The following is a 111,691-nucleotide window of genomic DNA, read 5'->3' as shown; positions in this document are numbered from 1 at the left end:
CAGTCCAGCTTTTCACACAAGCTCACTCCCTTCCCACTGTCTTTAACTTGGGATTAGACCTTCTCTGATCTGCTGGTGAACCAGTCCAGACTCCTACTTCATTGCCCCTCTGTCCAATTCAGCCCTTGTTTTCCTTTCTCCCAGCCATATCTGTGTGGAGCCAGGATTGAAGGATTCAGGAAATTATGGAAGCCTGCCTCATATTGTAGGAGAACTCAGGTGTCCTGGCTCCCTTCTCTCAATAACTGAAAAAAGAAAGGCGAGCCTGGGGAGCCTGAGGAAGGGAGCTTCCAGGTGGCAGGATGGCCAACGTGAGGCTTGCTTCGAGTGGGGATCTTCATTTGTACCATGGAGGATGGACATGTACAAACGTGAATAGGAAAGGCCTGAAAGGCTTGGGCACCAAGGACTCCCAACTCAGTTCCGGAAGCTCCCACCATACCTGGAAGTTCTGGGCAAAGCCATGGTTGCCTTCTGTGAAAATCAATAAAAGAAACCATTTTTTTTTTTTTTTGGTCAGGAAGGCCTGTAGGGGGAGCTCTCAACCCACATCGCACATCGTCAATTACCTCAACCAGGAAGGGATTGAGGCTTGCACTGGACACAAGTACAACTACTTTCTTATTGAGGGAAGATTTCTCTCCCCACCTGGCAACAGCCAAGCCGATGAGAAACACGGGAGCTCAGCCAATGAGAAGCTGTTGCCACCCTGAACTGCTACTTTCGCCGAAAGGACTTTAGTTTAGGAGGGCCCTTGCCTGCTCCCCGTTTTTCTCTATAAAAGCGGCCCCCTCCTTTGTTTTCTGGATTTGCTTGTGGTTCACCATAGCATGCACATCCTGAATTGCAATTCTTTTGGCTCTTCCCAAATAAACTCTTTTTGAGATCAAACAACAGGCAAATTTGCTTTTTCAGTTGACACTTCCTTTGTCCTTCTCCTGATGTGATCAGCAAAACACTCAACCAGGATGCCCTTTGAAGATCTGGAGCAGATGGACGGATTTCCCTGGGCAGGAGGAAGGAAATGGGGATTTATTCTCCTTTCCCCCGTCAGCAGAACCTGCCTGCCCCACCAGCCACTCAAGTCTGCCCTGAGTAACAATTTGGGAGTTTCTTGAAGTCCTACCGTGATGTTGAAGGGTTCTTTTAACTACATCTTCAGTAGGGGAGGGGCAACCAGAATCCAAGGTGTCTCCACCTCTGTATTTAGCTCTCACCCCCTCATTGTGCCATCCACGCCCCCAGCCCCAGGCAACCAGGAATCTACTTCTGTCTCTTTGGCTTTCCTATTCTGAATATTTCATATAAATGGAATCCTATAATAATGATATTTTGGAACTGGTGTTCCGTCTTTCACTTAGTGTAATGTTTTCAAGGTTCATGCATTTTGCAGCATATAACAGAAGTTTATTCCTTTTTTATGACCAAATAATATTCCACAGACCCTTTTTTTTTTTTTTTAAGGGGCTATGACTGACAGGAAGTGATTGGTTCTCTGTGGGAATGGACCCTAGCGAAGCCAAGGAATGCCAAAGATTGCCAGCAAACCACCAGAAGCTCGGAGAGAAGCATGGAGCAGATTCTTCCTCACAGACCTGTAAAGGAACCAAATCTGCTGACACCTTGATCTTGGACTTCCGGCTTCCAGAACTGAGACAATAAATTTCTGTTGTTTAAGCCATTCAGTTTGTGGTACTTTGTTACGGCAGCCCTAGCAAACTAACACACCATTCTTCTCATTAGTATTACAAAAAATTGCATTCAGTTACGAATGTTATATATTTTTTTATGCTTTTTGTGTGTGTGTGTGTGTGTGAGGAAGATCAGCCCAGAGCTAACATCTGTTGCCAATCCTCCTCTTTTTGCTGAGGAAGATTGGCCCTGGGCTAACATCCGTGCCCATCTTCCTCTACTTTATATGTGGGATGCCGCCACAGCATGGCTTGACAAGGAGTGCATTAGTGTGCGCCTGGGATCTGAACCTGCGAACCCTGGGCCACTGAAACGGAGCACGTGAACTTAACCGCTGCACCACTGGCCCGGCCCCATGAACGTTATATTTTTAACTGCATCAATAAAAAATTTGTGAAAATTTGTCTTTTCTTTTATTAAGTACCTACATAATATCCTCGATTTTGTCTCTGGACCCACAAAGTGGTTATTATCTGGCCCTTTACAGGAAAAATTTGCCAGCTCATGACCTAGTTATTTTTACCTGCACTTTTAGGTTCACAGCAAAATTGAGTGAAAGGTACAGAGATTTCCCATATACCCACAGCGCCCACCCATGCATAGCCTCCCCCATTAACCACATCCCCCACCAGAGTGGTACATTTGTTCCAATTGATGAACCTACATTGACACATGATAACCACCCAAAATCCATAATTCATTCCTTTTCACGGCTGAATAGTATTCTGTTGTATGGCTATACCACAGTTGGTTTACCCATTCACCAACTGATGGACATTTGGGTCCCCCGCTTTTGGCCATTATGAATAATGCTGCTTGAATATCCACATTGCAGTTTTTGTGTGGGTGTATGTGTTTAGTCCTGTTGGGTATATACCCAGGAGAGGCCAAACTCTCTTTACGCCCTCCTGTGGCAATCCTCTCTTTAGCCCACTCCAGCCACCAACCCTGTCCCCGGTCCACCACCAGTTCATGACCCCCTTCAATCGCCCCACGTTTCCACCCATTCTTGTTCTGCGGCTGTTAGTCCCTCTGCTTCATACTTTCCTCTCCCTGTATGGTTCCTTCAAGAACTAAATCCGTATTCATTCACCATTTTGAACCAACCCCTCAGCTACTTACCCAACATCTGCAGCTTCCTGCAGGCTGGACCGTAGGCTGAACAAGCGCCAGGGACCCAAAGGGCAAACAACTGGGCTGGCCCGTGGCGTAGCAGTTAAGTGCGCACCCTGCACTGCTGGCGGCCCGGGTTTGGATCCCGGGCGCGCACCAATGCACCGCTTGTCAGGCCATGCTGAGGCCGTGTCCCATGTAAAGTGGAGAAAGATGGGCACGGATGTTAGCCCAGGGCCAGTCTTCCTCAGCAAAAAGAGGAGGATTGGCGTGGATGTTAGCTCAGGGCTGATCTTCCTCACAAATAAATAAATAAATAAATAAAATAGAACATGGTCTTCAAACAGATGGAGGCTGGGAACGTACTCCTTGGCATTTTCGCCTGGGGTGGAGGTTGTTCTGGGGGCCCTTTAGGAGGGGAAGAGAGGTGCCCACTTTATTTACTCCCCACCCCACCCAGTTAGTCTGTAGAGAGCCTGCCGCTCTTGATGGCCAACAGAGCGATGAGGACCTGGCAGCATAGCAGGCGGTCGTGACCACCAAGCAGTGTGGGGCAGGGGTTGAATGAAGGTGTCCCAGCCATCTGAGATTGTGAAGAGCAGGGCACCCCACCCAGAAAACCCACCCCTGACCAGATCACACCACAGCATGTTTGCCTCATCTGGCCCTAGGCCTTCCTGTATGGTGAGCAGGCACACTTGCCTGAAGGTGAGGTAGGGACTGACCAGCAGGGCTGGGTTCTGTGGGTCCCTAAAAGCACATAATGGATGTAGAAAGTCTCCTAAGAGTCCCTTGAAGTACATCATGGACACAGAAGTCTCCTCTCTGCTGTAAGAGTACGTAAATGTACATCATGGAGGTACAAGTCTCCTCTCTGCCATAAGAGTCCCTAAAAACACATCACAGATGCAGAAGTCGACTAGGGTTTGGAGAGCAGCTCTGACCACTTCATGTTCTCAGATGCAGAACCTGAGGCTGAGAGGGGCAGTGGGCTGCCAAGGTCACAGCCAGCACGAGGGCCACACCTGGGTTCTTTCTTCCTTACACCTCTGTTCCCACTCTGTTATTACCCACTCCTTCCTCCAAGGTCCCCTCATCTTTGAGTCTCCTCACCTCCTCAACCTCTCCTCTGCTGATACTCTATGTGACTCTAGTGGGTTGAACTGTGTCCCCCACAGAGATGAGTCCAAGTCCCAAGCCCCAGTACCTATGGATGTAATGTTCTTGAGAAACAGTCTTTGCAGATGTAATTAAGAATCTCAACATGTGATCACCCTGGATTTAGGGTGGGACTAAATCCCACGACTGGTGTCCTTTGGGACGACAGAGCCAGAGGGAGAATGCCCTGTGAGGATGGAGGCAGAGAGCAAGGAACACCAGGGATGGCCAGGGCCACCAGGGGCTGGCAGAGGCGGGAAGGATCGTCCCCTTGAGTCTTGGAAGAAGCGGCCCTGATGCCGCCTTTATTTTGGACGTCTGGCCTCCAGACCTGGGAGAGACTAAATTTCTGTTGTTTTAAGCCGCCCAGTTGGCAGCAGTTTGTGACATGAGCTGTAGGAAACTAACATACCGACCAGCCTCCTCTCAGCCTCAGATCTGTAAACTCCTCATCTGTACAACGGGCACAGTGAAGCCCTGCTGGCACCCACACAGGGCCCGGGGCAGGGGTGGATTCCATGTCCCACCAGCCCTGGGCACAAGGCCTGCTCACGGGGAGTCTGCTGTGTGCATAGGTAACGATACCGCACTGGACACGTACAAATGTGCTACGAGGATACACCTCACAGTAAGTGCTCTTACCACGAGAATAAAAAAAGATGCAGTGCACGACACTGTGAATATCCTTAACGTCACTGAATCGTACTTAAAAATGGTTACAACGGTAAATTTTGTTGCAGAAAAAAAACAACTGTTTGTTGTTATTATTGTGATCACCCCTCCCCCAACACCCCACTCAAAATAACGGAGATGTGGCAGTTTCAAAGTCCACTTTACTCAGGCAACAAAAAAGAAGCTTAGAGCCAGAGGGAAGAGGGTAGGTGGCGGGAGGGCACAGCGTGGGTCTGGGTGGGGGCCTGGAGTCAGGACGGCGGGGAGGTGGCGGGAACTTGGCGGTGGATTCGGAGTTGTGCGAACAGCTCCCACACGTCTCCAGAGGACCAGCGCCTGCAGACAGGAGGCGGGGGAGCCTGGCTCCCGCCCCCAAGGGTGTTTCTCAGGCGGGCCAGGGGGGCAGGTCTGGGAGGCCCAGGTCCTTGCAGGAGGGGAAGGGGCAGACACCCGCCCGCCTGGGCCCCTGGTCAGTTGGTCTGGAGCCCAGGGCCCTGGAAGGCCGACAAGGCGATGAGGACCTGGGCGGAGTAGTAGGTGGCCATGACCACCATGCGGGCGTGGGGCAGGGGCTGGAAGAATGTGTCCCAGGCCAGCACAGCATCGGAGAGCGTGAAGAGCAGGGCGCCCCAGCTGGCGCTCCCACCTCTGGCCAGGCCACGCCACAGCATGGTGGCCAGGGCCAGGGCGTAGGCCGTCAGGGGCGGCACCATGCCGGGTGAGAGGTACAGCAGCAGGAGGCCGCAGTACGGCACCGAGGCCAGCACGATGGGCAGCAGAAGGCCTGGCCGCAGGGGAGTGAGGCCGAAGGCCCAGAGGTAGAGCAAGTGGGCCGCAGCAAAGGCGGCCACGCCTGGAGGAGACAGAGGTGGGGGCGCCCCGTGAACCGCCGAGTCCTGCTTCCCCAACTCAGCTCGCTGCCCAGAGCCTGAAGGACAGGACTGTGCCGGAGCACCAGCTCCTCTCCTGGCCCCAGCACCCTCATCCTCCAGGATTACTACACCGGCCTCCATGGTTGTCTCCCTTTTCCCTACCCTTGGCACGAGAGCGATCCTAAAACGCACGCTGTGTCCTGTCCTTACTCTGCTCACAGCTGTCCACCGATTGTCCATTCTGCTCAGTTCCACTCACCAGGCCACTTGGAAGACACACCGCATGCCCCCACCCCAGGGCCTTTGCACTGGCCGGACCCTCTGCCTGGACCAGCCTTCCCCGGATGGACATAAGCTGGCTCCCGCACCCCCTTCAAGACATTATATTCTCAGCAAGGCTGTCCTCAACCGGTCTACTCACGACCGCAACCCCTAGTCCCTTGCTTTTGTTTCCCCTCCGCACCACTCACGCCTCCTAAGGGGACACTACCTGACTCTCAGTGGAACAAGGGCTCCATGAGGACAGGGGTTTGCGTGTGTCTCAGTCACTGCTGGCCCCTGGTGCCTTTCAACGCTGCCCGCTCATGGCAGGCACTCTATCGGGGAGCAGCCCCCTGCGCCCCGGACCCCTCTGTGTGGGGTCTGACAGGGGCAGTGCGGCCCCACTCACCGTAGAGGAAGGCCGCGGGCCAGAGGAGGCAGGCATCCCCCACGGCCGAGCACAGGAGGCCCCCCTGCAGGAGCGCGCTGGAGCGCACGGCCCGCAGGAGCACCACCAGGCAGAGGACAGGCAGGCACTTGACCAGGGCGCCGACCCAGGATGGCGGGGCCTCGGGGGTCCACAGAAGGAGGTAGACAGCACAGGTGAGGAAGAAGAGGCTCAGCCACCTGCCCACGTACGGCGGCTTCGGGGGACAAGGGGGCTGCTGAGTCTCTGGGGCTTACCCCAGCGCCTGAGACAAGGCTCCAAAACCCTCCTGGCCTCAGGGGCCTCAGCCAATCCCCAGCCCTTGGCGGTCAGGCCCCACCAGACCAGAACGCAGGTCTTGGGGCTTCCACCCCACCCTGACCTGGGGACCCCAGCCACGGTGCAGGGTTGGAGGAGCTGCTCAGGGACCAGAACATCCAGGCCCACAGACCCAGCCTCCCAGAAGGGAGGCCCCCCAATACCTCCAGGCTGCTTGGGTTCCCCGAAACCCAGGCCCAGTCCCTCCTACGCTGGACGGTCCTCACTTGGGCTGAGAAGCGAGACTCTTGGGGAAGCCCCTTTTCCCCGGCATCCATGTCGGCCTATAACCCCCCCAGAGTGGCTCATATGTAGGCACCAGTGGCTTTGGGGGTGGAGGGGACGGCGTGTGGTTACACGTTAACCCAAGGGGCGTCCCGTGGACTCTGGGACTGATAACAGGGCCCAGGGAGCCGCCTGGTACCCACTGATAAGGTGCCCCTTCAGGACCCAGGGGTCCCTACTCTCCTCACAGGCCCCCGTCCCTGGGGGGCCGTGCCAGCCAATCAAAGGGATGGGGTGCTGCGGCAAGGTGGTGCCATCAGCCCACGTCTCGGCCAGCAGGACCACCCTGCCAGAGCCACGGGACAGGACGGAAACTGCCTCATCCTCTCCCCGCCATACCCCTGCGGTCTGGGCTCTGGCCTCAGCAGGGCTGCCCCAGCTCCTTCCCTGCAGGACAGACAGGCCTTGGTGGCCTCCGCCACAAACGCTTGCTGGACGAGTGCACACCAAGGAGTTGTGCGAGGTCACCGTCACCGTGCCGGCCCCCAGCTTTGGATGTCACGTACATGTCGGGCAGGCGTGCCTGGTCTGTGCTGTAACTTTCTGCGTGGAAGGCATGGACCCACTGGGTCCCCGGAAATGGTTGCCAGGACCAGGTCCCAGACAAGGGGGGCCACTCCTGGCTCCTCCTCCTGGGAGACTCCTTCCTGGTCTGAACAGAGGTGTCGCCATCCCCAGCAGAGGACAGAGGTTTGGAGCCTCCTTCCACTCTTTGAGGCTTGCACCCCAAGGCTGAGGGAGGGCCGAGGTCCTGTGGCATGGTGTGGGAGCGGCTCAGGCTCTCCCACCCCTGGGCCCAGAACCCCAGGTCTGAGCAGCAGGAGTCTTCAACTGTCTTCCTTTATTTATTTATATTTGCAATATGAAATAGAAGCTCAGCACGAACACACGCACACTCACGCCGGCTTGGGGAGAGGGAGCTGGGACAAGGTCACTTGGCAGCTGGGCTGGACCCCAGGCCCTTGGGCATGGGAGGGGGACCCCAGCCGGACCCCTGCCTCTGGGTCTATGGGAGGTGCGGGGGTCTCGGTGAGTGCATCAGGGCCCCGTGGGAATGACACCAAGGCGGCCCCCCTGGGACTGGGACCCCAGCCCCCACAGAGCTGGCTGGGCCAGGCAGAGGGTCCTTTAGCTCCCAGCTCGGGTGAAAGTGCAGGGTCCGGGGCCGGGGGTGGGCAAAGGCACAGCCCGCACTCGGGCCCTCCCCGAGGTGACCTGAGCTGAGAGGCCGTCTGCACCGGAGGGCGGGGGCGTGGCGGGAGGGGAGAGGGTGCAGGGGCCCCGCTGCGACACGGTGAAGGTCCCCCCTCGCCCCTCGGCCTGGCTTCCTTCTGGCTCTCCTCCCGCCCACTCTCTCCCCCTCAATACATATATATATTTATATATATATATAATATATAATATAGGTCTCTCTCTCTCTCTCTCTCTCTCTCTCTCCTCTCTCTGTACTCGACTCTTTATCTTTATTCTGGGAGACAGACTCCGTAATTTCTTTTCTCAGTGCAGATGCGGGTGGGGGTGGGGGGCCTATCTCCCTGCACCAGCCTCCTGGAGTCCAGAAAGAGCGTGGGCGGGGGTGGGGTGATGGGGCAACCGGGCCATCGTGGGACCCGCCCTGCCCCCCACCCGGGCAGGTCCACATGGAGTACGGAGGATTTGGCCGCCACAGCTGGGACCAGGCAGTTACCTGGGAACCGACAGAGAGAGCCGTGTGAGGAGCCACCCACCGCCCTCCAAGCCCTACCCGCAGCCCCCAGTCCACCTGCCCCAGTCACTCACTGGGAGCCCGGGCACAGCGGCCCTCCCGGGGCAGAGCCATTGGGTATCGGAGGCGGCTCAAGGGCCTGGGCACTGTCGGGGAGAGGGCATGGAGAGGTCAGTACCTCCCCACACAATGCCTGCTGCCCGCGAGGCCACCCCGTGCTCACCTCTGGCTTCGGGGGAGCCCCAAGGGCTCTGGGCTCTTCTCCCCCTCCACGGTCTGGGGGGGCTGGTGGGCCCCAGGGGCTGGGACAGAGGTAGCAGGGTCTCTGGTTGCACTGAAGAGGGTCAGAGGGGTTATGGTACCGATGCCCTGCTGGACGCTCTCACCTCCCAGCCCACTGGGTAAGCGGTGAAGGAGCGCACAGCCAGGGGAGTCCCGCACGTCCACGGGAGCTCCACATGGGCTCAGCACACTCCCGTCCGCTTCTGGAAGCCTTCTGGCCCCTGAGGCTGAGCTCCCGGGGGCCTCTGGGCTCCACGATCCCTCTCTTGCGCCCACGTGTGGCCATAGGCACAACCTGCAGCTGCCACGAGGCCCAAGGCAGTGGCACGGACCTCAGGTGTCCGGCAAGGGCCCCTCAGAGCAGCTCCGCGGCAGGGACAGCCCAGGGTCAGCTTCCACCCGCCTCCCCCTTGGCCAGCAGCTGGCCCCAGCTGGTCACCTGTCCAAGGAGCTGGGGGTGGAGCACGTCCCTCTGTGGGTGGCCTGGAGGTCCCCGATGCTGACCAAGGCCTGGCAGGGGGCTGTGCGGGGGAAGAGAGGCCCAGAGGCTGGAGACTCAGCAGGTTCTGTGCTGCCTCGCTCCTCAGGTGGGCATGTAGAAGGCCCGGGGACGGCGGGGAAGGGCGACGGGGTGTGGAGAGCAGTGGTGGGCAGGGGCTTACCCGAGGGCTCCGCTACTTTGCTGCCATCTGTGGCTTCCTGAGGTGCTGAGGGGGGTGTGGGGTCCTGAGACCTGGGAGGCGAGAGAAGTAGCCCAAGGGGCGCTGGGGTCAGCACTTGAGCCCAAGGGAACCAGGACCCAGGCCAGTGCCTCCCCACCCTGCCTCCTGCCTCACCTGAGCTGCAGGGCATCACGGGCTGCAGGGCCAGCTGGGCTCTGGGCTGTGAGGTTCCAGGGCATGGCGAGGGGCCCCTGTGGGACCGGGGACCCAGGGCGAGGCTCCTCCTCCCTGGAATCTTGGGGGCCGGTCATGGCGTCCGTAGGCACTGGCTTAAAGCTGGCTGTCCAGTTGGAGCCTGGGGTGGGGTGGGGGCAGGGTGAGCACCACAGGCAGACATCTTGCATGTGCCCACACCCCGCCCCACTCCACACGTTCACCTACCCGGAGGCTGAGGGCCGGGGCTGGGGTAAGAAGGGGGCCCGGCCCCTCTGCTGGCTGCCCGGCCATCGCCGTCCTCCTCCTCCTCCTCCTCCTCATCATCCTCCTCCTCCTCCTCGCTGTCTGTGCTGCCTCCACTCCTGCCCCCAGAAACCACCCGTCAGCTGCAGTGCAGAACAGAGACACCCGTCTCCACCCTCCGACCACCCAGCACTGACCAGGCAAACATCTGTGAGGGAATGAACAGAGGTGACAAAAGGGATGGAGGGGAGGGGACAGCAGGGAAGCCACGGGAGGGCACGTCAGAGGCCCCCCAGCCCAGAGTGTGAAGACGCCTGGAGAGAGAGCCCTGCGTCCCACCACGGGAAGGCGGGCAGGAACCACGGGTGCCCGTGTGGAGAGCAGCACAACCCCCAGCACCAAGGGCAGGAAAAGCCTCACCGCAGGGTCCGCACGGAACGGACCCGCCCACCACCTGGTCTGGCCTCTCAGGGGACGGCCGACCTGGCTCTTCCTCTAACTGGAAACTCGGATGGACTTGTGTCCCCAGCATGTCCTCGGCTGAGAGCAAAGTCCGACATGCACAGCTGCTCCAATGACACCGGCTGAATGCTGACCGAGAGGCGACTCGGGACCGGGGAGAAAGTCCGACTGGCCTGTGTCCACCCACTGGCCAACAGCTAAGCAAACTACAGGGTTTCTACAACGCTGAGAGCACGCCGCTGTCACAATAGTCATCCACTGCTCTAACCAGAAAGGACTATACCTACACAGAGTTAAAAATACACTAAGATAAACAGCAAACGGGGAAGAGGAGGCAGCTTCCTAAACCTGAAAAGGGCATCTCTCAAACCCGCAACTGACATCACACCCGCTACTAACACCACACTCGACGGGGAGGACCAAGTGCTCCCCTGAGATCAGGAACACGACAAGAGGGCTGTTCTCCCCGCCTCTGGTCCAGACCGTGCTGGAGGACACTTAGGCAACAGAAAGTGAAGTCAAGTGGAAAGGAAGGAGCAAAACTCTCTCTAATTGCAGATGGCATGATCTTGTCTCTAGAAAATTCTAAGGAATCCACTGTTAGAACTAGTGAGTTCTGCAACGGTGCAGGATACAAGATCAATGCACAAAAATCTACCATATTTCTACACACCTGTGACAATCTCAAAATGATTCTGACAAAACAATTCCATTTACAATTACATCAAAAAAAATAAAATACTTCGGAATAAATTTAACAAAAGAAGCATAAAACTTATACTCTGAAAACTCATACAACGGGAAAAACTGAGAGCCATTCCTCTGAGAACAAGAAAGAGACAAGGGTGCCCACTCTCACCACTGTTATTCAACACAGTACTGGAGGTTTGGCCAGAGCAATTAGACAACAAAAATGAATAAAAGGAATCCAAATAGGCAATGAAGAAGTGAAACTCTCACTATTTGCAAACGACATGATTTTACATATAGAAAACCCTAAAGAATCCACTGGAAAACTATTAGAAATAATCAACAACTACAGCAAAGTTGCAGGGTACAAAATCAACTTACAAAAATCAGTTGCATTTCTGTATGCTGTTAACAAATTAACAAAAAGAGAACTCAAAAAGATAATCCCATTTACAATCGCAACAAAAAGAATAAAATATCTAGGAATAAATTAAACTAAGGAGGTGAAAGATCTATAGAATGAAAACTATAAGACATTACTGAAAGAAATCGATGATGACATAAAGAAATGGAAAAATATCCCATGCACATGGATTGGAAGAATAAACATAGTTAAAACGTCCATACTACCTAAAGCAATCTACAGACTCAATGCAATCCCAATCAGAATCCCAATGACATTCTTCACAGAAATAAAACAAAGAATACTAAAATTCATATGGGGCAACAAAAGACCCCAAATAGCTAAAGCAATCCTGAAAAAAAAAGAACAAAGCTGGAGGCATCACAATTCCTGACTTCAAAATATACACAAAGTGGTAGTAATCAAAACGGCATGGTACTGATACAAAAACAGACACACAGACCAACGGAACAGAATTGGAAGCCCAGAAGTAAAACCACACATCTAAAGACAGCTAATCCGGGCCGGCCCCATGGCTTAGCGGTTAAGTGCTCGCACTCTGCTGCTGGTGGCCCAGGTTCGGATCCCGGGTGCGCACCGATGCACTGCTTCTCCGGCCATGCTGAGGCCGCATCCCACATAAACTAGAAGGATGTGCAGCTATGACATACAACTATCTACTGGGGCTTTGGGGGAAAAAAATAAATAAATAAAATTATTAAAGACAGCTAATCTTCGACAAAGGAGCTAAGAACATACAATGGAGAAAGGAAAGTCTCTTCAATAAATGGTGCTGGGAAAACTGGACGGCCACATGCAAAAGAATTAAAGTAGGGGCCGGCCTGGTGGCACAGTGGTTAAGTTTGCGTACTCTGCTGTGGCGGCCCAGGATTCACAGGTTCAGATCCCGGCCGTGGACTGACACACCGCTTGTCGAGCTGTACTGTGGTGGTGTCCCAGATAAAGTAGAGAAAGATGGGCACAGATGTTAGCCCAGGGCCAATCTTCCACAGCAAAAAGAGGAGGAGTGGCAGCTGTTAATTCAGGGCTAATCTTCCTCACAGGAAAACAAACAAAAAAAAGAATGAAAGTAGACCATCTTCTTTCACCATACACAAAAATTAACTCAAAATGGATCAGACTTGAAGGTGAGACCTGGAACTATAAAACTCCTGGAAGAAAACATAGGCAGTACACAATTGGACATGGGTCATAAAGAGGTTTTTTTGGATTCCATGTCTACTTGGACAAGGAAAACAAAAGAAAAAATAAACAAGTGGGACTTCATCAGATTAAAAAGCTTCTACAAGGCAAATGAAACCAGGATCAAAGGGAATAGACAACCCATCAGCTGGGAGAAAATGTGTGCAAATCATACATCCAACAAGGGGTTAATCTCCATTATATTAAAGAACTCACACAACTGAACAACAAAAAAACAAATAACCCGATCAAAAAATGGGCAGAGGATATGAACAGATACTTTCCCAAGGAAGATATACAGATGGCCAATAGGCACATGAAAAGATGTTCAACATCACTAATAATCAGGGAAATGCAAACCAAAACAACACTAAGATATCACTTTACACCAGTTAGAATGGCTATAATCACCAAGACAAAAAAAACAACAAATGCTGGAGAGGATGTGGAGAAAAGGGAACCTCACTCATTGCTGGTGGGAACGCAAACTGGTGTAGCCTCTAGGGAAAACAGTATGGAGATTCCTCAAAAAACTGAAAATAGACATACCTTATGATCCAGCTATCCCACTACTGGGTATCTACCCAACGAACCTGAAATCAACAATCCAAAGAGGCTTATGCACCCCCATGTTCATTGCAGCATTATTTACTATAGCCAAGACATGGAAGCAACCCAAGTGTTCCTCGACTAATGATTGGATCAAGAAGATGTGGTATATATATATACCATGGAATACTACTCAGCCATAAAAGACAAAATTGTCCCATTTGCAGCAACATGGATGGACCTGGAGGGTATTATGTTAAGTGAAATAAGCTAGAGAGACAAAGACAAACACTGTATGACTTCACTCATATGTGGAATATAAACTAACACACGGACAGAGAAAACAGTTTGGTGGTTACCAGGCGCAAGAGAGTAGTGGGGGTGGGCACAAGGGGGGAAGCGGTGCCTTTATATGGTGACTGACAAACAATAATGTACAACTAAAATTTCACAATGTTATAAACTATTATGACATCAATAAAAAAAAGAATATAATCCCATTTACAATCTCAACAAAAAGAATAAAATATCTAGGAATGAGCTTAACCAACAAGGTGAAAGACCTATACACTGAAAACTATAAGACATTATTGAAAAAAATTGAAGACAACATAAAGAAATGGAAAGATATTCCATGCTCACGGATTAAAGAATAAACATAGCCAAAATGCCCATACAACCTACAGCAATCTACAGATTCAATGCAATCCCAATCAGAATCCCAATGACATTCTTCATGGAAAGAGAACGAAGAATCCTAAAATTTCTATGGAACGACAAAAGACCCCAAATAGCCAAAGCGATCCTGAGAAAAAAGAACAAAGCTGGAAGCATCACAATCCCTGACTTCAAAATATCCTACAAAGCTACAGTAATCAAAACAGCATGGTAATGGGCCGGCCCCGTGGCTTAGCGGTTAAGTGTGCACGCTCTGCTGCTGGCGGCCCGGGTTCGGATCCTGGGCGCGCACTGACGCACCGCTTCTCCGGCCATGTTGAGGCCGTGTCCCACATACAGCAACTAGGAGGATGTGCAACCATGACATACAACTATCTACTGGGGCTTTGGGGGAAAAAATAAATAAATAAATAAAATTAAAAAAAAAACAGCATGGTACTGGCACAAAAAGAGACACAGAGATCAATGCAACAGAATTGAAAGCCCAGAAATAAAACCACGCATCTATGGACAGCTAATCTCTGACAAAGGAGCCAAGAACATACAATGGGAAAAGGAAAGTCTCTTCAATAAATGGTGTTGGGAAAACTGGACAGCCACATGCAAAACAATGAAAGCAGATCACTGTCTTACACCATACACAAAAATGAACTCAAAATGGATTAAAGACTTGAATGTAAGACCTGAAACTGTAAAGCTCCTAGAAGAAAACATAGCCAATATGCTCTTTGGCATCGATCTTAGCGGCATCTTTTCAAATACCGTGTCTACTCAGGCAAGGGAAACAAAAGAAAAAATTAATAGGACTACATCAGGCTAAAAAGCTTCTGCAAGGCAAAGGAAACCACGAACAAAATGAAAAGATAACCCACCAACTGGGAGATAATATTTGCAAATTATATATCCAACAAGGGGTTAATTTCCAAAATATATAAAGAACTCACAACTCAACAACAAAAAAACAAACCACCTGATTAAAAAAATGGGCAGAGGATATGGACCAACATTTTTCCAAAGAAGATACACAGATGGCCAATAGGCACATGAAAAGAGTTCAACATCACTAATCATCAGGGAAACGTATACCAAAACTGCAATGAGATATCACCTCATTCCCGTCAGAATGGCTGTAATTAACTAGACAAAAAATAAGTGTTGGAGAGGATGTGGAGCAAAGGGAACCCTCATACAGTGCTGGTGGGAATGCAAACTGGTGCAGCCACTATGGAAAACAGTATGGAGATTCCTCAAAAAATTAAAAATAGAAATACCATACAATCCAGCAATCCCACTACTGAGTATTTATCCATAGAATATGAAATCAACAATTCAAAGAAACTTATGCACCCCTATGTTCATTGCAGCATTATTCACAATAGCCAAGACGTGGAAGCAACCCAAGTGCCCGTCAACTGATGAATGGATAAAGAAGATGTGGTATATATACACAATGGAATACTACTCAGCCATAATAAAGACAAAATTGTCCCATTTGCAACAACATGGATGGACCTCGAGAGTATGATGTCAAGTGAAATAAGCCAGACAGAGACAGACAAACACCACATGATGTCACTCATTGTGGAAGACAAACAAACACAGGGATAAAGAGAACAGACTAGTGGTTACCAGAGAAGAGAGTGGGAAGGTGGGCGAAAGGGGTAAAGGGGCACATATCTATGGTGACGGGTGAAAACTAGACTACTGGTGGTGAGCACAATGCATTCCATACAGTAAGTGATATATAATAACGTACACCTGAAATTACACCATGTTATAAACCAATATGACCTCAGTAAAATAATTTTAAAAAAAAAGTTAAAACACTCTAATCCTCAAATCAGAAGCCACAAGGGCAAAGGCTCAGAGTTACAGGCCCTGAGTTGGTATCCGTGCTGGCAAATCTACGAGGCACGAATCTATTTAGTCATTGATTCTGGGGCCAGCCAGCCAGTCCTACAGAAAAATAATACAACGTTTGTTCAAAGAACTGGTCACAGCTAGCTTACCAACCCTCACATCTGGCCCGTGAGGGAGGGACAATCATCATCGTTCATTTTACGGGAATTAGGGAAGAGGGCTGACGCCTTTGTGGGAACACCTGCATGAGAGCTGCCAGAGGGGAGAGCAGAATCAAGGGATGGAGGGGAGACACTAGTTCCAGGTGCTCCTGGACCAAGCTGGACCTGAAGGACTCGCCTGTTTTTCCAGCCACACAAAAGCTGTTGTCGTATTCCTTTTGTAGATAAACTCATCTGAACTGGGTTTCTATCACTCAAAACCACAAGTGCCCCTCTGATACACACACCACATTCTCCTTATTTTTCTCATTCGTTCCAGGTGTGAAAACCGTTTCACGTGGGCCCTGCAGCCCCATTGCGCTGGGGAGCTTGGAGAGGGGCGACGGGAGGGGGACTCACCGCACGCCCGGGGACTGGCCCAGGCGGGCGCCCCTGGCCAGCTGGCGGCCCTGCCAGGCACCATCCTCCCCATCAGAGTCCCCGGAGCCCTGACCCTCCTCCTCGTCCTCTTCCTCCTCGTCGTCATCGAACTGCTGGATCCGGTCCTTGTAGCATATCTCAAGCAGGTTGGCATTGGGCTGTGGGGTGCAGGGGGTGGGAGGTGGGGTGGGCTGCACTGCCCGCAGCCCCCCGCCACCACCAGAGGACAGGGCAGCACTCACGTTCTCATCGTCGGCATTGAGGGAGAAGGTGATGTTGGCCGTCTTGTCAAAAGGTGCGCTAGGGGGGAAGCACGGGAGCAGTGAGGGGGAGGCACACGGGGCGGGGACAGCACGAGAGGAGGCTGCCTCCTGCTTCTCCCTCATTCACTCAACACCCCTCGCTATTCACGGGCTCCATATCTGCAAAATCACCAACTCGCGAAAATTTATCTGTAACCCCAAATCAACACTTGTGGTGCATTCTGGTCACTTACTGACGTTCGCAGAGCACTGAAAAATGAGTTGCTGGACATGCACAGTCCCAGCTGAGGTCCAACACGGAGACGCTCCGCCTCCTGCCTCAGAGATGCCGGGGGCGGGGTGGGGGGGCGACGGGGTGGGGGGAGGACGACGACTGTGTGGGAACCAAGTCTCTGGCTGGAGAGGGTTTGAATTTTTTTGGCACGTGCTAGTGGGGTGGCCCCAGGCAAGTCACTTAACACATGTGAACCTCATTTCCTCTGTCATAAAATAAAGGAAACAGAACCTGCCTGGACAAGTTGTTTTTAGGATTTAAGATTGTAATCCTGGTGAGATGCTGGCATACAGGTACAGACCTCCCCCAGGAGTGACGGTTCACGTTCGCGGCGACTTGATCGCACGCAGCCGCAGCGAGAAACGAGAATGGAAGGTACGCTTACTAAGCACCTATTGTGACCCTGTGCAGTGCCGGGCCTCTGATCATACTGGCAGCCACAGGCAACTTTAAGACACCAAGTGTAAAGAGACCTTTCCACCGACCAGAATCAGGGGGCTGTCGTCTTTCTAACGAGAACGTGCGGCGCTGCTGCAGGGGAGTGGACTAGCCAGCACCACCCAAGCACCCAGATGATGTGCACTGACTCAACAGACACCCACTCGGCCAGGCGCCGAGCCTCGCACAGGGCCACACCACACGAAGCACGCCGCCCTCAACCCGAGATGCTCAGTCTCGGGCTCGCCTTCTTCAATCCTGGCCAAAAGAATCGCCTTTGGAGCTGAATAAAATGCTCCCGCCTGGGCCCCACACCCAACGAGGGCAGGACCTGGCCAGGGCCTGATTATGCTGGGGAGTACTGCTTCAGAAGAACACACCCAACCAGCCCTACCTCCAATCCTTCCCCGTCAACAACACCGTTTTAAACATCAGCCTGCAGCCAGCTTTGCCCAATTCTCTCTTTCAGAAAGCCTCACAGAAGTGCACTTTCTGAATTAAGAAATTAAATCCACATATTTTAAATACTGACACAAATGGTTGAAAAGGATTCGTCAACTTATACTCCTAGCAGCAGAGCGTGCAACTTTCCAGTGGTCTCCTAACTTGTTCTGTTTGCACCCTTCGCCCACTTGCTCCTGTTCCGTGGAAAGAGCACTCCATGTCTACACTGGGGTCCAGGCTCTGTCTCACGTGTGAGGTATACTCCCAGGTTATCCCTGTCTCTCCAACTCAGGAAATGCTTGGCCACAAAGATGGGTGGACAGCTGCATGTTCACAACTCCGGGGCGCTGCCCCTCCTCCCTGCCCCGGCCCCGGGCCCCACCCCTGGCTGCCCGATGCCAGACCCTGGGGGGCCGGCCGGGCCTTTCTCTTCCACCTCCCCCACCCTCCGACTCAGGACATCTCCCTCCCGTGCCCTGTGGTGGGGTCCAGCTTCTGCTCTGGGCATCACGGATTCATTCTTCAAAAGTAACCTCTTCTGCTCAGACGGCTCATAGGCATTGTTCACCAAGCACGTCGCTAGGGGGCCTTGCAGGGCAGGCTCTGGAAGCCCCCCAGGGTCCCCCAGCCCTGCGGCACACACTGGACAACCCAGCCCTGCACGAGTGACCTGCTCCAGGCCAGGGGTGGGTAGTGGCAGAACCAGGCCCAGAATCGAGGCCCCCAGCCAGGTGGGTGGTGAGGGGCCCCTCACTGCCCTCCACAAGGCCACCGCTGGCTGCTCAGCTCCCGCCCTGACCTGGTCTCCTCCACACTCACCGGGTCACCTGCCCTGCCCTTCGCTATCTACCTGCTGCTGTCACAAGCCTGCTCAGGCAATTTACACAACGTTAGAAAATTTTAATTTTTCTCTGTGACTCTAAAAGCAACAGACGTCTGTGGCAGAAAATTTGGAAGACAGAGAAGAAAGTTCGTGACCCAACACCAGAGGGGATCGATGTTAAACCGCTGTTGTACAACAAATACAAATAACCAAAACTGGTCACTGAAAAAAATCTCTCCTGTCACCCCAAGGCCTCTGGGGGGGAGGGAGAGGGACGGACGTGCCCCATGAGGCCCACCTCTGCACACAGCCAGGCCCCGAGTCCCAGGACCCCCACGCACCTCCCACCCGGCCCCCAAAGAGAGACCCCAAGAGGGGTCTGAGGCGGGCCGAGCCCTAGGCGTTGGACTGGGCGGGCAGGGGGTGGACAGTGGGGACAGCAGGGAGGACAGGGAGGGACGGCAGGAGGAGTCACGTGGCAGGGAGCACCTGCCGTCTGACCTGCCGTCTCAGGTCCCCTCCCTGGGCCCCTGCCTGCAGCCAACCCCACACAGAGGGCCACACTCACTTCACGCTTTCCTCCTGCTCCCCAAACTCCTCGTCGTTGAAGCCGAAGTGGTCGATGAAGGCTGAGGTCATGCGTTGCATCTGGAAATCCATGAAGGCCTGTGGAGGAGCACCAGTCAGGGCTGGGCAGGGCCAGAGCCCACGCCCCAGCACCCCCAGCCTCCCACCTGCTGCAGCACCGCCTCCTCAGGGAAGTTGAACTCCTTGAGCCGGTCATCCTCGTCGTCGCTGGAGGAGTGCAGATGGTGGGTGTTCACCTGAGGGTGGGTGGGTGGGGGCGTCAAGGCCTCGGGAGCCCCCAGAGAGGGACTAGAACGAGGACGGGGCTGTGGGGAGGGGGAGGCCGAGACTGGACCAAGAAGGAGAGAACCAGAAGAGGCAGGAAGCGGGAAAGCGCCGGAGGCAGGCCCCGCAGCAGAGGGGCCTCACCAGGTCCACCATGTTCTTCTTGTTGGTCTCTGCCAGGGGTCCCGACACAAAGGCTTCCCACTGCTCCTGCTGGTCGCCCGGCAGCTCTGCCCAGAGGAGAGGAGATGAGGACGTGAGGCGTCCCCTCAGACTCCACCCACTCCACCCTGAGGCGAGCCCTGGCCCTCACCCTTCAGCAGCTGCCCCAGCTGCTCGGCGTTGGGCCCCTTCTCTGCGTTCTGAACCAGGGCGTTGGCCACCCTCGTCAGGTGGCCCATGTAGCCTTTCCGTGGGCCCCCTCCGGACCTGGGCAAGCATGGAGGCCACAGCTAGACACAGGCTGAACGAGCCAGCTGCCCCGTCCTGCCCACTGCCAGGTCCCCCCTGCCCCGCCCTCCCCAGGCAGGAAGGCACGTGGACGCTCACTGCACGCGGTCGTTCTCCTCCCAGGAGGTCAGGATGCGCTCCACCAGGCGGCACTGCTGCAGCAGCTGTGGGGGAGCAGTGCGGGGCGGCATGGGGGCAGGGGCCGCACCCGCAGCCCCACACTCCTCCACAGGGAAGGGAGGGACAGACCCAGCACCCAAGCCTCTGGTCTTTGTGCGAGGAGCGTGCATCGCGCCCTTGCACACACTCACACACATGCATCTGCCCCTCCTTCCCTGCGTTCCCCTTCTGCTCACCCAGAAACATCCTCTGCCCGTTCAACTCCTGCTCAATCCACACAACACACTCCAACGTCACTCCACCTTCTTCCCACTTCTGCTCTTCCAAACCCCACACCTCCTGCTTAACGGCTCCTCGCCGGGGCCCCGGGCTACGTCCAGCGAGGCACCCCCACCCACCACGGCAGCCGTCACCCCGGGAGAGTCCTTCCCTCTGTCCCCAGGACGCCCGCTGCCTTCTGAGGCACTTCCCCATTCGTCATCCTCTACGTCTCCCAGACACGCCCTGAAGACAAGGCCGAGCCCTCAGTACGTGGATGACCCGGCAGGTACCGACTACCTGTCAGGCGAGGGGCAGGCCTATGGCAGAGCTCACCCACAGGGACCGAGGGGGGAGCCCGGGAGCCCCAGCTCACGTGTTTCACGACGGGGTTGGAGGCAGGCGTCTCAGCACTGCTGTGGGAAGGGGGCCTGGAGCCCAGCATGGCGCTCAGGCACGCCTCCACTTGGGCATGCAGGAAGTTGTTGAACACAAAGTGGAAGAAGAGGTCCTGGAGGGCACAGGCTGCACTGAGAGGCCCCGCCCACGGCCAGCACCCGGCCCTCCCTCCGTGCTCCCCACCAGTCTCCAAGCCCGCCCCTCAGCCGTCCCCCGCCCCCCTCAACCCCCATCCCCCGCACCAGCATGGTGTTGGGCACGTCCAGCGCCAGGAGCTCCTGGGTCAGGGCTGCGTCGTTGGCGCTCAGGGCGCTGGCCAGCAGCTTGACCACGTGCAGCCGCGTGTTGCCCAGGGGCGGGGCCAGGCTGCCCCAGGTCGTGCGCAGCGGCTCCACCTGCAGGAGTGGGAGGCTTAGTTCCCAGCCCAGCGCTGCCCGGGGCTGCAGGGCCGCCCTCCCGCCACCCCACTCCCGGGCCCACCTGGCCCACCTCCGGTGGCTCGAGCAGGAGCTGGTGGAAGTGGCTGAGCCGCGGGCGCAGGGCGTGCAGGGCACCCACACTGGACACAGAGCTGTCCAGGGTCACCTGGGCCAGGAGCTCCAGCTGTCCATCCACACTGCTGAAGAAGTTGTTCACAGTCACAGACTCAGACCTGCCGCAGGGAACAGCATGAAGGGCAGTCAGCCGCCCGGACGGCCTGCGCGCGTGTGTGTGTGCGCATGTGCGTGTGGAGCACATCTGGAAGGGAGTAAGAAGCTGCACCCTTGGGAGCCCTTCCACGTTGAACAGGCAGGGCACTGAAGGGAGAGGCGCCCAGCTGTGGGTGGAAGTCCCCACTGCCTTGCAAGGAGGCACGCCCAAGGGGCCCCAGACTTCGATGCTGGCTCGAAGCTACAGGCAGTTCACTCAGCCCGTTTCCTCGGGTATCTATCAGACAGGAACGGGAGGACTCCTCTCCTGGGACCGTGAGACCATCGCAAAGGAGACACCACTCGTGGAGGCTGTGTCCCAACAACTTCACCCCTGGACAGAAGGGCAGGGCTGAGGGCCGCAGAGCCACCTGGGGAGGCCAGCCCCTCACCTGGGCCTCCTGGGCTCCAGCAGGGTCAGCAGCACCTGGATCCCGCTGACAATCACCGACTGGCTCTGCTCCCCCTCCAACATGTTGCTCAGGAGCTGCTCGATTGTCTCCTGCCTGGGGAGTCAGGCGGGGGTCGGGGGTGGTGAGGACCCAGGGCCCCCCAGGGACGGCTCCCCTCCCCGAGCCTGAGCAGCGCCCGCAAACCCACTTCTCCAGGGTGGCCAGCAGCTGGTCGGGCTCTGGGCTGTCCTGGACCTGGATCATCTGCTCCCGGCTCAGGCGGATGATGTCGCACAGAGACTGGGACGCGTTGGAATGTTGCTAGAAGGGGAGAGAGAGCTGAGGACCCCCGCCTGGCCCTGCTGTCCGGAACCTCGTGAGGTGACCACCCAGCACCAGCCCTTAGGGATAGGGGATCGCACAGACACAGAGACACGAGTGCTAAGGGAGAGAGCACAAGGCACAAACAGTGGGAGAGGAGAAACAGCGGGGAGAAAGAGGAAACCAAGGAGGGCTTCTCGGAAGAGGAGACATCCCATGCAAACCCCATACCACTCACAGGAGCCAAAGGAGGTAACCCAGAAATCCACCAACTGCTGAACATCCTTTAGCTTTAAAAAGGGAAGAAGCACTGACACACGCTACAACACAGATGAGCACAGAAAACCTGGTGCTAAGATAGAGGCCAGTCACGAGAGACCACGTACTGTGACTCCGTTTACACAAGCCGTCCAGAAGAGGTAAACCCGGAGACAGAAAGCAGACTGGTGGCTGCCGGGGGCTGGGAGACCATGAGGGGAATGGGGAGGGATAGCTAAGGGGCATAGAGCTTCCTTTTTGGAGAGATGAAATTATCCTAAAATGGACATGGTGATGCCTACACAGCCCTGTAAATATACTAAAGGCCACTGAACTCTATATTTTAAATGGATGAGCTATATGAAAGTAATTTATCTCTCAATTAAAACTGTTACCATAAAAAAAAGAGAAGTATGGGCCGGCCCCGTGGCTCAGCGGTTAAGTGCACGCGCTCCGCTACTGGAGGCCCGGGTTCAGATCCCGAGCGCGCACCGACACACTGCTTCTCTGGCCATGCTGAGGCCGCGTCCCACACACAGCAACTATAAGGATGTGCAACTATGACATACAACTATCTACTGGGGCTTTAGGGGAAAAAAGGAGGAGGATTGGCAATAGACGTTAGCTCAGAGCTGGTCTTCCTCAGCAAAAAGAGGAGGGTTAGCATGGATGTTAGCTCAGGGCTGATCTTCCTCACAAAAAAAAAGAGAGAGAAGTATAAGCAAAAAGAGAGAAGTCTAACCCCACAGACAGCTGCCAGGGCCCACCCACAGACCCCAGACCCACCCGGACCCTACACCCACACAGATCCCGGACACATCCAGGCCATGGCTGCACTTTGGAGCCCGCCATGGGCACCCCTCGTCCCTCTGCCAGAGGTCTGGATGGTCATCACCCTCCTGGGATGGGCACTGGTCAGGTGCCAGGTGCTGACTCCCTGCACCTGTGCACCTCCCTCCACTCTGGAGGCTGGTGGGCCCAAAAAACAGATGAGGAGCGGTCCCCCCAGGCAGTCAGTGACGATACGGGGCCTCCGAGTGGGGTCTCTGAAGGACGAGCAGGGCTAGTCCAGGCACAAGACATGGCAAGAGTCGCCAGGCAACAGAGCCGGAACCGGAGGGAAGGAGTGGGGGGCCCCCGGGAAGGGTGGCAGCAAAGGGGTCAGGGACAGAGCCTGGAGTCAGAGGACCCTCATCAGACCCCTGACCCCAAAGGGACGAAGGGCCAACTTCTTGGTTCACGAGAAGTGTCCCACGTGTGCAAGACCCCTCTTCTGTTCTTAGCGGGAGCCCCCGTCAGTGACTGACGGAAGGGCACGCACACAGCAGCATGCGGCCGCACTCACATTGTCATCTTTCGAGGGATGGATCTGCTCGATGAGCCGCTGGACGATCTTCTCCTCATTGAGCCACTGGGGGTGAGAAGGCGGGGCTCCGCTCACTGACCGGCCTCCCCAGCCCTGCCTCCCCGGCGCCCCCTCCTCACCCCGGCTTACGGTGAAAACCTCCTGCCTCAGCTGCGGCCGCTCCACGCAGGTGAGGAGGCGCAGCAGGAGGTCCATGATGGCCGAGGTGCCGATGTGCTGCAGCAGCAGGTCCACGAAGTCGTCCTTCTTCCGCAGGAAGGACACGAGCTGGGGACACGGGGACACGGCACGTCACGCGGCAGGACCTGGCCTGCACCTGCCCGCCGGGGTGCCGCGGGACGGTGGGCACCTGGTCCGTCTTGCGGTTGATGAGCACACCCATGACCTTGCTGAAGAAGCTGGCCAGCAGCGGGTTGAGGCTGCCGCTGCTCTGCAGAAAGCCGTAGAGCCGGCTCAGCAGGGCCTCGTCCGCGCCCAGCGCGTCATTGATCTGGGGCACGTCCGACGTCAGGATCTCGCAGGCCACGCTGGGGTACCTGTGGGGGCGGGCTGTCACATCCAGGGGGGACAGACGCGGGGGAGGGGCCAGAGCGACCTTCCTCACCGCTCCTCCCACTCAGAACCCACCCGTGGCCCCCCACTACCCCTGAGGCAACGTCCTGAGCCAGGGCCGACCCCTCAGCAACAACCTTCTCTCCACCTCCCCAGCTCCTCCTCCGCCCCTCGAGTCTGTCCTGGTGTGCTCCCCCCACCCTTCCTGCCCGTGACCTGTCTAAAATCCAACCTCAACCCCTCCCTCCTCCACACACTCACATGGTGCCCGACAGCCCAAAGAACGGGGGCCGCTCTGCCCAGTGTGCCACCCGGGACCCCAGGTGACCACAACCTGCTCCATCCCTGCCCCGTAAACTGCAGGGGACCCCGAGTGTCCTCCTTCCCTGGAAACTGGGTTCCTTGGGGCGGGGCAGGGCAGGGACTCCTGCCCTGCTGCGGGGTGCAGGTGTCAAAATGGAGGCTCCTTCAGCGTCTCCCTGCTACTGTGAGCCCAGTCCACAGGGCCGCTAGACGTGCTCAAGTGAGGGTGGACGGGCGACAGAGGCCGGACAGGCAGAGGTCAGAGCAGAGGAGGGAGAGGACACGCGTGAGGTCGGGTATCTGATGGACTGGTGGGGGAGGGCATGGGGACACTCCGCTGGCCCTGCCAGAGGTCCCCACTGCGTGCCGGGCCTGCACTGAGCAGCCGCCACACACCATCACAAAGGGCAAACCGAGGAGCAGCTTCACCCACGCTCCGTCTGGCCCAAGGCCTCCAGGGACAGAGACGCAGGGTGTGCTGAGGACCGCGTGTGCACCCTGCAGAGTGCAGGGGGCTGGGCAGGGGCAGCACCAGGGAATCGGTACAGGACGGGAGTCTGTGTCTGTGATGGACTGTGCAGGGCCGGAGAAAGGCAGCAGAGACCGGGGCAGACAAAAGCCCCGGTTACGGAGACGATTCCAATCGAGCCCCCAACAGGGCCCTGCCAGCCTTGCCCACCTCACCCCGCCGCCAGCACCTGGAGCGCACCCTCCCTCCCAGCACATCCCAGGGCCCTGAGCACCAGCAGAGTGACTGGGGGGCAGGGGGCAAAGGAGGGCAGGCGGGAGAGAGGCAGAGGGGAGCACATGGCCACCTATGACCCTGGCCTACCCCGCCCCCGGCCACACCCTCTGCGATGGCCCCGTGCTGGGCACCGGGGACCTGGGGTGGGGCAGTGCTCCCGCAGCTCACGCTCCAGAAAGGAAAGTTAACAAGAGGATTACAGGTAAAATGGCCTGCCTGCAATCAGGGGATTTGCCTTACACCACACCAGGGCCTGCGGGCATCCCACAGGATAACCAGTATTATCCTGCTTGTGACACTGTATATACTATATTTTGCAAAATGTCACCACTGGGGGACACCACGCAGAGTGTACAGGGAACTCCGTATTCTCTCTCACAACTGCATGTGATTCTACAGTCACATCAGCAAAAATCCAACTGAAGAAAACACCAGGAAAAATAAGTTGGGGTGGGGGTAGAGGTGGGGGTGGGGCCCAACGCAACAAGCTGGCCCAAGCGCTGCTCCCCGTGAAGGGTCCACGGGGTCACCCCACTCGTCCCTCCCCGTGAGGTGTGTCGGGAAAGCCTCATAATAAAGACGTTTTTAAGAAGCTGTATGGTGAGCGGTCTGGAGCGCAGGCTGTGAGTCTGCACCCAGGGGCCGGGCCCGTCCCTGCCTGGCTTCCGTCCCCACACGGAGTCCGTGACGTCAGCGGTGAGTCAGGGCAGCCCCTGTGGGCACACGGAGGGCGGCACTGGGGCAGAAGGGGCGGGAGCTCACTTGTAGCGCAGCCGCTCCTCGCCACTGGCCGGTGGCTCCTGGGTGACCCAGGCCACCATGGCCTGCAGGTGCGGTGGCTGCAGCAGGAAGTCCAGCAGCTTGCGGTTGACGACCTTGCACTCCTGCAGCACGTCCTCCTCGTCCAGCAGCTCGGGCAGGCTCAGGTCCTCCCGCTCCAGCAGCGTGTCGAGGTGCGAGCTCGTGTGCAGGTCAAACTTCCAAAACATGGCGCCCTGCGGGCAGGGGGTGTCACACGCTGGGCTCAGACGGCTGCCCAGACTTCTCCTCCAGCCCGCCCTCCTCCCTCCACTTCCAGCTGCCTCTGGCCCAGACAACCCTGACAGCTGCAAGGGCTGCCCTGCGGTCCAGGGGTCACTTCCCACCTGAGGCCAACTATCCGGCCCACCCCTCAGCCCCCAGGTGTGGCCCACACACAGGGCCTGTTAGGGAGAGCTCTGAGGCTGCACACGGAGCCACCACGGTCGTGTCCCCACACCTGGGCAGGGACCTCCAGGGGTGAGGCCAGAGCCGTGCTCATCCTAGAACCCCTGCCATCACACTCGCTTCAATCTGTATTTGCTGAAGAAATTCAAATGCCCATGACCGGCAGCGCGGCTGCCATCCAGCCCAGCAAACCACCACGCCACGTGCAGGGTGTGGGGCGGGAGCAGGGACGAGAGGGAAGCCAGCACCGTCTCCAGGCTGTGGCCGTTGCCTGGATGCTACATACACACACACAAACACATCCCAACCCCCCTCTCCCCACCCCGTGCCCAGGACAGGGAAGAGGAAAGGGGAGGCTCCCAGAACAGCCACTGACCGGGGCCCAAAGGAACCAAGACAGGGTAACCGTCTCGGCAGGGAGGAGGACAAAGTCAGCTTCACCACCTGGAGGGTGGCGCCCTGGCTGGCACTCGAGACCCTGCACGCCCCGCTGCGGTTCAGCCACCCTGGCACAGGTGGCTAACCGGCAGCAGGAGCATCTCATGTGGAGCACTCTCAAGGCGTCAAGCAGGTCCAAGCCCCTGACACACACTGACTCAGCCACTCCCAGTCCAGACCACCCGGATGGAGACCCACCCTGTGCTCACCACTGGGCTCCCAAAGCCACTCATCCCCACTCCGGGCATGCATCCTATGTACCGGAGCTGTGTCCACGGACCCTGAACTCACGGCCCCTTCTGAAGGTCTGTCACCCCATCACATGACAGGCAGCCCACGCCCAGGTAAGTTGGGGGCTCCCCAGCACCACGCTGGTGCTGACCAGAGCTCACACTCATCACCTGCCTCGTGAAGACCACCTGAGGCAGAGGCCGCTGAGGACAGACCAAGAGGCCAGGATGCCCTCCTGGGCACCTCACTCTCCCGTCCAGCCTCCAGCTTCCACAGGAGCCTCACTGGCCTCCTCACTCATGCTCTCGGCCTCCTCACTCATGCTCCCGGCCCCCAGGGTGACCTCCCAGCCCAGACCAGAACAAACGGCTCTACATCCACAACAACCCTGAGGGGACTCCTATTCCTGAGCCCCTGCCCACCACGCCTGAAGGTGGAGTGGAGGAACAGCCCTGTGCGTGGGGACAGCCAGGAGGAAAGAGGACTGTGGACGGGGCAGACACCAGGCCTGAGAGAGGGCCCTCGAGAGCCCCCACCCCCACAGGCCTCACGTGGTCCTGCACCACAGCACACAGGGACTCGCCTCCTTAGCCCTCCACCCCACCCCCACCCCGGCAGCTTTTCTAAAACACAAACTTGAGCGTCTCCTGTTCGTTTCCAGCCAAAGCCCTGCAGTGGCTCCCCTGGTCTCTGCACTCAGGACTCTAAGGGCCCTGCCCGCCCCCCAGCCCCACTCTGGCCGAGCCCACCCGCACCCCAGGACCTTCTGTTCCCTCGGCACTGTCACAGTCCTGCCAAATCTGCCCCAGGCTCTCACAACCGCCAGTCCCCTCGGCAGACCTCCAGTGTTGGCAGAGCTCAGGCCGCCTCCCCCAGTACAACCCTCGCCCCAAGTGAGCTCCAGCCCACATCGTCCCAGGTCTGCCGTTCCGGGCTGCATCTCCTTCACAGCCTGCAGCCCTGCCTGAGAAGGTGCCTGCGCGACGCTGATGCCCCCCGCACCACGCTGGACGTCTAGGCCTCCCGGATTTGCAAGAATGGTGTGCATTCCCTGGACGACATACCAGATACACGATGTCGACAAACCGTGCGGGCTGTGGCGCTAACACCATCCTCAGGACGCACAGCCATTATCTCAACCTCCTCTCACAAGCCCCCTAAGGAAGGCACTGCTGGCCCCAATTTACAAGTGAGGAGACTGAGGTGCACCAAGGTAACTGCCCAACCCCAGGTTTGGGGGCTGGCGAGCTGTGGAGCTGGCACCCGAGCCCCTGGAGAGTAAATTCTCAGGGCGCGGGAGCCTCGTCCTGTTCACCGGGGCCCAGCCGGCCCATAAACCCTTACAGAACGAACGGGCGGGCTCAGGCCCAAGTCTGTGCCAGCACTGGCTCTGCCCTGGCTACGGCCTTCCCCTACCACCGGCCGACACCTCCTGGCAGCTGGAGGCTGGCTCCTTCCTGGTCCTCAGGGGGGCTTGGTGGGATGCTAAGCTTCACGTCTAGCGCTTACTCAGTAGACACCTTTGAACTCAGGGAGGAGACCTGGGCCTGGGCTCCCCACAGCCTGCTGAGCCAGCACACCCCGCCCATCACTCACCGGCTGTGTGACACTGAGCAGTTGGGAGGGCCACCAGAAATCCAGGGGCTTCCTCAAGTCCCTGTCCAGACCCAGGCACCGCAGACCCTCCCTCCAAAACATAACTAAAACCCGGCCCCCCTCCTCAACCTGCACGACCACCACCTGGACCAGGCCTATCGTCTCTCCCAGCCTCCCCTGCGCCTCTCTACATCCCATTCTACAGGCAGCAGACAGAGCTTGCTGAAATGAAAATCACACCATGTCTGTGCTCAGGACCCCAAGGGCTTCCCACTGCTCTCAAATAACACCTCTACACCCTGCCCTGGCCGACAGGCGCACGCGAGCTGGCTCCTCCAGCCTCTCTCACACCACAGTTCCTCACCTGCTCTGGCCACACTGGCCTTCTGTTTCCAGAATGCACCAAGCCTGGGTTCTCCTCAGCAACTTTGCTCTTGCTGCCTCACCTGCCTGGGACGTCCCCATAACTGGCTCCTTCTCATCCTTCAAGTCTCCTGCCAAGCGTTTCCCTCCCAGAGGGGCCAAAGCAGTCCCCCAGCCCCACCTCCGCCCAGCGGCTCTGTGACATGCTTCCCGACCTGCCTGGCACTTACACTGTCACACATAATGACACACGTGCCCTGACTGGACGACGGACAACCCAGAAAGAACCTTCCTCGCGAGGCTGCCGTGAGCACCCAGAGACAGCACCTAGCACCGAATCTGGCACACGACACACGCTCAGAAATTTACGTGCTCAGAAACACTAGCTGAAAGACACCCCCACCTACAAACCACGAAGCTCGCCCCTCAGAGAGTCCCCTCAGATGCAGGAGGTCGACACACCCGTCAGGGCATCAGTAAAGGGAATCGCTCTCACCCTGTCCCACCCAGCCATACTTACGGGCTCCTAAACCACAGTCACAAGATGGGGGGACCCACCAGGGCAGGCTGGGGAGGGGAGGAAGGAGAGAGCGGGCTGCACCAGGGGCGGAGAGCATGTCCTATATGGAAGGACTACTGCTTCAAAAGGAAATCAAACAGCGCTCCCCTGCACTCGGGCAACCACCACCTTTGCCCGGAGCCTACCTCCTCGAGGGACGTTTCCACAGGTCCTCCCTGACTTGATGACGGGTGTGTGACAGGGCCCAGGCCACAGGTGAGAAAACTAAGGCACGGCAAAGGTGACTCACCAGCCCTGAGGCACTGATGGCTGGGTGGGGCAGGCGGGTTTCCTGAGCTGGGCGGACCTGGACCAGATCATCTCCAGGGGCGGCCGCCACCCGGGTCCTGAGAAGCAAGGAAGAAGCTTCACAGGGTGAGAGCACCACCCCTTTCTACATGGGAGACTGTCCTCGGGGGCAAGAGAACAGAGAGGTCAAAAGGCCGCCCAAGTCAGTGAATGAAGCCAGTCACCAAGAACCACACGTATGACTCCACTCACACAAACTGTCCAGAAGAGGCAACTCCATAGAGACAGAAAGCAGATTAGCGGTTTTCAGGAGCTGGGGGACACGTGTGTGTGTGTGTGTGTGTGGGGCGGGGGGTGGTGACTGCTAATGGGTACAGGGTTTCCTTCTGGGAAAAGGATGTTCTAAGAAAACCCCAAAAAAGTTCTGAAATCAATTGTATACAATTTTATTTGTCAATTATATCTCACCTAAAAAAATCCACTGTGGTGATGGTTGCACAACTCTGTGAATATACAAGAAACCACTGAATTGTGCACTTGAGATGGATGAATTGTACGGCATACGAATTACATCTCAACAAAAACAAACATCACCAAAGCTGCCCCAGCTGCTGTGACGGGGCCAGGCCCAGGCCCTGCTCTACATCCAAGTCACCAGAGCTGACGAGATGCCAGCTGGCCCAGCGCTGACGCACGTGAAGGCTCTGCCCTGGGGAGCACACCCAAGTCCCTCTCCCCACAATCACTACCAACGTCCTGAGCTCAGGAGGCCCCCCAAGCAGGGGCCAGGGTAGGGACAGGGCCCAGCCTGCACCTGCAGAGAACCCATGTACCCACATCAAGATGGGGAGGTGAAGCACTGTTATTACTCCCATCTCACAGACGTGGAGATGGGGGCCAGCAGGGGCAGAGCCACAGCCACCAAGAGGCAGAGCCAGGACTCTGCCCGCCCTGCTCTCCTGACTAGAGGCGGAAATTCTCACAGCTGAGGCCACCCACCCACTCCCAAAGCACCTGGTTAGAGGGCGCAGCTACGGCCCCACCCCCAAAGCCCCCAACCCTCCACCTCCACTACAACCTACCCACCTGCTTCAGACAGCAGGTCGCACTTCCCTCCCAGAGCTGGCTTTCCAGAGAACTGGGGTTGAGGGGGGAGGTGGGGCACCCCGCCGGAACAAGACAGGAGGGTGCTGGGTTGCATGGGGTGTGAACTCCAGGGGCCTCAGAACCCAGGCAGCCCCTTAAACTCTCAGAACCTCAGGTCACTCCTCCGAAAACCAGAGGAGGCTGCAAGGATCGGATGCAATCGAGTGCTGGTCGGCGCCCTAGAAACAGTGCTCAAGCCCTACACAGAAGATGCAGATACAGGAAAACTGGGAAAAGAAAACACAAAAAGAGGAAAAGAGAGAAATAAACTTTCCCCGGCTACAAACTCGCAGTTCACTCCAGCCTCACGTCCTGATGATCAACCCCACCTTCCCACTTAACGGAACTTGCTGGAAGCCCTGGGAACTGGACAGGAGAGGCGGCTTTCGTTTTCACTCTCTAACAGCATAACCTGGGCCTGGCACTTGGCATCCGGGAGCCTCGTGTCCTCATCTGTGAAACAGGGGCACAGCCCGCCGGGCAAGGCCGTGCTGTGAGAAGAAGCTGGGTTGAGGCAGGCGGTCCTGACACATCAGGGGCTTGGCAAGTGCTGGCCCCTTCCTGTCTGTCCCCGCGGCCATGCAGAAGCCTGGACACTTGCAGCAGGAGGGATGGAAACAGCCTCTACCTCAGGGGTGACGGCACTGAAAACAGAAGACTCCCCATTTGCCGGAGTGAGTCAGGTCATTCAAATACTCTGGCGGGCGCCACGCACCCCGCTGCCCCCACCCTTTGCAACTTTTAGCAAACTTCAAGAAAACGGAAGTGACTACCACTGGTTTTTAGCGACCGTTTGAAAACCATGACTCCGGCTGCAAACGGAAGAAGGGGAAACTGTAAATGAGAAAGGAAGCCATTAAAAAGAAAACTACCTCTCCCTGCGCCAGCTCTGCACCATCGCCTCGGGTTTCTTGCTTTGCCGTGTTGTGCTCAGGCCTCCGATACCAGCTGCCCCTCTCAGGAGCCTGCCAGCCCCTGCCCCTGCCTGGGCTCAGACAGGGTCCGACTGAGGCTCCCGCAGGCCACCACCACTGTCACTGCTGCTACTGCTGCTGCCACCGTCTGTCCAAACACAGCTCCGCCTGCCAGGGGGCCTGTGGGCTGATCCTTTATCTGCCACCCCTTCCTCGCCTGCCCTGTCCCTAAAGCACCCGGAAGTGGAGGTCAAGGGCGCAGAGGCCTCTGGGAGGGCCTCCGAGGCGGCCACCTGAGCTGCCCTGAGGCTCGGTAGACGCGCCAGCACTGGGAGAGGCCATCTCAGGCCTGCTGACTGCTGCCACCCTCAGCCATCACCGGCCCACAACAGCTCTAATGAGACATGGACTAGGCGAGCCCTAGGAGGGGAGGGAACCCACTACCCGCAGGCCAGCCCCCAGGCCCTTGCAGGGCAGGGTGGGTCAGAGGACAGCGAGGCCACCCTCCTCTAACTTCCCCCAATCCACTGTCAGTTCTCGGCCAAATCTGGAAAGGGGGTGGGGGACTTCCGATTCCAAGAATGGGATGACGGTAATGGCGACCCCATAACCTCCGAGCAGGACCTGGTGTACGTGCCAGATGTGGAACCCAGCAAGGGAGGCAGCGGGACGCTCACTTGGGAGAAGGGGCCACTGAGGCCAAAGAGGGAGAGAGACCCAGCCAAGGCCACACAGGACCATGAGCTGGGACTTTCCCATGGCTCGGGAAAGCCTGAGGGGGTCCCCAGTGAGGGGATACCCTAGGCGCCACCCCCTCTGACCCCAGAGCACACCTCCCAGGGGAGGTGGCAGTCTGGTCCAACCCCAGAGGATGGAGTAATTAGGAAATAGGAGAGACTGGGGACAGTTGGCCAAGGACTGAGGAGGGGCCGAGAGGTCACATCAGGACCCTCTTCTGGATGGGTCACTGGTTCAAAGGAAAAAAAGGAAAAGAACAAGGCATAGATTTTGAAACAGCCCTTGGAAAACAGAGAGGAGCAGAGCAAGTGTTACAGGGTGATCCAGAGTCAGAAAGGCTGGGGGCCAACCTCGTCTCTCCAAACGTCAATCTCCGTGGCCTTCGAGCAGGGACCTAACCCACACAGCCTCAGTCTCCTCACCTGAGACACCTCACAGCTACTGTAAACCGGGGTTCAAAGGGAAAACCATGCTTGGCCCGGAAAGGAGGGCACGTCCCCACCCCCAGGGCCGAGCCTGCCTGAGAGCCGGGTGCGACAGGAAGGCTTCTCATTCTCTCCAAGGCTCCCCGGCCTCTCACCTCTTCTCCTGCTGCAACCCGCATGGCGCCCAACACTCCCGCCACACCTGACTGCTGGACGCGCCCTCGCCTCTGCCCTGGCTCAGCTGCTCCCTCTGCCTTCCCTCCAGCTCTCTGAGCCTCACTAGCTCCTCGTGGGTCCTTCAGGCTTCAGCGCAGACACCACTTCCTCCAGGAAGCCTCCCCTGACTGTGTTCAGGGCCTGCTCCACGCTTCCCTGGCTTCCGTGGTCAACCTACGACAGCACCTGAGGGCTGTGTGACAGGCTCTGCCTGTTCAATCACCTGTCTCCCCCAGAAGATGCCAATTTCCCAGGACTCAGCACCAGGCCAGGCCCACAGCTAGAGGTACTTGTTGAATTAATGAAAACTGAAGTCCAGAGAGAGAAGGTGACCTGCTAAGGTCACTTGGCCAGAGATCATGAAAAAAAGTTTTTTGGGGGAATGAGTAGGTTCTCCTCTAACAGAAACACACAAGATGACCCAACAAAAACACAAAAGTAAATCAAAACACACAACTCAGAATACACAGCCCCCCACGGATGGCAACAGAGCAGATAATCCAAAAGTACAGATAATACCCAAGCGAGAGAGCAAGGCTTCTCCAGACGGCACTAGTGACATTTGGGGCCGGGTCACCCTCTGCAGTGGGGGCCGTCCTGTGCACTGCAGGATGTGGAGCAGCATCCCTGGCCTCCACCCACCAGATGCCAGTAGCACCTCCCAGCTGTGACAACTGAAACTGTCTCCCGCCATTGCCAAAGGAACCCTGGGGGACACATGCACCCCCAGCTGAAAACGCACTGCAGGAGACCACCCCAAACCAAATAATAATCCTAGAAGCTACTGATCCTGGAGCACGTCCTGTGCCTTGCATTCTGCTACAGACTTCTGCCAACAGCGCACAGGTCCCCAGAGCCACCCTGTGCAGAGAGCAGTGATGTCAGTGCCACTTTACACCCCACTGAAGTTTCTTGACAACTCTGAACCCCGTACCACACCTGACAACACATCTTCCTTTCCAGAAACATCCTGCCTTTCTGGTTAATGGTAACATCTGCATCCTCAGCACAGACGTACAGGTGTGCAAAAGAGCAAGCAAGGAAGACCCTCACCAGAAGGTCACATTCAAGGGCCCGGACAGGCAGCCCCGGCAGGTGTCATGCCCCACTCCCTCCCGACACATCTGCACGCCAGCGCACAGACCTTCACGTATTTGCACGTGCTGTTCCTTCCACCCGGAAGGCCCTTCTTCCCACTCTCCATCTGTCAACTCCTACTCATCCTTCCTAGACAGAAAAAGCCACCCGCTGAGCCAGTCTCACCAGTCCCTCGGCTGTGGCCTCCTGTGGTGCCCTGAGTTACCTCTATCACAACACCAGTAATTGTGACTGTCCCTCTGCCTCTGTCTCCCCAGGACAGGGCAGAGGCGGGTCCCCCTCCCTCACACCCAGCAGCAGGCTCCCTGCCCTGCCCTCAGCAGGCTCATCTCACAGCAGTGGGATCCAGTGGCGGCTGTTCCAGAGGGCTGGCTCTCAAGGCCCCCCTCACAAGAGGCCAGAGACACGGGGTGGGGGAGCCACGGTCAAGGGAAGGGGAAGGCCCACTATCCAGTCGTCCTGACCAAGGGTGCGAGTCCCCAAGAAGCTGGGGTCTAGACAGCCGGCGACAGGGAAAGAGGGGCAAGGGGGTGTCCAAGGGGAAGGGGCTGAGGAGGAAAAGAGGAGGCTGTCTGAGAGAGAGTGGCCAGGGGAGAAAAGAGTGGGGTTGAGTCCCAAGGTGGGGAAAATGGAGGTGCAGGGGTCAAAGGGAGAAGACTGGGGAACGTTGGCTGGGTAGGTGGAGGCCTAGGGGCAGAGGCTAGGAGATTTGGGGGGCCGAGGAGCAGAGACTAACAGACCTGGGGGGTCGAGGGGCAGAGACTAAGAGACCTGGGGGGCCGAGGGGCAGAGACTGAGAGACTTGGGGGGCTGAGGGGAGAGACTAGAAGACTTAGGGGCGGAGGAGGAAGAGACTGGAGGAGGGGAATGCCCAAGAAGTAGTGAAGGGCCCAAAGGACAAAGGGCTGAGCAGATTCGGGGGTACCTAAGCTGGGCGCAGGAGGGCGGGCGGAGCGGGGACTGAGGATGCCTGGACGGGCGGAGGGTCCCGGGCGGCCGGCTCACCTGCGCGGGGGGGCGGCGGCTCCTCGCACTCGGGGCTCATCGGGGCGCCCCCCCCGCCCCGCCGCCGGCGGCTCCGGCCCCTGCGGCCCCTGCTCCGAGGCCCGGTATGTGGGGGCGGGGGGCCGCGGCGGAGACTCGCGCAGGCGGCCGGGCCGGGGCTCGCGCACGCGCCCTCGGGGCTAGGGGGGCCCTCGCAAGCCGAGTTCCAGGTGTCAGGGGTCGGCGCCGGCTGGGACGGGGGTGGGTCCGGGGCCGCCGGCGAGGTGGGCGCGAGCCGCGACTGGGGGGCCGGAGGAGGCTAGCAGGGTCGCGAGGCCCGCGCAGGCCCTCAGCGGGGAAGTCGCCGCGGTTTTCCCGGCCCGGCCCAGAGCCCGCAGGAAAGCAAACGCCGGTCGGGGAAGACGTCGTCCTCCGCAGTCCGAACAGGCCGCAATGCTGAGCAGCGGCCGACGGAAGTCGAGGCCCACTTCCTCCACCTCCCCTTCCCCAAACCGGAGAGGTCTCCGGGCTTTCCAGTCCTCTTCAGGGCCTCCGACGCCCGGCTCCGTCCGCCACTATCCCACAATCCCCCTAGCGCAGGGGCACGCAGGAGGCCCCGCCCTCCCGCCGCCGTCTCGGTGTGCAACCGCCCGGAGGCCGCGCGCCCGGATCCTGCAGTGCGCGTGCGCGCTGGGCACAGCCGCTCTCGACCCCGCCCAGCCAGAACACCTCCGTTGCAGATGCGCTTGCGCCAGTTTGCTCCAACCATTTCTCCCCGAATAAACCCAGACAACTCAATGCGCAGGCGCTGCTGCACACCCGGTGGCATTTCTCTTGCGACTCCGTTCCAAAGTCCAGAGAAAAATCCTGCTCCAGGATTTCTCTTCCCGCTCGCTCCTTTTAGAAATCCACGCGCTCTTCTGTCTCCTCCAATCATATTCCTGCTTTGGCTCCAAGGTCGAGCTCCTGGGGAATCCATCCCGGGTTTTCTCTCCAGCCAAGGCCAAGCGCTTCTGTCTCGCCCGGTTTTCTCTCGACGCCTTCTCTGTGCTTCAAGCGGACTTCAGTCCCACCTCTAGGTTGACCAGGCCGTGGCTTTACTGTTGCCAGTGTCCTCTAACAAAGCATCCTCTAACAACATCGACTGGAAGGATCCTCCTAGACCTTGTATCACTATGCATTAAGGTCTCATCTTTTTCTGAGCCTCAGTTTCCCCAACTTGCACCAGGTTACAGGCCCACTGTAAGGATAAGTTGAGTAAATGTGTGTAAGGACTCAACTTTTACTTTTTTTTTAACCTGCAGATTTACCTTTTTCATTTCAGGGACATTTTATTGAATCATGTGTTTGAGTACATTTTCAGGTTCTGGTTGGTTGTCCTCTGTTTCAAGGAAGCCAATTATGCATTTGTCCTTCACATCTGTTAGCTTCTAATTGCTCTCATCTTTGTCATTTCCACCTGCATTCACTGGTTACCACGTCAATAATTTCATTTTTCAGCCGTGTCTCTCCTGGTCCTTGCTATTTCCAGTGTATTTGTTGCATATGATGGTTTTTGGTCCTTGTGTCCGTTAGCTACTGCTTTGTGACAAACAACCACAGCCTTGGTGGCATGTATCATGTTCATGGTTTGGAATTGCAGGTGTGAAGGTCAGCAAGGCTGTTCCCACTCCTCACGTCTCTTATAATCTGGAACCAGTGGGCTCCTGAGGGCACCATCTCATAAGGGAAGGCAGAAGCACAAGAGATCAAGCCCAACTGTTAGCACATTTCAAGTCACAGGTCACCTCTCATCTGCCACCATCATTGGTAGAAGCAAGTCACATGGTCAAGCCCCAAGTCATGGGGCAGGCACCTGCACTCCACCCGCCATGGGGTGGGAAAGTGTACTTCTCTCACGAAGCTGGAATGGAAGAGAATGAATATTTGCTGAACCATCTAATTTGGCACAGTCCTCAATTTGTTTCCTTAGATTTGCCAATCTTACCTTTTCCTCTTTGAGGTCTTGTTTTAAAATGGACCTCGGTTCCTGTTGTACAGCTTGAAGCAATTGTGAGGCATTTCCTTCTGTTCCTTGAGTCATCTTTTCTCCTACATCTTTTGTCTTTTACCCAGCATTTGGCTTGCTGTTTTTCCAGTCTGATTGTTGCCACACTGTTTTAACACGTATGCTCAGGAACTGGGGGGCGGGGGGCAGGGTGTGTGTGTGTGGCCATATTCAACCACCAAATGGAACCTGAGTAGCTGATGAAGTCAGTCTGCAAGAACCTGGGAAGCGGCAGGGGTTTTAAGGGCTGAAGGCTGGGTCTCCAGCCTGTCAGAACTCACAGGTAGACAATGCTGTTATTTGTCTTAGAATTGAAGGGGCCTCTTCAAGTGTATAGTGGGAACGCTCATTCCCCCACTGTTCACATTTCCATATGGAGGAACTTCTATTGCGTACTGTCTCTCTCCTGGCCTCTCCACCCCTTCCAGGGGCAGAGGAATGATTCACCGGATTGGATGGGCATCATGGCTCAGCCTTCCAGGTCTCCCTCCTCTTGGAGCCAGCCTGCCCAGTGTCTGGCCTGCTCCCTGCACCCAAGGGGACACCTTTGCTTGCCCACTGCTGCCTGCCACCAGGCGGGCAAGCACGTCTAACGCCAGGGTGAAGTAGCAGCAAGACTAAAGCCACTTTCTGTGATTGGCTCTAATAGTAATAAAGGTAATATTTGATCTCCAATTCTCGGATCCTGTAGCTACCTTTCGATTTATTCTGAATTTGGGAAGAGGGGTGAAAATAATTTGTCCCTCCAAAATCCGAAGAGTACAAGTAAATTCCACACGAGAGGAATTAGTCTGGCATCAAATGGGGCTAGGAACCCAGGGAACCGGGAGGAGGAGCACGGCTTTGGAATTAGCCCAGGTCTGAATCGTGGCTGTGTGAACCTGCCCACGGATTAACCATCGGGGCTCAGCTTCCTCGTCTGGAAAATGGCACCAGTCAGGACTCCTGGTTGTAAACGACAAAACCTCCTTTAGCTAAACTGAACAGAAATTTACTAAAGGAGGGGAGGCAGTCCGTCCCTTTTCCCCGCTCCCCTGTCAGCCCCCCCCCGCCCCCCAATCTCTGAGAAGGCTGGAGAGAAGGCTCGGTGCTTGGCAGTAGGGAGCGAAGCCCACGCCCCACCAGAGGCCGGACCTGGGCACACGGAGCGGCCTCCATCACGCCCTCCGGCCTCTCTGGCATTGGCTCCCCGGCAGGCCGCGCAGCGGGCTGTGATTGGTGGGGCTGAAGTCACGTGATGCACCGCTGCAAAGGATGCTGGGAAAGAACGTGGCTTCCACATTGGGGTCGGCGGGCGTCTCCTGTAGGGATTCGTCAAACCAGAGGAGAAACCAGAGACAATGGGTGGCCAAACAGAAGGACGAGTGTCCTCTGCACTCCCTCTTAAGAGACGCTGGGAAAATGAAAGGAGACGATGGCTCTGGATTTTAGAGAGCAACACTTTTATTATTCCCAGGTTTCTTGGGCTGCCGTCCCCTCCGTGGCTCACCAGGTCCCCTAAGATCGGGCCCCTCCTCCCCTCCCAAGGCACCCTCCAGGGGAAGTGACAAAGGTGGCAGTGAAGGAGGTGGAGGAGGAGAAACACCTTTATTGGAAGAGCGTGGACACGAGAAGGGGGAGGGGAGTGAGAGGTGGGGTCCAAGGAGCCGGCGCCTTTCTCAGCGTCTCCCTAGGGGTCTGAGCAGCGACGGGCTGGCACGCCCCAGGCCAGCACCAACAAGGCCCTGCTCTCCCTTGGGAGAAGGCCTCGTGGGTGGGAGGGAGGCAAGAGGCCTGGGATTCCCACAGAAAGGGGATGAGAAGCCACCAGGTTTCACCGATCCATGCTGTCGTCTGCTGGGCTGGAGAAACAGGTCTGTAGCAGCTTTTCACAGAACTCCAGCTCCTCCTGCATTGGGGCGGGGGGGGGGGGGGGGGGGGGGGATGAGAGCGGGAGCCCTGAGTGCAGAAGCCGGCCCCTACCTCCAGCACAATCTGCACTCACAGATGGCTCCTCTTCCCTCCCAGCTGCCCACCCACGCCTCCCCAGACCCCGGCCCCCAGAAGCCACCCAGGGTTCTGTGACCTCTGCTCAGTTCCATGACTCACTGTTTCTCTTCTCACTGTGTCTGGACTATTGAATCCAGGGTCTCCCAGCCTCCTGTCTCACTCCACTGGTCTGTCCTCACATCAGCCCCCTTGGGCTCTTTCTAACTCCCAGATATGACCGAACCCTACTAATCCCTCTTTAAAACCCTTTCCGCAGATACAAACCCCAGAAACCAAGAATGGAGCACTCATAGGTTGGACCACATAAACATAAAAGGTATCTGCATGGCAAAAAGATGCCAGGAACAGAAATGAAAGAATAAGAACAATTTGGGGTGAAACATATCTGTGACTCATCACAAAGGGCTAACATACTTAATACTTCAAGAGCTGTAATGAATCAACTGCAAAAACCACCACCCCATAGATAAATAGGCAAAGGATATGAATGAGTGGTTCACAAGAAAGGAAACAGATGTCCAACTTCACTCAGGGGAGAAATGCAAATGTAAACTGGATCAGACTACTTTTCACCAATCAGCTTGAAAAAAGGTCAAATGGTTGAGCCACCCTGTCCTGGCCAGGATGTGGGAAGGTGGGCACCCTTGTGGCTGGAGTGTCCACCGGTTCAACCTCTATAGAGAGCAACTTGGCCATAGGTAAGGACCATAGGTTAACCCTGTAACCTCACCTTTAACCTCCTTTAACCCAGCGTTTCCCTTTCTAGAAATCGTTCTACAGACACACGCACAGTATAAGCAACATATGTAAAAGGTTATTCTTTTAGCAGAGTTGGTGGTAGCGAGAGAGTGGAAGCAACCTGCATGTCAATCAAGAGGGGCAGTTACAGGAAAGAGACGATCCCTACCATACAGCTACAAAACGAAAGAGGAAAGAGCCATGGGCTCCCATACGCAGCGCACTCCTCCCGGGGATGTTGTGAAAGGGAGCAGAACAGTGGTCACTGATTTGGCACAAAATGGAGAGAGGATGAGGAAAAGAATTTATATGCACATTTGCTTCTTTGTGCACAGAATATCTCAGGAAGGCCACAGGAGGAACTGGGAGAGGTACTAGGTGGCTAGGGACAGGGGTAGGAGGGAGACTTCACTGTTTACCCTCCTGTGCACCTTGAATTTTGAACCACGTGACTATGGGACCTATTCAAAAAGCATCGGTAAAATTTAATTTACCCAGTGCCCACAAAAATACCTAAAAAAGAGGACTGGCTAAATCATGATATAGTCACCTTACAGAATACTATGCAATTGTATTACTGAATTACACTGGAATTAAAGCAGACCTCTATTTACACATCTGGAAAGATTTCCAAGACACAGACACACAGGGGAGACGGCCGCGTGATGATGGAGGCAGAGACTGGAGTGATGCATCTATAAGCCAAGGACACCAAGGGCTACCAGCAACTACTAGAAACTGGAAGAGGCAAGGAAGGATTCTTCCCTAGAGGGAAGCACTTCAGAGAGAGCACGGCCCTGCTGACACGTTGACTTCAGACTTCTAGTCCCCAGAACTGTGAGCGAATAAATTTCTGTGTTAAGCCACCCAGTTTGTGGTAATCTGTCACAGCTGCCACAGGAAACTAATACACAACCCTACCTAGAATATCACTGCCCAGCACTCGCTATCCTCTCACCAGTTTAATTTTTCTTCATGGGAGTTCTAACTCCCTGATGTCATATTATAAACAGTGTATGTTAAACTCTACATATATATATATATTGGGGCTGGCCCGGTTGCATAGTGGTTAGGTTCACATGCTCCACTTCGGCAGCCCAGGGTTCGCAGGTTGAGATCCCGGGTGCAGACCTACACACTGTTCATCAAGCCATGCTGTGGCAGGCATCCCACATATAAAGTAGAGGAAGGTGGGCACAGATGTTAGCCCAGGGCCAATCTTCCTCAGCAAAAAGAGGAGGATTGGCAACAGATGTTAGCTCAGGGCTAATCTCCCTCACAAAAATAAATAAATAAATAAACACATATTACCTATATTATACATGCATATACATACACACACACACTAGATATGTATGTGTGTATTTGTAAATGCATATGTGTGTGTGTTTGTTTATGTGTGTATCTGTCACCGTATGAACCCCATGAGAACCAAGTCTGTATCCCTTTGCTCCTCATCAAATCCCCAGCGTCCAGGTCAGGCACCCGCCCCTAACAAATGGAGGGATGGAAGAACAAAGGTTTCCACGGGTGTGTACGTGTGTCACAACTTCTCACGTTGCACACTTTCAACATGTGCAGTTTATTACGTCAACTATACCTCAATAAAGCTGTTAAAATTTTTTTGAAAAGAAAATAGGAGGGCCAGCCCCATGGCTTCGCAGTTAAGTGCGCGCGCTCCACTGCCGGTGGCCCGGGTTCGGATCCCGGGCATGCACCGACTCACCGCTTCTCCAGCCATGTTGAGGCCGCGTCCCACATACAGCAACTAGAAGGATGTGCAACTATGACATACAGTTATCTACTGGGGCTTTGGGGGAAAAAAGGAGGAGGATTGGCAATAGAAGTTAGCTCAGAGCCAGTCTTCCTCAGCAAAAAGAGGAGGATTAGCATGGATGTTAGCTCAGGGCTGATCTTCCTCACAAAAAAGAAAAAAAGAAAATAGGAGTGTTGGTCAGTTCACATGAGGCCTCCCTTACCAGGTTGGTCCTCACGGGTCTGGTGCCAGGGTCTGGCCCACCAGAGGCTCAGGGGACAAAGGCACAAATGCATCAAGCAATCACTGACATGCTCCCCAGCTGAAGCCCCAGGCCAGGCCAGGTCCCGGGCTCCCCTGCCCCACAGCCTGCAGGCACATATCTCCATGGGTTCCTATGACAAGGGCACAGGGCAAGCACCCGGGGGTGGGCATAGAGCCTCTCCTGGTCACCCCTGCTCCTCGCACCCAGCGTCCAGCACCCCTTTGTAAACGCTTGACGGTGTCCACGGAGGAATGGACTCCTGGGACGGACGGCCCAGGAGGGCGGCACATTCACTGCGCTCAGCTTTGCTGAAGCAGCACCATCTGGGCGGTACTTCAACAAGTGAGTAAACTACTTAATGATCAGTTACCTAAATCACAGAATCATTTAATAATTAAATAATTATCTGAATAATTAGTTGCTCTTTATCACTTATTTGATACTCATCTATTTAATTAAATATCTGAGTTATTTATCACTTATTTGTTACTTAATATCTAATACCTAACGAGTTATTATTTATCATTTACTTACTTATCTATTTAACCATGTAGTGAGTTATATACCACTCGTTACTTATTATCTAATTAAATATCTGTTATTTATCATGTATTTGTTACTTTCTATTTAAATATTTAATTGGTGGCTATTTATCATTTACTTATTATTTATCAACCTAATAAATATTTAACTATTTGAATGATATGATGTAGACAATTATATTAAGTAATGTGGATAATAAATTAATGTGTTAGCACTTTAAGAAACTCCAAGCTCCACGTTCTCCCTGCTGTCCTAACACAACACGAGGCGCATGGGAGGGGCAGTAACTGTCTGCTGAATGGATGACTAGAGAAACACACGAATAAAAAGATAATGTAAACGAAAGCATGGACGAATAGACCACAGAGGCCCCAATGGCAAGGATGACAGGGCTGGTCCCTCCCGCTGAGCCCCGGCTGGGTCCCCTCAGCCAGGGCCCCTGCCAGCCTGTACCTGGTACTCCTCGTGCTGCTGCAGCAGCTGGCAGCGGTGGCGGAGGAGCTCCTCCAGGCCCAGCTCGGGCTCCCGGCACTCCCGCACGCCCTGGGGAAAGTCTGTCACCAGGCTGCAGGGAGAGAAGAGCAGTCCTTGGAACCTCCCTCTGCACAGGCCCACCCCCCAGTGCTCCCACGGGAGCCTGGGCAAGTCGCTTCCCCGTGCTGGGCCTCAGTTTCCCCATCTGCAAGATGGACCTCACTACTGCCCCCACCCCGCCCCAGGGACTAAGATGAGACTTGTAGAAAACAGCGCACTTAGCACAGTGCCTGGCCTGGAGCCGACTCCACACGCGAGAGCTGCTGCCCGCTGGCTTGGCTGCTCCATTCTGTCCATTTTTGAGACACTAATCTGCTCGTACTGTGTGTGGGGCAGTGGCATGTAAGAAAGACTCTCCCCTCCACCCCAGGCTGCTGTGTCAGCCCCTACAGGTGAGGAAACTGAGGCTAAGGGAGGGCCAGCACCATGACTCCTGCTCCTCTCTGACCCTAAACCCTCCATCCCCACGAGGAAGGCCTCTCCTCTTGGCCCAGCGCACCTGCACAGGGCTCCCAGCACGTGCTCGTGGAAAGGGCTGTGTTCTGTCCGGATGAGGGCCACCAGCTGCTGGACCATCCCCATGGAGCACAGGGTTCCTGGGGGAAGTGCCTTGGGGGTCAGAGGCGCGGTCCCACCCCTCCCCTGTGCACTCTCCCGCCCCTCTCCCTCCTGCCCTCCCTTGGGAACCTCCCCACAACCTGCGCCCTCCCTCTGCCCTGGCTGCCCCACCTTTGTGTTCAGGGTGGCCCACCAGCAGGTTCTGCAGCAGGAACGCTGATTTAACTTTGAGCTTTTGCACCTGCTGCTGCATAGCCCGCATCAACACGGAGAAGCCATCCAGGCGGAGGAACTGCAACAGCCCGGCCTCCTGCTCTCGAACCAGGCCTGGGAAGAGGGAGAGGGTGGGGCCTCAAGGTCACAGTCACCACTACCACCACCACCATCATCATCGTCACCATCATCAAAACCACCACCACCGTCACCACCACCGACATCACCATCACCACTGTCATCACCATCACCACCACTGTCACCACCACCATCACCACCACCACCGACATCACCATCACCATCACCACTGTCATCACCATCACCACTGTCATCACCAGCACCACTGTCACCATCACCACTGTCATCACCATCACCACGATCACCAGCACCACTATCACCATCACCACTGTCATCGCCATCACCATCATCAACGTTACCATCATCATCATTGATTTCTATGGGCCTACACTTCACAACATTATCTCTTCTTAAGTATGTTTTATTGAGATGTAATTCATAGTCCGTACAATTCACCCTTTTAAAGTATACAACTCAGTGGTGTTTAGTATATTCACAAAGTTGTCCGGCCATCACCACTACCTAACTCTAGAACATTTTCATCACTCCCAAAAGAAGCTCCATACCCATTAGCAATCCCTCCCCACACTGGCAACCACTAGTCTGCTTTCTATATCTACGGATTTGCCTATTCTGGACATCCCATATAAATGGAATCATACACTATGTAGTCTTTTGTGTCTGGCTTCTTTCATTCAGCAAATTGTCTTCAAGGTTCATCCATGTTACAGCATGAATCAGCACTTCACTCCTTTTTATGGCTGAATGTATCCTATTGTCTGGATATGCCACATTTTGTTTATCCATTCATCCACTGACAGAAGCATTATCGGGTTTTGTTTTGTTTTTTTTTTATAATTTTATTTATTTTTTTTCCCCCAAAGCGCCAGTAGATAGTTGTATGTCATAGCTGCACATCCTTCTAGTCGCTGTATGTGGGACGCAGCCTCAGCATGGCCAGAGAAGCGGTGCGTTGGTGCACGTCCGGGATCCGAACCCAGGCCACCAGCAGCAGAGCGCACGCACCTAACCGCTAAGCCACGGGGCCGTCCGCATTATCATTTTTTAATCCTCGTGACCACTCTATGAGGTAGGTGCTCTAGAAATCCCATTTTACAGAGGAGGAAACTGAGGCCCAGAGAGCCAGGCTACATCTTGAGGGCAACGGGAATCCTGGAAGGCCTCTGAGCAGAATAAGAACTGGCCTGCGGGATGCACTTCCAAGGAGGTGCCAGCTCTTGGGCAGGCTCTAGGCCAGGGCAGACGGGAGCCACGAGAAACCCGTAGCTGCTAAGTACCTGACATGTGGCAAGTGTGACCGAGGCCCTGAGTCATTAATCTCATTTGAGTGTAATTCATTTAAACTGAAGATAAAAACTGAAGCAGTGTTAAAATATTTTCCCACTAGACACAACTTTGTCCCCTCACCAGAACTACCCTTTACGCTGACCGCTAAAAATGCAGCGTCTGAGTTGAGATGTGCTTTAAGAGTAGGTTTCCAAGACTTAGCATGAAAAAAGGTGTAAAGTATCTCATTAATATTCCATATTAATGATGGGTTGAAATGATAATATTTTGGATATATAGGATTAAATAATATGTTATTTAATTAAAAAAAAAAAAAAAGAACACCCAACAGGGAGAAGAAGACATGACGAGCCTCCACATCCCTTCACTCCCCTTCACGACATATCCAGGAGCAAGCGCTTCCCTTTACCCCACGGTCTCTCCACCAGGCACAGCTGACATTTGGGGCCGGATCATTCTGTGCGGTGGGGGCGGCCCTGTGCACTGTAGGATGTTGAGCAGCAGCCCTGGCCTGCGACTTCTAGACGCCAGTAGCCCCCAGACCCCCACTTGTGACAAGCAAACGTGTCTCCAGACATTGCCTGATGTCCCCTGCAGGGACAATCGTCCCCGTTTCAGAATAGCTGCTTCGCTCCCCGTTTATCTCTCACCTAGGTTATCACTGTGACGTCCTAACCAACCTCCCGCCTTCCATCGCCTTGTTCCCTTTAAATGCACCTTGGTTCCTGCCATCGCAGTGAAAAGCCAAAGTCATCGCCAAGGCCCACGCGTCTACCTGAAGAAGGCTAAGCAAAGGGAGGTGCAGGGCGTGCATCCCCCCTGGGACTCCCTCCTCCCCACTCCAACGCCCCACCCCGTCCCGTCCTCTGAGCTGTCTCACACTCCTCCATCTGACCCTCTCTTGGTCTGCATCTTTCCAAAACCCTTTCTCTGTGGAGACGAAGAGGCACACAGGAGCGGTGGCCGGCAGGGGAACCTCTGCGAGCCTCCGTGCCCTCACGGGTGGAGCAGGGGGCGCAGTGACGTCAAGCAGGAGCCAGGACACCATGCCCTGCAAATGGCTTGTAGCACCAGGCTGGCCATTCTAAGAACTTACCAAATGGTAGCTGCCACACAGTGGCATGCCCTGCAGTCACCCCCCACCAAAAAAAGACAGATGAGTGCACTGGAATGCACACTTTCAAATGGCCATGTGAATTTTACATCAGTTGAAAAAAAAAAGGCATTGCAGTCCCTGGAGCTCCAGCCTGGCATCCTGGATCGCTCTCTGGGGGACACCAGCCGCCAGGTTGTGAGGACACTCAAGCAGCCCCATGGAGAGGCCCCCCTAAAACAAGGAATGATCCGGCCCCAAATGTCAACAGTGCCGAAGCTGAGAACCCCGGTGGGCGTAGAGCACTTAAGCTGAGCTGCGTTCCTCCATAGGCAGGATCTGGCTCTCTGACTAGCAGGGGGTTTGGCAAGGTCATTGCTCTGTTCCCAGCACAGAGTCCCGACAGGTGCTGGGAACAAACGGACAAATGAGGCCCCTCTCCTCTGCCCCCAGCCAGGGGAGCCGTGCCCCTCCCAGGCAGCCCGCGGGATACTCACAGGAGATGGCGAAGAGGGCCTTGACGCGCACCGTGTCACAGGAGTCCCGGTCCAGCAGCCGCAGCAGCTTGCGCAGGGCGCCGAGGCCCAGCACCTGTTCCTGGATGGCCGCCACGTTCTGGCTGCACGTGCCGATGAGCTGCGCCGCCCGCCACCGCAGCCCCGCGGGCCCCGCCTCCAGGTACCGGCCCACCAGCAGGTGCATGCCCGACAGCTGGCAAAAGTCTGTGCCGGAGAGACGGGAGGAGGGAGGCCTGATGTCACGGCAGAGCTATGTCCCCCCCAAATTCACATGTTGAAGCCCTAACCCCCCGCCTCAGAATGTGACTGCATTTGGAGAGAGGGCCTTTAAAGAGGTGGGTAAGGTGAAATATGTCACAGGATGGGCCCGAATCCAGTATGACTGGTGCCTCATAAGAAGAGGAGATTAGGACACAGACACAGAGGGAAGACCACGCAAGGACACAGGAAGAAGACCCCTATCTACAAGCCAAGGAGGGAAGCCTCAGAAGAAACCAACTCGGGGCCGGCCCGGTGGCGCAAGTGGTTAAGTGTGCACGCTCCACTGCGGCAGCCCGGGGTCCGCCGGTTCACATCCCGGGCGCGCACCAACGCACTGCTTGTCAGGCCATGCTGTGGCGGCGTCTCATATAAAGTGGAGGAAGATGGGCACGGATGTTAGCCCAGGGCCAGTCTTCCTCAGCAAAAAAGAGGAGGATTGGCAGATGTTAGCACAGGGCTGATATCCTCACAAAAAAAAAAAAGAAGAAGAAACCAACTCTACCAACACCTTGATCTCGGACTTCCAGCCTCCAAGACTGTGAGAGAATAGATTTCTGTTGTTTAAGGCTCCCAGCCTGTGGTGCATTGCTTGACAGCCCAAACGCATGGACTAATACACCACGTGAGGCTGGACGGGCGGCCGGCTCCCAGGTGACCTACCTCCGAGTGCTGGCTCTCTCCCAGCACCCAACCGGGGGCCCCTCCAAGGCCGGTATGTCTCAACAATGTCAGCATTTAGGGGGTCAGGGTCCCAGGCTCCAGCCCACTAAATGCCATTACTGACCCCCAGTCTTTGTGACAATCAGAACATCCCTTGTGGAAGAAGCACACACAAGACCAGAGGTGAGCAAAGGACAGCCCATTGCCTGTTTTGTAAATAAAGCAGTACTGGTGAGCTTGGCGGTTCCTCAAAAAGTTAAACACAGAGTCACCATGTGACCACGCCGACATGTATATCCAAAAGCATGGAAAGTAGGGACTCGAGCAGATATTTGCACACCAAGGTTCACAGCAGCATTATTCACGATAACCAAAGGGGGAAATGACCCAAACGCCCAGCAGCTGATGAACGGATACAGCATGTGGACTAGCCACACAGAGGAGTATTAGCCAGCCACAGAAAGGGATCGAGTTCCAGTACAGGCTACAACATGGAAGAACCTTGAAAATGTCACACTCGGTGAAGGAAGCCAGTCACATAGTCTATGATTCCATTTACATGAGACCTCCAGAATAGACAAATCCAGCCCTCAATGACTACACCACGCCCCTCCAAATGGAAGTGAGGTCTCATCCTTCTATGGGCTCCACAGCATTTGGAATAAAACTCACCGCGCCTACCTCGGCCTGTAAGCCCTGCACGCCCAGCATCACTTCCTACCCCTCATCCCTCTCTCCACTCTGCCGTGCTGGCCTCACTGCTGTTCCTGCACACGCCAGGCACATTCCGACCTCAGGGCCTTTGCACTGGCCGTTCCCTTTGCCTGGAATGTTTTTTCCAGAGCCAGTCCCACAACTCATGCCCTCACTTCCAGTCTCTGATCAAATGTTGCCTTCTCTGACCACTCTGCCCAGAACCACCTCCTCTCTCATGTTCTAGGGAATGATGGTGGACTCCCAGCTGACGAGGGCAAAATGGCCAGTTATCAGGGAGGTAGTGGACTGAACCTGCTGCCAGGCTGGCTGTGTGGGGTGAGAGCAGGTGCCATCACTGCTCCTGGTGGCAAGGGGCCAAAGCAGGGAGGGACAGAGAAGTCCCATCTGGGGCCTGAGTTGGAGCCAGACTGGAGAGGCGGAGGCTGGAGGTTGGGGAGCAGGCCGGCAGCGTGGTCCCTGAGACAAAGGACAAGGGCTGAGCCGCAGCAGGACACGGGGCTGAGGAGGGGGCAAGAGACAGAAGGGAGACCAGGAGGCAGAAGGGGCAGGGCCCTGGCAACTGGGCGGTGCGCTGGGGCGGGCCCGGTGTACCCGCTGCGTTGTCCATGTTTTCACACAGGTCGGCCAGCAGCTCCAGGGCCCTCTCGCGGTCCTGCTGGTCGGCAGCCAGTTCAGCCTCGCTGGCCGAGGCGGGCGTGGGCTGGGACAGCACTCGGAGGCAGTTCTTCATCTGCTCCACCTCCTCCCTCTGGCCCCGGAAGGCGGCAGACATGGCCTCCTGCAGCCACTGGCGCCTCTGGGGGACGAGGAGGGGCGGAAGGGTGGGGGAAAGAAGAAAACCTCTATCAATAATTAATTCATGAATAACAATCGTTAATAATAACGGCCAACATATGAGAGCTGACTGTTCCTTCAATCAACAGACATCTATTGAGCATCTTTTCTACTGACAGACTCTTTTCTAGACACTAGATCTACAGAGAGACTGGCTATGGGGTGTGAGAGAAAGAGAGGCACCAGGGACTCCTAGGTTCTTGTCCTGAGCAACTAGAAGGACATGGGGAAGACAGCTGGAGAAGTGGGTGTGGATGGGGAGGAGCAGAGATTAGAGCTCTTTTCTTTCTTTTTTTTTTGAGGAAGATAAGCCCTGAGTTAACATCTATTGCCAATCCTCCTCCTTTTTTCTCCCCAAAGCCCCAGTAGATAGTTGTATGTCATAGTTGCACATCCTACTAGTTGCTGTATGTGGGACGCGGCCTCAGCACGGCCCGACAAGCGGTGCATCGGTGCGCGCCCGGGATCCAAACCCGGGCCGCCAGTAGCAGAGCGCGCGCACTTAACCGCTAAGCCACGGGGCTGGCCCCAAGAGCTCATTTTTGAACATGTTAAGTTTGAGGGATCCATTATACACCCAAGGTAAAATACTGAGTAGGCTGCCTGAAGCTCAGGGAGGCAGTCCAGCCTAGACCTGGATTTCTCACTCTCGGCTCTACTGACACCTTGAGCTGGATGTTCTCTGGTAGCGGCCATCCTGTGCACTGCGGGATGTTGAGCAGCATCCCTCGCCTCCACCCACTAGATGCCAATAGCAGCCTCCCCAGTGTGTGACAACACAGAATATCTCCACATGCTGTCAAATGTCTCCTGGGAGACAAAACCGCCCCCAGTAGAGAACCAGTGACCTAGAGATATAAACTTGAGAGGCATTAGAGTACAGCCCCAACACAACATGAGGTCACATGGGCAGTGAGCACAGATAAGGGCAGAGTCCTGGTGTACTCCATCACTGAGAGGCTAGGGAACCAGGAAGAACCAACAGAGGACATGGGGAGGAAGGGCAAGTGAGTGGGATGAAAACCAGGACGCTGTGTTGTTCTAGAAGCCAAATGAAAAAAGAGATCAAGGAGGGGGAGAATTCAAATGCTGCTAGTAGGTCAAATAAGATAAGAGCTGAGAAAAGGCCACTAGAATTTTGTTTTTTTTTGGCCAGGCCCTGTGTTGAGTGCTCCCATGAGGGCTCTGTAGTCACAGTCCTGGATAAATGCGGGCAGGATGCTTAATCTTTCTGTGCCTGTTTCCTACCTCCCTGTCCTAAAGGTTCAATGACAGCATGGATGTAACTGGATTAGCACAATGTTTCGTCTACTGTAATCGCCACGGCCACCAAAACATCATCAACAGTCGCGTGCCGCATAACAACGTTTCAGTCAACGATGGATTGCATATACGACGGTGGCCCCATGGGATTAGTACCACAGAGCCTAGGTGTGCAGCAGGCTATACCATCCAGGTTTGTGTAAGTACACTCTATGATGTTCGCACATTGACAAAATCGCCTAACCAGGCATTTCTCAGAATGTATCCCCGTTGTTAAGCAACGCATGACTGTGTAACAAATATTGCTATTCATCTCCAAAACCACCCTACGAGGTATTATTGTTATCGTCCCTGCACAGATGAGAAAATCGAGGCACAGAAAGCTTATGACTTGCCCAAGATCACACAGTCAGCAATCCGCAAAGCCTAAGCAGCCTGTCCACAGACTGGTGCTCTTAAGGAGAACAGCCCACTGCCTTCAGCAGCACAGCCTACCTGCCGGGCACTGTGTGGAGCCCTACTTCAACTGCATCCTCAGAACTACTCTAAGTAGTACTGCTGTTCTCATTAGCATCATCAACCTACGAATGAAGAACTTGAGGCTCAGAGAGATTAAGTGATATGCACAAGGTCACACAGCTGGATAATGCTGAATCCAGGTCTGTCTGGCTCTGGAGACCCTGGTCTTTTCTTTTTACCATGAAGCTATTCTGCCTCCCAGCACAGTGCTGGGACCCAGGAATCTGCCTCTGCAGACACTTCTGAGATCTGACCTTCAGCCTACAGTAGCCCATCTGGCACAAACATAGCGAACTATGCCTTCACACCTGGACTCCTGCCCCCTACCCAGGAAAACCCCAGCTTCTAGCTCCCCAAGCCACACTTTCCAAGATATATCTGTCCCCACACCCCTCACCCCAGCTTCCCCATCGCTTACCTCCTCACTCATGGGTTCCGGAGGGGCGTCTGGCTCCTCCGAGCCCGCCGTGATGGCCATCTGCAGCAGGCCCTGGAGGTTGCGCGGGGGCGGGGGGTTGCCCGAGCCCCCCGCCGAGGAGCCGCCGCCCCCTGACGAGCAACTCTGGGAGGCCGGGGGCAGCGCCAGGGGCAGGCGGCTGCCCGTCGAGTCTCGGTTCGCCATGGGCTGTTTGTGAAGAAGGGAAGGATGTGCTGGGGATAGGAGTGGTCACCGCTGAAGTAGCTCTGGCGTCCTGACGGGTTGACTCCTGGGGGTCTGCTGAGAAGGTGGCGTTTTAGGGGAGCTCGGCGCGCCCCCATCACCTCGAACCACTCTGCCCACACCCCCCTTAACCACAGTCCCCTTTCCTCCCTTCATACCAACTGGACCCTTCCCCAAAGTCACAAGCCCCTCCTTCCTCCCTAATAACAGGCCCCACCCACTCTCCCTAGCAACCTAGCAACCCCCTCCCCCATCTCCACTGCACGCGTTCCCGTCTCTTAGCAACGCCACGGCCCTGCCTCCATAGCAACAAGCCCTCCCTTTGATCGTCAGCAACAAATCTCCTCCCTCCTCTCCGAAGACAGGAGCCAGAGCGGGGCGAACCTCACCTCCCCGGGAGCGAGTCGCGACCGCTACTGAAAACAGAGTCGCCCGCACCTGACTCTGGTGGGCGCCGCCATCTTAACCGGAAATACGCAGATCTCTCCCGGAAGTCACCGGAGCACCCACCCAACTTCGGGCCGTAGCCGGGGCCGAGGCAGCTTGCCCGCCTCTTAAGTCCTTCCCACCAGGCCCAACGCTGCGCTCGGCCCCGCCCCTCACGTAGGCCCCTTCCCTCGCCTCACGCTCAAGCCTGGATCCCGCCCCTCAGTGAGCCCCGCCTCCTCATCCTCATTGCAAGGTCCACCCCTGCCCTGGTGTAGGCCCCGCCCCCAGGCCTGGCTCCGCTTCGGCTGGGCCCCGCCCACCCCCACCTGTCCCGCCCCTTTCTAAACTCTGCCCCGCCCCACCACCTCAGGCTCCGCCCCGTCTAGGCCTTTCCGCCTCTCCCAGCTAAGCCCCGCCCCTTCCCTAAGCCCAGCCCCCATACCTGCAACGCCGGCCCCGCCCCATCTCGACCCTGCAGGTTGTGGGGCTCCCTTATCCTCAGGCCTTTTCCGCTCTACCTGGGCCCCCACCCCATCTTTTACTGGAGCCCTGGGTTCCCACCCCTAATAGCTGACCTAGGCAGCGTTTAACCCACCCCACCCCCCCTTGGTCTCAGTGTCCCCATTTGTCAAAGAGGGCTGCCCATTCTCTACACTGCAGCTCCTGTGCGGACCCCTCGTCACCCAGCCTCTTCCTCCTGGAATCTTCCCTGGGTCCTGCCAGGTGCAGAGGACAGAATTCTTGAAGCCGAAAGCTGAGAAGTAAAATGCCCAGGCCAGGTGGTTTGGGAGGCTCACAGCCTCTGCGCATCAGGTTGGAGCTCAGGTCTGGGCATGTGCTTGGTCTGTGGAGGTGTTTGCTTTGGGCTGGACTTAAAAAAACCCTAGTTCTGGTCTGCTATAAGATGCCCTCCAGGTCCAGGAAAAGGTTGTACTCAACTTCAGGTGGGGATCACAGTCACAGATATATTGAGCACACTCAGGGCCAGCCTGGTGGCGTAATGGTTAAGTTCATGTGCTCTGCTTCAGTGGCCCGGGGTTCAGAGGTTCGAATCTTGGGTGCAGACCTATGCACTGCTCATCAGCCATGCTGAGGTGGCATCCCACATACAAAATAGAGGAAGATTCACACAAATGTTAGCTCAGGGCCAGTCTTCCTCACACACACAAGAAAAAGGAGCACACTGCTAGGCTTGGGGTGTGTGGGGTGATATTTTGGGCAGAGATGGGAAGATAGAAGGCATAAGCCATGTGTGTGTGAGTGTGTGGTGTTTGTAGCACTGAGGAGGATCGCTATCCGACAGGGGTCTGGGTCCCTGGGTACCCTATTGTATTAGTTTCCTATGGCTGCTGTTAACAAAGTAGCGAAAACTTGGTGGCTTAAAACAACACAGATTTATTATCTTGCAGTTCTGGAGGTCAGAAATGCAAAATGGGTCTCACTGGGTTAAAATCAAGGTGTCTGCAAGGGCTGCGCTCCTTCTGGAAGCTCCAGGAGAGAACCTGTTTCTTTGCCTTTTCCAGCTTCTAGAGGCCACCCGCATTCCTTGGATTGTGGCTCCATCACTTGGGCTTCTGCTTCCAACGTCATCCTATCTCCTTCTCTGACTCTGACCCTCTTGCCTCCCTCTCATAAGGACCCCTGTGGTTACATTTAGGGCCACCCAAATAATCAGGATCATCTCCCCATCTCAAGATCTTTAACTCAATCACATCTGCAAAGTCCCTTTTGCCATGTAAGGGGACATATTTGCAGGTTCCGGGAATTAGGACATGGACGTCTTTGGGGACCTGTTATTCAGGCTACCACAGTTATGTACACCTATGCCCAAATCTATTTATCTATAATTTACATATATGGTATTTACATAATACCATATACGTACATATAACATGTAATTATATGTAACATTATATATATAAATATATGTATCATATGAGGGTAGCCTGGATGAGAACTCCCAGGTACCCTATAAAAGCCATGGCCTTTACAATGACCTATCAGTAGAATGACCATATAATTTTCCACCCATAGCGACACACTTGAGAGTGAAAACAGACCCTGTTAATAATTACAGAACACCAGGCATAAACCAGGACATATGGTCACCTGCTTCTAAGGCCATATACGATCTGCGTCCTCATCTCGGTTCCTCTCACTTCCCCTCACTCACTCCCCTCCAGCCACACTGGCCCCTTCCACGTTCCAACAACACGCCAGGCACGCTCCTGCCATAGGGCCTTTGCACCTACTGTTCCTCTGCCTGGAAGGCTCCCAGTGCTTTATCCACATGGCTCTGACCCTCAATTTCCTTCAATATCCCCTCAACGGAGAGGTCTCTCCTGCACCGTATCTAAATCATACCCCACTCAACAAACAGTTCCTGCCCCCTTCCCTGCTTTAGTCTCCTCTTCAGCTCTGATCACGACCATCTAACATACTGGTATATTTTGCTTGTTTTTCTTGTTTATCGCCTCCCTCATCCACAGCAATGGGAGCTCCACAGGCCGGGGTCTTTGTTGATTTGGTTCACTGCTGTGCCCTCCCCACTTGGGAGAGTGTCCGGCTCAGACGGCACTCCATAAAGGTTCATGGAATGGAGGTGGTTGACTAGGAGACTAAAGGCTCACGGGTAGACTCTATAGAGGACTTGGGGATGACATGGGATCCTAACACCTTTGGGTACTTGATATAGGGGAGTCCTGGATTACATGGAAATCTGGTGGAGGCTTGTGGATTACCCATGGGCTGAGCACGGATCCATGGATGTGCTACAGTGGAGATGTACGATTATATGGGGGCCCACATGAAGATCTAGGGGACCCTGTGGTGGACACGGAGAATACATAGGGGTCTCAGAAAATACAGAGAGGCCTCAGAGGGTTCTAGAAGTTTCTCTGTGGGAGCAGGGAGGATCCTTGATGGAGGTATGGAACCAAGATAATCTGAAAACATGCACCCTGGGCTGTGGGGTGGATATGGGGCTCTGATGCTGGTGGGGAAAGGGGGCCTGGGAAGTCTGCAACTCCCAAAACTCTTTTCCTCTCTCTGCCTGTCTCCCCCTTTCTCTGCCCTCCAATCTGTCCCCATCTCCCCCAGCATCTAGCCCTCCACCTGTGTGTATCCCCCCATTATTTTGCTGTCCGCACCTCTATCCCTCTCCTCGTCCCTCTCTCTCTGTAGCTCTCTTTCTACATCTGTCTCTCCAGCTATTTTCCCCCCACCCTCTACCTGTCTCTATTTTTCCTCCCCCCTTGTCCCTTTCCATCTCTCCCAGTTTCCTCCTGCTCTCTGACCTTCCCTCGTCTGTCTGCCCACCTCCCCCCACAACCTTCACACCTTTCCCTCTCTCTGTCCCTGTCTCTGCTTATCTCCACTTCTCTCCCCCTTCCCTCCGTCTCTCCAAAGCTTTGTATCTTTCTGTCATCCCCTCCATTTCTCCAGTTCTCTCCCCATCTCTCGCTCTGTTTTCTCTGTTCATCTCTCTTCCATCTGTCTCTCCATATCTCTCTGCCTCTGTTTTCCCCCAGTTCCCTGTCTGTCCAACTCTCTTCTCCTTCACCTCTGTCTCTCTCCATTTCTATCTCTGATTTTCTCCATTTCTGTCTCTCCCCATGACCTTCTCTCCTTTCTCTATCTCTGTCTCTCCCTCTCTGTGTCTCCCCATGACCATCTCTCCTTTCTCCATCTCTGTCCAACCATCTCTGTGTCTCCCCATGACCGTCTCTCCTTTCTCCATCTCTGTCTCTCCATCTCTGTCTCTCCCCATGACTGTCTCTCCTTTCTCCATCTCTGTCTCTCCATCTCTGTCTCTCCTCACCACCATCTCTCCTTTCTCCATCCCTGTCTCTCCATCTTTCTGTCTCTCCCCATCACCTTCTCTCCTTTCTCCGTCTCTTTACTCTCCCCCATCTCTCTGTCTCTCCACCGCCTCTGCTGTTCTCCATGCCTCTCCCCTATCTCTGGCTGGACTCCCTCTTTCTCCCGCCTGTCTGTCTCTCCAGGTCTCTGACTCTTTCCACCTCTGTCCCTGTCTCTGCTTTCCTATGAGTCTCTCACCACCTCCCTGTCTCTCTGTCTCTCCTGTCTCTGCCCATCTGCGGACTCCTCCTCTCCCCTCCTGCCCCAGCCCTGTCTCTGGTTGTCTCCATCTCTCTTGCCATCTCTGTCTCCTTTTCCCCGTGCCTATGTCAGACTGCATCTCCCTTTGTGTAGCTCCATCTCTGCCCCTGTCTGTTTGCTCGGCGTCTCTCTCGCTCCATCCTCTCTCCTCCTGCATCCCTCCCTCCCTCCCTCCCTGCATCCTCCCACCTCCTCTCCATCCCTCCAGCTCCCGGGCCCGCCCCCTGCCCCCGCTCCCCTCCCCCTTCCGAAAGGGTTAACTTTGGGGAAGGGCCCGGAGTCCCCGGATGGTGATGTCAGCGTGCCGGAGAGAAAGGACGAGGTGGCGGGGGGAGGCGGAGAGGAGGAGGAGGCGGAGGAGAGAGGGCGCGGGGGGGGGCGGGGGGGACCTCGGCCTGCAGCATCCGCCGGCCCGCACCTCAGACCCCCCCGGCGGGGGGAGGCGCAGGAAGGGGGGGGCCGGCCAGGGACGGGCTGGGGAGGGGGGGCCGCGCAGCCCCCCCGGGCCATGCTGACTCCCGGGGCCTGACCCCCCCGGGCCAGCCCCCCCTCCCCCAGCTCCGCGGCCCGCCGAGTGGGGGGGCCCAGCCCAGCCCCCTGGGGACCCCCGGAGAGGTGGGGGGCAGCCGGGGGGGCCGGGACGGAGCGGTCGCCGGCCCCCACCGGAGAGACGGGGCTACTGGCCGCAGGGGGGGTGGCCGGGGGGCCAGTCGGGCCGGGACCAAGGGCACCATGTCGTCCGGGGCCAAGGAGGGGGGCGGGGGCTCCCCCGCCTACCACCTCCCGCACCCACACCCACACCCACCCCAGCACGCCCAATATGTGGGCCCCTATCGGCTGGAGAAGACGCTGGGCAAAGGACAGACAGGTGAGCCAGGGGAGGGGACACCTGGGGCGGGGGCAGGGGAGCTGGGGGGCAGAGGGCGGGACTCATGGGTATGCAGAGGCTGCCCAGACCCCTGGGTCCCTCACAGAGAAGGCACTTGGGGGTCAAGACGGCTGAATCCCCAGGATGAAGGGTTGAGAGCTCAGACTCTGGGGTCCTGGGGAGGAGGGGGCTAGGGGCCTGGATTCCTCGGGGGAGGTCTGGCGCCTGAAGGCTCCCACTCCGTTGGGGCAGAGGTTGGAGGGGCTCCCTGGCCTCGGTGGGGAAGGGAGGCCGGCCGCAGCGGGACCGGCCGTACTGGGAGCAGAGTTCCTTGCTGCAGTACAGCCGCAGACTGGGGTGAGGTGGCGGGATGGGGGTGCACCCCAGGAAGCCGCTTCCCTCTGCACTGTCCTCTAGCCAAAGAGGGCCTCAGGCTCTCCTGGCAGGCCATTGGGGTGACAGGGGGAGGCCAGGGCAATGGGGTCTACAGCATTCTTCCCCTTCTCCAGCATGCTGGCTCAGTGTGGGGACCAGGAATGGAGAGGTGGAAAGGTGGATGCAAGAGGCGAATCCCCCAGGAGTGGCTGTGGAATGGGGGGGTCATCTTTTGCTGTTGCTAAGCACTGGCCACCAGCACGGCCTCTCTCCTGCCAGGTGGGGGGTGGGCAGGTGTGAGGCGGGAGCTGCACACCTGTGTCCTGGGCAGGGGGTCCACTGGTGGGCCCAAGGTCTGTATGAAGCTGAGGGCCAGGGTGTGAGGTAGGAAGGAGAAGAGGGTCAGACCCCCAGATCCTAGTGGTAAGAGTGTGAAGGTGTTGCTGACCTGAATTCTTGAGTTATGGGTGAGGAAGAGGCCATGGATCTGGACTCCTGGTCTGAGGGAGGAGAAGCTGGGGGCCTGGACCCCTGTGTCTGAGGGAGGAGGGGCTGGGCGCCTGGACCCCTGGGTCTGAGGGAGGAGGGGCTGGGCGCCTGGACCCCTGGGTCTGAGGGAGGAGGGGCTGGGCGCCTGGACCCCTGGGTCTGAGGGAGGAGGGCCTGGGCGCCTGGACCCCTGGGTCTGAGGGAGGAGGGGCTGGGCGCCTGGACCCTTGGGTCTGAGGGAGGAGGGGCTGGGCGCCTGGACTCCTGGGTCTGAGGGAGGAAGGGCTGGGGGCCTGGACTCCTGGGTCTGAGGGAGGAGGGGGCTGGGGACCTGGACTCCTGGGTCTGAGGGAGGAGGGGCTGGGGGCTTGGACTCCTGGGTCTGTGGCTTTGGGGCTTACCCTTGGGGTTTGCATGCTCCCAGCTGCAGCTGCTATTAAAAGTAGATCAAAGAAGGGGATTGAGAGGTCAGGGTTTCGGAGAAGGTGGAGGAGGATGATCTGGGAAGGGGGCAAAGGTGCGATTATATTCCTTGGGAGACGTGGAATCTCTAGATTAAAAGGCAGAGAATTGAAGGAAGTGATGGGTTGAAAGAGAGAGAGGTTTGAAGGAGGCAGAATGAGGGAGACAAAACTATGGAGACTCAGTGAGGAAAGAATATGTAGAGAGATGAACTGAAATGGGCACGCCGGAAGGGGAGAGAATCGGATTGAGAATCAAGGGGCGGCTGTGGAGGGGAAGGCAGGTGGGTGATGGACAATCAGAAGGAACAGAATTGGGCAATAGGAAGCAGGAAGAGAATTGTGTTTTGTGGGAATGGCGGCTGTTGGCCCACAGGAGTTCAGGTGAGGGTGATTCAGGCCACTGCTAAACAGCCAGCAGGGCAAGAAGGAGGAATTGAGGTGGAAAGGGGGGCTTAGGAGCCACAGCGGGGAGGATGCTCTGGGAGTACACCCCACATCTTCAATCCTGCTCCCCCAGGGCTGGTTAAACTCGGGGTCCACTGCATCACGGGCCAGAAGGTCGCGATCAAGATCGTGAACCGGGAGAAGCTGTCCGAGTCGGTGCTGATGAAGGTGTGTGTGTTGTGGGGGGACCCTTTGGGGCTAGGGGGAATGAAGGGAGGCCATGCTGACCTCCACTCCTGTGTCCCACCCCTCGGTCCCCTAGGTGGAACGGGAGATTGCCATCCTGAAGCTCATTGAACATCCACACGTCCTCAAGCTCCATGACGTCTACGAGAACAAGAAATATTTGTAGGTATTTATAGACACCCAGCCCCCCATGCGCCCTCCCCAAGTTCCTAGGGTGGGACTTTTCTGCAGACAGGGCCTGGAAGCCCACTCTCAGCTGGGCCAGTGAAGGCCCAGTCCCTTCCCTACTCCCTTCCCCCACAGCAACACCCCCGCACACACACATAATCCTCCTTGTTTCCACATTGACCTGGCCTCACGCTAAGGGTCGAATGTATCCCAGCGACAGGACAGCTAAGCCGTACTGAGTCGGGGACAGAGGCTGATCCTCCCCCTTCCTCCCAGCCCCAGTCCCCTGCCCTACTGCACTGCAGGGCGCACGCCATACTGGATAATCTGGATGGCCTCAGCCAGACCCAACTTGCTAAGGACAGATGCTCCCTGTTGACTAGGGGCCGTGAGCCCAGTGAAGGCCGAGGCCCAGTGAAAATCTTGCCTCTTCCCAAACTCCCACTCTGGAGCTCCCCCCTCCTCCCCCAACATAACTGTGGATGCTATGACTGGAACCCCAACAATGGGCCTCCTTAGAAGTTCTGAGTCCGTATCTCAAAGTCAATTACCCCCCAGGAAGGATGGGGGTGGGGTCCAGCTGTCCCGACTCCACACAATAGGCCTTTGTCTGGACTCTGGTGACCCAAGGGACAGCTGGGCTGGGCAGCGGGAAAGGGGACAGCCCCCCTGCCCCCACCACGCAGTCCCCAGGATGAACTGACTCCAACACCCATCATATCCTAGGGCGGGTTTCCCTAGGCAGGAAGCTGCCCTGGCCCCAGGTGCTTGTGGGAATTGTAGTCCTCAGGCTTCCCCAGGTGTGGTGGCAGGGCGGGGCCGTTGTCACCCGCTTGTGGAGCTATCACTTCCACTCCACTATCTGTGTAGGGCGGGGGGCGCCCATGGGAGTTTGTGCTTCACAGTGGAATCTCCGCCTTCCAAAAGCTCCCAGAAATTGAGCTTTTGTTTCCTAGGGGCTGATGGGAATTAAGAGAGTTTTAACCTCCCAGAGCCTGATGGGATTTGGAGTCTTTAGAATCCAGGTGGCTGATGGGAATTAGGAGTCTGTATGTCCCAGAGGCTTATGGGAATTGGGAGTTTTTAACCTGTCAGGAGCTGATGGGACTTGTAGTCTTGTACCTCAGAAGTTAACTTGGATTAGTGCACTCTGCGATCTGTTATTGCCAAGAATTAATGAGAATTCAAGTTTCTTCATGCCAGAGGCTTATGAGAATAAGAGGCTTGGCTTTCCAGGGGCTAATGGGAATAGGGGGGTCTTTATTTCCCAGGATCCTATGAGAATTGGGCGTCTCTGTCCTCTAGGTGCTAATGGAGTTGCTTTTTCTCCTGCAACAACTAGGAGTCAAAGTACTAATACCCCTGAATTTGACATAGGAGTCTCTGCTGCCCAGAGCTGATGGGAATTGAATTTTGGTTTCCCTCCCCCAGAGGGAATTAGGGTCTCTTCCCCTCAAGGACTGATGGGAATCGGTGTATGTTCCTCCTAGGGACTGATGGGAGTTGTGGTCTTTACCTCAGAAGTTGACAGTTGAATTGCAAAGGTCATTGCCCAAGAACAGATGAGAATTCCATTATCTGCATCCCTGAAACCAATGAGATTGAGAATGTTGGCTTCCCAGAGGCTGATGGGAATAGGGGGCTTTATTTCCTAGGCGCCTATGTGAATTAGGATCTCTGACCTCCAGGTGCTAGTGGAATTGCCTGATCTCCTGAGGACAACTATAAGTCAAAGTCTTGACCCCTGAAGTTGACATAGGAGTCTCTACTGCCCAGGGCTGATGGGAATTGAGTTTTGGCTTCCCAGAGGCTGATGGGAATTAGAGTCTCTTCTTCCCAGAGGCTGATGGGAATTGGAATCTCTTCTTCCCAGAGACTCATGGAGATAGGAGTCTCCTCCTCCCAGAGACTCATGGGAATTGTAGTTCTCTGCCTCCAGGGGCCAATGGGATTGAGGTCTTGTGCTGGGCTTGAGGGACTGATGAAAGAGGGAGACCAGGCTCTTCGGTCCTCCACATGCCCCTTCCAGCCCTCTGCCCCCTCCATGTCCCCCAGGTACCTGGTTCTGGAGCACGTCTCTGGAGGTGAGCTGTTCGACTACCTGGTAAAGAAGGGGAGACTGACCCCCAAGGAGGCGCGGAAGTTCTTCCGCCAGATCGTGTCGGCGCTGGACTTCTGCCATAGCTACTCCATCTGGTGAGAGGGCAGCTTGAGGGGAGGCCCTTGGGAGCACATGGCAGGCTGACCAGAGGCCAGTGTGTTGCAGCCCCAAGCAAATCTTTTATCTCTTTTTTAAAATTGAGATATAACTCACACATCATAAAATTCACCCTTTTAAAGTGGACAGTTCGGTAGTTTTTAGTATATTCACATGTTGTGCATCATTACTATGTACTTTAGGAGCATTTTCATCACCCCAAAAATCAACACCCGGTAGCTGTTAAGCAGTCACCTCTCTGTCTTTTCTGCCCTCAGCCCCTGACAGCCATTAATCTGCTTTCTGTCTCTATGGATTTACCTATTCTGCACATTTCCTATGAACAGAATCATACACTATGTGGTCTTTTGTGACTGGCTTCTTTCACTTAGCAAAATATTTTCAGGGTTCATCCATCTTATAGCATATATCAGTGCTTCATTCCTTTTCATGGCTGAATAATATTCCATTGTGTGGATATGCCATATTTTGTTTATCCATTCACCAGTTGATGGACATTTTGGTTGTTTCTCCTTTTTGGCTATTATGAATAATGAGGACATGTGAACATTCACGTACAGGTTTTGGTGTGTACCTATATTTTCAGTTCTCTTGGGTACATACCTAGGATAGAATTGTTGGGTCATATGGCAGTTCTATGTTTAGCCTTTGGAGGAAGTGACGGACCATTTTCCCACAGTGGCTGCACCATTCAACATCCCCACCAGCAGTCTGAGGGTTCCAATCTCCGTACATCCTTGCCAACACTTGTTATTATAGCCCTCTGGTAGTGTGAAGTGGGATCTCATTGTGGTTTGATTTGCATTTCCCTGTTGGCTAATGATGTTGAGCATCTTTCCATGTGCCTATAGGCCATTCATATATCTTCCTTGGACAAATGTCTATTCAGATCCTTTGCCCATTTTTCATTGAATTATTTGTCTTTTATTATTGAGTTGTAAGAGTTCTTTATTCTAGGATAACTCTAGGAGTAACTCCTAAGAGTTATTTATTCTAAGAACAAATCTTTTATCAAATGTATATTTTCACGTATTTTCTCCCAGTCTGTGACATGCTTTTGCCTTTTTGGAACAATGTCTTGTGAAAAGCAAGTTTTAAATTTTGATAAATGCAAGTTTGTTGATTTTTTTTCTTTTACAGTGCATGCTTTTTCTGTCCTATTTAAGAAATCTTTGCCCAGCTCAAGGTCACTAAGGTTTCCTCCTATGTTTGCTTCTAGAAGTTGTATAGTTTTAGCTCTTGCATTTAGGCCTGGGATCCATTTCAAATTAATTTTTGTATATGGTGTGAGGTAAGGGTTGAAGTTCTTTTTTGCATGTGAACGTCCATGTGAAAAGATCATCCCTTCCTCATTGAATTGCCTTCAGCTCTCAAAATAAGATGTTAACCATACGGAATTTTTATGGTTAATTAAGGGGCAAAACGGATGCCTTCAGCTCGTCTTTCAGCCTCATGTGTTTGCACACCTCCTTCTCTGCAGTGGAGATTGCAGATGGGGTGGGGATCAGGGTGGAGGGGCTCAGGCTTGGGAGTAAAGCTTGGTGGTGAAAAGCTAGCCTATTTAGACTGTCAACACCTCTCCATTGACAAGACGGTGTCAAAACCCTGACGTTAAAAACACTGACCTGCAGGGGGCGATAGTCAGCAAATTTAACCACAAGTATGACCCAGTTAGCCCTTCCACCAGAAACTGTAGGATCCTGGGGCCCCACCTCCCCCAGACATTAACCCTTAAATCTTGAGGAGTTTGGCCCCTGGGGGTCCAAAGAGGGGGGGGTCCTGAGGGAGGGACCAGCAATAGGCTTGGGATGGCAGTATTTTTTTATTATTCAGTACAAAGATATTTCAACATTTTAAGAGCCAGCTCGATATCAGCCCTGCTTACCTCAAAATATCTCACTTCAGACATATTTAAACATTTGTGGATAAAATGCTACGATGTCTGGGGTCTCCTACAAAATAATCCAGTGGGGGAAGGAGAGAGGATGCAGAGGTGTAGTTGAGAGATTTGCTCTGAGTTGATGACGGGAGAAGCTGGGGGATGGTGCGTGGGGCTTCCTCACAGCCTTCTCTCTACTTTGGGGCACGTTTGAAATTGTCCACAATAAAACGTTTCCAGACCTGCCCCCTCTGAGAGAGAGAGAGTGGGGCCCAGGCCTCCGGGAGGAGGGCAGAGGCCTGAGCCCACCTGCCTGTCTCAGCCACAGAGACCTGAAGCCCGAGAACCTGCTTTTGGATGAGAAGAACAACATCCGAATCGCAGACTTCGGCATGGCGTCTCTGCAGGTGGGGGACAGCCTCCTGGAGACCAGCTGTGGGTGAGTAGGGGCCCGGCCTCCTGAGTCCAGGGAGGGGGTCAGAAGCCGGACGGAGGCTCACGCCACCTCTCTCCCTCAGGTCCCCCCACTATGCGTGTCCAGAGGTGATTAAGGTGAGTAAGGCGCAGGTGGAGGGGAGAGGAGGGTGGAGGGAGCACGGCGGAGGGGTGAACGTCATGGCTGCTCCCTCTCCCTGCAGGGGGAAAAGTATGACGGCCGCCGGGCAGACATGTGGAGCTGTGGAGTCATCCTCTTCGCCCTGCTTGTGGTAAGGCGCCCCTCGCCTCTCCTGCCCCGTTTCTAGAACAGCCCTGACTGGTGGAAGCCCAGAACATTAAGTCCCATCCTTACTTCAGGGATTGTCTCCCAAATGTTTAACTGGTATCAAGAAAGTGGGGGGGTATTAACCAACAGACCAAGATCTTAGAGCTAACCATTCAGTCACAGAACTGTGAGATAGTCCAGGGGCTCCCCAGAAAGGGATGGGACAGCCAGGAGCCCTTGGAGGGCTTGGGACAGTGGCTGTTTACTGATTCTAGGGTGTTGCAATATCGTAATAACTAGTATAACCAAACTGGGAAACGTCAGCCCGGCTCCTGCCACAGGGCCTTTGCACCTGCTCCTCTCTCTGCCTAGAACTCTCCTCCATCCCTGTGAACCCTGTTGCTCACCTAGTTAGTATCTAGACTTCTTTTAGCTCTCAGCTCAATTGTCACTGCTCCAGGAAGCCTCCCCTGGCCTCCTCCTTCCTCCTCCCATGAGGTCAGATCCCCTGTGGTAGCTCCCTCCTTCCCGGCAACCATCAGAGTTGTCATTGTGCTTTTAGTTGTGTAATTCCTTGAGTGGCATCTCCCTTCCCTTCTGTATCATCGGCTCCCCGAGGTCAGGGCCTACATCTAGGGCTTATGTCTTTGCGTGTTTTGTTCTGTGGGTTCACCATCTCGACCCCAGAGTGGGCACATCATAAGCCCTCCATGAATGCATGTGGCGTGAATAAATAAGTGGTTTGTTCTGTGCCGGGCACTGTTCCAAACACATTACCTGATGTAATTCTCTTGACAACCCCAGAGAGGGGAAGCAACAGGCCCACGGGCACACAGCTGGTAGGTGGCAGACCTGGGGTCAATCCTTGGTCTCTTCACCATGAGGCTATGTGACCAGGTGGGCTCGGTGACACCGAGGGGAACGAGGCCCACTGGGCAGTGCCTTCATCAGGCTCACAGCCCCATGGGGAGAATGGGCACTTGAGAAGCCAGCTAAGAACGTTCCAGCCCTCCTGCAGTTAGTGATTAAGAGCACAGTCCTGGAGCCCATTCAGCTGAGTTCAAATCCTGCTCCGCCCCTGGAGCGAGCAAGTCACTTTCTTGCTCCAAGCCTCGGTTTCCTCATCTGCACAATGGGGGTAATGACAGTACCTGTAATTGTGAGGGTGTGGGTAGGATGTTGCATCTTAAGCCCTTAGAGCAGTGCTCAATAGTTATTTTTTATATTTCAATAACTATTATTAGTAGTTTATTATCATTATTACAGTCGATCCTCATTATTTGCGGATTCGCCTACTCACTGAAGTTTATCTGTAAGCTCAAAATCAATGCTCTTGGGGCTTTCAAGGTCATTCTCAGATGTGCACAGAGTGGCAAAAGATTCGAGGCCCCAACACGCATGTTCCCGGCTGAGGTCGAACAAGGCGACGCTTTGCTTTCTTTCCCTTGTTTCAGCTCATCTTGTAAATAAGTGTCCTTCACACGTTTTTTGCATTTTTGTGCTTTTGGTCAGTGATTTATTGTTTAAAACGGCCCCCAAGTGTAGCGCCAAAGTGCTGTCTCGTGTTCCTCAGCTCAAGAGGCCTGTTTTGTGCCTCACGGAGGGAATACACGTGTTAGATGAGCTTCATTCAGGCGTGAGTTACAGCACAGTTGGCCATGAGCTCTGTGTTAGTGAATCAGCTACACGTGTTAAATAGCAGGTCTGCCTTAGTTCTGGCTGCTATAACAAAAATACCATACACTGGGGGGCTTAAACAACAGACATTTATTTCTCACAGTTCTGGAGGCTGGGAGTCCAAGTCAAGGTGCCAGCGTGGGGCCAGCCCCATGGCATAGTGGTTAAAGTTTGGCACATTCCGCTTCAGTGGCCCAGGTTCGTGGGTTCAGATCCCGGGCATGGACCTACACCACTCGTCAGCCATGCTGTGGCGGTGACCCACATATAAAGTAGAGGAAGACCGGCACAGATGTTAGCTCGGGGCTAATCTTACTCAGCCAAAAAAAAAAAAAAAAAAAGTTGCCAGCAGATCGAGTATCTGGTGAGGGCCCACTTCCTGGCTTGTAGAGAGCCGCCTTCCCACTGTCCTCAGATAGTGGAGAGAGAGAGGTTTAGTCTCTTCCTCTTCTTATGAGGACATGACCTCATCTAAACCCAATTACCTCCCAAAGGCCCCATCTCCACACACCATCCATTGGGGATTAGGGAGGACACATCCCATATGAATTTTGGGAGGATGCACACATACAGTCTGTAACAGGGTCTTTAAACAGAAACACACATAAAACAAGGTTATATATTGATCGGCTGACAGCAGTGTTGTGACCAGAGGCTCGCAGGAACCTAACCCCATATTTTGTCCAGGAGCAATCATTCAGTATTCACTAATTCAGCGTTCATAGCGACTTTATAGAACACGACTACCGTGAATAACGAGAACCAACTGTATTGTTTTTATGTTTTATGATTGTAATTTTTAATCCATACCATAGCCCTGCCTGGCGGGACCATTATCTCCATTTCGCAGAGGAGGGGACACTGAGGCCAGTGCTAGAACAACAGGCAGCCAGAAGTCACACCCAGGCTTCCAGACCCCTGGACCGGCATTCAGGGGTGCCCTCTCCCCATCTCCCCACCCATACCCTACACTCTTTGTCCACAGGACTCTGATACTGGGGGCACCTGGCCACTTGCCACACCTGGAAAAGCCCTCAGAGACTCACACTGTCACTCCTGCGAGTCTCTGTCTAGTGTCACCTCCCCTAAGAGCCCTTCCCGACTCCCTCACTAAAATGGGGCTCCCATCTCGCTCTACCCCCAATGTATCCTTTAGTTTGTGGTCTGCCTTCCCCACTAGAATGCAACTTCTACTCATTCAATAACTGTTGCTTATTAACTCGTGTATGCCAGGCCCTGTCCTAGGCGAAGCCCCGTGAGGACAGAGATCTGGTTTGGTCCCCTGCTCCATCCCTCATGGCCAGACCAGAACCTGGGAGACAGCAGGGGAGCAACCAGTTGTGGAATGAGTAACAACAGCTAACACGGCATAGGTGGTCCTTACCATGTGCCCAGCACTGGACTGTCATCTAATCCTGATGCGTCCTGGGAGGTGGGTGCTGTCAGAGAGGTGGCAGGACATGCCCAAGGTCACGCAGCTCCAGGCAGCAGAGCAAGGATTCTAACAGGCAGCCAGCACAAGCACCCATGCTCTTAAGCGCTGTGCTCCGTGCCCCTCTGCGAGGCCGAAAGCCCTACGTGACCTGCTCACCTCTGGGGCACTCCTTGGCTTGTAGATGCATTGCCTAGTCTCTGCCTCCATCTTCCCGTGACTCGCTTCTCTGTGTCTCTCTGTGTCCTCCTCTCCTCTGCCTATAAGGACACCAGTCATTGGATTTAGGGCCCACCCTATATCCAGGATGATCTCATCTCCAGATCCTCAACAAATTCCATCTGCAGAGACCCTATTTCCAAATAGGGTTGTATTCTGAGGTTCCAGGTGGACATCAATTTTGGGGGGACACTATTTAACCCTCTACACTCCCAGCTTTCCACAGGCCTCGCTCAGCCTCATCAGATCTCTGCTCCAGTGTCACCTCAGTCACTCTGTCACTATATAGCTGATCATGTTTGCTTGCTCACAAGTGTCTCCGACTCTGGGGTGTGAGCTGTAGGAGGGCAAGGGCTTGTTCTGTTCACTACTAGATCCCTGACCCACAACAATGCTCACCTTTGTTGAATGAATGAATGCAGGTGACCCCTCCTGAAACTGGTCTGGAGAGAAACCTGTTTTAAAGGTACAGCCTCCAAGCTGCAACCTCAGCCTCTTAAGCCCTGGAGCCAGACTGGCCATTGCCAAACCCCTGCTCTGCCACTTCCGAGCTCTGTGCCTCAGTTTCCCCATCTGTAAAGTGGAGATAATAATAGTTCCCTACCTCCTGTGCTTGTGTGAGGTCTAAATGTGTCAAGGCGTGTGAAGCGCCTGGACTCCCGCCGGGTGTACCGTAAGCTCTGTAAGCGGTCTGGTTATTTCTCACCCAGGGGGCCCTGCCCTTTGATGATGACAACCTCCGCCAGCTGCTGGAGAAGGTGAAACGGGGCGTCTTCCACATGCCCCACTTCATTCCTCCAGACTGCCAGAGCCTCCTGAGGGGGATGATCGAAGTGGAGCCCGAGAAAAGGCTCAGTGTGAGTTGGAGGGGCGGGGAAGGGGGGACAGTGGGTCATGAGGACGGAATCCTTGGCAGAGTCATGAGGATGGAGTTCCGGGACCTGCCCGTCAGACCCTGGGGTGACGGCTAGCGGGGGGGGGTCGCTGCCTGAGCCTCATTCCGGGGTCCTGCAAACTTGCCCCTCCAAACTGGGGGAGGGCGGATGCGCCGACGGGCCCTGCCGAAGCGGCACGGAAAGTAGCAGGATGCCACTCCGCATGCGGGAAGTGTAGCGAGGCCGGCGGGGGAGTCGTACTGCGCGTGCGCAGGGCAATGCGCTCAGCTGCCACCAGGGGGAGACGAGCCATCATCCCGCCCTTGGTGGAGGGGGCGTTGGGGGCACTTAGGGACCCCCAGTGCCACCCCATCAACTTTCATTAAGCGCCTACTGTGTTCAAACAACCTCACTTCTGCTTCTCTAACACCCACCCCCCTCACAGCTGGAGCAAATTCAGAAACATCCCTGGTACCTGTGAGTATGGGGGAACTGGACACCTGGGTCTCTGGGGGAGGAAGGGGGAGGGGGCCCAAATATCAAGGGCCCCCAAATCAGGAGAGGCGGCTAGGGGGTGGGATGCTGAGGTTCCTGAATGATGAGGGGTCACGGACTTGGACTTCTGGGTCCTAGGGGAAGAGGACAGAGGTGGATGGAGGAAGGGCTAGGGGTCCGGACTCCTGGGTTTGCGGGAGGAGGGGCTGGGGGTCTGGACTCCTGGGTCTGAGGGAGGAGGGGCTGGGGGTCTGGACACCCGGGTCTGAGGGAGGAGGGGCTGGGGGTCTGGACCCCTGGGTCTGAGGGAGAAGAGGCTGGGGGCCCGGACTGCGGGTCTGAGGGAGGAGGGGCTAGGGGCCGGGACGCCCTGAGTCTCGGATGAAGGAGAGGCTCGAGTCCAGATGCGTGGTTCCCTACGATTTTTCTCCCCCTCCCCAGGGGCGGGAAACACGAGCCAGACCCGTGCCTGGAGCCAGCTCCAGGCCGCCGGGTGGCCATGCGGAGCCTGCCGTCAAATGGAGAGCTAGACCCCGACGTCCTGGAGAGCATGGCTTCGCTGGGCTGCTTCAGGGACCGCGAGCGGCTGCACCGCGAGCTGCGCAGCGAGGAGTAAGACCCCCGCCCCAACACACACACCCTGGCCACGTGAGGCGAGCTGCCGCAGCTCCCGGGACAGTCAGGCGCCGGACGGTCAGCCGGCGACGCGCCAGGGTCTCGCGCATGCGCAGACTCTGGCCGCTAGATGGGGCGTGGCTTAAAGCTCCCACGTGGAGCTGTTCCCGGAGGAACCACGAGGGGGCGGTAGGACCAGAGGGAAAAGACAGAAAGGATGCTGAAAAGTATTCCTGGATGCTGAGACAGACTTAGACTGTGCCTCATATTGTACTTACATATAGTAAGTGCTCAGATGTTAGGTGGTATTATTATTATTGAGTAAAGTGAGGCTGACGTACACTGAGACAAAAGAACCAACCATATGGATACCTAGGAAAATGGAGCCACAGACAGAGACACTGGGTGGACTGAGCCCCAGATAGCCACAGGCAGGGGATGAGACTACCTCTGGGACATGACCTCTCACCCCCCCCCCCAATAGAGAGAACCAAGAAAAGATGATATATTATCTGCTTTTGGATCGGAAGGAGCGATATCCCAGCTGCGAGGACCAGGACTTGCCTCCCCGGAATGATGTTGGTGAGAAGGCAGGGCTGGGAGTCCAGACCCCGGATTCCTGAGGGAGGAAGGGGCTGCAGGCCCTGAGCTTTTGGAGTTACACTCCCTGACTTGCTCTGTGACCTTTGTCAAAACTCCTCTCCACTCTGGGCCTCAGTTTCCCCATCTGTATGAGTGCCACGTACGGCTGGTCGAATATGTCTTTTGATTGGGTTGAATCTCTCGGCCCGCAGACCCACCTCGGAAGCGTGTGGATTCCCCCATGCTGAGCCGTCATGGGAAGCGGCGGCCAGAGCGGAAGTCCATGGAAGTCCTGAGCATCACGGATGCCGGGGGTGGTGGCTCCCCAGTGCCCAGCCGACGGGCCCTGGAGATGGCCCAGCACAGCCAGAGGTGGGAGCCCCTCTCCCTCCAGTGGGATCCACAGTCCTGGGTGGGGAGGGAGTTTGGAGTTCTAACCCCATCCCACCTCAGACATGCTGTGGATTGGGACGAGTCACCTCCCCTCTCTGGGGCTCATTTCCTCATCTTGAAGGAGTATGGAAGAGAGAGGACATCTGAACCTTTTGAAACCCTCCCACCTGATTTTTTTTTTTTTTAATCTATCCTGGAAACAGATCCCGTAGTGTCAGTGGAGCCTCCACTGGTCTGTCCTCCAGCCCTCTGAGCAGCCCAAGGGTAAGGCTAGGTGCCCAGTGAACTGAGAAGGGGTGAGGGAGCAAAGATGAGCAGCAGAAACTACAATTCCCATGAAGTCTTGAGACATTGCCTCCTTGTCCCCAAAGGGCTAAGGACCCAAGGCCTCATTAGTATTTTAGGCCTTTGGCCATTTCCATCTCATAGGAGTGGGTTTTCAGTGTGTCTGAAGGGTTCGTTTATTCATTTAACAAAAGCTAATTGAGCGCCTACTGTGTACCAGTCACTGCTGGGTTTACAGCGGTGAGCATAATAGAAAAAGTCCCTGCCCCCCCCAACAGTGGGAGTTGGGAGGGGGAATAATTGGACTACAAATTCCAGCATGCATCGGGGCCTGCCTTCGTGAGTGTGTGCGAGTGGGGCTTTTAGAGCTTTCTGGGAGTTGTAGTCCGTCCTGTCACCTGTCTCCGTTCCTCCACAGAGTCCAGTCTTTTCCTTCTCACCGGAGCCCGGGGCTGGAGATGAGGCTCGGGGCGGGGGCTCCCCGACTTCCAAAACGCAGACGCTGCCTTCTCGGGGCCCCAGAGGTGGGGGCACCGGGGAGCAGCCCCCGCCTCCTAGTGCCCGCTCCACGCCCCTGCCCGGCCCCCCAGGCTCCCCGCGCTCCTCTGGGGGGACGCCCTTGCACTCGCCCCTGCACACGCCCCGGGCCAGCCCCACTGGGACCCCGGGGACAACACCGCCCCCCAGCCCCGGCGGTGGCGTCGGGGGAGCCGCCTGGAGGAGTCGTCTCAACTCCATCCGCAACAGCTTCCTGGGCTCCCCTCGCTTTCACCGGCGCAAGATGCAGGGTACAAGGGTTCCTGGGGCACAGGGGCTGGGGGTTGACTCCTCAGTCCTAATGTGGGGAGGGGGCTGGGAGCTAACATCTGGGTCCCCAAGGAGGAAGGGGCTGGGGGGCCAGGACTCGCATATCCTGGGAGAAGGTGGAGTAGTGAGCTGAGATTCAGGTATTGAGGAGAGAGGAGGTGGGGCTTCCAGCTCTGGAGGAGGAGTCCCCCTGAAGGATAGGCCCCTTCAGTGCTCTGGCTCATCTTCCCATTGGCTCATGGCTAGCAAGCCGCACCCCCTAAGGGGCTTGGCCTAGCTGGGATTGGAGGGGCAGTGGTGAGGGTGAGTGGGGGGCAGCATCCCTAGAAGAAACATCAGGCAGCGTGCCATTTGGGGTTTAGCTACTGAGAGCTGAATAGATGCTGGGGTCTGGGTCTCCTGGTTGGAGGTGGCTGCTGGCCTGTGTACTGAACACGGATGATAGACTAGTGTTGACCATGCTTTCCCCTCCCCAGTCCCCACCGCCGAGGAGATGTCCAGTTTGACACCAGAGTCATCTCCAGAGTGAGTCTGACAGAGAAGGGAACAGAGGAGACGGAGTGGGGGATTCATTCCCTTAGTCCCCTCCTGACCCGCCTCCAACCATCCCCTCCCACTCAGGCTGGCAAAACGCTCCTGGTTTGGGAACTTCATCTCCTTGGACAAAGAAGAACAAATATTCCTCGTGCTAAAGGACAAACCTCTCAGCAGCATCAAAGCAGACATTGTCCATGCCTTCCTGTCGGTGAGGGGCCTGGGTCTTCATGCGTGCTAGCCATTACAGAACTACAAATCCCAGCAGCCCCTGGGGTTCACCACTTCAGCACTGGCCTGACTTCCTCCTGGGGCTCGTGGGATTTGTAGTTTTCCATCTTGGGTTGGGTTTGGTCATTGTAGGGGCAGAGAGACAGGAAAGATTTATTGTGCCCTGCGGCCTGGAAGTGGTGAATGGGATCCCGAATTACAATTCCTCACATGTTAGTGTCCCTTGAGCATTGGTGAGTTGCTTTTCCCTACCACCAGGTCTGAGATCGGCAGAGGGAACTTCTTTACCCAGCAGATTGTAGGTCTGTCCACTGGGTCCTGTGGTTCTTTGCTCTTGGCACTAATGGGACTTATAGTTTGAGACAGTTGTGGCTATAGGCGGTGTTTGTGAAGGGAGGGAGAAGTTTGTTTCATGTGGTCCTGGAGCCTGGGGCTGGCGCCTAGTCACCGTTGGGATTCAATTGGTCAAACATTCCTGTGATACCCTGTTTATTGTAGGACAGAGAAAGCTATGGATCCTAGCAGGCAATGGGGACTCCCAATGCCTTTTCTGTTATTCTTTTCCCCCAGTGGCTGATGGGACTTGTAGTCCCTTGGGCAGAGCTGGTTATAGGGTTGCTTATCCGTTCCCTGGAATCAGGAATCACCCTTTCCTTTTGTCCCCCACCTCTCTCAGATCCCCAGCCTGAGTCACAGTGTGCTGTCACAGACCAGCTTCAGGGCCGAGTACAAGGCCAGTGGCGGCCCTTCCGTCTTCCAGAAGCCCGTCCGCTTCCAGGTGGACATCAGCTCCTCTGAGGGTCCCGAGCCCTCCTCCCGACGGGACGGCAGTGGTGGTGGTGGCATCTACTCTGTCACCTTTACTCTGATCTCCGGTAAGTTTCCCTCAACTAGACTGCCCCAGCCTGGTGTTTAGGATGCTCAAGACAGCTGAGATAAGATAGCAACCCAGGAGGGCAGCAAGAGGGAGGAGGAGATCGTGCTCAGCTGGTGCTGACTCTGTGAGCCCCTCCTCTCTCACACCCCCACATCCTTTCCTTCCCCCTCCCCTCATCAACATTTGATGGGTATTTACAACACGTCCTGTGCATTATATGCATGATTTCCTGGAAGCTTCCCAGCAGCCTTTGGGGTGTTAGTAATCACCCATTTTACAGATAAGAAAACCGAGTCCTAAAGAGGTAAATTGACTTGACTGGAGTCACACTGCAAACCCTGACAGGGCTAGGGCTCAACCTAGGCCTGCTGACCTCATAGCGCAGAGCTCTTCCTACTACTTTAAGACTGTACACAGAGGGTGTGCTGCTGTAAAACCTCATTCCTGCACCCAGAGCAGACATCACCAATCCATCACAGCACTTATTCCTGCTGAGCTCAGCTCCCACCTCAGAAACTCCAGGCAGCCACGAGCAATCAAGAGTTGGCACAAGAGATGAAAACCACAGAAATGCCTTGCTTCCAATTCTACTTGATTCCTGAGTCATTATAACAAGTTTAGATAACAAGGGATACCTCTGTTTGCTATCCTTGTCACCAGTCTTAATATGTTACAGCTAGGAGATGAGCTTGCTCCTGGAGTGTTTAAATCAGGCTGCTGTGGAATGCTGGGGTGTTACATCACCAAAATGAATTATGGCACTTTTTTTCTTTCCCTTAAAGACTAAGATGCAGATCTTTCTCGATTTTAAGATTTTTTTTCCTTCCCATTTATTTATCTTACATTTTAAATAGAAAGCAACACTCGGGCCCGCCTGGTGGCGCGAGCGGTTAAGTGCGCGTGCTCCGCTGAGGTGGTCCAGGGTTCGCCGGTTCGGATCCTGGGTGCGTACCGACGCACCGCTTGTTAAGCCATGCTGTGGCAGCGTCCCATATAAAGTAGAGGAAGATGGGCATGGATGTTAGCCCAGGGTCAGTCTTCCTCAGCAAAAAAGAGGAGGATTGGCATTGAATGTTAGCTCAGGGCTGGTCCTCCTCACAAAGAAAAAACAAACACTCATTTTAAGTCAAACCTTTCTTAGGATTTATGCCTGGCCCCAACAGAGGGGGGAAATTGAGACCAAGAGGAAGAGAGTCCTTTGCGGAGTGGAGGGACGGGGTTCCACAGGGCAGGAGGGCCTTGCCTTCCCTGTCCCCAAGTGGGTCTGTTTCTCTGCCCCTTCCAGGTCCCAGCCGTCGGTTCAAGAGAGTGGTGGAGACCATCCAGGCACAGCTGCTGAGCACTCATGACCAGCCCTCCGTGCAGGCCCTGGCAGGTAGGAGGCGAGGGCTGCGGGGCTGCCTCCCTCTTCTATCCCGAGGCGCAGAGGGGAGGCTTCCTGGTGACCACGTGCTGCAGGGTTTGGTTTGCTGGCAGGGCTGCAGCTGTGGGGAAGCAAGGCCCACGTATTGTCATAGTGTCACTGTTGTGTTGGGGCCTTACCTGCAGAGCTGTGAGCAGGTTCCCGGAGAGGCTGGGGCCTGAGCTCCATGGGAACCAGGCCATCCTGAGCCTGAGAAGACCTCATTGCTAGGGAGAGGACCTCCAGGGGTCCCTAAGAGGACGACTGGTCTCTGTGTTGGGGATAGTGGGACTTCCTGCCAAAAGAGGTTCCGGAAATATGTTCTGGAGGAGGGTGACCGACCATCCAGTGTGCCTGGGACTGAGAGGTTCCCGGGATGCAGGACTTTCGGTGCTAAAACCCAGACAGGTTGGTCACCCTCTCTGCAGAGGCTCAGCCTTTTCTGGCCTGGCTGGGCCTGGCTTTCAAGGACTCAGGCCTCCCCTGCCCACTGTCCTAAACTGAGCTCACGGGGAGTGTGCATGACCTGTGCTCAGGGAGGTGGGGCTTGCCTGGGCCCACCAGCCTGGTTGTGAGGGAGCAGAATTCCCTAGCAAATTTGGGCAGGCTTTGTTGCTAAGGTGTGCCTGCGCTAGCAACCAGGGATAACCAGAATTCCTAAGGGAAGAGGGTTCCTGCTCAGCCCCGTTCCTGAGACATGGCACCACCTCCTCTCGGAATAGGGGTCCCATAGTCCCCACGGTGAAAGGGAGCAGGCAAGCAGGACCCCAGCAATGAGGGTAGGAGCCTGGGTGGCCTTGTCACCGGAGAGCACCGAGTCCCAGGGTCAGGACTGCTAGGGAGCAGTGGTTCTCGACTGGGGGCCTGTTTCACTCTTGTTTTAGTTTCCTGTGGCTGCTGTCACAAACGACCACAAACTCAGTGGTTCAAACAACACCTGTTTATTCTGGTACAGTCCTGGAGGTCAGAGGTCCCACAGTCTCACTGGGCTAAGATCAGCGTGTCTGGAGGGCCGCCCTCCCTCCTGGAGGCTCTGGGGCAGAGTCTGGTCTTGCCTTTCCGACTCCTAGAGGCTCCTAGAAGCCTCCCCGCTTCCTTTGCTTATGGCCCTTCCCCCATCTTCAAAGCTGGTGATGTCATTCTGTGCTGGCATTTCCTTCTGACCCTGACCTTAGCCCGGGAAGGTTGTTTCAAGGACTGAGATTAAGCTGGACCCACCCAGATCATCCAAGATAGTCTCCCCACCTCAGGGGTTTAATCTTAATCACAACTGCAGGGTTGCTTTTGCCTTATAAGGTAGCACATTCACAGTATCTCAGCGTCAGGACGGGGACATCTTTGGAGGGGAGCATTCTGCCATCCACAGCCCCTTAGGGGACATTTGGCAATGTCTGGAAATGTTTTTGGTTGTCTAAACCTGCGGGGAGAGGGGATGCTACTGGCATCTTGTGGGTAGGAAGCCAGGATGCTGCAAAACATCCTACAGTGCACAGAATGGCCCCCACAGCGAGGAATTACCCAGCCCCAAATGTCACTAGTGGGGAGCTGAAGAAACTCTGCTCTTGTCATTCGCCACCAGGCCTGGTTGCCTGGGGCAACCAGAAGGCAGGTTAGACCCCCTGAACCTCTCTAGACCCAGTTGCCAAGGAAAGCTGGCCTTCCCACCAGGGTTCCCCAAAGAACATACCCACAAAGATGTAGGACCAACAGGCATCCATCCGGGGCCTTAGCCACATGTGTTATAATGGGGAATGGGGCAGGGGGCGACCTCCCACCTCCCAGTCTGCCCCGAAGGGAAACAGCCTTATCAGTTGCTATGGCAACCAAGCCTAGAGCGTTGGTGTCTCTTAAGGGGGCCAGTCTCTGCTAGGGGGCCTCAGGTACTGTTTCAGACCCTATAGAAATTGCTAGATGATCTCCGGCAACACTGTAGTCCCCTAGCCTGGGGAAGTCAGGCCCCACAAAAGGGTGACCCCTGTCAGGCAGGCCCAGCTGGAAGGACTTGAGACCCCCCAGACAACCACTGTAGGTTCCCATAGGCCCCACTGCCAAGGAGCATCCCCCCTAACAACAAGGATGGCAGAAGGGAAGGAGGCCCCTCTGCCTGTGGTCTGGGGGACTCGCCTCTTGTCTGCTGATGTGACAAGCAGTCCCTTAGCAAATAGGGTCCTGACCAGAGTCTGGGAGTGTCTCCTGAAGTCGGGCTGCCTGGTCTCACCAGGACTGACTTCGCCCCGTTTCCAAAGCCATAGGGCTGGAGGGCCTAGGATGCATGGCCTGATGTCCTGGGGTCGCCAGGCCTGGTTGCTGGTGTGTGTCCCCCTGGCAACCCTCTCCCCAGGCTTGGGGCTCTGGCCTCACCACGATGTTGCTGGCACACGTTCCCCAGGGCTTGGTGGCCTTGGGGGTACTGAGGCCAGACTGCTTCCTCCCCCACAGACGAGAAGAACGGGGCCCAGACCCGGCCTGCCGGCACCCCGCCCCGAAGCCTGCAACCCCCACCCGGCCGCCCAGACCCGGAGCTGACCAGCTCTCCCCGCCGAGGCCCGCCTAAGGACAAGAAACTCCTGGCCACCAATGGGACCCCTCTGCCCTGACCCCAGGGGGCTGGGGAAGGAGGGGAGCCCCCTCCACCCCCCTTCCCTGCCCCCCAACTGTGAATCTGTAAATAGGGCCCAACGAATATGTAGGGAGGGGGGAGACACAACAAACTCGGCCTTGCCCTGCAGGGATGGGGCTCAGGGGGCTGTGCCCAAGGGGGGTGGTTCTAGGGGGCTGGGGGTGGGGGAGCTGTTTCTATTTTATTTATTGATTAATTTATTATTTTATTTATTGATCGATCTCTCTGCGGGGTGGGGTGGGGGAGGGACGGGGGCTGGTTGGGGTGGCTTAGCAGATCCGGAGGGACAGGGCCATCTGTCCTTGTGTCCCCAACTCCCCTTTCCTGGGCCCCCCTCCCCCGGTCCTCCCCCTCCCCCCACGACCTTCTGTACGGATTTGCTCTCCGGAAGGAATTCTGGTTTCGCGTGATCCTGCCTGCGTCCGTGTCTCTGATTCCGCCGGCGGCAAAAAAAAAAATTAATAATAATAATAATAAATAGCCTTGATCAGGGATGGCTGGCTGGCCTTGGCCTCTCGCTTCCTGGGTGGCCCTGACTGCAGGCGTGGGGCCAGACGGCAGGGACAGGAGGCACCAAGATGCTGGCGCAGACCGGAGATTCACAGCCCCGTGGCGCACACGCACCCACTGGGTTCCAAGCAGTGAATAGACACGCTTCCCCCACAGCTCATCTTGGGGGGCGCGGAGAGGTCCAGGATTGGCTGCTGCTTTCTTCCTCCTCCCGTGAGGGGGAGGCCGGGGTCAGAGCTGGGCCTGCAGGAACATGGGGGAGGCCGGCGGGGGGCTGAGGCTGGGGCCCTGCTGGAGACACAAGGTGCAGCCTTCCAATCCAGAGAAGTCAACAGCCAAGAGGCCAAAGAGCACGAAGAGCAGCATGGCCACCGCCCACTCGCAGGCAGCGGAGGCAGAGCGCAGCGGCCAGCTGTGGAGGATGACCACTTCACAGCAGCGTCAAGGGCACACCGCCAAAGGAAGGATCTGGGAGCCCAGCCGGATGGCTGTGTGACCACGGGCAGGCTGAGGCCGCCTCTAGGTACCCTCTCGTGACATGCCCACCCTGCCCTGGCTGGGATGACCCCTTTGGCTGGCCACTGTCCTTGGTGGCTCCTGGACACTCTCAAAGGGCTGCCCTCCGATCCCCGTCTCTATCTCAAGCTGTTTCCCAAATGTTTTCCCTTTGGCACTCCCAGTATCCCAGAACAAGGTTCTCATCTTCCCCTTGGCCTGTCCTGACCCCGCGAAGGCTCCGACATCGCCCCACTGACCCGGCCATAGCTGCCACTGCTTCCAACTCCAAATATGCAGAGTTTCCTCAAGACACCCCCACCCCACCCGCCAGCCTCAGGCTGTGTTTGCAGCTTGCTCCTGCTCACTCCCAAACAGAATCTCATCTTCCCCCTAAAATCTTCCTCTTTCTGGGTGCCCCCACCTCTGTGACAACTCATGCCCCCATGCGGACCCTGGGGAATCCTCCTCGCCCCCTCCCTCCTCCTCATCCCCCAAGGCCAGCTGGTCACCCCAAGTCTTGTCCCAGCGGCCTTGCCCATCTCTTTCTGGCCTCTCATCTCTCTCTCCTGGTCTGCCCTGTCCCTTCTCTGGCTCCCCAGTTCTGGCTCCTTAAAGCCTTTCTCTACCCCGCCAGCCCCTGCATCCTCCAAGCTCTTGCGGAGCAGAGAGCCTCTGTTTTCACCAAGCTAGCTCCTCTCCTAGATCAGATTAGACATTATTTCATTTATTCAAGGATTTCTGGATAGTGAATCAGGCCACCACCACCCCGGCCCCGTGGATCTTAAAGGAAAGGAGAGATGTGAGCTCCCAAGCACAAGGTGCTTGCCCCAGAACTGATCCTCCCCTGCTCACAACCTATCCATGGCTCCCTATTGTCCCCCCAGGCAGAAGCCCAAGGCTTTAACCCCTCACCTTAGTGCTGCAGAGCCTCATCTCTTGCCCCAAGCTGGTTTTTCCACCCTCTTCCACACCTGCAGTGTTCTCCACCCTCCCAACCAAGGCCAAAAGCAGCTGGTTCTGCAAGACCAGCTCAGGATCTGCCAGGTCTCAGACCCATCTTTGCAGATGTCCAGCCCTTATCACACTCAGCTGGCCATCTTTATGATCCCACCTCCCTTCCCCTCTCCCACAGCCAACGGATATCTGAGCCACAGAATGAGGACCCTGCAGCCAAACTGATTATCAGCCGCTGGATCTCATCACTATCAGGCCCTTGGCAGAGGCGATATGCTGGTTATACAGCTGGAGTAGCTCAAGGCTGAGCTGAGGGGCCAGCCCTTCCCGTCTATTTCATGGGATTCGGTCTGCTGCTCGGGGGAAATGGGATCGCCATCTCCATTTTGCTGGGAAAATTCCAAATAAATGGATCCACTTAATGCAACCAGCACAGGACCTCAGCTCGTTTCCCCCCAGCTTCTTCTGAATGCCAAGTGACCTGTCGGCCCCGCTTCCGACCTCCCCACAAAGGATGGTGGTCCCCAAGCCTGAGTTTGCAGGCCCCCGTCTCTCAGAGCACTCTATCAGTAATAATCCTTATTATGATGAAAGCAACTCCATTTTACAGATAGGGAAACTGAGGCTCAGAGAGTGACGTGACTCACCCAGAGGTGTGTCGGGCTAGTGGAAAGAGTCTGGGTTCTGGGGCGACTCAGAAGTTGGTTGGAATCGAAGCTCCACCCAGTGGTGTGCTGGTAAATGTTTAACAACCAGCTCTGATCTGTAGCATTGGCCAATGTCCATGGTGTATCCATGCCAATGTCCACTCCCAGCATGGCCATCACAAGCTACTAACGTGACATCACCCAACATGCAGGTGGGAAGAGAGACACAGACTTCTCTTGAGAGCCCACACCAGCTGCCTGCAGACCACCACCAGCTCCGCCATCGAACTTCACGATGGGTCTTGGCCAAGAGACGTTCCCTGTCTGAACCTCATTTCCAGTCTTAGCCAGCACGATGACTGGCACAGAGCGGATGCCCCAAACGCACCGCTGTCATTGGTTGATCATTCTCCCAATATTTATTGGTCACTCACTACGTCCTGGGCACTGATCCAAGCACCTCACAGCTACCATCTCTTTCATTTCTTACAACTCTGGGATCCCCCTGTCATCGGCATCTGATAGATGAGGAAACTTTAGGCAAGTTAAGAAACCAGCGGCGCTTCCCCCAGCTAGCGTGTGGAGGAGGTGGGATTCCAATCCACGCAGGGTGACCCCAGAGCCAGCACTCTCTGCGCCATAATCCCATCATCGCGCCGCAGAGACTGGGGCCGAGAAAGGAAGAGGTATCTGCAACAGCACACAGCAGACCCTCCCCAGTGACGAACCGCCCCCGGCCCCCGGCCCCGGCCCCGGCCCCGGCCCCGGGAAGGATACTGGCCACTATGAGGATGGTGCAGACGCTGCAGAGGCCCAGACGCAGTGGCCCGATCCAGGGAGCCCCGGGCTGGGGCAGGCTCTTCATTCGCCAGAAGACAAGGAGCTGGAGCCAGAAGTAGAGGTTGCCCACGAAGAAGGCGAAGAAGGCCCCTGTCAGGTGCGTGGGCAGCTGGTTCTTTTGCTGGGAGGAGGAGAGAGGAGAGTTGAGGGGAAGACCTGTGGGCGGGCAATGGCCACGATGGGGGCACGGGTCCTCGACCAACCCAACAGACTCTGATTGAAGGTGGCCATAGCTGGTGATCAGCTTATTGACGAGGTGCATTGGCTTCTGTCAGCTCCCCCAGGGCGGGATTTAAATCTGTTATTCACTGCGGGGGTGGGGGGCTCAGTCCCTAAAGACAGTGCCTGCCGCATAGTAGACGCTCAGTAAATACTAGCAGAATAAATCTTGTTAATAAATGTAAATCTTCTATTCTCAACTGCCATGCAGGAGAGCAGCTATTGCCACCAAGAGGGTAAAAATTGGTTTTTGAAGGGCGAACAATTCTTACATAATACAATGGTTTGTGGCTTTCAGACATATAGTATATATTATGTTAAATTTTTTAAATGTTAAAAATATCTTGGGCCGGCCCGTGGCTTAGTGGTTAAGTGCGTACGCTCAGCTACTGGCGGCCCGGGTTCGGATCCGGGGCACGCACCCACGCACCGCTTCTCTGGCCATGCTGAGGCCGCGTCCCACATACAGCAACTAGAAGGATCTGCAACTATGACATACAACTATCTACTGGGGCTTTGGGGACAAAAAAGGAGGAGGATTGGCAATAGATGTTAGCTCAGAGCTGGTATTCCTCAGCAAAAAGAGGAGGATTAGCATAGATGTTAGCTCAGGGCTATCTTCCTTACAAAAAAAAAAAAAAATTTCTTGGAGGGGAAGGAATGATTAGGAGAAAATGTCTAAATAAGGCTCCTTAGGGGAGCGATATAATGAAGAAAAAGAAAAGTTGAGGAACACGGAAATAAATGAATGAGTAAATGAACTGCTGTGCAAATGGGATGGGGAATTTTTTAAAAGAATAAAATTATAACAAAATAAATCAATAAGATTTCTCCTATTGCCTGTCCATTTGTTTATTCTGCAGATATCTACTGAACCTCGTGGTTAGGAATTGTGGGTTCGAAGGGCCGGCCGGTGGTGCAAGCAGTTAAGTGTGCGCGCTCCACTGCGGCGGCCTGGGGTTCACCGGTTCAGATCCCGGGTGCGCACTGAGGCACCACTTGTCAAGCCATGCTGTGGTGGCGTCCCATATAAAGTGGAGGAAGATGGGCAAGGATGTAGCCCAGGGCCCGTCTTCCTCAGCAAAAAGAGGAGGATGGGCAGATGTGTTAGCTCGGGACCAATCTTCCTCACCAAAAAAAAAAAAAAAAAAAATAGAATGTGGGTTCGAGAGTCTATGAATCTTGGGTTCATTTCTGACCACCACGGACCAGCTGATAAAAAAATCTCTCTAGATCCACCTAGAGTTCTTGTGGAGATGGATGAAAATCATGTAGGCAATGTAAAGTCTGGGGTCTCGTACTGAGTGGATGCTCAATCAATGGGGCAAACACTAAGAATGAGTGAATCTGAGTAATTTCATCATTAAAGGGGGTGGAGGATGGCAGCAAATTACCTCAACCTCCTCCAGTTGGAATAGTTATAAAGAGCTTCCTACGCAGGGCTCCGTTGAGAAGAACCCAATGCCCTCCACGGCCCGAGAGCCACAAGAGAAATACAAGTCCCAGAATACCGTGCGGGGACGAGCCCCTGAAACCAGAAGCTTGTGGCCCCAGGGGATGCTGGGAGTTGTAGTCCCAGACTCTGCCTGGCCACCTGGCCTGGCCTCCACGAGCCATCTCACCTGGAAATTTCCCACCACGGAGGTGCCCAGGGCACAGAGGATCCCCGACCACAGGATCAGCTGGTTAAGCCACTTTGCGACCCCCCAGTCCCGGAGCTGGTGGTAACGGAGAATGCAGATCCAGGCGGCTGGGAGGAGAGAGAAGTGGGCAGGAGACCCGGGCCCCGCACCCCTGGGTTGTGGGAGGGTGATGGGGTGGGGAGAGACTGGGGGTCCAGGGGTGGGGGCCAAGCTCCCGGGTCTGGGGGAGGAGGAGGCTGGGGGCCTGGACTCCTGGGTCTGATGCGGCGCTGGGAGGGGCTCGCACTGATCGGAAAGTGCTAAGGAGTATTTACCCATAGCAGCTCCCACGTTGAGCACCTGGCTGAAGATGCAGCTCTGAGGCGGGTAAGATCCACAGAGACTGGGGAAGGTAAAGATCATCCTGTGGCTCCTCAGAGCCAGGGCCTCCCGTTTCCTCCCTCCCGCCTCCCCACCCCCAGCGCCATAACTACCTGATATAGGGGAAGCCTTCGGTGAGGTTCACAGTCTTATTGGCCACTGAAAGTGCAAAACTGAAGTGGGGGAGACATCAAACGAGTAGAGGGCTTTCAGCGACAACTTTTCTTTCTGTTACTCACAGAAACCAGGACTTCTAGCTCCCTCTCCCTCAGATCTGGGAGTCCAGACCCCCAGCTCCCTCCTCCCTCAGACCCAGGAGACCAGACCCCCAGCCCCTCCTCCCTCAGACCCAGGAGTCCAGACCCCCAGCCCCTCCTCCCTCAGACCCCCGGGGTCCAGGCCCCAGCCCCTCCTTCCTGGGACCCAGGCATCCATCCTGCCTCTACCACTCACACAGTCCAGACGCCAGAGACAGCCCAGAAGGCCAGGAAGGCAGGCAGCAGGGACAGGTAGCCCCACATGCCTAGCTCTGCAGGGGAAAGAGAGGGGCAGGGTCTGGGGCCACGAATCAATCAATCAATCTCTCTCTCTCAGGTGACGAAGCAACTTAAGGGTCCAGGTGTATCAGATCACGGCCTCTGAGCCCCCATTGGCTCCCAGGCGGAAGCAATGGGCAGGCCTGGTCTGATGGGCCAGCTCAGCCCGGGGCACTTTCCCTACCCTTCTCAGCCCGGGGCACTTTCCCTGTCTTTCAACAGTCCTTCAATCCTGATCTCCCAGGTTCTCCTAGCTGCCTGCCCTGCATCCAGCTTCTGAGTGTCTCTCAGCTCCTCCCTCCACTGCCAGCCTCTGGGCTCCCCCAGGGGACTCACCTGTCCAGGCTCCCCCGGCTCTCTCAGTCCTGGGACTGGGGCTGCGTGAGAGGCTCCAGGGAAGACTGGCCGGGATGTGGGGTGGGGCTCCGCGGGCGTCGACACGCTCCAGCAGAGCCAAAGTCCACGCTGGAGCGCCTGCAGGACACTTTCAGGCCAAGAGTCTGACTGCCACTTTCTCCAGGACCTCACACCCAAACCATCACTTCCGGTCTCCTCAGAACCTAACCTAGCACCTTAGCTTCGGGGGCCCCCAACTTCCTCCAGCTTTATAAGTCCAGCCTCCAAACTGCCAGCTCTCATCCTTCCCAGGACCCAGAAATCAGAGACTCCAGCTCTCTACACCCCTCCCCCTTGGGGACCCGGGAATCCAGGCCCCCAGTCCCTTCTAGAACACGTGCATTCCTTTCTAGCCCCTGGGGGCCAATCCCCCAGCTCTTACCTCCTTAGGACGGAGAACCCAGCCCCGCAGTCAGCCTCCTTTCTGGGCACAGTTTCTGTCCTTCAGCTGCTGGGTGTGGGGCCCGGTGACCCCGCCTCCTCCCCCCACTTGCCTTCCCCTCTCCTTTCCTGTCGACCAGCCCAGCGGAGTTTCCCCCGCCGGCAGGCAGGCGTGGGTGTGGAGGGAGACCTTGGTGATGACATCTCCATGCAAAAAGCCTCCCCTATAAGAGGCTGCTTCCTCTCCCCTGAACATTTTCTTTTCTTCCACAGAGCAGCCCGCAACTTTCTGGCTTCCTCCTCTCTTGAGACTCAGGTGTTTGGCCCCAGCCTCCTCCTTCTGCTTCCCCAGGACCCAGGATTCCAGGCCCCCAGTCTCCCCTCCCCTAGCCCCTGACAACTACTGATCTGCTTCCTGTCTCTATGGATTTGTCTATTCTGGAAATTTCATATAAATGGAATCATACACTTTGTGGCCTTTTGAGTCTGGCTTCTTTCACTGAGCATCATGTTTTTGAGGTTCATCCATGTTGTAGCATGCATCAGGGTTTCATTCTTTTTAATGGCTGAGTAATATTCCATCAGTCCCACCTCTTGGGACTCCAGAGTTGAGGCCCAGTTTTCTTTTCCTATGTGCTGCAGGATTTACAGCAACTAGGACTTTAGATCTCCCAGCTTCCTTAAGAGTAAAGATGAGAAAGTGGGAGAGAAAGAGACAGACACTAGAACATTCCTTGAGTCAGAGGCCCAGAGATCAATCAAGAATGAGATCTCACCGCTGCCCTCAATGGGTTCCCAGGCTGGCGGGCAGACACACGGGAGTCTGACGATTCAAATACAAGGTGTTATAAAGAAGGGAGCACAGGGGATGATGGCCTCAGAAGAGGAAGTGGCTAACTAGCAATGGTGGCCAGTGTGTTTTGTTGTGGGGGAAGGTCAGGCAAATCTCATGAGCTACTTAGAAAGAGGATGTGTGTGAGTGTGCAAGCTGCAGGAAGGCTTTCTCAGTAGAGTCCAGGTAGTCTCTGAGGGTCGAGCGCCTTATCTGCTGGGCTTCAGAGTGCAGAACCCAAAGCTCTTGATTGCCGTAAAGGGCTTGGATGTTATCCTGAGGGTAGCAGGGAGCCATGGAATGTTCTTGAGCAGGAGCTGACACTGATGATGTGTAGACAGGAAAGAGACGTAATGATAATAACCATTGACACATCTTTAGTGCCAGGCCCCGAGTTCTCCACATGGCATGTCATTAATTCTCATGATAGCCCTGAGGTGTCATTGGCATCTTTATGGACCAGATTCCCCAATCCTCGTGGCAGTAAAATTCCTGATTTCTTGACTCACCTCTGTATGCCTCACACACACACATTCACACACACAGCCCAGTGACCCTGAGGAAAAAACATCTGGAGTAATTCCAAACTTCACACATCTAGGAGACTGTGTTCCCCAAGATCTAGAGCTTTCGACTCGGCAAGATTTGGGTTTGAATCGCATCTCTGCAACTTAAGAGCTCTGAGCCTGTACGAATGTCCTGTGGCTGCTGTAACAAAGTACCACAAACTAAGTGGCTTAATCCAAATTTATTAGCTTCTGCTTCTGGAGGTCAGAAGTCCAAAATGCGTCTTATGGGCTGAAGTCAAGGTGCTGGGATGGCTGGCTCCTTCTGGAGGCTGCAGGGAAAAATCTGTTCCCTTGCATTTCCAGCTTCTACAGGCTTCTGCATTCCTTGGCTCGTGGCCCCGTCCTCCGTCTGCAGAGTGCCTCACTCCAACTCTGCTTCTGTCGTCACACCCCCTTCTCTGACTGTGATGGTGTCCCCCTCTGTCACTTGTAAGGACCCTATGATTACGTTGGGCTCGCCCAGATAATCCAGGATCATCTCCCCATCTCAAGAGCCTTAATTTAATCACATCCACAAAGTCCCTTTTGCCTTGTACGATGCCATCATCACAGGTCCTGGAGATTAGGACGGGGACATCTTTGGAGGGCCATTATTCTGCCCCCCACAGTGCCCTGGGGCAGGGGGCTTCAGGTTCTTCAGTCCGTAAAATGGGGGGTCCAGTCTCTGGAACCAGACTGCCTGGGTTTGCATCACCTCCTGCTGATGGTATGACGTGTGGCAAGGAGCTTCCTCCCTCTGCTCCTCAGTTTCCTCATCTGTGCAATGGGAACAGTGAAAGGAGCTCCCACAGAAGGCCGTAGTGTGGACTCAATGAGCCAGTCTGTGTAAAGTGCTCGGAGCAGCGTCTGCACGTGCGTGTTTGTAAGAGGTGCTGTTGTGGGCACTGTCTTTATCTGGGGGTTTGTGGTAAGAATCAAGTGGGAGAAAAAAGCACCGTTCAACTTTGACATGTGCTGGGCCCGCGGGTATTGCTCAATATGGGACTGTTTCTTTCCAGGGGGTGTAGTTTCGCTGCTGGTGGCAGGAAGGGGGTCAGAGCCCCTGGTTTTGGTTTTGATTTTGGTTTCTTGCCAGTCAGCACATATTGACTGAGGACCCCCTGTGTGCCAGGCACTGTTCTAGACACTGGAGATACAGCAGCAAACAAGCAGACAAAAACAGCCCTGGTGAAACTCCCCTGCCCCTGCCCCTGGCCCCAAATGCCTCTCCTCCCCGTCCCCTCCTCCCCGTCCCCTCCTCTTGGTTTCAGTGGCTGCTATTTCAGCCGGTGGGTCAGCATCTTCCTCCTGAATTCTTCCTTTCTTCATTCATTCAGTAAACATTTCCCCGAGGTCCCTGGCTTCCCAGGCCTGAATCCGACCCAGCCCCTGTCCTCAAGGGGCTCCCTGTGTGCAGGTGACATGTGCCCTAGTGGACGTCACACAGGGCCATGAAGGAGCCCAGGGGAGATAGGGCTGGAGGCTACCTGCTGCTCACTCTGCCGGTAACCGTGTGTCCCCCATCTCACCTCAAACCTGGCTGTGTCTGTCTGATTCCCATGTTTCTCTCAAAAGGAAATAAAGATGCTAACCCCCAGGTGACCCTAGACAAGGCTTTTCCCTGCTCTGGGCCTCAGTACCCACCTCCATGCCTTGGCACAAAGGCTAGGCTTACTGGTGGCCCCTTGCTGGCTGTGTGACATCCTCAGGACGTCCCTGAGAGGACCAGGGGAGGGGAGGTTCAAGCCTGGTGGGCTAATTTCAGTTTGGGAATTGGGCTCCTCCCACTGTCCACTCGCAGGTTGGGGGCCCAGAGTCTTCTGGATCCTTCCAGAAACTGGGGCTGACAGCTGGCTCAGCCAAGGGGAAGCGGCTGTGGTCTTCCTCTGGGTGAGATGATACTGCACTTTCATGTTTAGAAAATCGCTTCTGATTGGTGGGGACCATTTTTCCCAGAGAGGGGAACCTGCCCAGGCCGGGGATGCAGGCGTCTCTATTTTCTGGTCTGTAAAAGCAAGGATCATAATGGTGCCTCCCTCACGCAGTTGCAGGGGTTCAAGAGTGAGTCCATGCAAGGACTTAAAACAGTGCCTGACTGGGCCGGCTCCGTGGCTTAGCGGTTAAGTGCGCGCGCTCCGCTGCTCGTGGCCCGGGTTCGGATCCCAGGCGCGCACCGACGCACCGCTTCTCCGGCCGTGCTGAGGCCGCATCCCACATACAGCAACTAGAAGGATGTGCAGCTATGACATACAACTATCTACTGGGGCTTTGGGGGAAAAAAATAAATAAAGTTAAAAAAAAAATTAAAAAAAAAAAAACAAAAAAAACAGTGCCTGGCACGTAGTAAATGCTATATAAAGTTAGATATTAACTTTGTTGGGTCCTCCGGGTTACGTTCGGTGTTTCTGTGGAGCATCCTGTAGCCCTGTAGAAGTTGCACTGCTTTGTAGAGTAGATAGCTGGGGCTCCGAGAAAGAGTCTTGCTGGGTCGTTAGGTCCTCCCAGAAGAAAATGCTGCAATGGCGTTAGCAATGCTGGGGATTTATTGGAGGGTGATGCCAGTAAAGATAAAGGGGAGAGGGAGCAGAAATAGGCAGGGAGGTCGGTCTGCCCCGTGGGAAAGGAGACGGGGAAGGAAGGCGTGGGTTGGAAGAGCTTCAGACTGTGAAGCTCTGAGAAACCCCAGCCAGCCCCACTGGGGAGATGAAGTGCAAAGATTTCCCGTCAACAAATCCATAGAAACAGAATGTTCGTAGGTGGTTGCCAGGGGCTGGAGGGAGGGGCGAAGGGCGAGTGATTGCTTAATCACGTCTTTGAGGGCTGATGAAAATGTTTTGGAACTAGATAGAGGTGATAGTTGCACAATAGTGTGATTGCACTAAATGCCACTGAATTATACACCTTAAAATGGTTAAAGTGGTGAATTTTGTGTTATGTGAATTTTATCTCAATTAAGAAAAAAAAAAAAGATTGCCATGAGAGGAGTGGGTGGAAATGGCCAGGCTCTAGTAGCCACCCCCCATGCTTAGTCATTGGTGGGCGGCTGCCCGAAAAGAATGTGACCTCAATCCCCAAAAAATATTAGTTGCAGGTACTGCAGCTATGGGCTGTTGGCCAAATGCATTCCTCACCGTCGATCAAGTTCTTTCTTGAAGGGTGAGCCACCTTGGCTACCATACTTGCCCAATGTCACTCAGCTACTGAGTGGAGGAGCTGGGGTCAGAACCCAGGTCTGTCAGATTCTAAAATGTGTTTTTTTCCAACATGCCATGCTACCTCCTCAAATCCCCATCCACATATCCACTCATCCAACCTTCCACCCAACCCATCCATTCATCTGTGCATATGTTCCTGCCTTTGTGCATTTATCCAACTAGTTATTTATCCACCCATCCACCCACCTGCCTATCTATCCAGTCATCATTTGTTCTTATGTTCTTCCAGCCCTCAAAGTTCCATCCATCCATTCAACTATCCATTCATCCACCCATATGTTCTTTCATTCTTTAATCTGTTCTATCAATCCCCTCTTCCCATTTGCCCTACAATCCATCCTTCTATTCAACCATCCACTTTCCCACTGATCCAATCCACTTAATCAACCGTCTGTATTAGCTTCCTGTGGCTGCTGTAAAAAAAATTCCCACAAATCTGGTGACTTAAAACAACAAAAATTTGTTCCCTTAAGGTTCTGGTGGCCAGGATTTCGACATCAGTTTCACCTGTCGGCAGGGCTGTGCTCCCTCAGAGGGATCCGTTCCTTGCTTCTTCCAGCTTCTGGTGGCTGCCAGCGTTCCTTGGCTGCTGGCATTCTGTGGCTTACAGCTGCCAGCATTCCTCCAATCTCTCCTCCTTCTCCTTTGTGCAGGTCTCTGTGTCTAATTGCCTTCTGCCTCTCTCTTATAAAGTACATGTGATGGCATTTAGAGCTCACTGGGACAATCCAGGATAAGGTCCTGCTCTCAATTAAGGTCCTTTACCTTAATCATGTCTTTTGCCATATAAAGTAATATTCACAGGTTCCAGGGATTAGAAAGTATGTATATCTTTGGGGGTCATTTGTCTACCATACCATCCATCCAACTACACACGAGCAAACACATACACACGCACTTCTCTCTCTCAGTCCCTCTCTCTCTCTCCACCCATCCATCCATCCATCCATCCATCCATCCATCCAACCATCCAAGTTCTGGGAGCTAAGAACGCACAGTTGAGCCCTCAAGAGGTTTCAACCTCTGGAGGAAGCAAAGCTATAAGGAGACAGGGACAATGGCCATGTGGCTGAGATTGGTTACATTGAGCAAATATGTAAATCTACTGAGCTGGCCATCTCTGCTACCTGCCACCTCTGTGTTCCCACCCCTTACTACCTCCACACTGGGAAAAGAAAGGAAGATGGGAAGAGAATGGCCCGAACATTTTTCATTCTCCTTAAATCTTCCATCCCACTCTCTCCCTTCTCACTTCCAATCCATGAACATAGCATATATCTCCTCATTCATTTTGATCTTCTTTAAGGTCTCTCAATAAGGTTTTACAGATTTTCTGTGAAGAGGTCTTGCACATCTTTTGTTAAATTTATTCCTTGGTGCTGGATATTTATAAATGCTATTGGAAGCCGTATTTGTTTAAATTTTTATTTTAGAAATGTGTTGATGGGGGCCGGCCCGGTGGCACAAGTGGTTGAGTGCGTGCACTCCGCTGCGGCAGCTCGGGGTTCACCGGTTCGGATTCCGGGCGCACACCAACGCAGTGCTTGTCAGGCCATGCTGTGGCGGCATCCCATATAAAGTGGAGGAAGATGGGCACGGATGTTAGCCCAGGGCCAGTCTTCCTCAGCAAAAAGAGGAGGATTGGCAGATGTTAGCTCAGGGCTGATCTTCCTCATACACACACACACAAAAGTGTGTTGATGATTAAAGAGAAAATGGTCAACGTAGTGGACCTGAGTTGGCTATTATGCTTGCGAGGTTGGCCTTTTGTTGGTGTCCTGGGACTTGGCTGTCCAAGTGTTCTGAGTGGCTCACTGTGCCTGGATTGTTTGTGCAGACTGTGTGGTTTATGCTGAATGCCTGCTTTCCTTCTGAGAATCTGGAATTTTGGTATGTGCTAGGCAGACAGTGCCTACGTGATTGGTCACCAATAAAAGCCTTGGGCGCTGAGTCTCCAGTGGGCCCCCTTGGACAAAAATATCACGCACATGTTGCGTTCTTAGCTCCCAGAACTTGGATGGATGGATGGATGGATGGGTGGGTGGAGAGAGAGAGAAGTGCGCGTGTATGTGTTTGCGCATGTGTAGTTGAATGGATGGTATGGTAGACAAATGACCCCCAACCTGGAAGCATTTTTGCTTCTGGAGGAAGAATGAGCTCTGCGATCCTCATGGGAGGGAGAAAGCATGAGGAAACCCGCACATGATTCTTCCAGACTCCACCTGTGACTTTTCCCCTTATGATCCCACATCACTGTCATAAAGCTTAGTCATGAGTCCAACTCTATGCTGAGTCCCATAAGTCCTAGTGAATTTCCAAACATGAGGTCGTCTTGGGGACCCCCGACACACAGGTAAATAGAAATGCAATTGATGTTCGTATATTGATTTTGTATCCAGCAACCTTGCTAAATTCTCTCTTTAATTCTGATATTTTATCAGGAGCTTCTTTTGGATCTTCTAGGTACATAATCACATCTGTGACTAATGACGGTTTTGTTTCTTGCTTTTCAATTCTTACACCTTTCATTTCTTTTTCTTGCCTTACGACACTGGCTGTTTTCAGGACAGTGCTGAGTGCAGTGTAAGGGGGCGTTCTTGTCTTGCTCCTGACTTGAAAGAAAAAGTTTCAGTGTTTCACCATTCAATATGAATTTGCTCTAGATTTTTTTTTTTTAAAGATTTTATTTATTCAGTTTTTTCCCCCCAAAGCCCCAGTAGATACTTGCATGTCATAGGTTCACATCCTTCTAGTTGCTGTACGTGGGACTCGGCCTCGTGTTGGAGGGAGAAGTGGTGCCTCGGGGCGCTCCCGGGATCCGAACCCGGGTCGCCAGCATCAGAGCGCGCGCACTTAACCGCCAAGCCACAGAGCCGGCCCTAGATTTTTTTTTATTGTGGTAAAATATACATAAGTGTTAGCTTTTAGCCACTTTTAAGTGTACAATTCAGTGGTATTAAGTACATTTACATTGTTGTGCAACCATCACGACCATCCACCTCCAGAACGTTTTCATCATCCCAAACAGAAACTTTATACCCATTAACCAATAACGCTCCATTTGCCCCTGCCCAAGCCCCTAGCAACCACCGTTCTACTTTCTGTCTCTACAGATTTGAGTATTGTAGGTACTTCATATAAGTGGAATCATATAATATTTGTCTTTTTTTTTTTTAATTTTGTTTATTTTTTCCCCCCAAAGCCCCAGTAGATAGTTGTATGTCATAGTTGCACATCCTTCTAGTTGCTGTATGTGGGACGCGGCCTCAGCATGGCCGGAGAAGCGGTGCGTCGGTGCGCGCCCGGGATCCGAACCCGGGCCGCCAGCAGTGGAGCGTGCACACTTAACCGCTAAGCCACGGGGCCGGCCCTAATATTTGTCTTTTTGTGTCTGGCTTCTTTCACTTAGGAAAACATTTTCAAGGTTCATCCATGTTGTAACATGTGTCAGCATTTCCTTGCCACGTTTTGTTTTTTTCATTTATCAGTTGATGGATTTTTGGGTTAGTTCCACCTTTTGGCTGTCATGAATAATGCTGTGATAAATATTCGTGTACAAGTTTTTGTGTGAACATATGTTTTTATTTCTCTTGGGTAGAGACCTAGGAGTAGAATTGCTGGGTCATATGGTAACATCTTGAGGAACTATCAGACTGTTTTCCACAGTGCCTGCACCATTTTATATCCCCACCAGCAGTGCACAAGTTCCAATTTCTCAACATCCTCAACAGGGCTTCGCATTATCTGCCTTTTTAGTTATAGCCATCCTAGTGGATGTGAAGTGGTATCTCATTGTGGTTTTGATTTGCATTTCCCTAATGACCAATGATGTTGAGCATCTTTTCATGTGCTTATTGGCCATTTGTATACCTTCTTTGGAGAAATGTCTGTTCAGATTCTTTGTCCATTTTTCTTTTTCTTTTTTTTTTTTTTTTGCTGAGGAAGATTAGCCCAGAGCCAACATCTGTTGCCAACCTTCCTCTCTTTTCTCTTGAGGAAGACTAGCCCTGAGCTAACATCTGAGACAGTCTTCCTCTATTTTATATGTGGGTCACCACGACAGCAGGGCTGACGAGCAGTGTATTTCCATACCCGGGACCCGAACCCACAAACCCGGGCCGCCGAAGTGGAGTGTGCTGCACTTAGCCACTAGGCCACGGGGCCAGCCACCTTTGTCCATTTTTTAATTGGGTTTTTTGTCTTTTTTAATATTGAGTTGTAAGTATTCTTTACACATTCTGGATTACAAATCCTTTATCAGATATGTGATTTGTGAGGATTTTCTCCCATTCCATGGGTAACAGAGCTCTTTTGAGGGCACTTTGTCTCCTTTGGGATCAGACTTCTTTAGTTGTTGTTATGCATTTAATCATTCAGTAAGTCTTTATCCAGTGCCACTGATGTGCTAGGCACTGCCCTTGACGTTGGAGACTCTGCCCTGAACAAAACAAGGGTCCCTGCCTTCCTAGGGCTTATGTTCCAACTGGGGAGAAGGACAAAGAACCAATGAACAGGGCCGGCCCCGTGGCTTAGCGGTTAAGTGCGTGCGCTCCGCTGCCGGCGGCCCGGGTTCGGATCCCGGGTGCGCACCGAGGCACCACTCCTCCAGCCATGCTGAGGCCGCATCCCACATACAGCAACTAGAAGGATGTGCAGCTATGACAGACAACTATGTACTGGGGCTTTGGGGGAAAAATAAATAAATAAAATCTTTAAAAAAAAAAAAAAAAAAAAAAGAACCAATGAACAGAGATATATGATGTCAGGTAGGGTAGGGTACAGTGCAATGCCAGCTTCATAGGCATGTGACCTGTGTAGTCACCCAGGGCTCCACCTTGGTTTAATGCTCTGCTGTCGCCATCTTGAATCTTAATAATTTTTGAACAGGGAGCTCTGCATTTTCTTTTTGCTCTGGGACCCACAAATTATTATGTAGCTTGACCCGAGACTATGAAGCAATACAGCAGAGTAAGGCGATGGCTCGGGTAGGTGGGGTCTTCCAGCCAGGGCGTGAGGGAAGGTCACCCTGAGGAGGTGACATTTGAGCAAAGACCAGAGGCTGGTGAGAGAGTGGGCGGGGCTTTCTCCGCAGAGAGACTGGCAGGGAAAGACCTTGAGAAGTGGAAAGTTTGGCTTCCAGCAAGAAGGCCAACGGGACTGTGACAGAGTGAGTGATGGGAGAACAGTTAATAAGTTAGGTCAGAGGAATAACGGGGGGACCATTGTAAGAACTTCAGATTTTCATGTAGGTGTAGATCAATTAACAATAGCTGCTTAAGACAACGATAAACGTTTATCATTTCCCACAGTTTCTATGGGTCAGGAATCCAGGAGTGGCTTAGCTGGACAGTTCTGGCTTGGGGTTGTTCCTGACTTGCAGTCAAGTTGTCGATCGATGGGAGCATAGTCCTCCGAAGGCTTGGCTGGTTTGGTTCCAGACAGCAGGATTGGTTCCAGGGTGGCTCACTCACCTGACTGTCAAACTGTTGGCAGGAAGCCTGAGTTCCTCTCCAGCTGTTGGCACAAGACCTCAGTTCCTTTCGGCGTGCACTTCTCCACAAGGTGGCTTTAATGACCTCTCGACATGGCTCTGAGTTCCCCCAGAGGAATGATCCCCAAGAGAGTAAGGTGGAAGCCACAATGTCTTTGATGACCTAGCCTTGGACATGCCAACGTTTTTGCACTATCCTTTTGGGTACACAGCTCAGCCCTCCTCAGTGTGGGAGCAGCTACACCACAGTGTGAATCCCAGAAGGGGAGGTGGTCACTGGGGGTCATCTTGGAGGCTGGCTACCAAGGTGTGAATCCATTGCAGAATTTTGAGCACGATGATGATGATGATGATAATGATGATATAGATGAGACACAAATAGATAGATAGAGATGTACATGTGTGTGTATGTGTGCATATGCATAGGTATATAGATAGATAGATATGTATATAAATTACCGTATAGCATGTAATACTTATATTTTATTCTATTATTATATACATTTTGTTATTACACAAATAACATATGAAAACAGACAACTCCCGCTTAACCATTTATTTTTTTTAAACAGTTTTTATTATTTATTTATTTATTTATTTATTTTTTGTGAGGAAGGTCAGCCCTGAGCTAACATCCATGCTAATCCTCCTCTTTTTTCTGAGGAAGACCGGCTCTGACTGACATCTATTGCCAATCCTCCTCCTTTTTTTTCCCCCCCAAAGCCTCAGTAGATAGTTGTATGTCATAGTTGCACATCCTTCTAGTTGCTGTATGTGGGACGCGTCCTCAGCATGGCCAGAGAAGCCGTGAGTCGGTGCACGCCCGGGATCCGGGCCCAGGCCGCCAGTAGCGGAGCGTGGGCACTTAACCGCTAAGCCACGGGGCCGGCCCCAACCATTTATTTTTTTTCAAGCTTTGTTGAGGTACAATTGACAAAAAAATTATATGTGTTTAAGGAGTACAACACGATGGTTTGAATGTGTATATATTGTGAAATGATTACCACTATCAAGCTAGTTAACACATCCATCCCCTCACATAGTTACCCTTTTTGTGTGTGTGTGTGTGTGGTAGGAACACTTATGATCTATTCTCTTAGCAAATTTCAAATATACAATATATTATTTTTAACTATAATCACCATGCTCAACATTACACCCCCAGTACTTATTTATCTTATAACTGGAAGTTTGTGCCCTTTGACCAATGTCTCCCTATTTCCCCACCCTCCAGCCCCTGGTAACCACCACTCTACTCCTCAGTTTCTATGAGTTTGACTTTTTTTTGGATTCCACATACATGTGAGATCGTGCAGTATTTGTCGTTCTCTGTCTGATTTATCTCACTTAGCATATTGTCCTCCAGGTTCATCCATGTTGTTGCAAATGGCAGGATTTCCTCCTTCCTCATGCCTGAGTAATATTCCATCATATATACATGTGTGTGTATATATACACCAAATTTTTTTTACACATTCATCTGTTGGTGGACACTTAGGTTGTTTCCATGTCTTGGCTATTGTGATTAATGCTGCAGTAGACATGGGAGTGCCACTATCTCTTTGTGATAGTGATTTCATTTCCTTTGGATATATATCCAGAAGTGAGATTGCTGGATCATATGATAATTCTATTTCTAATTTTTTGAGGAAACTCCATACCATTTTCCATAGTGGCTGCACCAATTTACATTCCCACCAACAGTGCACGTATTCCCCTTTCTCCACATCCTCTCCTCAATAATTTAATTTATATATACGTGTAAATAGATATCCCTTTCCCCTCAAAATATGATCATCCTGAATTTACTGTTTTTTTCTTTTCTTTTCTTTTCTTTTTTGGTGAGGAAGATTGGCCCTGAGCTAACATCTGTTGCCAGTCTTCCTCTTTTTTGCTTGAGGAAGACTGTCCCTGAGCTAACATCTGTGTCAATCTTCCTCTATTCTGTACGTGGGACGCCACCACAGCATGGCTTCAAGAGCAGTGTATACGTCCGCGCCCGGGACCCAGACCCGCAAGCACCGGGCTGCCAAAGCAGAACACGTGAACCCACCACTACGCCATCGGGCCAGCCCCCTGAATTTACTGTTTTATAACAAGTTTCTCCCCTTGATCATAAGCCATGCACCACCTTGGGAGTTAGCAAGCCCACAATGTCCCTCCAGTGTGTGAACATATGGTCTGAAGAAGCCACCTTCAAAGGCATCTTCCAAGGCATGCTTCTCAAACATTCTGGAGCATTCCAATCACCAGTCTGGGTAATTCTGATTAGGAGGTCTGGGCTGCAGCTGGAAATTCTGCATTCCTACCAAGCGTCCACGTGATCCTGCTTGATGCTGCTGGTCCACAGGCCACACTTTGGGTAGCAACGTTCTAAAATGACTGATTATTAAATACTCAACCAGGCTCTTCGGAGGCTGAACCTTGGAATCTATATTTTCACTACATTCCCGAGGTGATTCTTCATTTTTTTTCTCTCTCTTTTTTTTGTTAGTGGTAAAATACACATAATGTCAAATTGACAATTTTAACCATTTTAAAGTGTACAATTCAATGGCATTAGGTACATGCACCATGTTTTGCAACCATCACTACTCTCTAGTTTCAGAACTTCTTCATCCAAAAAGGAAACCCCACATCCATTGTCAGTCACTTCCCAACCCCCCAGCCCCCAGCCCCTGACAATCACAAACCTGCTTTCTGTCTCTCTGGATTTACCTATTCTGGACATTTCATAGAAACGGAATCATTCCATATGTGCCTTTTGTGTGTCTGGCTCCTCTTACCTACCATGATGTTTTCAAGGTTCATCCATGTTGTAGCATGTATCCGTGCCTCATTCCTTTTCCGGGGTGCCTCTTATGCCATCTGAAGGTTGAGAACCAGCTGGATCCAATCTCTGCAATGTGGTCCAGAGGTTGAGAGTACCAACTCTGGATCTGATGACCAGTTACATCCCCTCTGTAAGCCTCACTTAGCTCATCTATAAAATGGGGGTAATAACAGCCCCTCCCTCACTGGGCTATTTGCAAAGTGACCGGCGTGTGCTAAGAGCCCAGTAACCGTTAGGTATCGCTGTTATTCCAGCTGGTGGATGTGCTGTAATCGGTCCAACCAATCTCCTATTGTTGGACATTAAGGCTTTTCCTATTTTTTAAACAATGCTGAGACAAACATCTTTATGTATAAATATTTAACACTTGTTCAGTTATTTCCTCAGAATAAAACCCTGGAAGTGAAATTGGTGGGTCAAAATTTTATTCGTATTCTGAAATATTTCTGACATGTAGAAAAAGAACAGATAATGAATATAGTGAATTCATGGTTTCCACCTCCGGGCTTGAAAAAAAAATTACCAATAACAATGTCCTACATAACCTTCCTGATTGCATTCTTTCCAGCGCATCCCCAGGGGTCACCACTAGGGCTCCCCCTCCCTCTGTCATGCCTGTGCATGTTTGTAGACATTTACAACATCCACACACAACCCTGTTTTACGTGTTTTAAAACTTCCTGCATTTGACGATGTAGACTTCTGCAAATAGCAACACGACGCTTTGGGGTTGTCGGGGTTGATATATGGAGCACCGGTTCACCCTCTTTCACTGCTGTATGGTGTTCCTCTGTATGAATATGCCATGATCCATTTATCCATTCTCCGTGTAATGGACATGTAAGTCGTTTCCAGTTTTTCACCGTTACAAACACTACTGTCGAGCTTTCTTGTGCTTATCTTTTTGTTCACATTTGCGTGAGTTTCTCTAGGGTGTACTGGCGAGTAGAAGGGCCGTACTTTTAAGATTCAGATACTGATAGGACTTTTCGGAGAGCTAAGGTTTTTATAGAGTCCTTTCTGCTTGCTGACTTCCTTTCTTTGGGTGAGGCTGTTTCTCTCCTTTGGAGCTGTGGCCATTCTTATCCAGGGGGAAGGGTCTCTCAGGGCTGGAGGTAGTCCTAGTGGGGAAGGAACAGTATGAACAGAGGGTGGGAGACTGGAATCACGGATGGAAGACACCTCGGAGGGTGTTAAGGAAGACCCCTCAGAGAGGGACAAGTGTGGTTCTTGTTTTATAGATGCCCAGAGACGGCAAGCCACTTCTTCAACGCCACAGAGCGACGCAGAAACCATGAGCTTCATTCATTCATTCATTCATAACATATTAACGATGCACCTACTCCGTGCCACGCATTGTTCCAAGCGTACAGGATATATAGCACTCAGCAAAACAAAGACCGCCTGCTCCAAGTGCGGAGCTTATTATTCTGGGCGTAATTATGATGAATGGCTAATTATGTTTGCCTGTAGGATTGGAGGGGAGGGTGATCCCAATTGGGGGGGTGTCCCATGGGAGCGCCCCATAAGTCAGGGCTCTCTCCAAAGCCCCCACTTCTCAGTCTCCCTGTTTCCAACCCCTTCCCCCACAGAATGTTATTGTGGGTACTCCCAAAATTAAAGGGGTACTTGGGGAAAGAGAAGGTGGTCTGGGAGGGAGGGAGAGAGACAGCCCTTTGTATCCGGGGAGAGTTGTCAATAAAGTTTGGTCGCCGTGGCAACCGCAGGGCTCGCGGGGCGGGGAGGGGCTGGGCGAAGGTGCGCGCGCATTTACCACCCCCCACCGCCCCTCCGGCCTGCTCCTGCTGTCTCCCTGCTGCGGCTGAAGGTTTCACCAGAGAAAGAGAATAGAGAGGTCGCGACTCTAGGGTGACCGGCTCAGACCTTAGCCAATGGAAGGATGAGCCGTTCCAAGGCCAGCCAATCACATACGGGTTCTGGAGCCGGTGGAGCCCGCCCTCTTTCCGCTTGGACCCGAGTAACCTGACCCAAACCCAAGTTTCGCGTGGAGCGACGGCGCTTTCGGCCAATGAGGGCGTCGACTTCGGGCAGTGGGCGGGGATAGTCTCCATGGCAGCGGCGGAGGGACAGCGGTGGGAGCCATTGGCAGCAGTTGGCGGCACTTGACGGCAGCGCGGGCGTGGCGGGGTTTTGTGGGGGCACTGACGGGGGTCGGGCGGGGAGGGGCAGAGTGGGGCTCGACCAATGGGAGCGGAGCGAGCTGAGGAGTGGCGGCGGCCTTGGCCAATGGGAGGCTGCGGTCGCCGTGGCGGGGCGGGCCCGGCGGGGCAGACGGGAGGCGCGGCGACGGTGTCTGACGCGAGCCGGAGGAGGCAGTGGGAGGTGGTGGCGGCGGCGGCGCGGGCGCCTGAGGAGGAGGTGGAGGAGGAGGAGAAGCGGGTGAGGGGCGGCGCGGGGCCCGACCTCTGAGCACCCTCTCGGCCCCCGCCCCGCGCCGCCTTGGCTCCTGGTCGCCCCCAGCCCCGACTGCCCCCCGCCCCACCCTGCCCCTCCTCGTGTCCAGGCGCCTAAGTCTTCTGGCTCTTCGCGAGCCTCAGGCTCTCTCGGCGCTCAGCCCCTTCCCTGTGCTTCCTCACCCAGGCCTCTCGCCGCTCCCCGGCCTTCCTCAGCTCGCCCTCTGACTCTCCCCTCCCCTCCCCGGACCTCATTGCCTGCCCAGGCCCCTGTGCGCTTCCCCCACTCCTCTCCCTGGACCCTCACTGCCCGCCCAGGCCCCTGTCCGCTTCCCCCAATGCCCTCCAGACTTCAGGCCCTTCCCCTGCACCCTCACTGCCCGCCCAGGCCGCTGTCCGCTTCCCCCACTGCCCCCCGGACCTCAGGCCCTTCTCCTGCACCGTCACTGCCCGCTCAGGCCCCTTTGCGCTTCCCCCACTCCTCTCCCTGGACCCTCACTGCCCGCCCAGGCCCCTGTCTCCCCCTGCTCCTCTCCCTGGACCCTCACTGCCCACCCAGACCCCTGTCTGCTTCCCCCAGTGCCCTCCGGACCTCAGGCCCTTCCCCTGCACCTTCACTGCCCGCCCAGGCTGCTGTCCGCTTCCCCCACTGCCCCCCCGACCTCAGGCCCCTCCCCTGCACTGTCACTGCCCGCCCAGCCCCCTTTGCGCTTCCCCCACTCCTCTCCCTGGACCCTCACTGCCCACCCAGGCCCCAGTCTGCTTCCCCCACTCCTCTTCCTGGACCCTCATTGCCTACGCAGGCCTCTGTCTACTTCCCTCACTCCCCTTCCTGGACCTCAGGCCCTTCCCCTGGACCCTCACTCCCCACCCAGGCCCCTGTCCGCTTCCCCCATTGCCCGCCAGACCTCAGGCCCTTCCCCTGGACCCTCACTGCCCATCCAGGCCCCTGTCCGCTTCCCCCACTGCCCCCACACCTCAGGCCCTTCCCCTGGACCCTCTCTGCCCACCCAGGCCCCTGTCCACTTCTCCCACTGCCCCCCAGACCTCCGGCCATTCCCTTGGACCCTCACTGCCCACCCAGGCTCCTGTTTGCTTCCCTACTTCCTCCCTGGACCTCAGGTCCTTCCCCTGGACCCACACTACCCACCCAAGCCCCTGTCTCCTTCCCCCACTCCTATTGCTGCACCCTCACTGCCCACCCAGTCCCTCCCTGGACCCCAGACTCTCTCCTCCGGCTTTCCTGTGCTCCTCCCTGGATCCCCAGAACTACTTCTGTCCCTCTCTGCTTCTCCAAGCCCTGTTCTGGATCCCTAGGCCCACTTCCACCTTCTCAGGACCCTCCGTGGACCCCAGGTCTCCCCTCTCGCCTGCCTGGGCTCCCTCCAGGACTCCCAAGCTTTCCTGGAGCCCTGTCTCCCCCAGCGCCTCTGTGGACACCAGGTCTCCCATGGCCTGCCTGGGCTCCCTCCAGGACCCCCAAGCCTTCCTGCAGCCCTCTCTGTCTCCCCGGGCCGGCCCCAGGTCCCTCTGTGAGGTCCCTGTGTTTTGTTTTTACCCACATGGCCCCCTGCAGCTTCCGCTCTGTCCCAGGGCCCTCCCGCAGCGCCCCTCTTTATTTATCCCCAGCCTTCCTGTCTTTTAGACCCCCTTTCTCAGCCACTCTAGCTCCTGACTTCTCTTTAGTCCCCCTTCCTTGCTGTCCTCTGTGGACTCTGTGAAGCACCGTGGTGTGGGTGCCCAGCAGGCCCCCCGCTCTCAGGGTTAGGGGTCTTGTTTTGTTCCGTTTTGCCAATCCCCTTCTTTCTCCTCTTTTTATGGACCTGTTCTGCCTCTCCATACCCTTCTTTTTCTCTCCCCCCTCCCCCGCTTTGTCCTCCAGCCCCCCCTGGCCCCTGGAATCCTTGGAGAGGGAGCAGGTGCCGGGATCCCTCCTCAGCTCTCCCTCCCCTCACCCCCCTCCAGGCTGCCTGGGGCTTCACCCAGAGCCTCCCTAGACTCCCTCCCGAGGGCTGATGGGGGGTGGGGTGGAGGCCGAGGCCGAGCCTGGAGAGAGTAGGGGTGGGCAGAGGAACCGTCAGTCCTGACGGGGCGGGAAGCCTTGGCTTTTTCCTTGGTGAGGGCCAGAGGTGGAGCTGGGTCCCCCCTGACTCCCACCTCTTGCAGCGCTAAGCCTTTAGGGTTATCCGAGACTGCCAATTAATCAGCCTTCCTGGGGCCAGTAGGGATGCGTGTGTGTGGGGGTGTGGTGTAGGGGTGTGAGGGAATCTGCGTGTGTGAGTGTGTGTGCACGTGGGGGGGTCATGTGGTGGGGGATTTGAGGAGATGGAGATACTAATGATGGAGACTAGATTTCTTTGGGGGCTCCCCCGCTGTCAGAAGTACCTGTTGCATGTCGCCTTCACTGAGAGCCCGTGAAGTCAGCATTGCTATTCTCCCTGACGTGTAGATGAGGAGACGGAAGGGCTTGCCAGAGTCCCGCACAGCTTATAAGTGGCCCGGAGCAAGCGCCCGCCGGGGGTGCCGCCCCTGCCCCTGCTTTGCCCCCTCCACTCGGCCAGAGGCAGCATGGTCCATGGGGCAGCATGGGGCCCGACAGAGTGACAGCCAGAGAACTGTGTGAGAATGACGACCTGGCCACCAGCCTCGTCCTGGACCCCTACCTCGGCTTCCGCACCCACAAGATGAACGTCAGGTGAGGCGGCCTGGGGAGAGGGCTGGGGGATCCCTTGCTTCCACCGCCACCCCTCAGCCCCGTCCTCCCCTCAGCTCCTAGTGGGGGTGGGGGCGGGGCCCGGGAGGGCCCGAGGGAATAGGCCAAGGTCCCGGGACCCAGGCATGCCCTCTCCCCCAGCCCCGTGCCCCCCCTGCGGCGACAGCACCACCTGCGCTCGGCGCTGGAGGCCTTCCTGAGGCAGCGGGACCTGGAGGCTGCGTACCGGGCCCTGACGCTGGGAGGCTGGATGGCCCACTACTTCCAGAGCCGGGGCCCACGGCAGGAGGCTGCCCTCAAGACCCACGTGAGGGCGCCCTTCCTTCCCCGCCCTCGCCCGCGTGTTCTCCTGTCACCTCAGCCTGTCCCAGGTCCTTCTCCCTGTGGGGCAGACTCTCCGGAGCCCTGGGCTCCATGCCCCTCAGCACAGCCCCCTGGGACTCCCTGACTTCCTAGCCGTTGGGACCATCTGAGGCGAGGCTCAGAGAATCCTGGGAGAGGAGAGTTGGGGGCCCTCTGAGATGGAGTCCAGCCTCTTCACTTGACAGATGATGAAGCTGAGGCCCAGAGGGGAAGTGAGTTCCTTGAGACCACACAGCGAGTCAGTGGCAGAGCAGGACTAGCACCCAGGAGAGAGGGCGGAGGACGACCCTGCCCCACCTCCTTACCCCACCCACCGCTCACCTCCCCCAGATCTATCGCTACCTCCGCGCCTTCCTGCCTGAAAGCGGCTTTACCATCCTGCCCTGTACCCGCTATTCCATGGAGACAAACGGGGCCAAGATTGTGTCTACCCGAGCTTGGTAAGAGGGCAGAACTCGCAGCCAAGGGCCCCACGCCTGATGGGAGGCACCCCTCCCCAGGGGCTGCTGGCAGAGGAGACCCCTGTCCCTTCTGGAGGAGATGGGGGCGTCACTGAGGGGACAAGGAGGAAACCTCTGGTGGCGTCAAGGCCACGAAGATGCCAGAGTTCAGGAGGTTTCCTGCAGAGAGGAAGGAGTCGAGGCCTGGTTCTGAAGACCCTCCTCACCCACTGTAGCCCTGCTAGGGGATGCGACCCTAGAGTTCCCGGGGCTGCCGGGAAGGACTGACCTTGTGCCCACGACCGTGCAGGCCTGTCTTCATCCCGACTGAGCCCCTGCCAGTCTGGGTGCTGCTGGGTGCGGGACAGGGCAGAGAGCAAGATGGCCCTGCCAGCCACTCAGTGTAGCAGGAGGGCAGGGGATAGCCGAGTAAACACGCAGGTACTGACCGCAGCTGCTCAGGGCTTCAGGAGCTGGCTGGGGAACTTTGCGAGTGTTCTCGGGAGCCAGACCTCAGCTGGGATCCGAAGGATGAGCTGGGGGGTCTGGTGAGGTGAGGGGATGAGGACGGGGCTGCAGGAGGCGCAAGGCAGCGGGGAGTTGGGGCTGGAGGAGCTGAGGGCCTGCTGCCGTGGCTGGAGTGGGTCAGTCCCCCGGGCAGGTGTACAGGCCGTGGTGAGTGGATTTGCGAGACTTCGGAGGCGGACGGCGATGGCCTGCGGGAGTCCCAGGTGCCTCCTAGATGAGAAGCATCTGTCCCTGGCTAGGGTGGTTGGGAAGGTGCTGCTTCTAGAGCTGTGGCCTGGCCTCTTGGCAGGAAGAAGAATGAGAAGCTGGAGCTGCTGGTGGGCTGCATCGCGGAGCTGCGGGAGGCCGACGAGGGGCTGCTGAGGGCCGGCGAGAACGACTTCAGCATCATGTACTCGACCCGCAAGCGCAGCGCCCAGCTGTGGCTTGGCCCTGCCGCCTTCATCAACCACGGTGGGGGCCGTGGCGGGGGCAGGGCCGGCGGGGAGGGGGGCACCCCGCCCTCTCCCTCTCCCTCCACTCACCCAGTCTCTTCTCTCCCTGGCCCCGGCTGGCTCCAGACTGCAAACCCAACTGCAAGGTGAGACCTGGGGACCCCCAGGAGTGGGCACGTGGGAGATGAGGTGGCCCGGGGGAGGGGCCTTCTGGTCAGTGAATAGCAGGAAACTGTCCTGCGTCTCCCCACCTGACAAAGCACTCACTCACCCTGGCTGCCCGTTTGCTGAAGCAGGTGTTTGTGCCTGTGGCCCTTGGAGAGGGGAGGGAGGAAAGGGCTCTGGCTAGAGGCACACTGGAACCCGGGTGGCCACCTGGTGGCAGCGTTCTTCCCTCTCTGAATCTGAGCTGGGGGCTGGGCCCATTTGAGTGGGGCGTGTGGTGATGGGAAGACAGAAAGAGCCCACTGCCGGCAGCTGTGATAGCAGGAGGCAGAGCATTTGAGTGGCAGGAACCTGCCCATGCATGCCACCTGGGCTGAGCCCAGAGAGAGCCCTGGAGGCCGGCTTCCAGGCAGAGGGAGCAAGGCGGAGGAGAGGCCAGGTGCACTGCTGGTCCTGTGTGGAGGAGCAGGGAGCGCGTGGGAGCCAAGGAATGGAGGGGAGGTAGCCCCGGAAGGCCTTGGGTGCACACCCTGCCAAGCGTGGGCCTCGTCCAGCTGTTTTTGGGAGCCCTGAGGTGTGACAAGGGGGTCCGGAGCTCAGACCCTGGAGTTAGAACTGGGTTTAGGTCCTGGCTCTGCCGCCCTTGGCCCTGGTTTCTCGTCTCAGATGGGAAGCGGTGAGGACTTGCCTCCCGGGACAGCTTGAAGGTTAGGTGCACAGTGCACACCGGCGTTGGTCAGCATTCCTGGGACTCTGCAGAGCTGTTACGTGGATTTCGGGGGATAAGGTGTGGCCCTGGCCTGGCCCCGCGTGCAGACACTGGGTGAGACAGGAAACCAGGCAGGGCTCCGTGAGAGGCTGTGACCAGGCGTGTGCTGGTCGCCTTGGGGCACAGGAGCCAGTTGTCTAGCGGGGCAGCCCTGGGAGGCCGCATAGGAGTGACGCCATAGGCAGGCGTGGAAGGAGGAGTAGGATTTTCCTAGGTGTTGCAGGAAAATGGGGGCACAGCAGGACATCCCAGACAGGGCACATGGCGCTGGAGGGCCAGGAGGCGGGACAGGCACCGCGACTCCTGTCTCCTGTGACTCCCGCCTTGGGTGCCGTGAGTGAGCTTGCGTCTGTCCCACGGAAGTTTCCACCGGGTGAATAATGGGGGCTTGGTTTTTAGATGGCTCTGGCAGCTGGTGCGGAGGAGGCTGGCAGGAGGGAGCGGGACTGGAGGCAGGGCGGCCACGAAGAGGCTGGTTTATAACCTAGTGTGTAACGAGCGAGAGGTGACAAGGGGCTGGCTCCAGAAAGGGTCTTGGGGACAGAGGACAAAGACGTAAGACACTGCATGCTTGAGAGCTGCTGCCCTGTTGGCCTGGGGTCAGGCGGGTGGGGGGCAAGGCCCACTCCCAGGCGCGTGTCAGGCTAGAGTGGACAGCCAGATGGATGGAGGTCATGCCCCTCCCAGGCGGGGAACGCGGCTGGAGCAGGCGGGTGTGAGGGGCCCGTGGGGCAGTGATCCCGGACTGGGGCTGCGGAGTGGACATGGGCCTCCAGGAAGGGGGGTGGCCCGAGGGTAGCAGGGAGTGGGGGAGTGGGTTAGGATGTGTCAGAGGGGGTGGAACTTGGCCGAAGAAGCTGGAGGGAGAGTGCAGGAGGGAGCGGTCACTGTGCACTGCCAGGGTTGGCTTAGGTCACCGTCCTGCAGGGAGGGGTGGGAATCAGCCAGTGGGCGGGTGGTCGGGGGGGTGCTGTTCAGAGGATAGGAGGCTGCCTCCAAATGGCTCTCCCCGGGAGCGGGGTGGGGGCCCCCCAGGACAGGCTCTGAGCAGCCCAGCCTCCAGTTTGTGCCCGCAGATGGGAACGCGGCCTGCGTGAAGGTGCTCCGGGACATCGAGCCGGGCGACGAAGTGACCTGCTTCTACGGCGATGGCTTCTTCGGTGAAAAGAACGAGCACTGTGAATGCTACACCTGCGAGAGGTGTGGGCGGGAGAGGGAGGTGGAGTCTGCCGCCGGAACCGGAAATGCCTCCTGGGCCCATTCCTTCTTTCCTCCTGTCTCCCGCCCACCCCAGGAAAGGCGAAGGGGCTTTCCGACTGCGGCCCCGGGAGCCCGCGCCTCCGCGGCCCCTGGACAAGTATGAGCTCCGGGAGACCAGGCGGCGGCTGCAGCAAGGCCTGGACGGCAGTGTCCGGCAGGGCCTGCTGGGGCCGCGGGCCTGCGCCCACCTCTCCCCGCTGCGCCGGGACCCGTTCTGCGGTGAGCGTGGGGACCCAGTGCTGTCAGCTGCTCCCCCGTCCCTAGCCCCTTCTCTGCCCTCCCCCCTCGGACCCCCTGACAGGGTCTCAATTTTGGCCACCACTCTGCACCAGTCGCCTTTGAAGAGCGCGGGGCCGAGCAGGAGCTGTCCCCGTTCCAGAGGCCCTGCTGATGCGGCCCCCTTGCTCCTCCACAGCTGCCTGTCAGCCGCTGCGCTCCCTACCCCGTGGCGCCCGCCCTGATGCCGTGCCCCTCTGGCTCCAGTGGCTGCCTCAGCCCCAGCCCCGGGTGCGACCCCGAAGGCGCCGCCGCCCCCAGCCGCGGCGGCCCTCTGTGCCCCCCGTTCTCCGCGCTGCTCGCGTTTCCCTGCACCGGTGGGGAGGCTGCGGCCCCCGCTGTTGCCTCCGGGCGGAAGCCCTGGTGGCCCTGGGCCCGGCCCCTCGCGCCCGCTGGGCCCCCCAGCAGGACTGGCACTGGGCCCGGCGCTATGGGCTGCCTTATGTGGTGCGCGTGGACCTGAGCCGCGTGGTCCCGGCCCCACCTGCTGCTGCTGCCCCCGCCCCTGCACGGACCCCAGGCCCTGTCCCGGTCCCCAAGCAGGCCCTCACCTTTGCGCCCTTCTCCCCACCCAAGCGCCTGCGGCTGGTGGTCAGCCACGGCTCCATCAACCTGGATGTCCGTGGTGACAGGCTGTGATGGGCTGGACAGGGAGGTCTGGGCTGGGAGAGGCAGGGGTCCCTCCTAGTCCCTACCAGCCCTGAGTTCTTGGGGACTCATCTCCAGAAGGAGCTCTTGGGCGTCTGGGAGGGAGCTGACCCATGACCCCAGCACAGCTCTGATCTGGGGACAGGGTTGGTTTGGACACTCCCAGGGGTCTGACCCCTGACCCTTTGTGACTGCTGACCCCTGAGCCGTCCCCACCCTGGCAGGGAGCCCTGGCCATTGCTGCCCTCCCGCCCTAGCCCCAGCCTCCGGACTGAAGGAGCCGCTCCCCTCCCCACCCGTCTTCTCCTGCCCTGGGAGCAAAGCCATAAGGGGTGGGGGCCTCCCCATGGCGTCTCCCCAGAAGCCCTGGCCTCGGGAGGAGGGAGACCTGGTGGGGTGGCGCTCCCTAGGGACTGCCTCTCGGAGGGGAGTGAGTCTGCTGTCAGCTCTGCAGCTGTCTGAGGCAGGGACGGGGTGGGGGTGTCCGGGGCGTGTCCTCACACGCCTGTGGATCTCAGGGAGGCCGGGTGTGACCTCATCTTTCTCATGGTGCTATCCCTGGTGCTACTGGGGTGGGGGCCTCCCCTCCCCACACCAGAACAGGGGATGTTGGGGGATTGGAAGCACTTGAACTTTTTATTTTATTTTATTAAAATGTTGTTATAAGCAGCACTCTTAGAAGCTTTTCAGTTTGATTTACGTTTTGAAGGGCTGTCAGGTGAGACCCTCAGCCTTGTGGTGGAGACCAGACCCAGGGGAGGCGGCCCAGGCTTTGGGCCCTGAGAGCCTTGGGAGGGTGAAGGGGCACTAGACAGCACAGCGGGTACGAAGGCAAGAGTCACGTCACCAAGCACACGATGCTTATAAAGAGTGCGTTCTGACCCATCCTGTTGCGTGGGAGGGGATTCTCCCCCGTTTTCAGATGAGGTAACAAGTCCAGCAAGCAGAGTGACTTGCCTGATGTCACACGAGGTCACACGAAGCTCGATGGCCCTTCTCTGATGTCAGACATCCCTCCCACAGCTCAACCAGGAGGGGAGAGGTGGGCAGGATGGCGCCTGGAAGGCATGGGGGCTGCCCAGGCTGCAGGGTGTGGGGGCACGTGGCTTTCTGGCACCAGGCTGGCAAGCCGTCCTCGTCTGTGTCATGTTGGTGGCCTGGCTCTGTGAGACCAACGTAATGAATCTTCTCTAGTTTCTTCAGGTCTGGTTCAGTGTCTTGATCTTGCCATTGCCTCGTACTTCTCGCCTCAACCCCAAAGCCCCCAGTTTACAGAAGGAAATACTAATAGCTAACAGAGTGCTTCCTGGTACCAGGCACCCCACAAGCATCTTGCAGACAATTTTTCTGGTTCATGGAGGCCTCCAGGCCCTTTCACACAAACTTCTGAGGCTCGGGTGCAGGCTCCAGGCCCCTGGTTGTCTCCTCCGTGTTGGCTGGCTTCGGGAAAGGTTATCCTGGGGGTTGACGAGGCCTGTGCAGGAGAGACCCGAGGAGAGGGCATGAACAGGCAGGGAGAGGCGGCAGGAAGGCCGGGTGGGCTGAAGGGATGGCCCAGGAAGGGGCACTTCCACAGTGGGCCTGGGGCTGGGCACCATTCAGGACAGGTAAGGTTTTTGCTTCAGAATTTGTTTCGTTCAATTGTAGCCTGTTTCATTCCTTTCCACGATGAGAAAATGTGACTGGCTGCCATGCAAACCCTCCTGAACCCTGTAGGTTCCCACCCTTATGTTGAAAATAAGGAGAGCAGGGCCCCCAGGTCAGCGATCGGCGAGAGGAGGATGGGGAGAGATGGTGACATGCAGTCAGGAAAGAACTTGTCCCTCTACACAGGCTGAGAGTCAGGTGCCATCACCATGGCTTCTAGGCAAAGGTGACAGCGGAGCAGGGATTCTTAGCCTGGATGGACACTGGGGGTCCCAAGAACTTCCTGAAACCCTATTTTAAATGTCATAACTGCACATTCACATGCATGTTCTTCTGCGGAGAGAGGATTTAGAGCCTTTCTCTGATTCTCAAAAGTGTCTGGATCCCGAAAAACAGATTTGAAACTGGCGATTACGGTATCACCCTCGGCCTCACTGCCATCTGAGCCAGCTGACTGTGTTGTGGGATGAACAGCAGCCTCCCTGGCCTCCGCCTACTAGATGCCAGTAGTGCCACCTCAGTTGTGACAAAAATGGACATTCCCAAGTGTCCCCCCAGGGGCCAGAGCCAGCCCCCAGTTGAGAAGCGCTGGGCCAGGGTGGCAGGGAGGGCAGACTCCAGGACAGTGGTGTGAGCTGACGCCAACCGCACGTCCTGTGCACGCTGGCGTCCGTCTTCATGACCGCGCCACCGGGAGCCCCACTTTACAAACAGCCCGGTAAGGGAGGTGTGGCTGCCTGAGGTCTCACAGCTGGGGCCGGGGCAGAACCCCCCTGCTGCCGGGTTTCTGCCTCCACCACTGGGTAGATGGAGCCCCGAGACGATACGGAGGTGCGAGGAGAAGGTGTTGAGTCCAGTGAGCTGACAGGACCTGGGGACGTGGGGCGTCTTGGCATCGTGAGCTCGCCTTTGTGGCTCAAGCCAAGGGGAGGGGTGTGTCCGAAGGTCAGCAGGGCCTGAGAACCCCGTTGTACACGTGGGGGCCAGAACAAGGGCATGGGGACCGTGGCTGGGAGGCAAAGGAGAGAGGGAGCTGAAGGAACCTGCTTGGGGCCTGAGCCTCAGGGAGCCGGTGCTCCTGCACCTTCCCCACAGCCGGCTCAGTTCCTCTTGGTGGCTGGGACAGCCGTGGAGCCCGGAGTGCCGTCCGGGACCTGGACCCCATTTCTCCCCTGGGGGGCGCTCCCTGACCCTTTTACACTGCGCACAGATTCAGCCAGCCGCCTCCAGGACCCTGTGACAGGGTTGGTTATCCTGGGACTGCTGATCCAGGAGGGGAGCCGGCCATTGGTCACTCCCACTGTCCAGTGCGGTATTAGGCACCAGAATTGGGCAACACGCTGATTCTGAGGGCCTCAAATTGTTTATATAGACAGAGACCCCACGTGTCTAGCTGGGCTAAACAACATTCAGCTTGTGACTCAGGCGTCATCCTCCCCACAGCCCTGTGAAGTGTAACTATCACTCTCACCATATTTTAGATGAAAAGACCACGGTGTGGAGGGCTCAGGGAATTTGTCTGGGGCTGCATGGCTGGTAAGGGGCAGGGCCGGGACCCATTCTCAGAGCTCAGCCAGGCTCTGAGACCTTCAGGATGGGAAAGAGGCAGACCCCAGAGAGAGGAGGCTGGCACTGCACCCACTGGGAACCAAGGGACAGCGAGCTGGTCAGCAGTGGCTCCCATGTGGTGGTGGGGGGTGGGGAGGAGAGGGAGAGCAGGGGTCTCCAGGGTTCACGGGGCAAAGGGCGAAGGGCAGTGGAGCAGTTCTGTGATCGAGAAGCCTGTGCCTGTCTGTAGACAGGGAGGAAGGAGCTGGTCCTGAGGCAGGGGCTGCAGAGGAGGGCAAGAGGATAAGAGACGGTTGAGGTGGAGGGCATGGGACTGGAGGAGGAGGAGGAGGGGGAGGAGGCGAGGAGAGCAGGGATGCAGGTTGTGGGGCGGGATGGGGTTAGTTTCCTCTGACCCGGGAGGCTGCCGCGGGACGGACGGTGAGGCTGGCGCCGGGGGTTTTCAGGACGTCGGCAGGCCAAGCTGGCCGAGGAGCCGGAGTTTGGGGCCAGGGGGTTTGCGGTGGTGTTGGTCCAGCCGACTGGAGGTGAGGCAGGTCTGGCCTAGCCCAGGGCTCAGGCATCCAGAGGGCAGTGGTGGCCGCAACGGAGACCAGGAGTGTAAGAATGTTCCAGAAGTGGTCGAGGGATGATGGCGGGGAGGATCCCGGGCCCAAGAGGGAAAGGAGGAGGAGGGCTGGGAGGCACTGCTGGCCAATAGGCTGAGAAGGCACTCCAGGCACTGGCGCCCTGGTGGTGTCCAGGGGCTGGCCGCAGCAGCACTGGCGTCAGGCCCTGTGCTCGGACGCTACCTGGGTGACCTCACCTCAGCCCCGTTCTGTGACTCAGAGAGCCACCTTGCCCACGTGGCACCACAGCTTTCCTCCCTTCCTGCAGCAGTGCCTCTGCGCAGGCCAGGCTCCAGGGAGGTGGCGTGACGACCTTCCAGGTCTGTCTGGCTGAGTGAACACCCTGCGCCCTCACTCACCCTCCTGCGTCTCAGGTTGTGGTCCAAGACAGGGAGCTGGGAGCACGGTCTCGGGGTGGGGCCATCCTGGGAGATGGCACGACTGGGGTGTGCCCCGGGGGGGGGTGATGAGGGCAGTGTGGAGGGATGGGTGGTGTGGGAGGGAGCCAGTCCTCCTCTGAGCTCGACCAGCCCCTCCCATCATGCTGCCTCTCCTGATAACAGGACTC

At 55.5% G+C, this 111,691-nt stretch overlaps 6 protein-coding genes across 19 annotated transcripts; 2 read left to right on the top strand and 4 right to left on the bottom strand.

Moving 5' to 3' along the window:
* Positions 1-4,779: 4,779 nt before the first annotated feature.
* Positions 4,780-7,491, bottom strand: TMEM86B (transmembrane protein 86B). Its single transcript, XM_004439194.3, has 3 exons — positions 6,741-7,491; positions 6,178-6,412; positions 4,780-5,488 (listed from the first exon to the last, which is right to left on the bottom strand). Exons 1-3 carry the CDS (start codon positions 6,789-6,791, stop codon positions 5,106-5,108), a joined length of 669 nt encoding a protein of 222 aa, XP_004439251.2. The 5' UTR covers positions 6,792-7,491; the 3' UTR covers positions 4,780-5,105.
* A 139-nt stretch (positions 7,492-7,630) lies between these two features.
* Positions 7,631-36,025, bottom strand: PPP6R1 (protein phosphatase 6 regulatory subunit 1). 7 transcript variants are annotated; one of them, XM_087421102.1, is made up of 24 exons: positions 35,464-36,025; positions 26,042-26,274; positions 24,029-24,215; positions 23,809-23,946; positions 23,659-23,724; positions 21,943-22,055; positions 21,735-21,848; positions 21,134-21,305; positions 20,896-21,048; positions 20,631-20,765; positions 19,976-20,040; positions 19,740-19,855; positions 19,571-19,656; positions 19,309-19,398; positions 19,143-19,240; positions 16,575-16,632; positions 16,312-16,490; positions 9,889-10,025; positions 9,622-9,802; positions 9,448-9,518; positions 9,225-9,306; positions 8,727-8,837; positions 8,578-8,649; positions 7,631-8,485 (listed from the first exon to the last, which is right to left on the bottom strand). In XM_087421102.1, exons 2-24 carry the CDS (start codon positions 26,266-26,268, stop codon positions 8,482-8,484), a joined length of 2,655 nt encoding a protein of 884 aa, XP_087277228.1. In that variant the 5' UTR covers positions 26,269-26,274; positions 35,464-36,025; the 3' UTR covers positions 7,631-8,481. The 7 variants fall into 7 exon arrangements, with proteins under 7 accessions (XP_087277228.1, XP_087277225.1, XP_014649907.2 ...); XM_087421099.1 differs by lacking the exon at positions 35,464-36,025 and adding an exon at positions 33,300-33,986; XM_014794421.2 differs by lacking the exon at positions 35,464-36,025 and adding an exon at positions 33,300-33,984 and having other exon boundaries at positions 21,143-21,305.
* Positions 36,026-38,914: 2,889 nt separating this feature from the next.
* HSPBP1 (HSPA (Hsp70) binding protein 1) lies at positions 38,915-52,504 on the bottom strand. Its single transcript, XM_004439075.3, has 8 exons — positions 52,387-52,504; positions 51,755-52,051; positions 49,312-49,516; positions 47,062-47,286; positions 44,044-44,199; positions 43,814-43,910; positions 43,234-43,345; positions 38,915-39,377 (listed from the first exon to the last, which is right to left on the bottom strand). Exons 2-8 carry the CDS (start codon positions 51,956-51,958, stop codon positions 39,303-39,305), a joined length of 1,074 nt encoding a protein of 357 aa, XP_004439132.1. The 5' UTR covers positions 51,959-52,051; positions 52,387-52,504; the 3' UTR covers positions 38,915-39,302.
* Positions 52,505-57,035: 4,531 nt separating this feature from the next.
* On the top strand, positions 57,036-77,524 carry BRSK1 (BR serine/threonine kinase 1). 2 transcript variants are annotated; one of them, XM_004439076.3, is made up of 19 exons: positions 57,036-57,416; positions 59,262-59,356; positions 59,451-59,536; positions 61,598-61,738; positions 63,962-64,078; positions 64,158-64,191; positions 64,278-64,346; positions 68,381-68,527; positions 68,991-69,022; positions 69,482-69,652; positions 70,140-70,237; positions 70,450-70,609; positions 70,834-70,894; positions 71,334-71,703; positions 72,199-72,247; positions 72,344-72,467; positions 73,164-73,362; positions 74,650-74,739; positions 77,206-77,524. In XM_004439076.3, exons 1-19 carry the CDS (start codon positions 57,281-57,283, stop codon positions 77,361-77,363), a joined length of 2,337 nt encoding a protein of 778 aa, XP_004439133.1. In that variant the 5' UTR covers positions 57,036-57,280; the 3' UTR covers positions 77,364-77,524. The 2 variants fall into 2 exon arrangements, with proteins under 2 accessions (XP_004439133.1, XP_014649918.1); XM_014794432.2 differs by lacking the exon at positions 57,036-57,416 and having other exon boundaries at positions 59,451-59,540.
* Positions 77,525-77,729: 205 nt separating this feature from the next.
* TMEM150B (transmembrane protein 150B) lies at positions 77,730-84,113 on the bottom strand. The gene is made up of 7 exons (XM_004439195.3): positions 83,930-84,113; positions 83,511-83,586; positions 83,171-83,230; positions 83,012-83,079; positions 82,677-82,804; positions 80,773-80,956; positions 77,730-78,324 (listed from the first exon to the last, which is right to left on the bottom strand). The coding sequence occupies exons 2-7, from the start codon at positions 83,576-83,578 to the stop codon at positions 78,128-78,130; spliced, it is 705 nt and encodes a 234-aa protein (XP_004439252.1). The 5' UTR covers positions 83,579-83,586; positions 83,930-84,113; the 3' UTR covers positions 77,730-78,127.
* Positions 84,114-99,603: 15,490 nt separating this feature from the next.
* KMT5C (lysine methyltransferase 5C) lies at positions 99,604-107,971 on the top strand. Of its 7 annotated transcripts, none has more exons than XM_087421094.1 (9): positions 99,604-99,668; positions 102,153-102,398; positions 102,558-102,723; positions 103,110-103,219; positions 104,037-104,200; positions 104,308-104,327; positions 106,179-106,315; positions 106,410-106,594; positions 106,791-107,971. In XM_087421094.1, exons 2-9 carry the CDS (start codon positions 102,289-102,291, stop codon positions 107,288-107,290), a joined length of 1,392 nt encoding a protein of 463 aa, XP_087277220.1. In that variant the 5' UTR covers positions 99,604-99,668; positions 102,153-102,288; the 3' UTR covers positions 107,291-107,971. The 7 variants fall into 7 exon arrangements, with proteins under 7 accessions (XP_087277220.1, XP_014649922.1, XP_087277224.1 ...); XM_014794436.2 differs by having other exon boundaries at positions 99,613-99,689; XM_087421095.1 differs by lacking the exon at positions 99,604-99,668 and adding an exon at positions 101,805-101,819.
* Positions 107,972-111,691: the final 3,720 nt, after the last annotated feature.

Source organism: Ceratotherium simum, chromosome 33, assembly GCF_057802395.1.
Source record: "Ceratotherium simum simum isolate JZ-2026a chromosome 33, ASM5780239v1, whole genome shotgun sequence".
NCBI lineage: Eukaryota > Metazoa > Chordata > Mammalia > Perissodactyla > Rhinocerotidae > Ceratotherium > Ceratotherium simum.
The sequence above is the reverse complement of the archived record's forward strand: the minus strand, read 5'-3'. Positions and strand labels throughout refer to the sequence as shown.

Excerpts from the sequence above, each read along its gene's own strand:
- TMEM86B (XM_004439194.3), bottom strand. The coding sequence starts at position 6,791 with ATGGATGCCGGGGAAAAGGGGCTTCCCCAAGAGTCTCGCTTCTCAGCC. Across the intron at positions 6,413-6,740 it reads AGTCTCGCTTCTCAGCCCAA|CCGCCGTACGTGGGCAGGTG; the intron begins GTGAGGACCGTC and ends TGTCCCCCGAAG. Across the intron at positions 5,489-6,177 it reads GCCCGCGGCCTTCCTCTACG|GCGTGGCCGCCTTTGCTGCG; the intron begins GTGAGTGGGGCC and ends TGTCTCCTCCAG.
- PPP6R1 (XM_087421100.1), bottom strand. The coding sequence starts at position 33,323 with ATGCGGGTTGCAGCAGGAGAAGAG. Across the intron at positions 20,041-20,630 it reads CCAACCCCGTCGTGAAACAC|CTGCTGCAGCAGTGCCGCCT; the intron begins GTGAGCTGGGGC and ends GCTCCCCCACAG. Across the intron at positions 9,307-9,447 it reads CAAAGTAGCGGAGCCCTCGG|CCCCCTGCCAGGCCTTGGTC; the intron begins GTAAGCCCCTGC and ends TCCCCCGCACAG.
- HSPBP1 (XM_004439075.3), bottom strand. The coding sequence starts at position 51,958 with ATGGCGAACCGAGACTCGACGGGCAGCCGCCTGCCCCTGGCGCTGCCC. Across the intron at positions 43,911-44,043 it reads GGGCCACCCTGAACACAAAG|GAACCCTGTGCTCCATGGGG; the intron begins GTGGGGCAGCCA and ends CACTTCCCCCAG. Across the intron at positions 39,378-43,233 it reads AGCAGCACGAGGAGTACCAG|GAGGAGCTGGAGTTCTGTGA; the intron begins GTACAGGCTGGC and ends GCCCCAATGCAG.
- BRSK1 (XM_004439076.3), top strand. The coding sequence starts at position 57,281 with ATGTCGTCCGGGGCCAAGGAGGGGGGCGGGGGCTCCCCCGCCTACCAC. Across the intron at positions 57,417-59,261 it reads GCTGGGCAAAGGACAGACAG|GGCTGGTTAAACTCGGGGTC; the intron begins GTGAGCCAGGGG and ends CTGCTCCCCCAG. Across the intron at positions 71,704-72,198 it reads TCACCGGCGCAAGATGCAGG|TCCCCACCGCCGAGGAGATG; the intron begins GTACAAGGGTTC and ends TCCCCTCCCCAG.
- TMEM150B (XM_004439195.3), bottom strand. The coding sequence starts at position 83,578 with ATGTGGGGCTACCTGTCCCTGCTGCCTGCCTTCCTGGCCTTCTGGGCT. Across the intron at positions 83,080-83,170 it reads GAAGGCTTCCCCTATATCAG|TCTCTGTGGATCTTACCCGC; the intron begins GTAGTTATGGCG and ends TACCTTCCCCAG. Across the intron at positions 78,325-80,772 it reads CACCATCCTCATAGTGGCCA|TGGTCATCCTCCACAGCTGG; the intron begins GTATCCTTCCCG and ends GCTGCTGTGAAG.
- KMT5C (XM_087421094.1), top strand. The coding sequence starts at position 102,289 with ATGGGGCCCGACAGAGTGACAGCCAGAGAACTGTGTGAGAATGACGAC. Across the intron at positions 103,220-104,036 it reads ATTGTGTCTACCCGAGCTTG|GAAGAAGAATGAGAAGCTGG; the intron begins GTAAGAGGGCAG and ends GCCTCTTGGCAG. Across the intron at positions 104,328-106,178 it reads ACTGCAAACCCAACTGCAAG|TTTGTGCCCGCAGATGGGAA; the intron begins GTGAGACCTGGG and ends CCCAGCCTCCAG.